General features: G+C 40.8%; 1 protein-coding gene across 3 annotated transcripts; it reads left to right on the forward strand.

The window, feature by feature from the left end:
• Nucleotides 1-25,373: 25,373 nt before the first annotated feature.
• PRDM8 (PR/SET domain 8) lies at nt 25,374-95,294 on the forward strand. 3 transcript variants are annotated; one of them, XM_040325059.1, is made up of 4 exons: nt 25,374-25,454; nt 90,446-90,676; nt 92,564-92,795; nt 93,377-95,294. In XM_040325059.1, exons 2-4 carry the CDS (start codon nt 90,449-90,451, stop codon nt 94,693-94,695), a joined length of 1,779 nt encoding a protein of 592 aa, XP_040180993.1. In that variant the 5' UTR covers nt 25,374-25,454; nt 90,446-90,448; the 3' UTR covers nt 94,696-95,294. The 3 variants fall into 3 exon arrangements, with proteins under 3 accessions (XP_040180993.1, XP_040180986.1, XP_040181003.1); XM_040325052.1 differs by lacking the exon at nt 25,374-25,454 and adding an exon at nt 88,722-89,046; XM_040325069.1 differs by lacking the exons at nt 25,374-25,454; nt 90,446-90,676 and adding an exon at nt 88,723-89,046.
• The last annotated feature ends 48,885 nt before the right edge of the window (nt 95,295-144,179 follow it).

Genomic DNA, 144,179 nt, shown 5'->3' on the forward strand with positions numbered 1-144,179 from the left:
AATTAGCACTTTTGGTCTTTCGTGTTAGTGTCCCATAGTTCCACGGCTTTCGAACTCAACATATTGTTCGGTGTTCGCCAGAACATCCGAAAAACCAAAGTTGGCCCGAACATATGCTCGGGCCGAACCGTTCGCCCATCCCTAATCTTGATGTATTGCTTCTTTTCCTTACCTCTAATGAAGACTTTATATATATATAAGTTAAAACGCGTTGTTTTTAACTTGGTGGATATGCAATTAATTTTTAATAATTCCATGTATCCGTACAGTATATGTATATTGTAGGAATGGTATAAGTTTAGGACGTGAAGTGTCTAGACCAGCAAATTTTAAACCTGTTGCTCAATAAAAGTTTTTTTCTTATTATTTATACACCAATTTGTAATTGTGTGATTTCTATTGCTGCAACAAAGTCCCATGGGAGATTTCTTTTGTCTAGCTCCTATAAAATGAAGCACATTACTAATGCTGTTCCTTAGATTACTACAGAGTATCTCAGTTGTTGTCCTAAATAAAACAATATTTGTGGGTTATATACTTGACATGCCTGGGCTCTGGCATTTATTTTATTGTATATTGTCTCTGAATTACATTATACATCATAATAAGGCTGTGTGTAATCTGAGCTTTGGATATTGAGTTTTGCAAACAACAGACTTTTTACAGCAAATCAGTTGAAGGTTGCCTAGCAAACATCCAAAAATGAGTCTATACCTCCACTTGGTGGATTGATTTTTTTTTCAAAGGGTTTTATTGTCAAAGAAACAAAATAGAAAGTAATAACAAAGTGTCAGGGAAATTTTTAATTTTCTTACATTAAGTATTGTTTGCTACTGTAAAACATAGAAAAAACATGACAACACAACTGGGAGTTAAAGTATGCTAAAGATATACAAAGTATACAGCAAAGGTTTGGTTAAAAAAAGGATGGATCTTAATTGTAAAGATAACAAGTGGGGAGGGAGGAGCAGTAGAGGGGAACTTGCACATCTATCTAGTTAGACCGACCATGGGGTATTCAAAAGTTGAAAAAGACACTATAGGTATTACGTTTCTTAAAGGATACCCTCCTTGTCATAGAGTTGTTGGAGACCATGGAGATAAGAAAGTATCTCCTTGAAGGCATCAAGTTCCTAGAGGACATAGTAGAGAGCATGAAGGCCTCCCATCACTTATAGAAGCTTGCCTTGGAAGAGGAAAGGATGAAGTCAATACCTACTTTCTCTCTGTATAGTGGTAGTTGAAGTTCCCTTTTATTAAAAGAGATTATTGGACAAGTAGCCTAGGTAGCCCAGTTTTTTAAATGATTCTCCGGGCAACCAAGAGGGATATTAAAATACAGGATTTGTGTTCAGAGATGGTGGTGTTTGAAGATCCTGCGAAAAGTTGTTTGTTCCAGTATCCAAAGACTAGTAGGAGAGGGTCCTTTGGGAGTGGCACTGACGTGATTCCATTGATAAAGGATAGTATCTGGTCCCAAAACATTGAAATGGTCTTGATTGAGAGCAGAGAGGACATAAAGCCACTTGGGGTTTGCTGCATCTGATATAAATGGAATGTAAGCACGATAGAAAATTTTCATCTGTCCGTCTCTCCATTGCTGGGATTTGGGATTGGGCGTAGCATGCTGTTACAGCCTTGAAGTATTTTATTCAGGATCTCTGGCTCAGAAAAATATTTGCCCTAGTTAGCCATTGAGGATGAAGCAAGCGTGGGAATGAATTTGTGAATCAAGGGTTTGTAAATGTCCAAGATGGAGTACGTTCCTATTTTGAGTAGACAGTCTTGGATTGAAGATTGTAATCTCCTGTCACTGTTTCTACAGTAAGAGTGCACAAAACTGACACATTGACCATAGTAGAGAACATGAGCCATTGGAAGGGAGAATTGTTCTTCTATTTCCGAGAAAGCATATGGTGAGCCAGTGCTTAAGTCATACAGGGAAGAAAATTTAGTGAGACCTTGTTGATGCCATAGGGAGAAGGCCTTATGTTCCATTCCAGGTGGAAACATGGGATTACCATGAATAGGAAGATGTCTGGAAATGTAGGGGGAAAGGTTTATTTCTTTCCATATTTCCCTCCAGGCTAGCATAGTGTCCCATAATAAGAGGTTGTGTTGAAGATCTGGACGAACAGATTTCCACTAGGCATGTAAAAGGGCCTCCAGAGAATAATGCCCCGTACACACCATCACTTTATGTGATGAAAAAAAATGACGTTTTTAAAAACGTCACTTTAATTGACCGTGTGTGGGGGAAAATGTCGTTTTATGTCTTGTAAAAAACGACCCAAAAAAATTGAAGCATTCTTCAATTTTATGTGTCGTTTTTCAAAACGTAGTTTTTTACTTCACAGAAATTGACTGTGTGTATCAAAAAACGTCGTTTAAAAAGACGTTTTTACACCCTCACATGCCCAGAAGCTACTTATGAAGCGAGCTTCAATGGAAAAACGTGGTGGAGCGTAACCTCGCTTTGCTAGAACATTGTGAGAAAAACGATGGTGTGTAGGCAACTTCGTCTTTGAAAATTGAAGTTTCAAAAAGGTCATTTTTTACTTCACAGAAAATGTCGTTTTTTTTCATCACATAAAGTGATGGTGTGTACGGGGCATAAGGGTTCACCACCTCAGATTCAATATAATAATTGGAGTACCTGGATGCTTTCAGTAACCTAAAGTCTAAACCCATACGAAGCAGGCATGCTAAATTGTATACCCTATTATTGAGGAGACTTATGCCCCCTTCGCTTCTAGGGAGATAGAGTTTAGAATGTGCAATACATGGGCGCTTTTTGGTGGATTGATTTTATTACGTAATTTTTCATACTTACCTATGGTAACTGAAAATGAAACAAGTACTTATTTAAATTGTTTAGGGCCAGATTCACATAGATGAGCGGCGGCGTAACGTATCGTAGATACGTTACACCGCCGCAATTTTTCATCGCAAGTGCCTGATTCACCAAGCACTTGCGATGAAAACCTACGGCGAAAGGCGGGCCAATTCAAATGGGCGTGTGCCATTTAAATTAGGTGCGCTCCCGCGCCGGACCTACCGCGCTTGCTCCGTCTCGGAACTCCCGTCGTGCTTTGCGCGAACTGACGTCATTTTTTCAAACGGCGACGCGCGTAGCGTAATTCCGTATTCCCGGGTGGCTTACGCTAACGACGTTATTTTTTAAATTTCGACGCGGGAACGACGGCCATACTTTATACAGCAAAACGATTGCTGTGTAAAGTTAAGGCACCAAAAAAAACGACTAAATTTGCGACGGGAAACTAGACTAGCGGCGACGTAGCGAACGCGAAAAACCGTCGTGGATCGCCGTAACTCCTAATTTGCATACCCGACGCTGGTTTACGACGCAAGCTCCCCCCAGCGGCGGCCGCGGTATTGCATCTTAAGATCCGACAGTGTAAAACAATTACACTATCTTATGGCTATCTATGCGTTACTGATTCTATGAATCAGTCGCATAGATAGAACAACAGATACGACGGTGTATCAGGAGATACACCGTCGTATCTGCTCTGTGAATCTGGCCCTTAGTCTTTAGCATGATACATAAAGAAAACATACATATATAAATCACTTTATAGTATTTATTACACCTAATGAAACAATATTTAAAAAAAATATTTGAGACCAGCTGAATGCAAGCAACACTACTGCAATGGCCTTTAAGAATGACAGAGAAACACATGGTAACAGCCTTCTAGAGATATAGGAATGTGACATTTGATTCAGCTTACTGGGACCCACTGAAAAAAATAAAACTTTACAGATACAACCACTATAAAAATTAGCTTTGTTTAAATTGAATAACTAGATCAGTCTGACATGTTGAAATCAGTAAAAACAAACAAAGCATGGGCTAGATAAGTAGCCATGGTATAAAACAATCAATTTGTTTTTATATGGTCAGACAGGTACCGTTTTGGAGTAAAGGCTATTTATGTCTTTGTTCTGGACCTTGATTGGCACCACTATTCACCACTATTGGCACTTCAGCACCACATACACAACATCCGCCCAACTGTAAGAATATGTGAAATGGATTATGGTACTCACATACATAGAAAGCATATTAATGGAACATCTTGATACTATGTAAGATGAAGATTGGCTGCTCTCCAAAATTATCACTAGTCATTACAGAAAGACACATTTCTATTCCAGAGCTGTCTCTAGCCATTGACTAGGAAGGGGGTGTGGGGGGGTATATATAATGTGGAAACCATTGATTAAATAATAGGAAATTCTATATGAACAACATGTGGGGGGGGGGGGGGGGAATCATTTGGGAAATCATTATCTCTTATTGATCTTCAATGTCATCATATTAATTTTGCACCTTTAGATTCAAGTGACTGTAGAGCACAATCATTTCTGACTGCACAGGTTTCAGATGTATCTTTTTTTACAGCGTTTTTATATTTTTTATAAAGTTATTACTATTTTTAAGAGCTATTCAACCACCAATGTAGAGCTGCCATGTTTTACCAGCCCGTCTAACGAAGCACAGCTAAATCATTTGAATACCTTCCTCACTCTTGGAATTCTTAGCAAGAATGTTGACCATATAATGGTAGCCTTATTGTTGCATGAGCTGAACAACTCAGGTTTCATTGCGAAACAATTTGATCATGACGAATAAATGCTCAAAAACGAATTAGTGTTGACCATTAGGCCCTTTACCTACTAGGTTAGAATACAAACTAATAGCCAAAACCAAACATACTCCTATATGAAAAATGCATTCAAATATTTTGTCATAATTAGTTTGCCTAAGGCTAAGGTTTCTTTTAAAAAAATTGGGCAGTAACTTTGGAGTAATTAGTAAAAAAATCTATTGCCCTTGGTTTAATATAACATTTATATCACATGACGGTATATTTTTAAATGGTTGAATTTTGTTGAACTTCTTTGTTTTTGTAATTTATTATTTGGGAATGTTTGTTTAGAATCATTTGTTGCCTATCCATCAGAAGATGTAAACGGTCATTATGACTTTTATTATTTACCCAATATTCTATTCCATCCATATCCTGCATAACCCATACTACAGAATTTCAATAAGCTGTAGATTTCAACTCACTATGTCCTTTAGCCAATTTTATCGTATCTGTGTTGGGATGCATTGTCAATAAATTGTATCATTTCTGTTGCTGATTAAATATCTGCAAAGCTTCATCTCATGTTCTGAAGCATCTCACGCTAAATTTATGTCACATCCCTGCTCCACTGTGGACGGGAGCCATCTCTGAACGGATGTGCATTTAATCTGGCAGCAAGCGAATGACTGGCATTCAATAGAACTGCCAGGATTTTGGCATATCATTAATAGGACAACCTGCTACAATGAAAGCCTTCCACACCTACCAGATGTGCGGCTGGAAACATTGCCAACATTTCACACATTGTTGTGATGCAATGCACTATAACCCAGAACTGGCCTATGCCATCACTTTGAATGTCATTTCTCAATAGCAGTTGATTATTTTTTTTAATTTCATGAGTTTTTTCCTTTGTTCTTAATTTAAAAAATGTAAACACAAACAAAATTATAGATTGGAAAATGGTGTGACTTTCTGATTTATATTTGTTACTGCAATTGCTGGATAGGAAATAGTTTGAAAAATATTTATTTATAACTTTAAAAAAATCTTCATCATGTCATTCTTAAAGCAAGCAATGTTCAGATTTCATTGCCACCTTAATGGTGCTTGTTGCTCCCTAAATGTTATTGCACACACATGTGCTTTTTCAACAGAAAAAAACAGCTTTGCTTAAAGGATAATGTTAGGTATATAGTGTAACGAAACGTCCCACACTCTGCTTGAGTGCTTTCGTCATATACCACTTCCTCCCAGTCTGGATATAGATATCAGATATTCCAACCGCTGACAAGCACAAAACGGCTCTCACCCAGCAGCATCTCTGCCCAGACCAGCCTGCTTTATTCAGCTGTCTGCTCCTTGTGAGATTTTTCTCCCAAAAACAGCACCTGCAATCCATACTGCGACCAGTACCTATCCTGGATGAAGGGGAGAACTTTTCCCTTGTGTCATTGGTCATGGGCTATCGCTTCCTTCCAGAGTTCACAGCGGATAGATGGACGGACCTGCTCTGATACTGGTCCTCTGTGCTGTATCTGCAATTCTTGCAACCTCCTTCTGTATTTCTCTTCCATGGCGGCTGGTATCTGTACCTCTCCTCTCTTGCTATGAGGACCTTGGATCCAAGTGGAGGTTTGGATGTCCCAGACTGCAGGAAGCGTCCCACTGCTTGCCACCATTGTAAAGAAAACGTCCCACACTCCGCTTGAGTGATTTTGTCATATACCACTTCCTCCCAGTCTGGATATAGATATCAGATATTCCAACCACTGACAGTCACAAAACGAGACGATACTTGTTTAGTTGCTGAACATGGACTGTTTATTAGAACCTGAATACAACTCTTATGTACACTTTTAACACAAGGGGTTAGATAACGAGGTAGGGCTGGCTCCTGGATACTCCCCCCTCCCCTCTAGCAACAACTTAGCAAACAACTATATAATTAGCATGTTATTTAACACATCACTTAAGACAGCCCTGGTGACCAGACAGTCCATCTCCAGAGGTCAATGTGATCAGCTCTTTCAATGATCATATATTGTTCAGAATTGAACAAACCAAGAATAGTCTTTACATATATCATGGGAGATATTGTGGATAAATATTGCTGTCCCATTTTAAGTAATCCAAGACATATTTTCTTAGTCACCCTGTGCCATGATGGCACAGGGTGACTTAGACATAAGAGGTGCATGGGGATCTGAAACAATGGTTTCCCAACCTTTCCAAGGGATTCTGGGTTCCTCCCGTCACATATAGCTTTTTTTTAGCTGGTGGATTAATAATAGGAACAAAAGCACTAAAAAGTAGACATGCAGAAAAGTGGAAATAGGTGTCAGAGGATGGTTCACTAAAGAACTGACACATATGCCAATACTCAACGGGGCTGCAGATAATGTTTGCGGTCACTCGGGCGCGTGACAGTGTGAATGTGCATGCACGCATGGCCGCCACGGCCACATAAGTGCGCAATCACGCGCATGTGCATCATGGTGCACACAATGCGTGACAGATCCTGCCACCCAGTGGCCAATTTAAGGTCAGCAGTCTGACCCACAAGTTGCTGGATGATCATCAGCCCCCTGTGTGTTCCTGTGTTCCTGCTTATGCTGCTAGTGGACTACCGACCTGGATTGCCTTTGACTTGTCTTATATCCATCCCTGGCTTTGACCCTTGACTTGTTTTACTGATTCTGCTGCCTAATTGCCCTTGTGTGACCTTAGCCTACTCACCTGATTTTGCTGCTGCCTGATCTGCTGTGTATGACCTTGGCTTGCTCCTGATTCTGCTACCTGCTTCTGCTCCTGGCTTATCTCCCATGTATGACTACTGGCCTGGCTCCTTACTTTGCTCCTGGCTCTCCCTACTGCCAAGTATCACCCAGCACTTCTTAGGGACTCCTGCCCTACAGCACATCCTGCTTGTCCAGCCATTATCCAGTGAAAATGCACTTCAGCCTAACACAGCTGTCAACCCCTGCTTCTTTGGGCTTAGCATTTCCTGTTACCACTTTCAGAGGTGCTTTGAACTCAGCTTCAAGGAGAGCTCTCTCAGCACTGCGGCCTCCGATCAGGTACGTGACAATAGCTATCAGTGTGTACAATTACATTTAAAATTTCTAATGCCAAAACCTTTTTTAAGTGTTAGATATAATGAGGAATGGCTAGGAAACCTCATCTTCATTATATATTATGGTAGCTTTTGCCTCTAGGATAAAACAATTATGTTAAATAAAAAAATGTATGATCATGGTCCAAAATAGTAGGATATCTTCCAATGAGTACACCTGTTTTTATGTCAACTGTCTAAACCAGATTTTCCATTCTTATTTAGCCTTATCTCTGGGACAGGAAGGATAAGGAGATATGTCCTATGGACACATATACAGCAAAAAAGTACTCACAACATTTTGTATGCAATTCTCACAACATAGAACAAAGTTGGGTGTCAGTTAGCATTGGACAAGAAGCACAGACTAAATCTATAGAGGAAGATGAAAAGCCAGTGAAAACTAGTGCTGTCACATGTGTTTTTATTTCCATGAATTAGCTCAGAAGGCAAAAGTATATAACCAAAAACGCCTCTGCAAATTTGGTTACTTTAATGAGTCCATTGCTGATAAATGTGAATTTAATATGTAGTTTGTAGCATACTGAAGCTACCGGATGAATTCCAACTTTAGATGAGAAATACAGTGATGAATGTGATTTTTTTTATATCATGTACCTCAACTTCACTTCAGCCTGAACCCCCAAAACATTCCATTATCTCACGCTTTCTTTATCCACTGTCAGATTACTCTAATCAGCATCCATACTCTTCCAGCCCATACAAACCTCAAAATCCTTCTCCTAGTACTCCACTAGTATGCCACAGTTATATTGTGAAGACCTACCTTTTCATTATGTAATTGGTTTGCGTAAATTTGTTAGGCCAGCGTCTAGTTGAGGGGGTAATGTGCATCTTATTGTAATGCACAGTAATGTATCTTATGTGTGCTGGTGCCATGCAGTACCATTAAAGTGGTACTAAACCCAGGATCCTGCATTCACTATATTTGGTCTCTGACAGTACACAGAACATGGAAATGCAATTATTTTAGAAAATAGAAATGGCTAAATACCTTTTCTCATCAGCAGTCTACAGCAGTCTTGTGATTTCTATCAATTCCTGTGGAAGCTTGTAGGAGCTTGCACTGAGCTGTCCTATGAGGCTGCAGGACTTCTGGCCCTCTGTGTGGACATGTCTGGATAGTGCTGATTGGCCCTGTGCTGATCACATGCACTCTCCCAAGAAAAAAAAACCTCTCTAGCAATAAACACCAAACTGAGCATGTGCAGATTGTCTCCAAAGGCTCTGTCTTATCCAGACTTGTCCATTGAGACAGTGCAGGGAGGGGAGGATCTGTGCATACTCGATCAAGCAGCCTACATATACAGGTTGATTAAACTGTTGTGGGTTTAGTAACACTTTAGTTCTTAATGGCATCCAAATACACAAATCCAGCTCACGTGTATTGCAGTACACTACTGTACCCTGTGTTTTGCTGTACTGCCAAGAATCCTGCATCCATGATTTTTGTTTCATTGTGGTGCCTTAGGCAGTCCACTCAAGTTTATAGTTATTACTTTGAGAAATGTATCAGAGTAAATGAGGAAGAAGAAATTCATTGTTTTTGTGTTATTGTAAAGGGTATATAAATCTTAACAAGGAACCTCTTCTATTTAGTCGGTTTTAGTCTGCTACAGGCTATACAATATATAAATATACCTTTGAAATCATGTTGTTATATCTCTTTGATAAGTGCAAAAAATACCTGATGATCCTTCCAATAATCTTGTCAGCCGATAACTACTATGCTTAATGCCTGTCCTGCATTTGTATCAATAATATTGTTCTCAGTTATCTCTTGGGACTGCAGAACTCTTCCCATTTATTTAATGAAGACAAAGAAAGAGACAGGTTTCTGTAGTACTGTCTTGCTTCTGCTGTGCTCATACAGTAAGATGTTTGAGTCACCCTAGGGCTGGAAGTATGTTACTGGCAGAATCACCATGTGAAAATAAAGATACCACACTTTAAAAAATGTAACTAAGGTAAGTTGAAATATATTACATTTTGTCTAGGTTTGGATACACTTCAAACCTGCAATGGACTTTAATTGGCTCCTGAGGGTTTCAAAACCACTTTATAAACTGTCCTAGGCCTGTATGTACTCCTCATTAGGGGCAATATTTTATTATTATATTGTACTATAATATAATACTAATATTAATATATTAACTTTTTTAACATAAGGATACAAAAAGAAAGCAAACAAAAAGTAAACTTAAAATTAAAGTGCCTTCACAATAAAGAAAAAAAAATAGATTTATTAAAGGAATATTCTGCTAGCAGAAGGGTGCAGGGCTCAGGAGTGCTCTACATACAGGTTTCAGGACCCAGGAGTGCACTACATACAGGGTGCAGGATTCAGACGTGCACTGCCTACAGGGTACGGGGTTCAGGAGCATGCTATGTACAGGATGTGGACTCCAGAGTGCACTGTGCACAGGGTGCAGGATTTAGGATTACGCTATGTAAATGTTGCAGGGCTCAGAAGGGCGTTATGTACAGGGAGCAGCTCTCAGGATTGCGTTATGTAGAGGGGACAGGATTTAGGAGTGAGCTAAGCACGGTTTGCAGGACTCAAGAGTGCACTACATGCAGGACTCAGGACAGGGTACAGGATTCAGTAGTGCACTGCATACAGAGTGCAGGGCTCAGGAACATGCAAAGCACAGGGTGCAGAGTCCAGAGGGTGCAGGACTCAGAACTGCACTAAGTACCGGTTGCAGGGCTCAGGAAGGTGCTAAGTACAGGGGGCAGGAATGCCCTACATACAGGTTGCAGGACTCAGGAGAGCGTTATGTACAGCTTTCAGGGCTCAGGAGTGTGCTACATACAGGTTGTGGGACTCAGGAGTGTGCTTTGTAGAGGGGGCAGGACTCAGGAGTGCACTATGTACAGAGGCAGGGTTCAGAAGTGCACTATGTACATGGTGCAGAATTAAGTGGTGCATATTTTACAGGCCGGTTTACCCTAATAGTCCCTTCAGTTCAAAGCTCTCCCCAGAAACCCACCCTTCCAGTGCAAAGCTGTCCTTTCTCACCCAATTTTGAGAGTACCAGAGAGAGAGGTTTCTGCCAAGAGCAGCTACAACTTATAGTTGCAGAGTGTGTGCAGTCTGTTTTGTGGGCTTTAGGAGGAACTGCCCCAGAGACACTAGAGTGGCTGTGCACATTTCCCGCCCCCTCCCTCCTCTGCTCTCACAGGCATGTCTGGGACAAGGGGTGGGCAGAAGGGCTGGCTTCCCTGCGTGCAATGGTTTACTGTAGGGTAGGGGGTGCCTTCTTCCTGTTACAAGGCTGACAGGAATAATGACTATGCCACCACTGCTCCTGTCAGCCCAGTGCTGAGAGCAGCAAGGAGAGAAGGAGAGAGCCAGAAGGTGGTACGGTGTTCTCCTTCCTCATTCTCCTTCCTGCCAGTGCAGTGCTCCTGTAATAACAAGCAGGTGGCGATGATCACAGACATGCAGGAGCTGCACTAGCAGGAAGGGTGAGTGGAAGAGAGAGCACAGCCCAGACAACCGAGAGCAGAAATGCCCAGGAGAAAGCCGCGAGTGGAGGAGAGAGCCATGAGTGGAGAAGAGTGCCATCAACACAAGCATGTGCTCAATGTTAAAACTGAGTTGCACAGTGATTTTGACAAGCGACTGACTGCTGGACGTAGGATCCCTTAAGCTTTTACATTATGAATGGAGGGGGCAAAGTTTGAAATCTTTGCCCTGGGCGCTTAATAATCTTGTACTGGCACTGCTCATAGGAAAAGTGCAGGGCAGGGAGGTCTGTGTGTGCACCATCAGACAGGAACCTGTCACCTGTACACACAAAAACCAGAACTCCTTTATGATACATTTTGGCCAAAAAAAAACCTGATTCTAAGTACCGTGCTTCGAACAAAAATAACTGCTGCTTTTTGGTTCCTGTCTTAGATTATATGGTCTCAGTGGCTACCAGTCATTACTACAGAAGGTTTATTGTTTCCAACTAGTGGTAAGTGTGGTGAAATGGTTGTCTTCATACATGCATGTGTAGCGCCTGTGTACTTTCAGTCCAGGTGCTATTCTAAATTTAGAGGGGGATGAGAGAGTTAGTTAGCTCTCATCCAAGCGATTTGTACAAATTGGGCCTATGTTTCAGCGGGACTGTGCTGTTGGTTCATTCTGTGTTCCTGAGGTGCTTTTCGACCCCGGGGCGGCAGGTGGCAGCAGTGAAGTCCAGGCTGGGGTGTCTCTTGCCAGCAGCCAATCAGGAGGAGTTTTCCCTCGCGGGGCATGCTGGGGGAGAGTACTTCTGGAGCGGACACCATTAGGCGGGTTCTTGTTCCGGGTGTGGCACCCACCTTCGGGGTGACCACACGTCACGGGCCCCGGTGAGATGGCCTACCAGGCCAGGGCGCACGTGCTACACAGTGTTCTTGGTTCCGGGACCATGTTGGCCCGGGGCAACTGAAGCTATGGCTGGGCCCCAGTGATCGACTGGGTCCCCAAGTTCTGAGGAAAGATCCCAAGCGAGATAGTTGTTCGGTTAGGAGTGAGCCTGAGGAGAGCCAAGAGAGGCAGGCAATTCATCGGGGATCAGGGTGACCGGACACTGAGAGGTTGGATGTCAGCAACCTGTCAGTCGGTGACCCAAAACAAGAAAACTACCTGAGGGAGATTCAGGCATCAATATTACTGAGCAAGATTTACTTCACTATCTACATTCTAGAGAAGGGCCTGTGGCAGAGGTTCCACTCTGATTTTCATTTCTTCCAAGTCTGTGGCAGAGACTTGTTTCTTCTCAAGGTTCCGAGTGATACCCTGGCTGCCAGGTCGGTGTGAGAGGCCTGTTTAGGTACACTATACCCACTCCGGCTGGAGTGGCGACGAGGTTAAAGCAGGATTGTTTCCGTCACTGTTAGGCCTGAATCTGCAATTCTCCTCCTCACCCATCTTCTATCTATCTACCTCAAGTTTACTGTTTGCCGTGTTGGGCAAGAATAAAACCACAAGAAAGACACCTGCTGTTTGGACATTCCATCATTGCTGTTCTCATCTATCTACCCCTAGATGCTCATAGAGGTAACACGCCATCCCAATCTATAACCAGCGGCTCCTGCGGGGGTAGCGCTACACATGTAATTATCAACTTTATATAGAAATATTAAAAAGACTTAAGTGTGAAACCAGTGCCATTAGGACACAGGAAGCATAGTAAAAGAACCATTCTAAGAAATCCAACAAGATTGTAGCATATGCATTATATATGGAATGTAGCGAATACTATTAATCTGAATTTGAGTATTTACAGTTGTGTTCAAAATTTTTCAACCCCCCAATGCTGTAAAGGGTTTTAGGGAATTTAGTGTACATTTGTAATTGTATTCAGAATGAAATCCTACAAGGACTTCTTAAAGAACCATATGCAACTAAAATGACATCAATTGGTTTTGTAATACAGTAGTCAGTTTCTTTTGTGAATTCTTCATTTACACAATTATTCAACCCCTTAAAGACTACCACTCTGAAGAACAGAGGTTCATTGAAGTGTTTTCAATCAGGTATTGAAAACACCTGTGGATGTCAGGGAGCAGCAATAAAGCCTAATAAGCACCAGTTAGGCAGCTTTAAAATGACTGTGATACTCAGCTCCTTCTAGACATTTACTGGTGTGGTTACAAACATGGTGAAGTCAAGAGAATGGTCCAGGAAGACAAGAGAAGAGGTGATTACTCTTCACAGGAAGGGCAATGGCTATAAGAAGATTGCAAAGATGTTAAACATACCAAGAGACACCATAGGAAGCATCATTCGCAAATTCAAGGCAAAGGGCACTGTTGAAACGCTACCTGGTTGTGGCAGAAAGAAGATGCTGACTTCGACTGCTGTGCGCTACCTGAAGCGTAGAGTGGAGAAAAGTCCCCGTGTGACTGCTGAGGAACTGAGAAAAGATTTGTCAGATGTGGGTACTGAAGTTTCTGCTCAGACAATACGGCGCACACTGCGTAATGAAGGCCTCCATGCCAGAACTCCCAGGCGCACCCCCTTGCTGTCTCCAAAGAATAAGAAGAGTCGACTGCAGTATGCCAAAAGTCATGTGGACAAACCACAGAAGTTTTGGGATTGTGTTCTGTGGACTGATGAAACAAAATTAGAACTGTTTGGGCCCATGGATCAACGCTATGTTTGGAGGAGGAAGAACAAGGCCTATGATGAAAAGAACACCTTGCCTACTGTGAAGCATGGCGGGGAGTCAATCAATGCTTTGGGGCTGTTTTGCTTCTGCAGGTACAGGGAAGCTTCAGCGTGTGCAAGGTACCATGAATTCTCTTCAGTACCAGGAGATATTGGATGACAATGTGATGCAGTCCGTCACAAACCTGAGGCTTGGGAGACGTTGGACCTTTCAACAGGACAATGATCCCAAGCATACCTCCAAGTCCACTAGAGCATGGTTGCAGATTAAAGGCTGGAACATTTTGGAGTGGCCATCGCAGTCACCAGACTTAAATCCGATTGAGAACCTCTGGTGGGACTTAACCACTTCAATACCAGGCTTTTATACCACCTCAATACCGGGCCTATTCTGGCACTTCTCTCCTACATGTTAAAATCATCATTCTTTTGCTAGAAAATTACGCAGAACCCCCAAACATTATATATGTTTTTTTAGCAGACACCCTAGGGAATAAAACGACGGTCATTGCAACGTTTTATATTGCACGGTATTTGCGCAATAATTTTTCTTTTCCTTTTTTTGGAAAAAAAATTGTTTCATGAATTAAAAAAATAACAAAACAGTAAAGTTAGCCCAATTTTTTTGTATTATGTGAAAGATTATGTTACACCGAGTAAATGGATACCCAACATGTCACGCTTTAATTATGCGCACACTCATGGAATGGCGCCAAACTTTGGTACTTAAAAAGCGCCATAGGCAACGCTTTAATTTATTTTTACAGGTTACCAGTTTAGATTTACAGAGGAGATCTAGTGCTAGATTTGTTGCTGGCACTCTAACGCACGCGGCGATACCTCACATATGGGTTTTAAACGGCGTTTACATGTCGGCGGGACTTACGTGTGCGTTCGCATCTGCACGCAAGCTACCGGGGACAGGGGCGGTTTAATTTTATTTTTTAATCTTTTATTTATTTTTTTACTTATTTTTATTTATTTTTACACTTTTTTTCAATTTTTTTTTTTTTTTCACTTTTATTCCTATTACAAGGAATGTAAACATCCCTTGTAATAGGAATGTGTGTGACAGGTCCTCTTTATGGAGAGATGCGGGGTCAACAGGCTGGAAACCATGAGATCGGTGAAAAAAAATTCACCGATCTCATGAATAGATGCTTACAGCCGCAATCGCGGCTTTGTTTACTTACGGGGACCCGGGCGTGACGTCCTCTGACGGTCATAGAGATGACTGGTGACCATCTGGTCACCAGTCATCCCTATGCTTCCTGCCGACACCGGACGATTCGTTCTCCGGGCCCCCGAAGGCACGGGAGAGCCCGGAGAAGCACCGGATGGCGGCGGGAGGGGGGGATGTCCCCTCCCGCCGCCTGCAAGAACGATCAAGCGGCGGAACCGCCGCTATGATCGTTCTTATGTCGTGCAGAATCGCCGGCTGAACAAGAGGATATCTGGATGATGCCTCTGGCTGCAGGCATCATTCAGATATTCACCCGCAAAGCTGAGGACGTCATTTGACGTCCACCCAGGATGGGAGATCCCATCTGTGGACGTCAAATGACAATGGGCCGGTATTGAAGTGGTTAAAGAAAGCAGTTGCAGTGCGCAAGCCTAAGAATGTGACTGAACTGGAGGCTTTTGCCCATGACGAATGGGGGAAGATAATCGTAGATCGCTGCAAGACACTTGTGTCAAGCTATGCTTCACGTTTAAAAGCTGTTATAACTGTAAAAGGATGTTGTACTAAGTACTAAGATTGAATGTCACTTGGGGGTTGAATAAAACTGATAATGATGTGAGCACAGAAAAGACATTTGTGGTTATTTCATTATAAATGTTATGTTATATTTGTCTGACCTACACATGCCTCTTTGATTTAATTGTAAGCAGGATGACTGAATGATCAAAATCAATGTCAAACTGGCCAAAACAATCAATTTCAGTGGGGGTTGAATAATTTTGAATACAACTGTAATTTAGTTGGCTGGAAAAGGCAGATATTTATTTTGTTTCTACATCCAGATATGCTTCTGAAAGTCTTGCCTACAGGTGTTACTGAATGGCTACTGTGAAGTGGCATGCGGCCTGATGTGCTATGAAAAAAGTAAATCATGGGAAATAATGTGTATTGGTAATTTAGGGGAACGTATGTGCTGCATAAAGCATGAATAGAAAGGGAAAAGCATATTTTTATTAGAACCATAATGTTTAAAAATAAATACCACAGTGGGTCTTCACTCTACATCTGTCAGATGCAAGCAAGGTTGCCTCTTTGTTTAAAGACAATGATTAGGATTATATCTAGGGGAACAATCCTCTCAGTGTCTGTTTTGTGGTGCTTACAGGTCCAATGTGACTGATTCTAAAGCTCAATTAATAACAGGGATGTGAGATCATGGGAGGCTTCCACAGTCCACCAACTGTGCTACTGACTGACATTTATAGAGTTCAGGGACCACTGACAGAGAAAGATATCTTCTTTTTTGTTAACACCAGGCAAAATAAGGGGTTTCTTCAGGAAGGTCATAACACATCACTGTGCATATGCACATGGAGATGCACGAACAAGTGCGTGACTGCATGTGAAACTTGCAATTTGTGGCTGTATCTGACTACCTGTTACTGACCTGACTTTCCTGGACTTACTCCGAATATCCAACAATACCAAACCTGGACTATGCCTCTGCCTGTTCCTTTATTCCCAACCTGCTTGTCTGTTACTGACTCCACTCTGAACCCCAACAATGCTCCTACTAGGGATGAGCTCAAAATTTAGTACAAACACAAGTTTGAACCAAACTTTGGAGCATGGGAAGCTAAACACTGTGCATAACAGCAATATAACTATACATGACAGCTTAATGCTGTCAATGATTGTCAAGGAACATCGGTGGGTGCAGCCAAGTTCTTAACGATCGGTGACATCACGACTCCTATTCAGCAAATGGAATAAATTGGGGTGTGGGGGTAGTGGCGATGTCTGTGCTATAGCCGATGGCTAGAGGGAAATGGAGACACACGGCAATATATATGCAGAAATGATGAGCATGGATGCACACACAAACTGAAGTATACATGTAAGTAACTTACTACATGCACTGTCACTATTTACAATACAGCATATGCCATCTGTGACACGACTAAAATAACAATGTGATTTTCAGTAATGTATTTGTTGTGTGTGTTTGACTCCTATTCCAAAACTTCATGAAGTGCTTATTAAGTTCCCTAAAAGGCAGTAAAAAAAAAGTGAAAATGTAAAATCCATAGCTGATAGGGAGAAGCCAAATGTTTGGTTTGAACTAAACCTTGCTGTTTGTGTGTTCAAACACCCAAAACATTTACCCGTTTGACAAGAGCCAAATGTCATGCATAATAACAGTATTACTTCTGCTATTATAAATGACAGCTTCACACAGGCAAAATGTACGCACTGCCAAATCCCTAATAACTAGTGATGTCATCCAGCTCCATTCACTTACATGGCCTGGCCTTGTAAGTAAAGGAGTCTAAGATAGTTAAAGAAAAAAATGGTGTGGGGGGGTTCCCCCCTAATTCTGACCAGCCATTCAGGTCTAGTATTGATTTTAGAGGGAACTCCACTCAAAATAAAATAAGAAAAAAGCATAGAGTCCCCTAAAAAATACATACTTTTATTTGAGCATGCAGCCTGGCTGTCTAGGAAAAGGTGGGGAGGTGATGAGCATTTGCCCCTCCCCTTATAAAATTTACCAGGCCACATGCCCCCAACATGGGGGAAGAATCTTATCATAGGAAGACCCCCACTAGAAAACCACCTTGTCCCCATAATGATGAGAACAAGGTCCTCTTCCCCACAACCTTGGCCCACTGGGTGTGGGAGGGGTTGAGGGCAGGGGCTTAATACAATCTGGAAGCTCTGCAAGATAATTGAATAGGAAAATCGAATCATGTATGACCAGCTTAACTCTTCCCTGTCTCTTCAAACTTCATGAGCGAACTTTCCCTGACCCGCGGAGCGGCAAAAAATCCCATGAATTTTGTACCATCTCTTCTGCATTGTGGCATGGTGCCCCCTTTTAATTGGTGACCAGGGCATGTGCCATACATAACATACCTTAAATCCACCACTGTAAATACCTATACATACATTGTTTGTTTGTTTTTTGCTTCAAATGCACAAGGTACAGTCCTTTTTTGATCTACTGCTTTCCTTGTTTGAACATGTGCATTTCATTTCTTAGTGAGTCATTGTGGTGCTTGTCACATTATTTTTCATTAAAAAAAGAAAAGTTAGGTATACACCAGTTAGGGCTACTATCCCTGAATAAAGCTATTCTGTTTCTGGACAATTTTACATTGCTGTTCCACCTGCAGCATACTAATTCTTGTAGTAAAGCCCCAATCTGCACTCTTTGTCCATGGTATGTTTAGTCCTTGCTTTTATGTTGGTTTTTATAGACTTGCATGGCTTTTTCCCTCATTTTACGAATTACATTTTTCTGCCATCTTGTCTTATATAATTTTACATGTATTTGATGAAAGATAAATGTGTATGTTTGTTTGCAGCTTACCAACACATTGGTACATTTTCTTGGTACAACTTGTGATGCGACAGTATTTTGTAAATACCTTCAGTTTGCAGGCTTAAAGTGGATGTAAACCCCATTCATGAAATTTGAGCTGGACACATATATCTGCAGTATTTTGTTATCTTTCTTCAAAGAGCTAAGTCCTGTATCTCTCTCCTGACCCGTTCCTCTGTTATCAGTCTGTAAACTTCTGACAAATTCTCTGACAATTCAGATAAAAGCAGCCTGATATTTCTGTCTGGGTGGTTGCTATAAATAGATTAGCATGGCAGCTGGCCCTGTTACAAAATACCTCTGAGGCCCCGTACACATGGCCAAGGAACTCGACGTGCCAAACGCATCGAGTTCCTCGGCCAGTTCAGCCCTGAAGCCGCCGAGGAGCTCGGCGGGCCGAGAGCTCCCATAGAACAACGAGGAAATAGAGAACATGTTCTCTATTTCCTCGTCGAGCTCCTCGTCGGCTTCCTTGGCGAAATTGTACACACGGCCGGGTTTCTCGGCAGAATTCAGCCAGAAACTCGGTCGGAAGCTGAATTCTGCCGAGGAAACTGGTCGTGTGTACGGGGCCTGAGGCCTTGTACACACGGCCAAGTTTCTCTGCAAAAAACAGCAAGAAGCTTGCTGGGGTTTTTTTTGCAGAGGAAACCGGTCGTGTGTACACTTTTCAATGAGGAAACCGCCGAGGATCTCATCGGGCCAAAAAGAAAGCATGTCTTCTTTTTCCCCGACGGCAATGGGAAAAGTTGGCTCGCCGAGATCCTCGGCTGCTTCACAAGGAACTCGACGAGCAAAACGATGTGTTTTGCCCATCGAGTTTCTCGGCCGTGTGTACGAGGCCTGAGAGTCTCTGCCCATGTGGAGAGGGGGTATGTGCCTTTCCTCCAATCAGCAATTTTAGCTATCTTGGCTGTATGCCCAGACATCACACTCTGTGTTAAACAGGAAGAGAAAATTTCCTAACACGATCTGAACGTTCTAAACAGTATATAAATGTGAAGACAGCAGATATACATATAAAACATATGTAGGGAGATTTGGTTCATCCCTGTGTATCATCTGAGGCTGTTCACTTTACTGGGTGTCTGGAGGGTTTGCATCCACTTTAAGTTTCATTTTTGGAAATTAATAGTGGAATGTAATGGTGAAAACCATAAAAATGTGTCATTGGGGGAGATTTACTAAAACTGGTGCACATAGAATTTGGTGCAGCTGTACATAGTAACCAGTCAGCTTCTAACTTCAGCTTGTTCTAAGCCTATTCTATCTGACCCTGTAAAGAAAAGACCAGTATACTTACCTATTCTGAATCTTCTATGATCCAGTCATATGATCTCTTTCCAGTGGCTGCTCTGTATAGAGGAGAGATTGCCGACAATTGCTGAAAATGCCTAAGTGATGACGTCACCCATAGGTTTACTATGGGGCATCAGTTGTCGGCTATCCCTCTATATTAAAGCCACATATGACAGCTGATCATGGGACCAGACTGGAGTGGCTTTAGAATAAGTATGTATACACATATTTTCTTTATAGGGTTAAATGGAATAGGCTTAGAATGGGGGGTGTGAGTATGTTTAGCCTTAGTTAGATTTTGTCTTAACTTCCACTTTAAGCTGATTCTGTGTTACAACCCCCAAAACAGTAAAATCAGTCTGTATGTGCAGTAGAGCATGCCTGTTATACTGACTGTGGAACCTAAGGGATTAATTCTGTGCATTGTGTAAAAAGACTGTTTGATCCTGTATCCTCTAATCCTCCCATTCCTCCACAGTCCCCACTCTATCTGCTGATAGTACAGAGCCTTGGGGACACTCTGTACATGCTCAGTCTGGTGTGGGTTGCTAGACGTTTTTTTTTTCTTTCTTTTATTTTGGGGGGGGGGGGGTGCATGTGATCAGCACAGGGTCAATCAGCACTGTCCAGGGAGGGGGTCAGGAGTCATGCAGCCTCATAAGACATAAGACTGTCAGAGATGAATGAAAACTCCTCCTACAAGCTTTAGCTAGTGCTTGGCCAGACACTGATAGAAGTCACAAGACTGCTATGTACGGCTGATGAGAAAAGGCATTTAGCAGTTTATATTTACTAAAATAATTGCATTTCCATGTTCTATGTACTGTGGGAGTCCAGATATAGTGAATGCAGGGTTCTGGGTTTAGTAGCACTTTAACTGTTTGGTTTCAGGAGTAAATGTACAGTATATCACGTATTGGTAATTTCTTATATGATGTATTATATGTCCACCCAATCTGGGGTATAACTCATTACCTATGCTTATTAACTAGTCTTATAATCCTATACATTCAATGTACAAATCAGAATAACTTCCTTACTGTAATTATTCTCATACGTGTACTAAATAAATTTGTTCACATCCAAAAAAATTGTTGGCATGTATATTCCTTAGCCCACCTTCAGTAGACACGGAAGCTGCATTTTTTGGATGTTCAGCACACACTGCAATATTAGACATCAGTGTAAAATTTGATTAAAGTAGAGTGATAACACTTGTTAATTAAAATTGAACTTTATATCCTGATATATAATTAGCTTTTTAACTCATAGTAATAAAATATGCCCAAACCTAAAAATTTGCAGTAATTAAAAAAAAAAAAATCACATTAAAGTTCATAAAATATACCTTTTACATGCTAAAGTTTCTGCTGCACTGCTGGTGCGAGGCATAGGGATGTACAGTACAGCCAGACAAGGGGGATCACTAGAATGTATCTATGACTTTAGTGAATGACAGTCTGCTATTGCTGAGACAGGTATGTGAATATGTTTCACTCACACAGCTCTCAATTGCCTTTAGTTTTACTATCAGATGGACAGCCTGACATGCAACCTCGGTATCTTACAGAAATAGGATCTGAAGATTTATAAATGACAAGTGGGTGTTCTCTGTCCGAAGCTCTTGTCCCCTCTGATAATCCGGAGTGTCGCTGTCCCCGGTGTGTCGCTGTCCCCGGAGTGTCGCTGTCCTTTCAGCACCACGGGGGTCAAGCTCAGGAGCCTTTATCTGAGAAGGTCCAGCTAGGAGAATACTATATAATGGGAACACTGCACAGCTTCGGGCTTTACTCTCCTGCCCTCCATCGGATGTCTGTGAGCATAGACTGCCTTTTTCAACATTGTATACTGATCAACTAAATATCCTGACCTGTCTCACTGATAGGGAAAGGAAGGACAATTTATTGAAATACTCTAATCTATGCTTTAATCTACGGAATGATAGAAGAATAAATACATTCATAAAAAAGTCAACAGTGTTTATTCAATAATGTGGTGCAAAAAGAAGAGAATATAATTAGCAACCCATAGTATCCAATCTACTTTCACTCCACTAAGAGGCAAATTCAGACCTTTTGGTAGAGGCATGTATAGTATATCACCATCGTACATTGCACTTCTTAATTATTAACCCCCACAGTGTTCATCAATTACTATATATATATATATATATATATATATATATATATATATATATATATTTTATAATAATATATAGGATAGATAGTATGTTTATTTGTACATGTGCAAGTGTATGTGTGTAAATTGAAATAGTACATGGGCGAATGTACGTGTGTATAAACAGAGTATGAGCAGGGCCTGTATGACATGTTTATTTTGAATTTGAGCTCCTACTAATATCCTTATACTATCCCTAATATCATCATATTATCCCTACTAATATTCTCACATTATCCCTACTAATATCATCATACTATCCCTACTAACATCCTCATATTATCCCTACTAATATGCTCATACTATCCCTACTAATATGCTCATACTATCCCTACTAATATCCTCATATTATCCCTACTAATATCCTCATACTATCCCTACTAATATCCTCATACCATCCCTACTAACATCCTCATACTATCCCTACTAATATTCTCATACTATCCCTACTAACATCCTCATATTATCCCTACTAATATCCTCATACTATCCCTACTAACATCCTCATATTATCCCTACTAATATGCTCATACTATCCCTACTAATATCCTCATATTATCCCTACTAATATTCTCATACTATCCCTACTAACATCCTCATGTTATCCTATCTATTATCATCATACTATCCATCCTAACATCCTCATATTATCCCTATCTACTATTATCATACTATCCCTACTAATATCCCCATATTATCCCTACTAATATCTTCATACTATCCCTACTAACATCCTCATATTATCCCTACTAACATCCTCATATTATCCCTACTAATATCCGCATACCATCCCTACTAACATCCTCATGTTATCCCTATCTAATATCCTAATTCTATCCCTAATATCATCATACTATCCCTACTAATATCCTCATATTATCCCTATCTAATATCATCCTCATATTATCCCTACTAATATCTACATACTATCCCTACTAACTTCCTCATATTATCCCTACTAATATCTTCATACTATCCCTAATAACATCCCCATATTATCTCTACTAACGATCTCATATAATCCCTACCACTATCCTCATACTATCCCTACTATCATCCTCATGTTATGCCTATCTAATATCCTCATACTATCCCTAATATCATCATACTATCCCTACTAATATCCTCATATTATCCCTGCTAATATCCTCATACTATCCCTACTAACATCCTCATATTATCCCTATCTAATATCCTCATACTATCCCCACTAACATCCTCATATTATCCCTACTAATTTCCTCACACTATCCCTACCAGCATCCTCATACTATCCCTAATATCATCATACTATCCCTACTAATATCCTCATATTATCCCTATCTAATATCATCCTACTATACCTACTAACATCCTCATATTATCCCTATCTAATATCCTCATACTATCCCTAATATCATCATACTATCCCTACTAATATCCTCATATTATCCCTACTAATATCCTCATACTATCCCTACTAATATCCTCATACCATCCCTACTAACATCCTCATATTATCCCTACTAATATCCTCATATTATCCCTACTAATATCCTCATACTATCCCTACTAATATCCTCATACCATCCCTACTAACATCCTCATACTATCCCTACTAATATCCTCATATTATCCCCACTAATATTTTCATACTATCCCTACTAACATCCTCATGTTATCCCTATCTAATATAATCATACTATCCATACTAACATCCTCATATTATCCCTATCTACTATTATCATACTATCTCTACTAATATCCCCATATTATCCCTACTAATATCTTCATACTATCCCTACTAACATCCTTATATTATCCCTACTAACATCCTCATATTATCCCTAATAACATCCTCATGTTATCCCTATCTAATATCCTAATTCTATCCCTAATATCATCATACTATCCCTACTAATATCCTCATGTTATCCCTATATAATATCATCCTCATATTATCCCTACTAATATCTACATACTATCCCTACTAACTTCCTCATATTATCCCTACTAATATCTTCATACTATCCCTAATAACATCCCCATATTATCTCTACTAACGATCTCATATAATCCCTACCAATATCCTCATACTGTCCCTACTATCATCCTCATGTTATCCCTATCTAATGTCCTCATACTATCCCTAATATCATCATACTATCCCTACTAATATCCTCATATTATCCCTGCTAATATCCTCATACTATCCCTACTAACATCCTCATAGTATCCCTATCTAATATCCTCATACTATCCCCACTAACATCCTCATATTATCCCTACTAATTTCCTCACACAATCGCTACCAGCATCCTCATACTATCCCTAATATCATCATACTATCCCTACTATAAATATCCTCATACTATCCCTCTAAATATCCTCATACTATCCCTAATATCATCATACTATCCCTATAAATATCCTCATACTATCCATATTAATATCCTCATACTATCCCTAATATCATCATACTATCCCTACTAATATCCTCATTCTATCCCTAATATCACCATACTATCCCTACTAATATCATCACACTATCCCTACTAATATCCCCATAGCATGCCTACACATATCATTATACTATCCCTACTAATATCCTCATACTAACCCTAATATCATCAAACTATCCTTACTAATATTCTCATACTATCCCTACTAATGTCATCATACTATCCCCACTAATATCCTCATATTATCCCTACTAATATCATGATACGATCCTTCATTGCCCATGAATTTCTTACTACACACAGTATATATTGTTTATGATTTATGACAAATACATATATAAATCTTTACATATCTATCTAGCGTTCTATCTATAGATATATGTAGATATATACACACATACTATATGTATACATAAAAATATGTATGCACATGGGCTTGTATAGGTGTGTATTGCTTTTTTTTTTTTGGGGCCTCCACTAATATCCCCATAGTAATGTCTATATATATAGTATTTTATATGTACATATGCAATTGTATATTTCAACAGTGTGTAAGCAGGGTAAGCAGGGTCTGCAAATTCTTCTGCATTTGGGTCCCTACTATTACCCGTATAGTAATATCTTCATTGGTTTCTTAATCACTATTAATAACCCCCACAGTTGGCACAAATTTACAAACAATATAATATATGTATATATAAATAAATAAATATATATATATATATATATATATATATATATATATATATATATATATATATATATATATATATATATATATATATATATATATATATATATATGCATGTGTACGTTTGTATATTGCAATTGTGTCTAAACAAGGACTGGATGTTTCTTGTGTACTTGTGCCCCCACTAATCTTGTGTGTATCTTTAATTTGTGTCATTATCATATATTGTACTCATGTGCTGCCTGTAATGACTGCTCACTAATTAGACAATGGTTGATCAGTAATCAGGTAAAATCTCTTGCTCTTCACATTTGTGCTGTGCAGCCCCTGGGGGCTCTTCTCCTCTGTCTCTACTGCGTGGCTACATAGAGGTAAGAAACTGGTGGATTCCCTTTGATGTGGCTATTAGGATGGTAATTAGCTGGGATTCTAGTGGGGATGCAGTCACTGTCCTGACTACTGAATGCAAATATCATGTGCTGCGATCCGTCCATTGTCATCTCATTGTGTAGCAAGGAATATACTGCAAGTAAACATAATTTGTCCAATGGCATCATTCATTTTTTATACATCCTTTCTCCTTTATTAAGTGAACTGCAATTACTTACTATTTGGACATGTATATATCATGTGGAAATATTTGTTTCATGTAAAATTTTGTGCTATTTCATCTGCAGGAATAGTGGTGAGGATAGGCAGGTTTGTTTGTGGTCAGATAATTTTAGAAAGGAAAAGGTGAATGCTGTGCTGTGGCAGAAAGTGGTAGAAGTGTCTGTGTGTGCTGTTAGTAAGGAGTTCCAAAGAGCCAGGGGTTAACACACACACATCATTTAGTACATAAAGCATATCCCCAGAGCATCCACAGCTCATTATTCCCCAAGTGGTGAAAAGTGGAAAGGCAATTTGTCTTGGTGCGTTTAGAGTATTCTTCTCTACTGCCTGGTTAATCTGTTTGATGAATGCTTGTAATTCCTGTGTGTTCTCTGTTAAGAATGCGAAATCCAATGCTCTGGGCACACATACAATGGCATAACACGTTTATAATGATATAATAATAATAATAATAATAATACATTATTAATATTATTATTATTATTATTATTATTATTTATTTTTAAATACTGCTGCAACTACTATGACTACTGCAAAAAAAGGTAGTAATAATAATAATAATACATTATTAGTACTATTATTAACAATAAAAATAATAAGAAGATCATAATTAATTATGCAGATCTGCTGGCCTGATTACATGATGATATCGTTTTTCAGATTAGCAAAAAGCAGTGTTAAAAAACGAAATGCATAATACATTTTTATACTTTGTTTACTGTTATATTCTTTATATTGTATAATGTAGATACAGTACATACTAAAGCATAGCTAGATAGACAGACAGACAGACAGACAGACAGACAGACAGACAGACAGACAGACAGTATAAATGCCGTATAACATAAATACAGATAGAGATACATTTGTTATGTAATGTATCTAGATCGATTTTTATTTTTTTTACATCCTTTGAAATCCATTTCCTTGTTCTTATATATGCTTCAATGTGGTAGTGAGGGCTTCTTTTTAAAGCGGAGGTTCACCCAAAAAACAAGTGAATAACATTACATTCAGTATACCTCAAACATGTACAGTATGCCGGGTTTTTTTTGGGGGGGGGGTGTACATACGGTATTATCGGCATTTTCCTCCCGGCTTCCGGGTACTGGCTTCCGCGAGAGTGGGCGTTCCTGTGCAGTGCCGCAATGTCATCTGGGACTTCGCCCATATGATTGACGTGCCTGAGAAAAACTCCCCCCGGCAGATAAGGAGCGTCACGACTTTCCGAAAGTAGCCGAACCACGAGTCGGCTCTAGACGGCGCCTGCGCACCGACTAGGAGCCGTGTAGAGCTGACTGCGCAGGCGCCGTATAGAGCTGACTCGCGGTTCGGCTACTTTCGGAAAGTCGTGACGCGCCTTATCCGCCAGGGGGGAGTTTTTCTCAGGCACCGGGTAAAGATGGAAGCGCTGTCAGTGGTGACAGAATGCCGCTGGAGGGCTTTGTTTACAGGTATGTCTTTCATAACGTGCTAGTATGTGATGCATACTAGCACATTATGACATCAATTTTTCAGAAAGAAGTTTACGACCACTTTAAAGATTATCTAAAGCCTCATACACACAGTCGGACTTCAAACAAACTTTTCTGTGGATTTTTTTTTGAAGGGCGTTGGCCATGAACTTGGTATGCATACACATGCATTTCACCAAAATCACGTAGGTTTTCTGCTCTTTACCGCCACCCTTTGGTCAACTTCTGCTATTGTTGGTTGATTTTAACATTGGTTCTGAGCATGCGTGTTTGTACTTTGGACTAAAGTCTGATAGACTTCTGTACATATGATAGGATTTTGCACCGCAGGACTTTTGTTGCCGAAAAGTTTGTCCGTTTGCAGAGCGAACATTTGTCCGATGAAAACTGAAAAAGTTTGTCCGATGGAGAGTACACTAGGTCGGATTTTTTTGAACACCTGCTCATTTTGAAGTTTGTTGTCAAAAAGTCAGATCGTGTGTATGGGCCTTAAGAGTATCTAAGCCCAAGGGAAAAAAATGTATAGTATTGCAACTTACCTGTTCTTAGATGTGGTGGCTGCATTTGTTTTCTTTTTCACACCTTTTTTATTTTATTTTAAGGTGGTTATTCTGGCAATAACACACTTCCTGTTCCAGTGTAATACTGAGCAGCATTGTCACCCCCCTAGGACAGGGAGTATGTTAGAACTACAACACCTCTCTTTCTTCTCCCTAAGGCTGGCCATATATTATGCAATTTTCGTGTGCAATTTTCTTGTACAATTTACCAAAGCCATATAATATGAGGTCAAATCTAAACACTTTCAATTTGTATACATTAAGGCAGGCTCTTAATTACACAGTTGAAGCTGAATTTAAAGAAAATTGAGTAAGAAAATTGTATAATGTATGGCCAGCTTAACAGTGGGACACGTTTGAAGTCCATGCAGATAACAGGGAACAAAGCTAACTGATAGCAGTACAGAGGCAGATAGTACAGAAAGTTATCAGCCCACATGATTTTTTGGCTAATATAATAAAACACTTTTAATCAATTGTAAATTAAACAAATCAAAATGAACAAATTAAAGTGACAATATAGTATACAATCTGTACCATTTCCCTTAGATCTACCATAAACTATGTAGTCAAGAGACTTGTTTGATTTTTTTTTTTGCATGTCTTTTTTTTAGGTGTTGCCCACTTTTTGCATGGATTGTTTAGGTTTGTCCTATTATTGCATTGATTGTTTAAAATTAGTCCTATTATTGCATGGATTGTTTAAATGTGTTCTATTATTGCATGGATTGTTTAGGTTTATCATACGTATTGCATGGATTGTTTAGGTTTGTCCTATTATTGCTTGGATTGTTGAGGTTTGTCCTATTATTGCATGGATTGTTTAGGTTTGTCCTATTATTGCATGGATTGTTGAGGTTTGTCCTATTATTGCATGGATTGTTTAGGTTTGTCCTATTATTGCATCGATTGTTTAAAATTAGTCCTATTATTGCATGGATTGTTTAAATGTGTTCTATTATTGCATGGATTGTTTAGGTTTATCATACGTATTGCATGGATTGTTTAGGTTTGTCCTATTATTGCATGAATTGTTTAGGTTTGTCCTATTATTGCATGGATTGTTGAGGTTTGTCCTATTATTGCATGGATTGTTGAGGTTTGTCCTATTATTGCATGGATTGTTTAGGTTCGTCCTATTATTGCATTAATTGTTTAGGTTTATCATACTTATTGCATGGATTGTTTAGATTTATCCTACTTATTGCATGGATTGTTTAGGTTTGTCCTATTATTGCATGGATTGTTTTTATTATTATTATTAATGCATGGATTGTTTAGGTTTGTCCTCAAAACATATTGCATGATTGTTTAGGATTGTCCTACTTATTGCATGGATTGTTTAGGTTTGTCCTATTATTGCATGGATTGTTTAGATTTATCCGACTTATTGCATGGATTGTTTAGGTTTATCCTATTATTGCATTGATTGTTTAAAATTAGTCCTATTATTGCATGGATTGTTTAAATGTGTCCTATTATTGCATGGATTGTTTAGGTTTATCCTACTTATTGCATGGATTGTTTAGGTTTGTCCTATTATTGCATGGATTGTTTAGATTTATCCTACTCATTGCATTGATTGTTTAGGTTTGTCATATTACTGCATGGATTGTTTAGATTTATCCTACTCATTGCATTGATTGTTTAGGTTTGTCATATTACTGCATGGATTGTTTAGGTTTATCCTACTTATTGCATGGGTTGTTTAGGTTTGTCCTACTTATTGCATGGTTTGTTTAGATGTATCCTACTTATTGCATGGATTGTTTAGATGTATCCTACTTATTGCATGGGTTGTTTAGATTTATCCTACTTATTGCATGGGTTGTTTAGGTTTGTCCTACTTATTGCATGGATTGTTTAGATGTATCCTACTTATTGCATGGGTTGTTTAGGTTTGTCATATTACTGCATGGATTGTTTAGGTTTATACTACTTATTGTTAACCAAAAAAAAGTGTAGCCCAATATCCAAAATATAAATTTAAGCTATACAAATGTGCAAATCAGTGTAAAAAAAAAAAAAAAAACATCAGAGGAAAAAAATTTGAACAAAATATATATAAATATAAATATATAGTGTCAAATGAAAGTCCATAAAAAATATTCCACCAGTGCTGAAGAATTCACAGATTGTGACAATCCCTCCATCTTAAGTCTATCTGGGTACTCTCACCTTCCAGCATGGACCCCTGAATCACAAGGAAGTCATGCAAGCAGAATATAACATGGATCAGATGCCTCAGAAAACGTCTCCTAAATGCTGCCTAAGACTCCAGAAATAAGTGGTCTCCCTTTAAACTCAGCAGGCAGTGCAAGGTATGCAAATAGAACAAAGGATCTAAGTGCTCTCCGTTGAAACTTTTTACAAGCGTTTATTAAAAATATACACAGGCTACTCACATCACGGCCGAATAAAAACAGCATGTAGTGGTACAGAAAGGACTGTGGATAGCAGCGGGTGACGTCATACGTAGCTACCTCCCCCGTATCCTACTTATTGCATGTATTATTTAGGTTTATCCTACTTATTGCATGGATTGTTTAGATTTATCCTACTTATTGCATGGATTCTTTAGCTTTATTCTACTTATTGCATGGATTGTTTAGATTTATCCTACTTATTGCATGGATTCTTTAGCTTTATTCTACTTATTGCATGGATTGTTTATGTTTGTCCTACTTATTGCATGGATTGTTTAGATTTATCCTACTCATTGCATGGATTGTTTAGGTTTGTTCTATTATTGAATGGATTGTTTTTTTATTATTATTATTGCATGGATTGTTTAGGTTTGTCCTATTACTGCATGGATTGTTTAGGTTTATCATACGTATTGCATGGATTGTTTAGATTTATTCTACTTATTGCATGGATTGTTTATATTTATCCTACTTATTGCATGGATTGTTTATGTTTATCCTACTTATTGCATGGATTGTTTAGATGTATCCTACTTATTGCATGGGTTGTTTAGGTTCGTCCTATTATTGCATGGATTGTTTTTTTAGTATTATTATTGCATGGATTGTTTAGGTTTGTCTTAAAAACATATTGCATGGATTGTTTAGGATTGTCCTACTTATTGCATGGATTGTTTAGGGTTGTCCTCCTAATTTCATGGATTGTTTAGGTCTGTCCTATTGCATAGATTGTTTAGGCTTGTCCTCCTTTTCTCATGTATTGTTGGTTTGTCCTCCTAATTTCATGGATTGTTTAGGTTTGTTCTATTGTATGGATTGTTTAAGTTTGTCCTCTTTATTTCATGGGTCTTTTAGGGTTGGCCTGATATTTGCATGGATTATTTAACTTTGTCCTAAATATTTATTAAATTGATTATTTTGTTGTCTTTATATTGGTTAAGTTAAGGGAGATTCTAAAGCGGTTGTACAATCAGATTGCATAGTGTATGACCAGCTTAAGACAAATGTATTGTTAGAGTTTACAATTTAATACTTTACATTGTATGGATAAATTCCGTATGCACAGTAATTATTTAGCTAACCCTATTCTCATTACCATGTTGTTTCACTGGTTCTTTTTTATTCCTGCAGAAGGCTTTAATTTATGATATGAATAATATAAAATGTTTATTGGCTTTTCTAGCGATGTCTACATTTTATGAATGGTCTCGTGGTATGTGCAGTGTAGTCACCGGTCTGAAGACGGTGTGCTGATTTTGTGAAGGAAGCAGAGAAGATAAATGTATGTGATTAGCATTTAATACCAGTGTTATTACATTGTTTACTCTCCTGAGCAGTTGTATCTCCCCCTCTCCCCGTGCTGTTTGCCAATTCCATATGCCATAAACTGCTTGTAATTGCGCCCGAGCCTGAATGCCATTCTGACGTATTCATCTGCCATCCGCTCCATAGAGAAGCAGAATAGGCTCATTGTGGGACGAGTGTACGGAGTAATTGATGCCAAATCACTATCAATGGCAGAAAAGAGCTCTCAGGCAGTCAGGTTAGAAACAAGTGCGCCTTGACAAAGGACTTCATTTATCAGAAACAAAACAAAGCACATTAGGGAGAAGAAAAGTAGTTAAAAGGAGCAAACATACCAAAAGACTACAAAAGCCCTCCCTGCTGCCTAGCCCCCTGGATGGCATGTGGTTGAATGCTTGCAGTATGCTTGCAGCCTTCTGATCCTAAATCATCTCTGCAGAGCATTGCACATGGCCCAGGGGAACAATCCACTATTATCAATGTGCAATTCTTATATCAGTGAGCTCTCTGTATACTGGAAGACAGATGAACTCTACACCTGGCTCCATACAGTAACCAGACTGAAGGCATTTCCCAGGGAGCTATACTGTATGTGCTTGTTGGTTACTTTATTCAATTAAACACGACTTATAATTAATCACTTGTACTTCACCCTTGTCCCTAGAGAAGTCGCTGGGATTTATTAAAAGAGCGAGGGGAAAAAAACAGCATCTAGTACATGGCTTCAGCAGATCAGAGACTGAAGAATTATAATTGAATTTTGATCGGTTGAGATGCTACAGGCTCTTGGTCTTCAGGCTGAGGTTTTCATTATCATTATTATTATTATTATTATACAGGATTTATATAGCGCCAACAGCTTGCGCCGCGCTTTACAACATGAGGACAGACAGTACAGTTACAATACAATTCAATACAGGAGGAATAAGAGCAGGGGCGGACTGACCATTGAGTCACTTGGGCACTGCCCGAGGGCCCCATGCCACTAGGGGGCCCCATCAGGGTTGCCAGGCTCAGTAAAACCAGGGACAGTATGTAAAAATCTATGTTTTTTTTACATCTGTCCTTGATATGTCCGAAACCGACATGCTTTTGATGGGAAAATCCCAAGATTTTAGCTGCCCCGCCTCCTGGCGTGGTGGCCATCTGTAAGCCCAGGGGCCCCATAATCTTCTATTGCCCGGGGGCCCCATGAGTTGTCAGTCCGCCCCTGAATAAGAGAACCCTGCTTACAATTTAGGATAGGTCACATAATTCAATTACTTTACTTCTGGTAGACCAATTATAACCACCTCAAGTCCAGGCCTTTTATGGCACTTTTTTTCACATGTAACAATTAGTATTTTTTTGGTATAAAATCGGTTATAACTAACCAAACATAATGGGGCAGATCCACAGAGCGAGTACGGCGGTGTATCTACTGATACGCCGGCGTACTTTCAAATTTCCTGCATCGTATCTTTGGTTTGAATCCTCAAACCAAAATACGACGGCATCTGGGTTAGATCCGACAGGCGTATGGCTTCGTACGCCTTCGGATCTTAGATGCAATACTTCGGCGTCCACTGGGTGGAGTTCTCGTCGTTTTCCGCGTTGAGTATGCAAATTAGCTATTTCCGACGATCCACGCACGTACGTGCGGCCGTTGCATTCTCTTACGTCGTCTCTAGTCGGCTTTTTCCGGCGTATAGTTAAAGCTGGTGTTTTGCGGCATATAGTTAGACTTGCCATGTTAAGTATGGCCGTCGTTCCCGCGTTTATTTTGAATTTTTTTATTTTTTTTTGCGTAAGCCGTCCGTGAATCGGGATGGACGTAATTCACGTCTATGTTGCGACGTCATTTAGCGCAATGCACGGCGGGAAATTTAGGCGCGGGGGACGCACTTCATTTAAATGAAACACGCCCCCTAATCGCCAATTTGAATTACGCGCCATTACGCCGCCAGAGATAGACTACGCCGCCGTAACTTACGGCGCAAAATCTTTAAGGATTCGAACTAAAGCCAGGTAAGGTACGGTACGGCGGCGTAGCGTATCTCTGATACACTGCGTGGGTGCAGATCTCTGTGGATCTGCCCCTATATATTTTTTAAAGCCCTAAAGAATAAGTTGGTGGGTTTCGCAATTTTTTAGGTCACATGGTATTTGTGCAGTTGTTTTTCAAACACATTTTTTTAGGAAAAAGTACACTTTTTAGAACTTTAATGAAAAAAAAAACACAATACATAACCCATTTTTTGTATATAAAAAATGTTGTTACGCCGAGTGAATAGATAATAAACATGTCATACTTTAAAATTTTGCACACCCATGCAACAGCGACAAACAGCGTAAATTTTACGATCCATAGGCAACATTTTAAAAGCCTTTACAGGTTACCACTTTAGATTTGCAGAGGAGGTCTGGTGCTAGAATTACTGCTCATGATCTGATGTTCATAGTGATACCTCACGTGTGTGAAACGATCACTATTTGTGTGTGTGCGAGACCGACACTTACATTTTTTTTATTATTATTATTGTTACACTGTTGCTTTAATTTTTTTTTATTGCTGTCACAAGGTATGTAAACATCCTTGTGACAGCAATTGGTATGTGACAGGTACTCTTTATAGAGAAATCTGGGGTCTATAAGACCCCAAATCCCTCCTCTGCACTTAAAAGCATTCCAAAACCAAGATCAATGTTTTTTTAATGCTTTAGATTTTTTTAAACTGGGGCCGATGGTTTCCAAGTTAAGTGGAAGTGTTGTCATCACTTAAAGTTTACTGTTGCGAACAGCTGATCATAGCCGCTCCTGATCAGTGGCATGGGAGAGCCCAAGAAAGCCACAGAATGGCAGTGGGAGAGGGGGAGAACGTCTCCTCCTGCTGCTTGTAATAGAAATTGAGCAGCTAGTAAGCCACTCCGATTCCTATTACAGAAGAGCTGACAGCTGCAGGCATTATCCCGGTACAACTACCGAAAGTCCAGCAATGTACGGGTATGTCGCTGCTCGGGAAGTGGTTAATAAAATCAATAACTTTGCAGAGAGTGGGGTGGAGCACTTTGCAAGAGCTGTTGCTCCAGAACTTAGTAATTGAGCTACCGACTTCCATCACCCAATCGTGCAAGCAAAAATGCTGTTTTTTTATTTTCCTTGCTCGTGATTGCGTATTCTTTGGAAAGTGAAGTTTTACCTCATCTACTAAGCTCTGGAGCAGCTGCACTTGCACTTTGCCTTTAGTAAATCAACCCTAGTGTGTTACCTGCATTGTGCTCAGGGGAGGGCTGGCAGCCTTAGGCCTGCGGGGCAAGTACAGTCAAGTGGCCCATTGAACCACTGAATCAGCTTACCATCCTTGCCCACCTAGTTTTATAATGGATATTGATGTTATGAAGCAAATAGGATGCAATGTGGTAACATAATTTAATGTTAATAGCAACAAAGAAAGTTTAACAAAAATAATGCATCAATGGAGCCTGACCAGTGACCATCAGTGCAGCCTCATCAGTGTCCATCAGGGCAGCCTTATCAGTGCCCATCAATGCATCCTCACCAGTGCCCATCAGCTCAGCCTGATTAGTGCCCATCAATGCAGCCTCACCAGTGTCCATCCAAGGCAGCCTAATCAGTGCCCATCAATGCAGCCTGATCAGTGCCCATCCAATACAACCTCACCAGTGCCCATCCAATGCAGCCTGATCAGTGCTCATCAATGCAGCCTGATCAGTGCCCATCAATGCAGCCTGATCAGTGCCCATCAGCTCAGCCTCACCAGTGCCCTTCAATGCAGCCTGTTCAGTGCCCATCAGCTCAGCCTCACCAGTGCCAATCAGTGCAGTCTATCTGTGTCCATCAGTGCAGCCTATCAGTGTCCATAGAATGCATGAAAGTGAAAACCTTCGCAACCACTTTAACTGTTTGGGAGAGGGAGGGTTAATTACTCTAAAATGTTATTTGTAATATGCAGCATTGATGGGGGGGTTAATGTACTGCCATTGGTCACTGATGCATTAGTGACCAGGGAAAACTAGTTAACTCCTTTGTGCTGCATTAGTGACCCTAGTGGCAGTGTTTATTAACCCCTTCATGCTGCAGCATAAAGGGGTTAATTAACACTGCCACTGGTGCCACTGCCCCTAATGCAGCACAGAGAGGTTAATTAATTGCTACTGGTCACTAATGCATCAGTGACCAATGGCAATACATTTACCCTCTCTGTTCTGCATATTACAAATAGCATTGTAGATTAATTACCCCCCCCCTCCTTCAAAAAAAAAAAGGTTTACCACTTTAGTAGCATCACACAGATAGGACACAGCAGTGCAGCAATGTTATAAGCTTCTGTTCACTCACTTGTAAATGGTAGTGGACGCTCCAAGCAGGTCACAGAGGCAGCATTCCTCCTCTTCCAGACCCTTGTTTCTGGTCTCTGAATGACATCACGATGGATGGGGCCTAGGAAGCTCCTGTCTGGTGGAGATCACTCTCCCTGACAGGGAAGTAACTGTGCTAGTATTGTGTCGGCTGGGTGTAGGAGTGCACTCAGCACACTCGCACTGCTCCAGCTCTGCAAATATTACACTATGTAGTGGTGGCTGGCAGCTGTATACAGCAAGATGCCCCTACATTAACCCAGCCTGAGTCCGGCTTTTTTACCTGGCATCAGAGCAGCCCAGGGGGCGATTACCACCCTGCCCCCCGGCCCAGTCTGCCAGTCTGCCCCTGATTGTGCTCTAACCAGGGGCGGACTGACCATTGAGTCACTCGGGCACTGCCCGAGGGCCCCATGCCACTAGGGGGCCCCATCCGGGTTGCCAGGCTCAGTAAAACCAGGGACAGTATGTAAAAATCTTTTTTTTTTTTTAGATCTGTCCCTGATATGTCCGAAAATGACATGCTTTTAATGTGAATATCCCAAGATTTTAGCTGCCCGCCTCTGCACTGCCTCCTGGCGTGGTGGCCATCTGTAAGCCAGAGGGGCCCCATACTCTTCTATTGCCCGGGGGCCCCATGAGTTGTCAGTCCGCCCCTGGCTCCAACATATTTAAAAACTCTAAGAGGGAGATATACTAAAACCGGTGCACACAGAATCTTGCACAATTGTGCATAGTAACCGATTAGCTTCTAGGTTACCATTGTTTTAAATGGGAAGGAGCGGTATACACACCGCTCCTCTCACCGCTCCAAAGATGCTGCTTTCAGGAGATTTTTTTCTCTCCCGCCAGCTGGGCTGGGCAGGAGTTTTTCAGGCGGTATTTAGGCACTATTTTTAGCGCTATACCGCCTGAAAAACTCCTCAGTGTGAAAGGGGCCTAACTGTGAAAACTGCAATGATGTTCTGTAAACCATACCAAACTATCAACGAACCATTCCTGCTTTTAGCAGCAGAAGCGGCAGCAGCAGTAGCAGAGTAGTAGCAGCAGCAATGTAGTAGTAGTAGTAGTTTTAGTGGCAGCAGTAGTGGACACAGCAGTAGTAACAGTGTAGTAATAGTTTTTCAGTAGTAGAAGTAGTAGCAGCAGCAGCAGCAGCACCAATAAATAGCAACATAGCAGCAGCAACACATTTACAGCAATAACAGCATCAGCAGCAGTGTAGTAGTAGTAGCATTAGTAGCAGTAAAATAGTAGTATAAGTAGCAGTAGCAGAATAGTTGTAGCAGCTGTAGTAATTATAGTATTAGCAGTAGTAGACATAGCAGCAGTAGTAGTAACAGCGCAATTTTGGAAGTAGTTATAGTACTAGGAGTAACAAAATAGTAGTAATAACAGCAGCAAAAGTAGATGCAGTAGCATAGGCAAAACAGCAGCAACAGTAGCACAATAGCAACAGTAATGCCTAGTACACACGATCGGTTTTCCCGACGGTCAAAAGACCGCCGAGAAAACCGAGGGGAAAACCGAGAATTGGCTCGGTCCCCTTTCCCCTGTACACACGTTCTCATTTTTTAAACCGCAGTTTCCTGTTGGGAAAACTGCTAAGGAGCATACACACAGCCGGTTTTCCCGGCCAAAGGAAAACACACACGATGGGAAAACCGATCGTGTGTACTAGGCATAACAGTAGTAGTAATAACACTAGCAATAACATAACAATAGTAGAAGTTGTGGTAGCAGCAACAATTGCAGAGTAGTAGCAGTGGTGGTAATAAGAGCAGTAGTAGTAAAAGTAGTAGTAGTAGTAGTGGTGGAAGTAGTAGCAGCTGTAATAACAGTTGCAGCAGCATAGACATAACAGCAGCAATAAGATCACAGTAGCAATGGCAGCAGTAAAGAAGTAAGTAGGAGTAGCAACAGCAGCAGAAGAGTACTAATACAATTATCAGTAGCAGTTGTGTGACAGCAGAGTAATGGCAGACTAATAGTAGCAGTAGTTAATTTGTAGTTTTAGCACTAACTTAACATAGTACTGGAAGTAGCAGAGTACTAGTGCAGATATAGCAGAGTGGTAGTAGTAGCCAGTGCTGGGACAGGATCACCCAGAGCCCAGGACAAGGATGCAGAATTTTGCCCCCCCCTCCCCCCACTATCATACCTCCCAACATTTTGAGATGGGAATGAGGGACACCTACAAGCAAACGCATGTAGGCACAGGACACACCTCCTGTTTTTTTTTTGTTTTTTTTTTACCACTACTATTCCTTTATATTTGAAAATTTACAAATGCAGCAAATTAGAAATTGGATGGAAGGTTTCGCACTGGGAAACACTTTTTGAAAGATAAAAAGTGAATTTTGTATACAACTATATAGATTAGACCAAAATGAGGGACAAATGAGGGGGAAAGAGGGATAGAGGGACATTTCTCCAAATCAGGGACAGTCCCTTGAAATCAAGGACAGCTGGGAGCTAGGCACTATTAATACATGCCGTAGAATGGGTGTGTCACCCTGTGTCTACTTTTTGAACCCTTTGCTTCACTACGCCCCGGGGGCAACTTTCCATTCTGCCCACCCCTTGTCCCAGGCCTGGTAGTAGCAACAGTAATAGCAGCAGTAACTGTAGTATAGCAGTAGCAGTTGTGACCAGGGCTCAAGTCCTGCGGGAACGCGTGGGAACAGAGTTCCTGCACTTTTTTCACAGCAGGAACTCAGTTCCCTTTGCAGGACTAGAGCAGCTGAGAGTAGCCGAGGCGCCCGAGCCAATCCTTCGCTAAGCGGCGATGCCCAGCTCGAGTCACTGTCAGGGGCAGGCGAACCTTAGTAATCCTTTATGTTACTGGCCGCTTCCTGTATATGGATTCATCGGGTAGTGTGCGGGTATTCCGTCACTTCCTCGATGCCGCAATGTCTCCTGGGAGCTTTTGTCATTGTTCCCAGGAGACATTGCGGAGGTCTGCCGCGAGTTATCGCGGGATTTAGAAAGAGGCTTTGTCATTGTTCCCAGGAGACATTGTGGAGGTCTACCGCGAGTTATCGCAGGATTTAGAAAGAATTTGCTTTTCCTGGGGAAAAAAATAAATAAACATACATATGAGCGTATCATTTTTTTTTTTTTTTTTGGTGGGGGAGTGGATCTTGGGTGGGAGTTCCCACACTTTTTCCCCAGGACTTGACCCCTGGTTGTGACAATAGCTAAGTAAAAGTAACAGAAGTTAAAGTGGAGGTTCACCCAAAAAACAAGTATCTAACATTACATTCAGTATACCTCAAACATGTACAGTATGCCAGTGTTTTTTTTTTTGGAGGGTGTACATACGGTATTATCGGTATATTCCTCCTGGCTTCCGGGTACTCGCTCCCGCGGGACTGGGCGTTCCTGTGCAGTGCCGCAATGTCATCTGGGACTTCGCCCATATGATTGACTTGCCTGAGAAAAACTCCCACCGGCGGATAAGCAGCGAGTCGGCTTTATACGGCGCCTGCGCAGTCAGCTCTACACGGCTCCTAGTCAGTGCGCAGGCACCGTCTAGAGCCGACTCTCGGTTCGGCTACTTTCGGAAAGTTGTGATGCGCCTTATCCGCCGGGGGGAGTTTTTCTCAGGCACGTCAATCATCTGGGCGAAGTCCCAGATGACATTGCGGCACTGCACAGGAACGCCCAGTCCCGCGGGAGCAAGTACCCGGAAGCCAGGAGGAAAATACCGATTATACCGTATGTACACCCCCCCAAAAAAAAACACTGGCATACTGTACATGTTTGAGGTATACTGAATGTAATGTTAGATACTTGTTTTTTGGGTGAACCTCCGCTTTAAGTTAAGAAAAGTGACAGATGTAGCAAGAGCAGAGTATTTGCTGTGTTACTATAAATAATAGTATATTATTCTTATATTAGCAGTCATTATCTAAAACCTGAATTGATTTTAATTTAAAACAGTATATAGAAAGGAACATAGATCACACAAGTTAATAACTGTACAGTATATGTCAATTAAGCAGAACAGTTGTCAATATGTCTTTATTGGTGGGAATGTCTTAATTGGTGAGAAAGTGTCAAATGTCAGTTTGAACAATCCCTATCCCCCAAATCCCCTCACGATTATTAATCAAAAAGCATAGCCAGCAAAATATGTCCCCCTGTCATATCAACCTCTTAATCCTGATAGTAATTCGCCCAAGCTACATTACACATAGCCTCTATTAATCCCAACGTGATGCAGCAGATCCCATTCCTGTCCCCTCCTGTGTGCAGCATGATTTTCGGGATTGCAGAGGCAGCCAGACAGAGGCGCATTACTCTGATAAAAGCTGGATTCATAGAAGCCTTTTCTGTGATTAAATGAAATAACTGAGGCATTCATGAAAAAATTAACCAAGAGAAAGTGTATGCTTGTTTACACAGTGGAGTGTAATGCTGATACAACACAACCATTGAATCAGTGAAGGGTCTCAAATGCTTAGAAGTGAAGTGACCTAATTCTGGAAGCAAGGCATTATTCAGTACAAAGTCTGGGTGTCCACTGAGAAGGTGACAATGCTTGCAGTGACACTGAGATGGCCTTTACCAGCACAAACCTCCAACACCCCCCCCCCCCTCCAGTTCACAGGCACTAATCAATAAATGCGTTGTTCCAACAGGACACTAGTGCTTGGCAACATACGCCTTCTGTCCCCCACCCAACCATCAAGAGCCCCTCTTATGTCTTCTTCACACAATAGGGGAGCATAAAAACACAATGCACGGTCGAAATAATAAATGGGTCTAGCAAGCACAAACGGCATTTTTTGCAGCTTTCGCCAATTATTAGCAGGATTTACATTCATGGCTCCAGCAGGACAATAATACGTCAATGGGATGTGCAAAATCTGCTTGTGGTTTCATGGGCAGCCCCATTGTGAAATGTTTCTTAGAAAGTCCAAGTTAAAACTGGATACACTTACACCAGCCTAATCCTTCCTTTATAAGACTTTTTTTTTTCAGTTTGATGGTAGATTATTGTAGAGAATAAGAATTGTAAAACAAAAAAAGATTTACTTTATATGTTTAAAACACTGACTATATAATGAAATACTATTATGTGATTAGCACCATTTAATTATTATTTAATGGAACATCTTCCAATTTAAAACTAATAAAAGTTTCCTTTTCATCTTCTTCAATCCTTTTGTGTGTATGAGGATGCGTGCTATATTGCCCTTTTTTTTTTTTTTAGAATGGCTATTCTTTCATTTTTTTTGTTTTTTTGTTTAGCAATTGTTACAGCTATATAAAGCAGTCTTTCTCTTTTTTTTTTTTTTCTTCACCCTCTATAGATGCATTTATACAAGGGCCACTAAAGGATCCCTGTGCTATTCACTGATCTCTCATTTGTTCTGAAGTCCTAACAGGGGTGACCTTTTCTATGCAGTCTTCTGCCTTCCTACTTGGGCAGTGTATGTGGTAGAAGCAGATGGCTACTGATTGGGTGAGCTTTGTCCTTCTAATGCTGAATACTTTCTAGAAAAGGACTTTATCATGCTTCATTGGGCAGAGGAGCAAAGGATGAGATTTATGACTGGAGAAAATAAATCTACTTTTCCCCCTTTTTTTTTTCTCTCTCCTTTAAGTGGTTCAATGCTCAGTATAATTTCCTGGCTACATCTGTGTTTTTACTGTATTTGCAGTAGATCTGAATGAGAGACAAAGGATGCGCTTCTGTACAGCCTTAAAGGGGAAATATTATACTGATCAATATAAGATATGGATGCAAGTGTAAAAAAAAGAAAAAAAAAAGCTTAAAGTGAATAATCACATCAATATGGGTTTATAAAGTAAAACCTTGGTTTGAGAGTAACTTGGTTTAAGACAAGCAAAATGTTTTAATACATTTTGCCTTGATATACAAGCGATGTCTTGATATAAGAGTAGCGTCATGTCATAACTGAGTATAAAAAAGAAGAGAGGAGCCTCTAAGTGTAGCAATATGGTTACATTTAATGAAGGTACAACATTTAGCAACTTATTGCTACACTAAAGGCCCGTACACACAGTCTGACTTTTTGCCAACAAACTTCAAAATCAGCAAGTTTTCAAATTAGTCCGACCGTGTGTACGCTCCATCGGACCAACTTTTTCGGGTTTCATCGGACAAAAAGTTCGGTCTGCAAACGGACAAACTTTTCGGCAACAAAAGTCTGATGGTGCCTAGTCCGACCGTGTGTACAGCAAGCCATCGGACTTTTGTACAAAGTGCAAATACGCATGCTCAGAACCAATGTTAAAATCAACCAACAGTAGCAGAAGTTAACCAAAGGGTGGCGGTAAAGAGCAGAAAAGAGCAGAAAAACCACGTGATGTTGGGAACGTTTTAGAAAAGTTTTCAGAAAAGTCAGAGCGTGTGTATGCTATGGGTGTGACTGGACAACTCCCTTCGGACAAAAATCCAAGGGAAAGTTTGTTTGATGTCCGATCGTGTGTACGAGGCTTTAGAGGTGCCTCTCTTCTCTTTTATACCCTGTAAAAAAAATTATATACAAGTGCTTTGGATTACAAGCACGTTCTTGGAGCAAATTATGCTTGCAATCCAAGGTTTTACTGTATTTCAATAGCCTATGCACAGTTTACAGGAACATGCTAATAGACTGTATATACAAGTTAACAGTCATATTTACTTATCATTTATGCAGTCTCTGCAGTGGTCCTGCCTTGCAGTCTTTAACGTGTTACTAAACCCATAACAGTAAAATCAGTCTGTATCTGCAGTAAATCATGCTTGTTATACTCACTGTGGAACCTAAGGGGTTAATCCTCTGCATTGTGTAAAAACGCTGCTTGATCCTGTCTTCTCTGATTCTCCCCTCCTTCCACAGTCCCCAACCCATCTCCTGATAGTACAAAGCCTTAGTACAATGGGCACTCTGCACATGCTCAGTTTGGTGTGTACTGCTCAAGAGTTGTATTTATTTGTTTGTCTTGGGAGAGTGCATGTGATTAGCACAGGGCCAATCACTACTATCCAGACAGAGGGTTAGGGGTCCTGCAGCCTCATTGGTCAGTCAGAGTAAAATGAAAACTCCTCCTACAAGCTTTAACCAAGCACTGATAGAAGTTATAAGACTGTTATATACTGCTGAACACTGTAACAAATATATATATATATATATATATATATATATATATATATATATATATATATATATATATATATATATTGTGTAAAAGAGCAGATCTTAGCACAGAAGTATTACTTAGGGCACCAAAGGATGTGCGCCTACAGACTCCAGCAATAAAAATACAGCCCTAAAACACTTTTTTCATAGGGGTAAGTTTCTGGCGATACAAGAGCTTGCAGCGCAGTCTAACACTAAATCCTTCCCCTCTTGGCCCTACAGGCAAATAAAACATTTTCTGGGTCTCCCAGCAAAAGTAGTCGACTATGCGAGAAACTCCACGGTGCTCGAATCTCTCTGTTCAAGCTCCTCCACCCAGTCTTACGTGATTTCAGGGCTGTATGCTTCCATGTTCACAGAGCCGTAATCTTCTCTGAGTGCGGATCATGCGTTTTGGGAATCGGCCTTGGACAGGGAAATGGGGGACACCAGTTGGGATCGTATCCATTTACTCATACACAAAGGCTCTCTAAATGTTAACACACAGGAGAATGGTTACAAACTCAAAACTAGATGGTATAAGACCCCACAGTTGCTCCATAGAATCTTTCCAACGGTGCCCGAGCACTGTTGGCGTTGTGAACAAGAAGTGGGCACCTTTCTCCACATTTGGTGGACATGCCCGGTTATTCAGCCATACTGGCGCAAGGTACATGAGGTGACGACTGCTATCTCTTCGCTACCCCTGGAGTTTACACCAGCACAGTATCTCTTGCACCTTTCCAAAATCCCTCAAAGAGTATATCTGAAGTCAATAGCGATACATTTGATAAACGCTGCTAGACTGTGCGTACCGGTACATTAGAGGTCCGCACAGTCGCCCTCCATGAAAGAGTGGGCGGCACGTGTTGACCGCATTGCAACGATGGAGGAGTTGATATTCGCCTCACGGGACAGGATCTCAAGCTTCTCTGCGATTTGGGAGGCGTGGATCACGTTTAAAATATCACAACCATATCAGGATCTGTTACAACATAATGTGTAACTCCTTATATGGCTACACATAATCTCAGAGGGTTCATTCCGGATCTCCGGAGGACCCGGTCGATGTAAACAGCAAACAGTATACAGTAGACCCCACCTCTTGCCAATCCCCTCTTTATTGCTCTCTCTTTTTCACTTACCCCTCCCTCTTCCCCCTCTTACTTTTTATGTTATTTTCTCTTCTCTCTTGTTTGAGCCCTTTATGGTCGGGGGTCTGGTGGTTAGTGCCGATCATTTGGGTCGGCCCTGGCCTTCGGACTACCGTCCTGAGAAGCCAGAATTGGGTGATACAGGGCTGTTGAATAGGCCCCATCCGTTAGCTCGGATTGTCTCAGAGAGTGCTAGTGAGTTAATGTGAGTCAAGGCAAACATTCAAAGAGAGAAGCCACTACATGTTCGAGTCTTAGGCCTTGTACACACGACCGAACATGTCCGCTGAAACTGGTCCACGGACCAGTTTCCGCGGACATGTCCGACCGTGTGTAGGGCCTAGCGGACATTTTTCCGGCCGAGCAGACAGGTTTCCAGCGGACAAAAGTTTCTTAGCATGCTAAGAAACTTGTCCGCTGGAAAGCTGTCCGTCGGACATGTCCGATGTAGTATGACTCATCGGACATGTCCGCTGGTTATGACGTATAACCAGCGGCCCGAAATCCCGCACATGCGTCGCATTGAACTTTCGCGTCAGAGAACGTTGGTGTCGTATACGTCACCGCGTTCTCTGTCCGCTGGGATTTTGGTCTGATTGTGTGTACAGACATCAGACCAAAACCTCCCAGCAGACATGTCCGATGAATCATCATCAGTCATCGGACATGTCTGGTCGTGTGTACAAAGCCTTAGATATTGCTCATGTTATTATAGAGTTCCATATAGTGGTGTCCAAACTTCTATCTAGACAATTGTGTTGTTAGCTACTATTGAGCTTATTGTATATGGAACCTGTACCCCAGTTTTTTGTATTTTTCTGTATATCTTGTGAAAAACTCCAATAAAATCTTTTTGGAAAAATATAGCCCTGTTGGCATGTTATGTGAACAACTCTGAAAATCCAGAAAAGTACTCAGAGATCAGAGTGCTGTGAAGTGGGTAAAAAAAATATGGAACAAAGAGTGGAATGAGCAAAGGATTTGTTTGATAGCTGGAACTACTGTTGCAATGTACAAAAGGAAGATTTCAGTACAGGACAAAAAAAAAGATTAAAAATAAAAAATTCAAATAATTCAAATTGTGAGATTATAAATGTTGGCTAGTTGAAGGACTAAAATTACTAATAACAGAAGACCTCTACTTGAGTCTTGTTTTTCTCCTTTTTCACTGAGTGTTTTTGTTTGATGGCTCCTTTCGTGTTTTGACCTCATTTCATATGGACTTGAAGCACTGACTGGAGAAGGTGACTAATTGTGCTTTGTAATTAAACGTCAGATCTGTTTGAAAAGAAAAAAAATATGGATCTTTTGTAGGTTAGAGTAAACCTAACATTGATTCCATATTAGCATAAGTGCCAATTAGTCGACCATAATTATCTTATGCCGTTTTCATTAGTGTATTCCCTGTCACTGACTTCTTGCTTGAAGCTATATTACTTGGGAGATAGGCCGAAATTATCAGCATTGTTGTGACCATTTCACATCTGATCCTATCATAGTCCTTCATCGGTGGGTGCCCTAAATAATGTATTATAGGCACCGGTAACATGGCTGAAATATTTAATTAACTTAAAGTGATGATATCTTTATTCTTCAAAAAAAATCCATACACATCCACTACCTAATGACCCTGTGATCTATGTTTTATTAAAGTGATTATAAAAGTTTATATAACAAAAATAACATACATGTTATACTTAGCTGCTCTGTGCAATGGTTTTGCACAAAGCAGCCCAGATCCTCTTCTTTTTGGGTCTCCCGCGGGGCTCCTGGCCCCTCCCCCTTGACCAGTACCCCCAATAGCAAGCTGCTTACTATGGGGACACTGGTGCGTGCTCACTCCTGAGCCCCACTCTATGCATCTATAGACACATAGATCCATGGCTTGGCCCTGCCTATCGCTCTCTCCTCATTGGCTCACTGTTTGTGACTGACAACAGTGGGCTCCCACTGATGTGTCTCAGCCTATAAGGAGAGAGAGACCCGGGACAGCTGAGGCTCCTGTACACATTGTTGGATCAAGAGGGGGATCAGGTGAATATTGGGGGGGGGGGGCTGTGGGGGGAGCAACACACAGGTTTCTTAACCTGCATGCATAGAATGCATGACGGTAAACAACCTTCAGCCTTTACAACCTCTTTAAATAATTTATTACTGTTTTTCTGCCTCTTTGAAACATGCTCTATGAGCTCCTATGCTTTTCCTTTTCCGCTTTGGAACGAGCAGTGCAAGATAGTTGTGGTCATGTGCACTGTTTTATGCACACTACAAATCTCATAATCCACAGTCCCTAGACAATCTCAGAGTGCAAGAGAGGGTGGCTATATTCCTACATAAAATGGGACCATGGAGAATGAACATATATGCAAATAAAAAGTAATTTGGAGCCTTGGAGACTTGGAGGAGGCTGAGAGCAAAATAGGGTACAGTAAAGAATACATGCTTGGGTTGTATGTTGTTATTATTGTCTATGTTGTTTATATATAAAATAAATACAAAAATAATTTGATTCAACTTTACATTTATCAACATTAAACCTCATCTGCCACATAGTCGCCCAATTAGACAGATCATTGAGGTCGGCTTGTAAATTGGAGACATCCTATAAGGACATTATTCCACTGCATAGCTTGGTATCATCTGCAAAGACAGAAATTTTACTTTTGATCCCAGACCCAATATCATTTATAAAGATATTAAAAAGTAAGGGTCACAACACTGAACCTTGGGGTTCACCACTGACCAGTGTGCTGCTGTTGATTCCCCATCCCCTCCTCTTTGAGCTATATATATATATATATATATATATATATATATATATATATATATATATATATATATATATACACAGTCATGGTTGAAATTGTTGGCACCCCAGAATGTTTTCCAGAAAATCAAGTATTTCTCACAGAAAAGTATTGCAGTAACACATGTTTTTATATACACATGTTTATTCCCTTTGTGTGAATTGGAACAAAACAAAAAAAGGGAGGAAAAAAAGCAAATTAGACGTAATGTCACTCAAAACTCCAAAAATGGGCTGGTCAAAATTCTTGGCACCCTTAACTTAATATTTGGTTGCACACCCTTTGGAAAAAATAACTGAAATCAGTCGCTTCCTATAACCATCAATAAGCTTCTTACACCTCTCACCCGGAATTTTGGACCACTCTTCCTTTGCAAACTGCTCCAGGTCTCTCTTAGTGGAAGGGCGCCTTTTCCCAACAGCAATTTTAAGATCTCTCCACAGATGTTCAATGGTGTTAGGTTGCTGATTCAACTAGACCCGGGTTTTAAGGACAATCTGGATGTATGGAAGCTCCCTAAGTATAACCGCCTTTCAAATGGGATTTAGATCTGGACTCATTCCTGGCCACTTTAGAACTCTCCAGCACTTTGTTGCCATCCATTTCTGGGTGCTTTTTGACGTATGTTTGGGGTCATTGTCCTGCTGCAAGACCCAAGATCTCAGGCGCAAACCCAGCTTTCTCATACTGGGCTCTACAGTGCGTCGAAAATCCTTTGGTAATCCTTAGATTTCATGATGCCTTGCACACATTCAAGGCACCCCAGTGCCAGAGGCAGCAAAACATCATTGAACCTCCACCATATTTCACTGTAGGTACTGTGTTATTTTCTTTGTAGGCCTCATTCTGTTTTCGGTAAACAGTAGAATGATGTGCTTTACCAAAAAGCTCTATCTTGGTCTCATCTGTCCACAATATGTTTTCCCAGAAGGATTTTGGCTTACTCAAGTAAATTTTGGCAAACTCTAGTCTTGCTTTTTTATGTCTGTGTCAGCAGTGGGGTCCTCCTGGGTCTCCTGCCATAGCGTTTCATTTAATTTAAATGTCGACAGATAGTTGGCGCTGACACTGACGCTCCCTGAGCCTGCAGGACAGCTTAAATTTCTTTGGAACTTGTTTGGGGCTGCTTATTCACCATCCGGACTATCCTGCGTTGCAACCTTTCATCAATTTTTCTCTTCCGTCCATGCGCAGAGAGATTAGCTACAGTGCCATGGGTTGCGCACTGTGGACAAAGGCAAATCTAGATCTCTGGAGATGGACTTGAGAATGTTGATATTTGTTCCACAATTTTGATTCTCAAGTCCTCAGACAGTTCTCTTTCTGCTGTCAATGCTTAGTGTGGCACACACAGACACACAATGCAAAGACTAATGCCGCATACACACCATCACTTTATGTGATGAAAAAAAACGACACTTTCTGTAAAGTAAAAAATGACGTTTTTGAAACTTCAATTTTCAAAGACGAAGTTGCCTACACACCATCGTTTTCTCACAATGATCTTGCAAAGTGAGGTTACGTTCCACCACGTTTTACCATTGAAGCTCGCTTCATAAGTAGCTTCTGGGCATGCGTGGATGAAAAAACGTCTTAAAAAACAACGTTTTTTGCTACACACGGTCAATTTCTGTGAAGTAAAAAGTGCACTTTTGAAAAACGACACATAAAATTGAAGCATGCTTCAATTTTTTTTGGTCGTTTTTTACAAGACATAAAACGACGTTTTCCCCCACACACAGTCAATTAAAGTGACGTTTTTAAAAACGTCATTTTTTTTCATCACATAAAGTGATGGTGTGTACGCGGCATAAGTGAACTTCTCTCTTTCAGGTGTGATTTTTATATTGCTTAAAATCTGTTTGCATTTTATTGCATTACATAAGTATTTGATACATCAGAAAAGCAGAAGTTAAAGTGGTTGTAAGTAAGGGTTCCCGTTAAAAAAAACAAAAAAAAAACATGTCATATTTATCTCCACTGTGCAGTTCGTTTTGCGAGTAGCCCCGATCCTCCTGTTCTGGGATGCATTAAGGTGAAAAAACGCGAAGGTTTACAACCCCTTTAATATTTGGTATGTACTTGCAATACATGGCTCCGTCCATCCACTCCTCAATACGGTGCAATCGTCATGTCCCCTTTGCAGAAAAGCATCCCCAAAGAATGATGTTTCCACCTCCATGCAACACGTTTGGGATGGTGTTCTTGGGGTTGTTCTCATGATTCCTCTTCCTCCAAACATGGCGAGTGGAGTTTAGACCAAAAAGCTCTAATTTTGTCTGATCAGACCACATGACCTTCTCCCATTTCTCCTCTGGATCATCCAGATGGTCATTGGCAAACTTCAGACGGGCCTGGACATGCACTGTCTTGAGCAGGGGGACTTTTATCCATGACAGCGTAGTGTGTTACTAATGGTTTTCTTTGAAACTGTGATCCCAGCTCTGTTTAGGTCATTGACCAGGTCCTGCCGTGTAGTTCTGGGCTGATCCCTCACCTTCCCTATGATCATTGATGCCCCACGAGGGTAGATCTTGCATGGAGCCCCAGACCGAGGGAGATTGACCGTCATCTTGAACTTCTTCCATTTTCTAATAATTGCGCCAATAGTTGTTGCCTTCTCACCAAGCTGCTTGCCTGTTGTCTTGTAGCCCATCCCAGTCTTGTGCAGGTCTACAATTGCATCCCTGATGTCCTTACACAGCTCTCTTGTCTTGGCCATTGTGGAGAGGTTGGAGTCTGTTTGTTTGATTGAGTGTGTGGACAGGTGTCTTTTATTTTTTTTGTTTACAAAAGTTTATTGAAAATTTTCAATGAAGAAAATAATAGTAGTAATACATGGACAATCATACAGGTTGACAAAGATAGATGTCAGTACAAAGTTATTGAATGGTGGGTAAGAACATATGTGGGGTACATTGCATATCATAACATCAAAAAGAGATATTGGTAGAATCAGTTGTCTAGTAGGAGTTGAATAAAGGGAGCACACCGAAAGGTAGATAGGGTGGGGTTAATAATGTGGTGGAATATTCCAACATGACCATTTAGTGTTATAGGTCTGAATGCTATCATTAAGTGTGTGATAAACTTTTTCGGAGAGTTTGAGGGTTTCCATTCTCTCAAGTACCTGGGTCCAGGAGACACTACTAGATCTCCAATTGAGTGCAATCATCCACTGAATGGAGCTGCATAATGAGTGAAATAGTCTAGTAGAGTGGGTGGGGATCTCTGGGATCTTGTCATATAATATACATATTTGGGGGGTGGGGGTGACCGTATGGCCCGAGGAGTCTTTGAATCTGGCAGCCGCCAGATTCCAAATATGACTTAAGGAGGGGCAGCTCCAGAAGGTGTGTAGTAGTGTGCCCGGTTCCGTACAGCCTCTAAAGCAGTTCGGGGAAACTGAGGTATAAAATGTATGTAGCTTTGTAGGGGTGAGATACCATCTGGTAAAGAGTTTCGTTGGTGTTTCTCTGAAGGATATGGCCTTGTTACATTTTCTTAGATTTTCTGCCATGGCGTGCCATGTATCGGGGGTGAAGGTAATGTTAAGATCACTCTCCCAATGGAGCATTTGATTGGATTTATCTTGTAGGTTAAGGTTATTAAGGTAGCAATATATGCGGGAGATCATCCCTTTATCCCTGGATGATGAGATGCATATCCTTTCAAATGTTGTGTTCGTGGAGGGAATGGTGAGAGAGAAGTGTTGGGCATAGAAAGATTTGATTAATTCATAGTTTTCTAGTTCTCTGAAGGGAAGGCCATTTTCTCTTTGTATCTGTGTAAAGGGTTTAAATACCCACTTGGTTAGAAGTGAGGATAGTGTGGTGAGATTGTTATCAATCCATGCAGAGAACCTCTGTCTGTTGTCAAAGGAAAGCCTGAGCCTAGGATCTCCTAAGAAGGAGGTTAGGGGAGAGATGGGTGAGGAGAGAAGATAAATATCTTTGATTTTCAGCCATAGTTGGAGTAATTGTGCAACTATTCTGTTAAGTTTTGAGAGTTTCATGTATGTAATGTTGTTGGACCAAATAGTTCCCTGAAGATGGAAAGGGAGGATCGAGCTAGCTTCGAATCTTTTCCACGGTATATCATATGAGGGGGGGAACCATTGGGAAATCTGGGATAATTTAGTAGCTAAATAGTAATGCCAGAGATTTGGGAGTCCCAAACCACCCATGGACTGGGGGCGGTGTAAAAGTGCATAGCCATACCTAGGCTTTTTATCTGCCCATAGAAATTTATTTATTGTTCTCTGAAGGCCTTCTATCTTGGATTTGGGGACTGTTATAGGGAGGGAGCGAAAGTAGTAGAGTATTTTAGGTATGATAGTCATTCGAACCGCAGACAGGTGTCTTTTATACAGGTAACAAGTTCAAACAGGTGCAGTTAATACAGGTAATGCATGAAGAACAGGGGGGGGGGGCTTCTTAAAGAAAAAAATAACAGATTTGTGAGAGCCGGAATTCTTACTAATTGGTAGGTGATCAAATACTTATGTCATACAATAAAATGCAAATTAATTATTTAAAAATCATACAATGTGATTTTTCTAGACTTTTTTGTTTTAGATTCCTTTTCTCGCAGTTGAAGAGTACCTACCATATTTGCTGGTGTATAAGGCGACTGGGAGTATAAGACGACCCCCTAATTTTCCAGCTAAAATTTTGGTTTTGGGATATATTTGCCGTATAAGACAACCCCCTTCCTACTAGTCTGTTTGGAAGCTGAGGGGTCACTTGTCACTTGGTCACATTTTACATTGACGTTAGTGGGTCTTGTCACTTCTCATTGGCGTCTCTCGACACATATTTTACACGTATTATGTTTCATATTGGCATTGATAAGTTTAAGAAGTCACACAAGATCCATTCATACACACATTTTTACACCAAGACACACATTTATATATCCATGGTTTTGATGTCCAAATTGTATTAATATTGTTTATTTCATAGTGTCGTAGTGGTTTTAGGGTTAACTGTTTAGGGTTAATTTATATATGTAGGTGGTTTTAATCATTGATTAACTAATTAATTGTTGGTCATCTCATTCATTGATTGGTCTCAATTTACCAGTGGTCAGTGTCGATCACATGCTTTTTTGAATGGTATTGTATATTTGAAGTGTTTCTTCTATATGCTAGCTATGATTAAGCACTAGTTTATAGTGCTAAACGCGTAGGATGTTTATCCCCATTTTTTGCTGTGATTTGTAGTGCGTTTCTATCCATTTTACAATTAAGACAACGTCAAGGTTTTTTTGGAGTGCGGCTGCCCATACTGTATGTCCTTTCTATTATTTGGAAGCTGAGGGGTAGCCGGAACAACCGCTGACAGGAACATGCTTTATTCAGCTTTTTTTCAAATCTCACTGTGCCATTGCATACCTCACTGTGCCATTGCATACCTCACTGTGCCATTGCATGCCTCACTGTGCCATTCCATACCTCACTGTGCCATTGCATGTCTCACTGTGCCATTGTGTACCTTACTGTGCCATTCCATGCCTCACTGTGCCATTCCATACCTCACTGTGCCATTGCATACCTCGCTGTGCCATTACACACCTCTACAATCCCAAACCTTATCCCTGTATGCAGAGTCAGTCAGACTGTGGGCGTCCATTATTCAAAAACCGCGCCTCCTCCTCGTGCTGTTCCGTGATGGACGGAACACTCAGTTTCCCAGCAGTGCCTCTGTTCGGTGTTCCGCCTATCACAGAGGTCCTCTTGTCCGAGGATGAGAAGACATCCATGATAGGTGGAACACCGAACAGAGGCTCTGCTGGGAAACTGAGTGTTCCACTTATCATGGAACAGCATGAGGAGGAGGCGTGGCTTTTGAATAATGGATGCCCGAGGTCTGACTGAGACAGGTACTGGATTATAAGATGACCACCGAGTTTTGAGGCAAGTTTTTAAGCACAAAAGGTCATCTTATATGCCGGAAAATACAGTATGATAAAAATTACAGACCTCTAAATGCTTTGTAAGTAGGAAAACCTGCAAAATCGGCAGTGTATCAAATACTTGTTCTCCCCACTGTTTATACACACACGGTGTCATATTTTAAACTTAATGGGTTGTTTTATAAGGGGAGGGTTTTACATTTATTTTAAATATCATAGGTGCTTTAATGAACAACTATGTCAGACTCAGTAAATTCCATCATTTCTTTCATAGGGCTTTAGCTCATTTTCAATATTTATGCAATATTAGCTCATTTTATTACTGCAAAACTACTACATTGAGGCTGATTTACAATTTTAAAGCAAATGGACAAAGCAGAGGCAAATTGCTACTGTATGCACATTGAGGGTACATAGATGTGGACACAGAAATTACAATCTCTAAACCTATTAAGCAGATACAAATTTTAGTGAGTTTGTTGTGGCTCGGTAAGGAAAAAAATGCACCTGCATTAAGCAAATGGTGCTATTGGTGCACAATTTAAATGTATCAGTATTTTTATTGGTACCTCCATTCCAAGAACCGACATTTGGAATCTTGTACTCCAGTGAATATTTGAAATTCTGCTCATATGCACAGGCAGGTGCTGTGCAGAATATGAAGATAAAGCTGGGTTATCCAGAAATAAGCAATGCACTTGAGTAAGCATATATCTTTTAGTAAAAAAAGCCCCTTAGTAATTTTAACTTTGCTTGAATTTTACTACTGGCATCTTTTTCTATTTTCCTTATTTTTAATGCTCGCTAGAATTACTTTTTATCGATTTTTTTTTTTATATCATAAACTTTTACATGTTCATGGATTGTGGTCCGGGAGAGAGAAACTGCAACTTTAAAAAACACTTCCCTTTTTGGTTTGTGTATTCGTCATAGAAATGTAATAAAATTTGCATTTTAAAGATTAAGGCTACTTTCACACTGAGGCAGTTTTCAGGCGTCTTAGCGCTAAAAATAGCGCCTGTAAAGCGCCTGAAAATTGGCACTCATGCCTCCCCAGTGTAAAAGCCTGAGTGCTTTCACACTGGGGCAGTGCGCTTGCGGGATGAAAAAAAAAAACTCCTGCAAGCAGCATCTTTGGGGCAGTGTGGGAGTAGTGTATACAACGCTCCTAAATTGCCCCTGCCCATTGAAATGAAGGTGCAGCGATTCAGAAACGTCGCAACACGGGCGCTTTTAACCCCTTCTTCGGCCACTAGCAGGGGGCTAAAAGCACCCCACTAGCGGCCGAAAAGCATCGCTAAAACGACGGTGAAGCGCCGCCAAAACTAGCAGTGCTTCACTGCTAATGGACCCACCGCCCCAATGTGAAAATGTGAAAGTACCCTAAAGGGGCATAAAGAGACATTATCACCAGCTGCTTCACTGGCAACTAAAAATGACTATTATTTATAGTAAATGGACTTTGCCTACTGCAGCAATTTGATGCTGTTAACGTGGGCCTGACGCTATATGCTAGGTTACCAGCTAAGCTCAGGCAGTGCTTAGACAAATCTTGCCTGCTGCAGTAATTCACTCTTTTATGCAAAAAATATCATGGTGAACTTTTTGAGAAATTCAGCATTTCACTAAACATAGTAAATTTGCAAAACTCACTTTGTAATGGATAGCTGCGCCCATCAACAAAGTATGTGCAAAGAAATTATTTTCTATAAATACAAAATAAATTACCGTATTTATTGGCATATAGAACGCACAGGCGTATAACGCGCACCTTACTTTTAAGAGGGAAGTTTCAGGAATTTTTATTTAATTTTAAATAAAGAACTTTGGAGCAAAATAAGGGTCAGTGCCCATCAATGCAGCCTGATCAATGCTCGTCTGCAGCCTCAAGATTGCCCATCAATGCAGCTTGATCAATGCCCATCCACAGCCTCACAATTGCCCATCAATGCATCTTGATTAATGCCCATCTGCAGCCTCCCCATTGCCATGAATGCAGCCTGATCAATGCCCATCTCAGGGAGGGGGGCGGGATGATAGACAGAACTTCTGGTGATAGACAGAACACTTTTCCAATGCTGGCCCAGGAGACGGGAAGTCCTATTACAGAGGCTGCTGAGTAAACAAGAGATTCTCGCTGTATGTAATCTGATGCGGCTCGTCCCGCCCCCCTCCCCAATCTCTCCGAGGCAGCCCAAATTGCAGTATCAGCGTATAACACGCACACACTATTTGCAACCGATTTGCATGGTGAAATAGTGAGTGTTATACGCCAATAAATACAGTATATAAAAAAATAATTGAAAATATAGTCCCCAGGTATAGCCAAATATAAATCAACGAGTCCGTGAATGTTCATCAGTGCTTCAAATTCAGTGCAAAAAGAATCTATTCCACACCACCGTGAGTGAAACCTTAACCACTATCTATGTTCACTCACCAGATATCCTTCAATGCAGAGCATTCCATCCACATAATCAGGAATATACACTAAAAAACCGCGCTATCACAACACCGTAAATTCAGGCAGCGGCTAGCGTGTGATGACAAGAAAATAAAACAATATAAAAAGCCGCGCCAGATATCAAAAACAAAATAAATATAGTAGTTCAACAGTCCACAAATAGTATAAGTAGTAGTGGATTTTGGATTGGTTCTCCAGCAGGGACAGAAACACTGTATTGATCAGAGGCTGATTTGCATGTAGAGATGTTAGCTTTTCAATGCACCAGGTGACATGCATACAGTGTGTGAGATCCCACCACCGAAATAGTATATCAGCTTACCAGATAGCAAGCCTTTAGTGCAGTTGGCTATAGCCCAGCCACGGCCTTTGAATCCCCTGGGCTAGGATGTTTCAAAATTCCCAATCAAATGGCAGCCTTGAAGTTTGAAGTTGGTGCGTGTTTCCGATTTAGGACGCCCCGCAACTCATCAATAACCACAGTAAAACGACAAGCGTAACCCAATCCGGCTCACATATAGGCAGGAAGATAGAAAGGGACGCAATGGCGTGATATCGTAGGTATAACAGATTTATTAAAAAAGTAATGTACTCACACTTAGGCAGTATAAACACAGCATGTAAATAGGTAAAAAAAGCCGGCCGGCTTACGGAGCCCTCCTCCTAGGCGTGGTGACGTCACTGACGCTGCCTCCAGACGCGTTTCGTCCTATTGGACATTCCCCATTGAGAATGTCCAATAGGACGAAACGCGTCTGGAGGCAGCGTCAGTGACGTCACCACGCCTAGGAGGAGGGCTCCGTAAGCCGGCCGGCTTTTTTTACCTATTTACATGCTGTGTTTATACTGCCTAAGTGTGAGTACATTACTTTTTTAATAAATCTGTTATACCTACGATATCACGCTATTGCGTCCCTTTCTATCTTCCTGCCTATATGTGAGCCGGATTGGGTTACGCTTGTCGTTTTACTGTGGTTATTGATGAGTTGCGGGGCGTCCTAAATCGGAAACACGCACCAACTTCAAACTTCAAGGCTGCCATTTGATTGGGAATTTTGAAACATCCTAGCCCAGGGGATTCAAAGGCCGTGGCTGGGCTATAGCCAACTGCACTAAAGGCTTGCTATCTGGTAAGCTGATATACTATTTCGGTGGTGGGATCTCACACACTGTATGCATGTCACCTGGTGCATTGAAAAGCTAACATCTCTACATGCAAATCAGCCTCTGATCAATACAGTGTTTCTGTCCCTGCTGGAGAACCAATCCAAAATCCACTACTACTTATACTATTTGTGGACTGTTGAACTACTATATTTATTTTGTTTTTGATATCTGGCGCGGCTTTTTATATTGTTTCACATAATCAGGAATGTTTTGATTAGTTTGCTCAAAAGCCCCTTGCTCTGAAAATCATCCAGGGATCCTGTGCACTCTCTTTTCATGAGTGACCTAGAGAGCGCGCACAGGATCACTGGATGATTTACAGAGCAAGGGGCTTTTGAGCAAACCAATCCCTGATTGAGTGGATGGAACACTCTGTATTGAAGGATATCTGGTGAGTGAGCAGAGATAGTGGTGAAGGCAGTGACGACTTGTGTTTTTTCTTTTGGGGGGGCCAACCCCCTAGTCGGTCGGCGGCGGCAGCAACCCCCCCCCCAGGAGGATAGCCTGGGACTGCTGGGACATCAAAACCCTGCACTTACCCCATCTAAGAAGCAAGCGGGCAGCTTGCTTCTTAGTGGCTTTCAGTGGCTTTCTTTCTCCTCCTCCTGTGGTGTGGATCATCGCACCCCCTTCTCCTAGGCGGCATCTAATAGAATCAGATTCCTGACCTTTCAGACAATCGGGAAATGGGTATCAGACCCGCGCTTCCGCTGATTCAGTGTAAGAAAGGTATATATGTATTTGCTTTTCTAACACACCTGGATAGGCTCAGAGCGAGTGAGTCCACCCTATTTTAAAGCCTATTTAAACCTATGGCTCTAATCAGGTGCTTAAAAAAAACCCCCGCCAATGTAATTCACGCGTCTGGCATCCTGGATAGATTCATGAATCATGTCATGCATTAACCATATAGGGGGTGGCGTGGACAGAGGGGGTGGCGCCTGAGCCCCTGGGTGAAGGATATTTTTTAATAATTTATTTTGTATTTATACATATTAATTTCATTGCACATACTTTGTTGTTTGAGCACAGCTATTCATTACTAGTATTGTATCTTAAGTTTTATTATTTAGTGAAGCACTGTAGCTGATATTTATATATTCACTGTTATTGATTGGCACCCATATTCTAAAAAAATACAAAGTCATATGTGATCTGTTAAATTTAATAGGTGTGATCCTAACCGATTAACATACCATAAAAGGGTGCAAATGTTAGAAAATGGTATAACAACATTCAATCTCGGTATTTGCCAATGGCAGGAAAATGTGCAATTATTCAGTAATTGTGTATTTTTGAAACACCACTTTAAACATTTTTTTTTTTTTTTACCACATTAAACTTTTTTTTTTTTTTACTTACCACATTAAACATTTTTTTTTTTTTTTTTTTTAAGTGAGTTGTATTTGCCTAATAACTAGAAAACAAATAATGATAAATTTACTTCAGGAGATTAAAAAAAAAAAAAACACAGTAGAGCAATCGTCTATGAAAATGAAGGAGACGTGCATGTGCTGCCTGTAATACCCAATAATATTACAGCAGTGTTTTTAAACTTAAACTAGGCTGAAATTTAATTGGAGAAGAAAAGCTCTTCATTCATCACCTTCATATTTTTAGAATACCCCTTCAAAAGGCATTTTACCTAGATGGTGGATCACAGGGCCTTTGCAGGGTCCTCAGCTTTGACATGAAGCTTTTGAAAGCAAACAAAGCCACTGCTAATGAGCAGGCAAGACTTATCTATTTACCTCTAATGTAGTGAATGTCCAGATTATTGATATGCTCTGTGACATTAGGAATTACATACGCCTCCATATGTTGCATCTAAATTGGTTCTTCATGAAACAGTTTAACCACAACAATACAGTGATGACACGCTTCACTAATTGCAGCTGCTGACTTCTGTTCCTAAAGACAGAGTAAACTGCAAATCATTGCCTTGTCATGGCCTAAAGCAAACCCGTACTGGGAGAAATGTGTATACAGCCACCCCGGACCTCCTTCTGGAAAATGCTAGCTTCCTGGCTGTCTATGGCTTTAGTACACTCTGAGTCATTGACCCAGACACAAGCATGCAAGTCATGAAAGTCAGAGTTAATTAGGAACCTTTGATCTGCATGTTCTGGTTCGCTGATTCAAGCACTGAAGCTTTAGATTAGCATTACAGCCAGGGATCAAGCATTTTCAAAGAAAAAGGAGGTCAGCAGCAATGGAAGCCTACATATATCCAGGGGTGTTGCTAAGATTGTTAAAGACCTGGTCCGCCTTTGCACACCCACATGAGAGAAATAATGCATTGCATGAATAAATTGCTTTTATTCTAAAATCAAAAGACACACAAAAAGCATGCCACAGCAGATGGGGTAAAAAGCTGACGCGTTTGACACCAAACTTTAGTGCTTATTCATAGCTTATGTAAGCTACGAATAAGCACTAAAGTTTGGTGTGAAATGCGTCAGCTTTTTACCCCGTCTGCTGTGGCATGCTTTTTGTGTGTTTTTTGATTTTACAATAAAAGCAATTTTTTTTGGAGTGTCGCTGTCCAGAACGTTTTTCCTTCATTTTGCATCATTCCTTGCATTGCCAGCACCTGTGGCTTTGGATCAGGTGAGGAGACTTTCTGATTAGTATCCTAGAGCGGTGATTTCTCTTTTTCAATAATGCATTGCATGATGCTGCAAGCAGTGGGTGTGGGTAAATTCCATTAACCACTTGCCCTCCTGAAGATTTACCCCCATACGGCACTGTGTTATTTTAACTGACAATTGCACAAATCCAACACTGTACCCAAATTAAATGTAATTTTTTTATCATAAATAGAGTTTTCTTTTTGTGCTATTTAAACACCTCTAGGTTTTTTATTTTTTACGCTGTAAACAAAAAAAGACTGGCAAAAACTATGGGCCAGATCCACAAAAGGGATACGCAGGCGTATCTGCTGATACGCCGTCGTATCCCTGTTTCTATCTATGCGGCTGATTCATAGAATCAGTTACGCATAGATATCCCTAAGATCCGACATGTGTAATGGACTTACACTGTCGGATCTTAGGATGCAGTACCGCGGCCGCCGCTGGGGGCATTTCTCGTCGAAATCCAGCGTCGGGTATGCAAATTAGCACTTACGGAGATCCACAAAGCTTTTTCCCTTTGTTAAGTCTCCGTAAGTGTTAGTTTGCCGTCGCAAAATTAGGGCTGCTTTTACAAAGTGTAAACTTAGTACACCATGTAAAAGTATACCCTTCTTTCCCGCGTCGCTGTCAAATTTATTTTTACTTTTTTTTTTTCCGCCGCATCTCTTTTTTACCCGTCGCGGTTCACAAAACTCGGCGCAACGTAATGTAAGGCAAAGCACGTCGGGAAAATAGCGTCGGGAGCATGCGCAGTACGTCCGGCACGGGAGCGCGCCTAATTTAAAAGGGACTCGCCCTATTTGAATTGGCTCGCCTTGCACTGGACGGATTTAAGTTACACCGCTGCAAATTTCCAGGTAAGTGCTTTGTGGATCGGGCACTAACTTGGGCAATTTGCGGCGGTGTAACTTAAATCACAAAAGTTACGTTGCGCCCGCTCGTTGTGGATCTGGCCCTATATGTTTTACTTTCTGCTCTAAAACCAATAAAAAAATGGAAAAAATCGAATTTCTTCATAAATTTAGGCATATACGTATTCTGCTACACATTTTTTGTAAAAAAAAAATCCCAATGCGCGATTAGTTTGTGCAATAGTTATCTAAAAACTATGAGAAAAAAATATGGAATTTGTATCTATTTAATTTGTATACTAGTAATAACGGCGATCAGCAACTTATAGTAGGACTGCAATATTGCAGCAGAAAATCAGACACTAACGGTCACTTTTGACACTTTGCGGAAACCAGTGACACTAATACAGTGATCGGTGCTAAAAATATGCACTGTTACTGTTCTAATGACAGTGGCTGAGAAGGGGTTAAACATCTAGGGCAATCAAAGGGTTATGTGTGCCTATGTTGTGCCTAACCAGTGTGTATGTGTGGTGTTTTTACTAAGGGGTTTGATGGTTTTTCTGCCCTTAGGCGGAAGTGCAGAATCACATATATATATATATATATATATATATATATGTGTGATTCTGCACCGAACAGCTGCCCTGTAGCATTAAATATTCTATGGGGCAGTAAGGGAATTGATATATTATTTATTGTGCACTTGCCCTGGGTGCCAAGCACTAGTAATTACCCTGTATTTGAAACTGAAATACATTCATATCTAGTTTCACCATTAACAGCTTGATGTGGTAAAATATAATCACTATGACCATTACAATACCATTATTGCTTTAACTTGGAGTAGAAATGTTTATATTCTCCTTTTTACTCACTGATATTTCTAATACCATCACAGTTAATTGCTGCAAATGCAAAAAAATACCTGGTAATCCTTTCGGAAATACAGTGAGCTTTTAGCATCCTGCCATGAGCCAACAACACTGCATCTGCTGCTCCAGAAATTGTCAACCTTGTCTATTTCCCTTCTCCTGCAGTATATAATGCCTCTCCCTCTTTTTATCTCCAGGGAGCCTGGTGACCATCATTTTAAGGAAGTGGTCAGGAAAGGCAGCCTGTATATTGCTCAGATAAGGTCTCCCTTAATGTCCCTAATCTATATGTTTAGCATTAAACTGGAGTGATTATCTGGCAGTGTCATAGCTTGTCTTTAAACACTCCCCAGGGGTTAACCAATGGGGAGTAATAGGAGACAAAGGCCTTCAGTGTCAAGAACATCCTGCAGACCACATTGCTGTTAAAGGGTCACTACATAAAGAGAAACTTTAACTTATTGAATGCACTAAGCCATTCATCTCAAAGTACTGTTTTCAGCTTGCTCACAGGAATGTGAAAAGGCCAAGCCAAGGCACACCCTACCGCAGCCAGTGAGCACCCTACCCTAAAGCAAGAGGAAGGAATGGGTTTTCTTCTAACAATCAAAAATGTTTTATAGTAAAGTAGGTCTTAAAGTGTTGCTTTAGTAATGTAGCACTACCCCCGTAGGAGCTGCTGGTTAAATTTTGGGTTTGCACGTTACCTTTGTAGCTTCGTTGTCAGGGTGGGAAAGTCCATAATAAATGCAATGTCCAGACAGATGTAAAACCTCCAAGTTAGGTTTTATTTCTTTTTACTGCAATGTAACTTGAAATAGAGAAAACAGGAGGGAGGAGAAAAGCAGGGGAAGGTTCAGGCACATGGTACAGAATAAATCAGTCTCCACTCTCAGCTATTGAGTGCGTATTGCTTACCTGGATAGTCCCCTCTCACTTGGCCTAGCAGCCGGGATTATGCACAAACTAATGTCCAGACGATCTCTGCCACAGACCTCTTGGAATGAACTTGGTCTATGTTACAGACCTTTGAATGAATTTGGATGTGTCCAGGAATCCTCTGCCACAGCATCTCAAAGTCCCGAACCTCCAGCCAAGCAGCAAGAGAGCCTCCAAGTCGGAACCGGCAGACTGCAGCGCTTTCAATGTAGTGGATCCCTCCCTGATTGGGCCACCAGGCCTCACCCGAGACACCAGCACTTCGCTGGTCTCCTCCAGGGCAGGTCCTCCCCTGGTTTCCCCCATCAAGACAGCCCCCTCCCTTGCGGACAGACAGCTTGGGATCCCCCTTTAGGACTGTAGGCCACAGCCAACGTAGCTGGGCCTACTCCATAGTAGAATCACTCCGGGCCAACGTGGCCCCGAAGTCGGGCACACACACACGCACCCCTCACGCCAGGAGGGCCGCAAGGTGAGGAAGACCCCAATCAATGGTGTCTGTCCCTTAAGTACCCCTCCTCAGCATGCACAGTGGGGTCACCACTCCCACTGCACCGCTACCGAGAAGGGACACCCAACACACCATGGTACACCTGTGTTACAACATAAGGCCAGGGTGGCAACACCACCTGCAAGCAACAAGGGAAACTACCAAGTAGTACCACAGCCAAAACAGAGGCACATTTGGTTTAATCAAACAGGTCTGGGCCCAAGTACTGGCCCAGACTTTCCCTAAATTTGAAATAGCGTCCCGTAGAATTGGGGTGGACGGTACAGTAAATTACTTTTTTAAGTCTCTCGTTCTATACTGAAGTACCCAACAATCACATCTTTGTAGAACTCAGTTAGCCTGATTTCTGCATCTGGGAACCCAGCATTATCCCCTGCTGCTGCCATTTTAATAGGTTTGTTCTGTGGTCTGTATTTCTGAGAATGTAATAGGGGGAGATATTAATTCCTGTGACACCTGTAAAATGCGTTTGCAGTGTGGTGCTGAATCTTGCATTTGCAATCTAAATAGGCATAAATCCACCAAGGCCCTGACATAATGGAATATCATATTTGGAAAAGGTCTTAAAATGTATTTGCAAATGGAAACCTGTAGACCAAACTGAAGGGGCACAGATATGAGGATTAGGGAAGTGTAAATCGGCCTGGTGTCAGCTTGCAGTCATTTGGTGAACCCATTGTAAAATCTGGAAATTGTGAACTTTATTCCAAACACCTTTGAAGTCAATGAGGAAGGGCACTGTAGATCTTGAAAATCATTTCTCCCCATATTCAAGGTTAACAGGCAAGGGCTTGTTTAACAAAGGGCTTTTAGCTAAGATACGACAGCCTGCGCCGTCGTATATTAGGGTGCACTATTTAGGCTGGCCGCTAGGTGGCTCTTCCATTGAGTTCGGTGTAGAATATGTAAATGACTAGATACGCCTATTCACGAACGTACGTGCGCCCGTCGCAGTAAAGATACGCTGTTTCCGTATAAGATACGCCGCCTAAAGATAAACATGCCCCCTAGGTGGCATAGCCAATGTTAAGTATGGCCGTCGTTCCGGCGTCAAAATTTGAAAAATGTACGTTGTTTGCGTAAGTCGTCCGTGAATAGGGCTGGACGTAATTTACATCCACGTCGAAACCAATACGTCCTTGCGGCGTACTTTGGCGCAATGCACACTGGGATATGTACACAGACGGCGCATGCGCCGTTCGTAAAAAAAACGCCAATCACGTCAGGTCACCCCCCATTAACATAAAACACGCCCCCTCAGCCTAATTTGAATTAGGCGCGCTTACGCCGGCCACATTTACGCTACGCCGCCGTAAGTTAGGAGGTAAGTACTTTGTGAATACAGTACTTGCCTATCTAACTTACGGTGGCGTAGCGTAAATACGATACGCTACGCCGCCTTAAAGATGCGGCGCTCTTTATGAATCCAGCTATATGTCTCATTTTGAATGGGACAGACACTAGCCAGCTTTTAATTAAAAAAAATAACATTAGAGTTTATTTTGCTGTAAAAAAACTCCAAAATATTGTAGTGACTATGTATACAGTATTTAATCATGTTTACTAGGCCGCAATATGAACTGGACCTACAACAGCCAGCTTTTAATAAAAAAAAACAAAAAAAAAAACAGGGTGTATTTATTTAAAAGAAAAGAGCTCCCAGAACATTGAAGTGTCTACATGCAATATTTAAACTCTTTGACTAGGCTCCATTTAGAACAGCCATTAATAATAAAAAAAAAAGTTTATTTAATTGAGAAAACCCCCAAAATGTGCACAGTATTAGATCAATTTGATTAGGCCATATTTTCTACAGGGCCCACACCAGTCATTTTTTACCCAAGGAATTATCACTAGAGAGTATTTATTTCACTGAAAGGAGCCCTCAAAATATTGTAGTATTTGCAGTCTTTAAACACTTTCATTTGACCACTTTTTCAACAGCCCACTTTCAACATTAGAGTGTACTTATTTAACTGAAAAAGCCCTAAATATTCAATAAATTGTGTATATATTCACTTCAATTATCCAATCAAGAGAAAAGCAAATTCCTATTCACGTTTCATACCCAATCATGTGACGATGAAATAAGCAAACAGGAATTTGCTTTCACATGATTGAATAATTAAACTAAATATTCACACTGTTTATTGAGTGAAGATTCTCACCTCCTTTGTAAATCAGCCAAAATGTGTTTAGTTTATGTATTACCTTTAATACGTAGTAGTACCATTGTGCTGGCATTACAGCTAAAGGCGGTACAATACTGCCTTGAATAAAGTGCAACTGGGGGTCAGAAAATATGCAAGTTCAAAAACTGATTACTATTAATTGTCTATGTTTCAATGATAGTATTGCTAGATTTGACATTTATGACCTCTAATTTTGACCTCTCTGTATAGTATCCTAGTGGGGTCCCCCCCCTTCCACAGTACATGGGTATAAATAACAACAGGATTCCTGTCCTATTGTTGTCTGCATTGTGTGGGAGGCTGACACTTCAATCAAAAGTAAAAAATAAGCATTGAAATTCACACAGGGAACCCAGCCTACTAGTAAAGGGCTTTAGCTTTTTATATAGGCATAGTTATAGTCCAACTGCTCCCTCACTTTTGTCAGTAATCTGGTGATCTAGAAATCTCTGTTGTTTACCTGTTCATATTGTTGAGGAGATATTGTTAAACATGCCAATTTTAGGCTCTCTGCTTTCTCTCGCATATAGAAAGTTGGATGAAGCAAAATATCAGTTCTACGCATTTATGTAAAGCAGTAATGAACCCAAAATCAATCTTTTATTACATTGCAGCTTACCAATTCTTATGCCGCATACACACCATCACTTTATGTGATGAAAAAAAACGACACTTTCTGTGAAGTAAAAAATGACGTTTTTGAAACTTCAATTTTCAAAGACGAAGTTGCCTACACACCATCGTTTTTCTCACAATGTTCTTGCAAAGTGAGGTTACGTTCCACCACGTTTTACCATTGAAGTAGCTTCTGGGCATGCGTGGATGAAAAAACGTCTTACAAAACGACGTTTTTTGCTACACACGGTCAATTTCTGTGAAGTAAAAAGTGCACTTTTGAAAAACGACACATAAAATTGAAGCATGCTTCAATTTTTTTTGGTCGTTTTTTACAAGACATAAAACGACGTTTTCCCCCACACACAGTCAATTAAAGTGACGTTTTTAAAAACGTCATTTTTTTTCATCACATAAAGTGATGGTGTGTACGCGGCATTAGATGTGATTGCTGCATTTGTTATTTTTTTTAAGGCTTTTTTTCTTCTATATTCAATCAGTGATCTGGCCAGTAAGTCTTTTGTTTTTCAAAAGAACAAGATATATCAGTTACATGGATGAGACAAACCATTTAACACTAGCAATGCTGCTTACAACAGTCAGTCTTAAAGTATTAGCTGGAGTTTGGCTTCAATGTTTTTGTGTTTTTAAATCTGCTAGTACATCTAACACTCCCCTAACTTCATACTGACAATGCTGCGTTCCAAAGGTGCCCCCTGTTCTCCTTCATCCAGAGTGGAGGCACTCTAATAAAAGAGGTGGGTTACTGGTCAGATCACCAGGTGAAAACATAGGGAACAAAGCCTAAAAATGATAAGTAAGCTGAAATATATAACATTTTGTGTTTTGCGTTTATTACCCCTTTAATCACCGCCAACAATTAAAATGAAACTTTTAACAAAATATTAGCTGTTCATTTATTGGTTCTTGGGAATTGCTGTTGGGCTCTGAACATTTGGATTTACTAAATAAATTGAGGTTGTTCACATAGCAAAGTGCTAAATATGGTTAAGCTGAGTTCGCTTTGAATTTTTTTTTTTGCTACCACATCACTGGTTCATTGAAATGAACACAGATTTGCCTTATTTCTTGACCATCGAAACAGCCTCTTCTCTTTGGTAAATCAACCTCAGTGGCATTTATGAAGAGCATCATACCGGTGGCATTATACCATGAAACCAAATTTACTTGCATTCGAAGCTGTCAGAGCATAACTGAAATAATGAATGTTGTGTCAAGGGGAAAAAAAGCAGAAACTCTGGTCATGTGACATGTCAAAGTAAAATAACTGGCTCTCCTGAAATGACAGTGCTCTCTCTACTGCACTAAGCAACTTGGTCCACGTTTTATGAATGGGCTGTGAAATATAAGCTTTGGCATGTGTACGCCAAGAAAATCTACAAAAACAATTGAGGCCCCGTACACACGTCCGAGGAACTCGACGGGCAAAACTCATCGTTTTGCTCGTCGAGTTCTGTGTGAAGCCGCCGAGGATCTCGGCGAGCCAACTTTCCTCATTGAACAACGAGGAAATAGAGAACATGTTCGGCTTCCTCGGCCGAAAGTGTACACATGGCCGGGTTTCTCGGCAGAATTCAGCTCTAATCGAGTTTCTGGCTGAATTCTGCAGAGAAACTCGGTCGTGTGTACGGGGCCTGACAGTGATATCCACTGAGGCCTCGTACACACGACCGCTTTCCTCGACAGAATCCATCAAGAAACTTGGTGGGAGAGCTTTTTTGCCGAGGAAAACGGTGGTGTGTACGTTTTTCATTGAGGAAACTGTCGAGGAACTCGAGGAGGAAAAAAGAGAACAAGTTCTCTTTTTCCTCGACGGGAGTCTCAATTTCCTCGTCGTGTTCCTCGTCGGGCTGGTTTTCGACGAGAAATGTGAGCGTGTGTATGCTAAGAAACCCGCTCATGCTCAGTATGAGACGGGAGCGCACCTTCGGTAAAAGTAGCGTTTGTAATGGAGATAGTACATTTGTCACACTGTAACAGTCTGAAAAGTGCAAATCATCTCTTACTAAACTTTCACTTAACACACAGTAACATGAGATTAGCAAAATCAGCCCCAAGGGTTGTGCCAGTGGAATTGAACTTCCCCTGCCGTTGTATGTGTTGTACGTCACCGCGTTTGAGAACGAGGAGATTTGGTCTTGACCGTGTGTACGCAAGGCAAGCTTGTCGAGTTCCTCGACAAGTCTAACAAGGAACTTGTCAAGGAAAACGATGTTTCATTTCCGATGAGTTCCTCGGTTGTGTGTACGAGGCCTCACTGTAATAAATTGGCTTGTATGTGTCAGCTATGCTATTTTTTAAGGTACACGTTTGAGTAACTTTACAATCTGCATGAATACATTTCCCAACAATATATAGTAGCATACCATTTTCAGCAAATATTTTCCTTATTTGTCATTAAAAAAATTACTCTATGGAGTGCACTTCAGAACACTGCAGTCTGTATATAGTGCACTCCTGAAATCCTGGTTTATAACAACGCCTCACTGTTAGTGCAATTTAGCCACACTCACAATTTGGTTTCAATGGTGTTTATTAAAGAATTTTCAAGTATACAAAATTATGTGTTACATTCACAAAATGTGTTTAACAATATGACAGTAACCCTGCAGGAGCAGTACATTGCGGCCCAAGTAGCAAAAATAAACAGTATAGAGCACAACCTCAGAGCCAGGCCCAGCAATGAACAAACTTAGCAAGTTCAAATTTGTGTCCCCTGAGGTCAGATATCACCCGGGACAAGCTCCCGCAGGGGGCCCCCCCGACACTAGGGCCCCCCCACCCAGATGAGTAGGAGGGGAGCCCATCCCCCAGGACGAGCAGACCCCGAGCCCGTCGGTCAAAGCCAACAACAAACCATTCTAATTATACTTACTAGATAATAAGGTAAGAAAAGGAGTATGAGATACGAAGAGAGGAAATGGATAGCCGCACTCCATTAACCAAAAAGGTTGTCTTTTTATTCATATAAACGTCTAGCCATGATTAAGCACTAGCTCAGTGCGAAAAGCGTCGGCTGTTCCCCTGTTCCTTTGCTGTGACCTTGTGAAGTGATGCATTTGCTGTTCGTTTGAATAAAAAGACAACCTTTTTGGTTATTGGAGTGCGGCTATCCATTTCCTCTCTTCGTATCTCATGCATGGTCAGTGCATTGCCAGCACCCACAGTATCCTGAGTCAGTCTACTCCACATAGCCACCCACCTGGAGCGGTGATCCTCTTTTTTCTCAAGAAAAGGAGTAGGTGGACAGGCAAGAAATGGAGGAAAGTCAAGAAGAAGGTGATAGAATACCTGAGAGAAGGGGGGGGGGGGGTCTCGGTCCTGCGCCCGTAAGACTGACTAGAGATATACTAAGGTGTGACCCTGTTAGGGTCATTAGTAAGGTACGTAATCCATGGGTCCCACACTTTATTAAATAATTCCATCTTGTCTTGCGACAACGCTGATAACCGTTCATTTAGCATCAACCAGGTAAGTTTTCGTTTGAACTGGTCAAATGGGAGGGCTGCAGTCTTCCAATTCCTAGCTATTGTTATTCTTGCAGAAATAAATATGAAGGAAATAAGTTGTCTAGTGGATTTCGAGGCATCCGCAACTCTGCCCCCCAGTAATGCTTGTTTTTCCGCTTTTCTGCAAATTGATCTGCGTAAGCGAGTAAAGAAAGTTATAGATCCTAATCCAGAACCGTTTAACCTTAGAGCACGTCCACCAAATATGATGGGCAGTGCCTCTCTGGCCACATCCCCTAAAGCACAGGGGGGATGCACCCGATACAAAAGTAGCCAGTCTAGTAGGCACCATATACCATTGGAAAAGGACCTTATAATTTGCCTCTATTATGGAGGTATTAATGAGAGATCGAGATGCCGTTGTGGCAATTGAGTGCCATTCTGCAAGGTCCAGGTCCATCTTCAGATCCGTTTCCCATTGGGTCATATAGGCCAGCTTTCTCGAATCTCCCATCAGCAGCATGTAAACCGAGGATATATGACCTTTCATCTTATCATACTGTCTACTCAACTGTTCCATAGGTGTGAGCGATTGTATGTCACTCCTACGGGCCAAGGGCTGTATATAGTGTGCAATCTGAGTATATCTATAACTCTCTCTAAGAGGCATATCATATTTATCCTTCATTACTAGTGTTGCTCACGAATATTCGCATTGCGAATATTCGACTCGAATATAGCATATTCGAGAAATCGCGCTATATTTCGAATTTCGCGGTGAATATTCGCAATTCCGAATATTCGCATTTTTTCAATTTGATTTTTAAAACAGATCACATCCTATCGACGTCTAAAAGCATTGCTGGTATGATTAGAGACCCTGGGCCGAGTAGCTAAGCTGAGGCGATCCTATTATGTTGCCAAATTGAAAAAAAAAAAATTGCGATTTTTCGCTATTGCGAATGCGAAAATGATTGCGAATTTTCGATAACTGTGGTAGGAGAACTCTGATTGTCTCTGATGCAAAAGGGGGGGGGCTTTGTGTATGTGTATGTTATGAATATTTGTATGTTTGATATTATTATTTTTTGTAAGAAGGAAAAAATTGCGCATACCTTAAAAAAGGGGAGAATACAGCAGCAACTCAAAAATGTTATACAACATAAATTAATACAAGACAGAAAATGGAGTCGCTCTACAAGAATAAAAAATATGTCTAGTGACAAGACATGTGGGCAAATTATAAAATAAGCAAGCGCAAATAACTTGTGAAATACACAGTGAAACAAATATATAAAGAAATATAGTCCCAATAATAGAAAAATAATCTTTCATAAAAATGTCTTTGATATGTGAAGTGAAAAAAAGTCCAAAGCATGCAGCATGAACGTGTTCAATCTTTAAGGTGTTTGATTGACAAACGGCTGTGACAGATGGATAGAGTAAAGAATCACCACCAATGCAAAACACTTTTTATTTTCTATTGTAAAATATCAAGAATATTCTGAGCCAATCAGAGTGCTCCTTCCGCATTTGCCGAATATTCGCAATTATTTTGTATTGTAAAATATCAAGAATATTCTGAGCCAATCAGAGTGCTCCTTCTGCATTTGTCGAATATTCGCAATTATTTTGTATTGTAAAATATCAAGAATATTCTGAGCCAATCAGAGTGCTCCTTCTGCATTTGCCGAATATTCGCAATTATTTTGTATTGTAAAATATCAAGAATATTCTGAGCCAATCAGAGTGCTCCTTCCGCATTTGCCGAATATTCGCAATTATTTTGTATTGTAAAATATCACGAATATTCTGAGCCAATCAGAGTGCTCCTACAGCATTTCTCGAAATTGCGCAATAAATATCGCATTCGCATGTTGCGATATTTCGATAAAATATCACGAATATTCTGAGCCAATCAGAGCGCTCCTCCAGCATTTCTCGAAATTGCGCAATAAATATCGCATTCGCATGTTGCGATATTTCGATAAAATATCACGAATATTCTGAGCCAATCAGAGCGCTCCTCCAGCATTTCTCGAAATTGCGCAATAAATATCGCATTCGCATGTTGCGATATTTTGATAAAATATCACGAATATTCTGAGCCAATCAGAGTGCTCCTACCGCAGTTATCAAAAAATCGCAATTATTTTCGCATTCGCAATAGCGAAAAATCGCAATCATTTACTTTCGATAAAATATCACGAATATTCGAATTTAGCGAATATATCTCGAATATTCGAATATATATTCGAGATATATCGCGAAATCGAATATGGCATATTCTGCTCAACACTATTCATTACCTGTACTGTTAACATTCCCTTACAGTCATATAAGTCGGCTATATGCAGCAGACCCACACTCACAATTTGATGCAGAGGCAATGTTGTGCAGTAGCATCTAGAAACCAATCAGTGAACAGTAATGAGCTGCTGTAATCTCTAGCAACCAACCAGTAAACAATAATGACATGCAGTTACCTCTAGCAGCCAATCAGTGAGCGGTAAGGATGTGCAGTAACCTCTAGCAACCAATCAGTAAGCAGAAATAATGTGCTTTAACTTCTAGCAACCAGTCAGTGAGTGGCAATGATATGCTGCAACCTCTGGCAACCAATTGCAATCACTGCCTGATCTGCTGCAGTAAACTGAATCTAGCTGCTATTTAATGTATGTCTATAATTTTCATGGTAAATCCCATGTATGCACACCTGGATAAGTCTGTAAGCATTGTGAGGGTTGTGTTTTTTTTACTTCTCCAGTGCTTTTGATACTATCAGGCCAGATCTTTTGGGTGAGAAGCTTGCAGCAATACGGGTTGATGTTTCCCTTGTGTCATGAATTGTAGACTACCTGACAGGAAGACTGCAGTATGTGCATTTGCAAGACTGTGTGTCAGATGGGGTGATCAGCAATATTGGGGTTCCATAGGGGACATGTCTCTCTCCCTTTATTTTTACTGTCTATACCACTGATTTCAGCTACCAGAGTCTTGCCATCTTCAGAAGTTTTCTGATGACTCTGCAGTAGTGGGATATATCAGGGATGGGGAAGGTATAGGACTGTGGTGGAGAACTTTGTCACATGGTGTGAGGTTAATCATCTATATCTAAATGTGACAAAGACAAAGGCGCTGGTTGTGGATTTCAGTAAGAAGAAGCCATGAGTGACCCTAATCTCCATCCGAGGAGTGGATGTGGAGTTAGTAGAGAGTTACAAGTATCTGGTGGTGCACATAGATAATAATCTGACTGGATCAAGCACACTAAGATGCTCTATAGGAAGCACCAGAGTCGCCTCTACTTTTTTGAGGAGACTGAGGTCCTTTAACATCTGCCAGATGATGCTGAAAATGTTTTATGAGTCTGTGGTGGCCAGTGCTCTTCTGTATAAAGTGGCATGCTGGGGAAGCAGGCTTAGGGTATCTGACACCAACAGACTCAACAAACTTATTGGCAAGGCCAGTGATGTTGTTGGATTGAAATTGGAGTCTTTTACAACAATGTTGGAGAAGAGAATGTTGTTCAAGATACGTTCAATCTTGGACAACTCCTTCCACCCACTCCACAATACGCGGAGCACCATCAGTGACAGATTCTTACAACCAAGATGCACCACAGAGCGACACAGAAAATAATTTTTGCATGTGGGGATCAACATATATAATTATTTTCTGTGAGGGCTGGAGGTGAAGATTTAATTTTGGTTTATGATTCATTTTGATCAGGATTTTGTGTTGTTTTTATAGTATGTTGGTATTGTGCTGGTTATTATTTGGGGTGGTGTTAGACAGAGGGGTAACTAGAAACTTCAGGGCCCCGGTGCAAGAAACCATGAAGGGCCCCCACCAGGGTTGTTGCTGGGTCTACAAAAGATCTCGGTCTAGAGCCCATAGCAGCGAAGTAAAGAAAGTCATACACTTGGGCAGGCATATACATGTATATAGTATACTGTACGTGTGTGTGTATATGTGTATGTGTGTGTGTGTGTGTATATATATATATATATATGCGGATACCCCACTTACATCAGGGTGCCCAGAGATCCCCCATTTACATCAGGGTCCCCAGAGATCCCCCATTTACATCAGGGTCCCCAGAGCCCCCCTTACATCAGGGTCCCCAGAGAGACTCCCTACTTACATCAGGGTTCTCAGAGAGCCTTTCCCCTACATTAGTGTCCCCAGAGAGCCTCCCCCTATATTAGGGTCCCCAGAGAGCCCCCCTCTACATCAGGGTCCCCAGAGAACCCATCCTTACATTTGGGTCCCCAGAGAGCCTCCCCCTACACTGGGGTCCCCAGAGAGCCTCACCTTACATTAGGGTCCCCAGAGAGTCTCCCTACTTACATCAGGGTCCTCAGAGAGCCTCCCTACTTACATTAGGGTCCCCAGAGCCCCCCTCATTACCTCAGGGTCCCCAGAGAGCCCCCCTTACCAGTGGCATACTAACTAGGCGTCAGGAGCACACATCGGGAGGGTGTCAGGCGGCCGGGTGACATACATTGGGAGGGTGTCAGGCGGTTCCCCCATCCTCCCCTGTATAAAACAATGACAGCGAGCGGCCAGGTTTGATAGCGCAGCGGCGATATGACATGCTGACAGCGCAGGGAGAGCCCTGCGGGGGGAGTTCGGGGGTGCCCGAGCTGGGTGCGGACTGTACCGCTACACAGTTGACACGATTAACCAGCCGCCGGAGCAGGAGAAAAAAAACACTGTCTCTCGCTCTCTTGTACAGCAGGAGAGGGAGAGTGAGAGACACTGACAGTGGGGCATAGGACAGGAAATGTGGGAGTAGCAGGTGATTGGTTGCTAGGTGGTCCTAGCAACCAATCATTGTCTTCTGAGTACGAAAGTGCAGAGCAGGGGCGGACTGACCATTCAGGAACTCGGGCACTGCCCGAGGGCCCCATACCACTAGGGGGTCCCATCAGGGTTGCCAGCCTCAGTAAAACCAGGGACAGTATGTAAAAATCAGTTTTTTTACAAAAAATTCCAGGATTATAGCTGCCCTGCCTCTCCAGTACCTTTTCAGTGTGTGTATGTGTATTCTGTGTGTATGTATACTGTGTGTGTATGAATACTGTGTGTGTGTATACTGTGTGTGTATATTGTGTGTCTGTGTGTATACTGTATGTGTATACTGTGTGTATACTGTGTATGTATACTGTGTATGTATACTGTATGTGTATGTGTGTATACTGTGTGGCCCGATAATCTATTGCCTGGGGGCCACATAATCTCCTATTGCCCGGGGGCCCCATAATCTCCTATTGCCCGGGGGCCCCATAATCTCCTATTGCCCGGGGGCCCCATAATCTCCTATTGCCCGGGGGCACCATAATCTTCCTATTGCCGGGGGCCCCATAATGTCCTATTGCCCGGGGGCCCCATAATCTCCTATTGCGCGGGGGCCCCACAATCTTCCTATTGCCCGGGGGCCCCATAATCTTCCTATTGCCCGGGGGCCCCATTAGTTGCCAGTCCGCCCCTGGTGCAGAGTAAGGTAGGAACTGACAGAGCTATGTAATGTGCAGGGGATCCAGTCAGAGCTGTTGGGGGGGGGGGGGTTGTAATGTGCAGGGGGTCCAGAGCTGGGGGGGTAGTGTGCAGGGGGTCCAGTCAGGGCTGTGGGGGGTAATGTGAAGGGGGTCTAGTCAGGGCTGTGGGGGGGTAATGTAAAGGGGGTCCAGTCAGGGCTGTGGGGGGGTTAATGTGCAGGGGGTCCAGTCAGAGCTGTGGGGGGGGGGGGTAATGTGCAGGGGGTCCAGAGCTAGGGGGTATTGTGCAGGGGGTCCAGTCAGAGCTGTGGGGGGTTAATGTGCAGAGGGTCCAGTCAGAGCTGTGGGGGGTAATGTGCAGAGGGTCCAATCAGAGCTGTGGAGGGTAATGTGCAGAGGGCCCAATCAGAGCTGTGAGGGGGTAATGTGCAGGGGGTACAGTCAGAGCTGTGGGGGTAATGTGCAGGGGGTCCCTTCAGAGCTGTTGGAGGGTTAATGTGCAGGGGGTCCAGTCAGAGCTGTGGGGGGTAATGTGCAGTGGGTCCAGAGCTGTGGGGGGGGGGGGTAATGTGCAGGGTGTCTAGAGCTGGGGGGCTGTGTAATGTGCAGTGGTCAAGAGGTGCAGAGGGTTGTGTAATTTAAAGGGGTCCAGAGTTTCAGGGTGCTGTGCAATGTAAAGGGGTCCAGAGGTGCTGTGCAATGTAAAGGGGTCCATCTCTTCTGAAGGATAAGGACGACACTGGATGGAAACAAGCGCCTTGAGGCGATTCATTTCCCATTTGTAGCGCTATACAAGTTATTCACTCACTCACTCACTCAGAGGTGCAGGGGGGCTGTGTAATGTAAAGGGGCCCAGAGCTGCAGGAGGCATGTAATGTAAAGGGGTCCAGAGGTGCAGGGGGTTGTTTAATGTAAAGGGGTCCAGAGGTGCAGGGTGCTGTGTAATGTAAAGGGGTCCAGAGGTGCAGGGTGCTGTGCAATGTAAAGGGATCCAGAGGTGCAGGGGGTTGTGTAATGTAAAGGGGTCCAGAGGTGCAGAGGGTTGTGTAATGTAAAGGGGTCCAGAGGTGCAGGGGGGCTGTGTAATATAAAGGGGCCCAGAGCTGCAGGGGGCACGTAATGTAAAGGGGACCAGTTGTGAAGAGGCGGTACAAAGTAGTGACAAAGAGATATTGGAGGATGCAGAGGTATGCAGGGGGCACAGTGGAGTGTTTTTACATTTTAAAGTGGAGGGGTGCCAGATATAGGAACAGCCCCTTACATCAAGGTCCCCAGAAAGCCCCCCCTTAAATCAGGTTCCCCAGAGATCCACCCCCTTACATCAGGGTCCCCAGAGAGCCCCCCTTACATCAGGGTTCCCAGAGAGCCCCCCTCATTACATCAGGGTCCCCAGAGAGCCCCTCCTTACATCAGGGTCCTCAGAGAGCCCCCCTTACATCAGGGTCCCCAGAGAACCTCCCTACTTACATTAGGGTCTCCAGAGCCCCCCTCATTACATCAGGGTCCCCAGAAAGCCCCCCTCATTACATCAGGGTCCCCAGAAAGCCCCTCTCTTACATCAGGGTCCTCAGAAAGCCCCTGTTACATTAGTGTCCCCACAGAACCCCTCTTACAATAGTGTCCCCAGAGAGCCTCCGTCTTACATTAGTGTCCCCAGAGGGCCCCCTCTTACATCAGTGTCCCCAGAGGGCCCCTTGCTTACATTAGTGTCCCCAGAAAGCCCCCCTTACATCAGGGTCCCCAGACAGCTGACCCCCCCCCCTTCCAGAGGTTCCCTGTGTACCTGGCTGGTGGAGGTGGGAGGTGGTAATTGGCAACTCTATGGTGTTCACAGGCAGGGGGATCTCCCTTGGGCTTGTAGTTCTTCTCCTAAGTGTATATAGTGGAGAGGGGAGGGGCCTCTGACCTGGGCATGTATCAGCAGCAGTGTACAAATAGAGCAACTCACTTGTACACTGAAAGTGAAACTGATACCTGCCTGGGTCAGAGGCCCCTCCCCTCTCTTCTTCACTGTATACCGTCACTGACACTTGGGAAGAGAGAACTACAAGCCCCAGGAAGATCCCGCTGCCCACAGGCACCATAGAGCTGCCGATCTCCACCTACTACCACCCCCCACTGCATTCTAAACGGCCAGCCAGATGTGCAGGTAGAGATGCCGGGTCATGCCCCCCCCCCCCCCCCACACACACACACACAGCAGCAGAACGGCAGGGCCCAGTCGCAAGTGCAACTGTAGCGACCCCTATAGTTCCACCACTGTTGTTAGAGAAAGTGGTATATTATCATTTGTATTTTGTTGTTTTTATTGTCTGTTATTTTAATCTGTGTTATGTATTCTATGTTGTATTTTTATTGTATGGATGTTTTATTTGTTGTCTAGTTTTAATTTTGTTTATTTGGTGCTAATGGCTGTTATTGGTAATTTTGTTGTGTTTTTGCATCTTATTTAGCTTATTGTTGTGATCTTGTGTTGTCTTGTTAAGTGTGTCTGTGTCTTAATTTCTCTTTGGGATTAATAAAGTATTCTGTATTCTGTAGTTTGGAAGAGTGCTGAAAATGTGCCTACTAGCCTGCCTGCTTAATAAATAGTAAAAGGTGGCATAATGAGTCTTTATTTGAGCATCACATGACCATAGATAAATTCCTACCTCTATTTTTTTTATTACTGGTATTTACAGTATTTTGCAGTGTTTTACATATATATTGTACATTCACATCCATCCCTACCCTCAAGAAGCTTACAATCTAAAGCCTCATACACACGCTCATTTTTCATGGCAAGAAAACTGCTGGCAGAGCTTTTTGCCGAGAAAACCAGTCATGTGTATGGTTTCTTGTCGAGAAACCTGTTGTGAATCTTGACGAGAAAAAAAGAGAACCTGCTCTCTATTTTCTCGTTGGGGATTCTCGTCGGGCTGGTTTACGATGAGAAAAACGTTCGTGTGTATGTTTTTCCGAGTCTTAAAAACCCACGCATGGTCAGAATCAAGTATAAGACGGGAGCGCACCTTCGGTAAAAGTAGCGTTCATAATAGAGATAGCACATTCGTCACGCTGTAACAGACTGAAAAGCGCGAATCGTCTCTCACCAAAGTTTTACTAACATGCAGTAACATTAGATTAGCAAAAGCAGCCCCAAAGGTGGCGCCAGTGGAATCGAACTTCCCCTTTATAGTGCCGTCGTACGTGTTGTACGTCACCGCGTTTGAGAACGACAAGATTTTGGCTTGGCAGTGTGTATGCAAACAAGAATCCCGTCAAGCTTGACAAGAATCCTGTCGAGAAAAACAACGTTTTTTTTACAACGGGATTCTCGGCCGTGTGTACAAGGCTTAAGGTCCCTAACTCAGATTCTTATAAACACATAAACAAGGGCCAATTTAGAAGGAGCCAATTAACCTACCAGCATGTTTTTGGAAACTGATGCAGGCACGTGGAGAACACACAAACTCGAAACAGGTTATGCTGTGGTTTTTGAGTCAAACTAACAACCCTAGCATTGCCAGGTGGAAATGCTAACTACTTAGCCACTGTGCTGCCCCATATTTAATAGCCCCATTGCTACTGATGAGGTAATAATGAAGCATGCCAGACAACCTATATTCATCTCCATAAACCCTCCATAAAATGCTGAAGACATATAACTCAATGGAGTTGATTTCGTAAAGGGGAATTCCAGGTATGGATATTTGATACATAGTTATATTGGTCCAGCTTAGACCAATGTAACTATGTATATACCATACTTGGACAACACCCCTGGAAGCTGAAATCCACTGAAGTAGACACCCCTACTTCCATGATCTCCACTTGTAATCTATATAAGAATTATTTGCATAGACAATCAGTGCCAAGTGAGTACTTTAGAAATTCCTAAGTGCAACAGGTACTGTATGTGAATGAATACAACCAAATGTAAATCCTCCTTAAAAAACAATGGCATGGATACAGTATGTGACGTCCACTAATAACTCCACTCAATTACAAGCACCTATAATTATTGTGAATAATGAAAATTAAATAAACAATAATCTCATAAAAGTCTGTGAAACCACTTGTGTTCTATGAACATTCTTCTCTCTTCAAAGTGCTTCTGGTGACCCCCCACCAACAGATGAAGTGCTCTCTCACCTTAAATATCTGACCCCACTACAGAGTCAAATATGAATTTATTACACTTCTCCTATAGAGAATGCAGCTATATCTCCTATATCTTCCCATCCAGGGGTATATCTGCTTCCTTTCCCTCTTTGATCCTCGATCCTCAGTATGTTATATCATGAAACAGAACAGAAAAACCATAGTGCTCTCCATTCACCCGCATTTATTGCAGAAAAAATAAGATTAAAAACACTCACAAGAACATTGGGATATCAGGCATGTAAAAACCATCAGCTCTGCATGCTGTTTCTGGCAATCGATGTATGATGTCACAGGCTTCGACTCCTCCCACCGATACACGTTACACCCCCTGATTTGGGCTTCCTCAGTAGGCTTTATTATTTGACACTGACTAAATAAAAAAGCTACAGGTGCAGTTTTTGAAGGACCCTGCCATAGATATAAAGCTGGTAGAGCAGTGGTCATCAACCCTGTCCTCAGGGCACACTAACAGGCCAGATTTTATGTATTACCTTGGGGAGATATAGACTAGAATATTGCAATCACTGAGCAGCAAATGATATCACCTGTGATGTATTTCAGTTATCTTGCAAACCGTGCCTGTTAGTGGGCCCTGAGAACAGGGTTGATGACCACTGTAGTAGAGGGATTTTTCATCTCTATCTCTTTCCCCTTTACATCATGTACTGTATTTTTTATCTATCTGCTTCATTTTTTACTATTCTTCTAATATACGAGTCCAAATTACAGAGAATATGTTAACAATAACAGTGCCCTTGAATGTACACTCTTTCAATAAACAGATTAGCATTTCATGGGTTTCTCAGCTAATGCTACAGTGTAATATAACATTCCTCTAGATGTAGCCATGTTGAAAAATGATTGATAGCATTAAAGCGCTGTGCAGTATCTATGCAATTAGCATGCAACATTCTGCAAACGTTCCTGCCTTTAGTAACCAGCAATGGAGATATGAATTGAAAGTGGTATTAATCCTCTAAATTGCAGTTTTTCAATTATTAGATGTGGTGGCAGCATGTTTCCTTTTTGTGCTTTCTTTTTCTTTGTTTACTTGATTAATTGGCCAGTAAGTCTATTGTTTTTACTTTCCTTTATTAACAGACCAAGTTGTACAGCAAAGATGACAGTTAGAGGATTGAGAAAAATAATTGAGAAAAATATATTATTGCTGTAATTGCCTAAAAGTTTTTGTTGGAGTTATTATTATTTTTTTTATTATTATTATTATTATTATTATTATTATTATTATTATTAATACTATACAGGATTTATATAGAGCCAACAGTTCACCTTTATATTGTTAGTTAAGTCCATCAAAATCTGCTAATGCATCTCAAGCCTCGTACACACGACCGAGAAACTCGACTGGCGAAACACATCGTTTTCCTCGTCGAGTTCCTTGTTAGGCTGTCGAGGAACTCGACAAGCCAATTTTGTCCATTCCCGTCAAGGAAATAGAGAACATGCTCTCTTTTTGGCTCGTCGAGTTTCTCGACAGTTTCCTCGACGAAAATGTACACACGACCGGAAACTCGGTCGTGTGTACGAGGCCTAACACTATCCTGTCCCAAGATAGACCATGCTGCTGTACAAAGATGTCTCAGTTGCTCCTCCATCCAGAGTGGAGACATCCTAAGGCCTCGTACACACGACCGAGTTTCTTGGCAAAAACCAGCAAGAAGCTTGCTGTTTTTTTTTTTTTGCCGAGGAAACCGGTCGTGTGTACACTTTTCGACGAGGAAACCGTCGAGGATCTCGTCGGGCCAAAAAGAAAGCGTGTCTTCTTTTTCCTCAACGGGAATGGGAAAATTTGGGCTTCACAAGGAACTCGACGAGCAAAACGATTTGTTTCGCCCGTCGATTTCCTCGGACTTGTGTACGAGGCCTAAGTATGTCACTGGCCAGAGCACCAGATGAAAATAAAGTGGAAAAAAAGCCTAAAAAATTAAATGAATGCAGCTACCACATTTACGCAATGGTGGGCTGCAATGTGTTACATTTTTGTTTTAGGGTTTAATACCACTTTAAAACCCAAAACCAAAAATGCTATATATTGACGCTTACCATTTCTTAGATGTGATGGCTACATTCATTTTTTTAAATCTTTGTTCCCTCTGTTTTCACCTGGTGATCTGGCCAGTAACAAACCTCCTATATTAAGGTGCATCCACAGTGGAACGTTTGGACAGCAGCATTGTCAGTTTTAGGGGAGGGGAGTATTAGACAGACTAGCACATTTTCATAGATGTGGTATGTGAATTGCGCTCCCCTGGTGGTTCATCCATCGCCACCTACTTCTGGGCAATATTTTTAATTATTAACCCCCAATACATATCACAATACACCGAATATGTATAAATGTGTATATATGTGTGCCAAGTGCTTATAAGCAGATATTCTTCTCAGAAAAAATCATATATATGTGCTATACACTTATTAAATAGTGCTCTTACGTTCCCCTATGCCAGATTCAAAGAATCACTACCACAGAAACAAACAAATATTATAATAACCACAAAAAAATTGAAATATATATATGGGAAAAATATACATGTGACAACTACTGTAGATACTGTAGAGGATTTCTGGATTGGTCCTCTTCTCATTAAAGTCCCAATGTGCTAGCCAAGTGCTTATAAAACGATCAATGCTTCTCCCGTGAGATGTTAAAACACAAAGTAATTTCACCACTTCAGTGATATTCCCGTCACCGTTAAAGCGGGGGTTCACCCAAAAATATATTTTTTAATATTACACACATTAGAGCCAGCATCGCAAGGACATTTACTTTCGGCGTTTTTTTTTTTTTTTCTCTGTACATACCTTTATATTCTGTTTTTGTCCAGGGCTTCCGGGTTCCGATGACTGCGGGGCTGGGCGTTCCTATCCTTCCGTTGGATGATTGACGGCTTGTGAAACAGGTCCCCTGTCGCACGACGCGCGTCACCAGATTTCCGGAAATAGCCGAGCTGCGAGTCGGCACTATACGGCGCCTGTGCAGTCAGCTCTACACAGCGGGCGAAGGGCGCCGTATAGTGCCAACTCGCAGCTCGGCTATTTCCGGAAATCTGGTGACGCGCATTGTGCGACAGGTCACCTGTTTCACAAGCCGTCAATCATCGAACCGAAGGATAGGAACGCCCAGTCCCGCAGTCATCGGAACCCTGAGGCTGGGATAGGAACGCCCAGTCCCGGAGTCATCAGAACGCGGAAGCCCTGGACCAAATCAGAATATAAAGGTAAGTACGGAGAAAAAAAAAAACTGCCAAAAGTAAATGTCCTTACTATGCTGGCTCTAATGTTAAAAAATAGTTTTTAGGGTGAACCTCCACTTTAAGAATGGCCACTCACCAGATCACATTTAATAAATGCCTTTGGTTCATTCCCGGGATAACCACTCCTCTTATGTGTATTTCCACCAACTGCCAGGTGCCTAGGATATACTAGTGGGCTCACCAAAAAAGAGAAGTGCCCCTCATGGTATAGTATGTAAAAAATGTATTGGTTTCTTAAAAATGTTAAGTATTGCACTCACATATGATTGTGCCTGTATGCCGGCACCAAGCTTCTCCAGCCGTGTATGCAAAACAGGTGAAGGATAAAAGCCGTTCCTCTTGTGTTCCCCCTACGCCTATCTCACGATCAGCGTGTGGTTCTGTAGATGTCAGCAGCCTCTACGCGTTTCGCAAAGTATATTGCGTCCTCAGGAAGCAGCATTGTCAGTTTTAGGGGAGGGGAGTATTAGACAGACTAAAACATTTACATACACAAACAAATTAAAGCCAAATTCCAGCTCACACTTTATAAACAGTTACAGCAAACAGTTTTTGTTCCTTTTGGGATAAAGGTTTTACATAAATAAATAAATGCTGATCATTGTAAGCACGCCATGCCAGTGGTACATAGTTTAACCTTATCACTATAACTGCTACATCTGCAGGAGAGCTTGCACTTATTAAAAAACAAACAGACTTACTGGCTGGATTACCAGATGCAAATAAAAGAAAGAAAGCCTAAAAAAGAAAACAAATGCAGCCACCACATCTAAGAATTGGTAAGCTGCAATATAATACAGTTTTGTTTATGGGTTTATACTGCTTTAAATGTGATTTTACAGTATCTTAGGCTGCTCTGTGATTTATTTATATATATATATATATATATATATATATATATATATATATATATGTATAAAAAAGATACGCTACGCCGCCGTAAATTTGGGCGCAAGTTCCGTATTCAGAAAGAACTTGCGCCCTAAGTTACGGCGGCGTAATGTATGTGGGCCGGCGTAAGCCCGCCTAATTCAAATGGGGATGTTGTGGGCGTGTTTTATTTTATGTTTTGTGTGAACAGCGCATGCGCCGTTCGTAAAAGAATCCCAGTGCGCATGCTCGAAATTCCGCCGCAAATCGTCAATGCTTTAGACGTGAATGTAACTTACGTACAGCCCTATTCGCGAACGACTTACACAAACGACGTAAAAATTTCAAAATTTGACGCGGGAACGACGTCCATACTTAACATTGCGTACGCCTCATAAGAGCAGGAGCAACCTTACGCTGAAAAAGCCTAATGTAAACGACGTAACAAAATAGCGCCGGGCGTACGTACGTTTGTGATTCGGCATATCTACCTAATTAGCATATTCCTCGCGTAAATCGACGGAAGCGCCACCTAGCGGCCAGAGTAAATATGCAGCCTAAGATACGGCGGTGTAAGACACTTACGCCAGTCGGATCTTAGGGAAATCTATGCGTAACTGATTCTATGAATCAGGCGCATAGATACGACGCCGCAACTCAGAGATACGACGGCGTATATGGAGATACGCCGTTGCATCTCCTACCTGAATCCGGCCCTTAATTTCTGTCTATGGCAGTGATTTACTAAAGTTTAATTCAGTATAGTCCATATTTACTTCACTTCAAACTTCCAATACAGTTAAGGGGAATTCTTGTTAATAATAATAATAATAATAATAATAATAATAATAATAATAATAATAATAATAATAATAAAAATGGCATTGTTTCTTACCCTGTACATCCTCTCTTTTTCCCTCTTTCTTTCCCTTTCTCTCCATCTTTATTTCTCTATCTCTTTCTCCATTTATCTTTGTTTCTCCCTCTTGCAGCCTTTCTTGGTCTCTTTATCCCACTTTCTTTCTTTCTCTCATGCTATTTCTCCATCTCTCTCTCTCTCTCTCTCTCTCTCTCTCTCTCTCTCTCTCTTTCTCTCTCTCTCTCTCTCTCTCTCTCTCTCTCTCTCTCTCTCTCTCTCTCTTTCTCTCTCTCTCTCTCTCTCTCTTTTTCTTTTTCTCTCTCTCTCTCTCTCTCTCTCTTTCTCTCTCTCTCTCTCTCTCTCTCTCTCTCTCTTTCTCTCTCTCTCTCTCTCTCTCTCTCTCTCTCTCTCTTTCTTTTTCTTTCTCTCTCTTTCTCTCTCTCTCTCTCTCTCTCTCTCTCTTTCTTTATTTCTCTCTCTCTTTTCACTCTGTCTCCACCCTTCCCTCTCTTTTATTTTGCCCATTTCTATCCTTTTATGGTATTACATTCACACTTTCTGTAATGTTGATACCTCTTTCTCTTTCCCTCTCTCTCTCTCTCTTTCTCCCCCAACTCTCTCTACATCCTTCCCTCTCATTTTGTTTGCCCATTTCTGTTATTACATTCACAGTTTCTATCTCTTGCTCCCTACCCCCCCCCCCCCTGTCTCTCTCTCTCTCTCTCTTTCTCCCGTCTCTCTCTTTTGTCCATTTCTTTATCTCTCAATCCCACTCTCTTCCCCTTGCCCACTCTTTCTCCTAATCCCCCTTCCTCTCCCTTTCTTTTAATCCTCATGTCTTTATTTCCTCTCTCACTGTCCCTTTTATTTTATTTTTATTTCTCTTTTTTCTTGTTTGATAGCTCACCACTCATCTTTCTGTATTTTTCTCATTTCTTTTTCTTCTGAAGGTAAATATTTGGGTAAAATATAAATAACACTAATTTCAGTTTTCTATGAATGTGTTCATTCTCTCTCCTATCTCTCCTTCTTTCTCACTCCATACCTTTGCTGCCTGTTTCACCTACAATTCACCTACAATTCATCAACCATTGTCCTCACTACTTCTATAACTGTCTATCAGTTCTCTCATCTAGTCTTCTTATACTTGTTTCTTTTAAATTAGTTTTCCTTGCTCTCCAGGCTTATCCAACAACATGCACGGTGACCCAGGAGCTGTACTTGCCCACAGGAGAAAGTCTAACTGGTTGCATTGCTCCAGGCTGTAGGGCTAGGGATGAGTCAGTGACAGTTAATGGGTTAAGTGGACATGGCAAAGGTCATTAGCCTCTTATTTATGTCTTTGTGTGGGCATTCAGCTATAGGACAGGTTTGCAAGCTTGACATGTTTGTGCAACGAATGTTTCTCAGCGGATGTACTGATGGCATGTGTTTCCTGCACTAATTCTTTTTACGAGAGCGTGTGCCAATTAACCATATTTACATGTGCATGGTGCCCAGGAAAATGCACAATGAACAATGCTCTTGAAACACATTGCAGGACCACAAAAGGCTGTGAGGCTTTCCAAGTCTGCAGATACCATTACAGGACACCAGTGATTTCATCTTCGCAGAATAGCTGTCAGATTAACGGTGGGGAAACTTTGATCTACATAGTCATACTAAGTGATCAGATCCCCCACTACTTGTAAGAGGATGCTCAGCAATCATTTATGAGTATTATTCCCACTTGTGCCTCTCGATTAACTGCCTATCATTCAATGATCACAGTTGGGGGTTTAAGTCTGGAAAACATGGCAAGAAATAGAAGGAGTGCACAGCTAATAGCTCTTAATGCTTCACACATATGCACGATCTGCTCTGCTGCCAAAGAGTGATTATTACACAGAGCAAGGAAGCAGGCAGACGGGGAACACGGCAGTCTCTATTGCCCAGGGGTGGCTGGGACTTGTAGTTCCGCAGCAACTGCATCAGAGGGGCATTATTATTTTTTTTGGGTGAAACTTAAATTATCTTTTGCTGAAGACTCCCAATTCACCAAGATAAGCATCTTTATGTTCTAACAAGTATACCATGTTCAGTCCCAAGACCTTGAAAAATGACAGTTACATTACTAAATCAAAGAACCTATAGTAAAAACACATGTGTTGGCTTAAAATCACATCTGTGCCTGAAATTGACAGATACGTTTTACCCAGAATTCAGACCAAAAATAGTTAAATGATTAGTGATGGAAGTGACCCGACCTTTCTACCTATTAAATAATTCTACTTTGTTACATATTTTACTTTGTTGCATCCTTCGATTTCTTTTGCTGCCTAAAAACCCCACTGGGGAGCCTTTCCATATATAACCTTTTTAGGGGTGAGCAGCACTTTCCCTACCCCCTTGTGCCCTTTTTTTCCATTCAGACCTTACCTTACCCTACCTTGTTTGAACCCATTGCCCTCCAAAACTCTGCTGTACAGACTTCATATACTGTAGGGTATATTTACTAAACCTTGAGCGTGAAAAATCTGGGAAATTAAACCCAATCATCTTCCAGGTTTTATTGCCAACGCTTAATTTAACAAGCTGATGTTAGAATCTGATTGGTTTCTATGCAGAAGTGTGCCCAACGTTGCACTATCTAGCTTTAGTAAATAAGCCCCTGTGTGACTGCTGGCTACATTTCATTAGTAGTTACTTAAGTGGGGATCCAAAGAGACCCCCAATGATTTTTTTTTCTAACAAATAATTAAGCTCATTTTATTGAGTATACAGTTGCCCACTCATTGTCTGTCGGCTTTCAGGGTTTCTGGGGATTCCCTGAACCCCTAACCCCTTTGTACTTTTTTTAACCTGAGAGGTTCAAATCTTATCTTGAGTATACAGTATGTAACAAATGCAGGTGGTAATCGTCCCATAGTATTCCACTAATAGATTGTAAGCTCTTATTAGCAGGGACCTGTATTTTATTGTATTGTAAATATACTGACTCTCTATATTGTAAAGCGCTGCACAAACTGTCGGTGCTATACTGTATAATAATAACAATTACTTGATTTACAACCACGTTAGACCAAAGTATACCGCATTTTATTGGGAAAGCCTTCACATTTTCTGACAAGACCACTAACTATAAATGGAAAATCTGTCATTTCTAGATGAAAGCTCTTTACATATTATAAAGTAGAGCAATTGTATGGGCTCCAAAATGAACGTGACCCCTTTATATGTCGTTGTGGGAGCATCTGAAGATGATATGAAGGGTGTATTAAACACAGAGCTGAACTTGTATATACTTCTACTACTAAGTCATCAAGGGAGAGAGATTTTGGTGCAGCCTTTTGATTTTCATTGTCGGTAGAGACTTTCTGAGGTTTGGAAAATACCCATAAAATTGACCATATCATTCTACAGTTTGTTGCATTCATGTTACTGCTGCATGCAGACCAATTTAAATATTTGAAGTGAAATCAGTAAGAGACGTGATCTGTTCTAATACAGGACATAACAGAATATCATCTTATCTATCCGCCTTCATGCATGTCCCTCCTAAGGTTTCTTCAGGATGCGTCCATAATATTTGCGATCTGCAAGCTGATTTGATAGTATTTTTTTTTAATTGAGTGCAATAGACTATTATGTATCTACTACTATGCCATGGATACAGATCTCTTCTAAATTAGTTTTGTGCTTATAATTATTTCATCTGTTTCCCCAGGAAGAATAATAAAATGGAAGACGTTGCTCTGATGTACATGAAACAAGCGACTAGGTGGCACCAATAATCTTTTCTAGGTTCAAATTCAATTACCCAGGCCTTAGTTAATTTATTAGAATTACCTCTTTATGAGCTAGCAGGGGAGGCCCAGTCTAGCTCGGTGCCATTCGCCATAATGGGATAAGGAAGACATGTGAAGACTGGTGGGGTGGGGGGCAATGCTATAGTCTAAAAGGCAGCAACGCTATGACTTATAATTTCTTTAAAAAGTACACACTCCAATCTAATGGCCTCCTTCCATTAGAGAGAAAGAAACAGCAGATCATACATTAACATAAGATTACACTTGAGAAAACTTGATGTTAGTTCATATGAAGCCAAGCAAACACTATAAAATAATCATCAGGTCTTCTTTTTGACCTACATCCTCATCAACCCACTGGAGTGCCAAGGAACTAAAGTGCCAGGTCTTTCTAGAGAATGGTAACTATATCAGTCTCCAATGCACGAATATGGAAGAATGAATGACGATTATTGAAGGTTATTATAATTCTAATAATTTATATTAATAATAACCCATCGTTATCACTTGCTATAGATTGCAGTACTCCGATATATACATTGGCTTTCTGCTTTTAAAACACTTTGGTATCATTTTTAATATGCTAACGTGTTGTTCAGGATACTACTACTACTACTACTACTACTACTACGACTACTAAAAATAATAATAATGTTTTATTGGGGTTTTTGTCTTCCTCTGGATCAACTGGGGGTATAGGATTGTATATATTGAGGTTTTTCTATTTGTGTGTGTTTTTATTTATTTTTTATTTTATTGTTTTTCTTCTATGTTGGTTGAACTGGATGGACTTTTTTCAACCATATTAACTATGTAACTATGCAACTCTGTGACTAATAATAATCCATCACAACAGTTATTACTTGCTATAGATTACAGTACTCCTGTATATACATTAGCTTTCTGCTTTCAAACATTTTGGTATCGCTTGTAATATGCTAAAGTGTTGTTTAAGATAATAATAATAATAATAATAATAATAATAATAATAATAATAATAATAATAATAATACTGTATTGGGGGGTTTGCCTTCCTTTGGATCAACTGTGGGTATAGAATTGTATATATAGAGGTTTTTATATTGTGTGTGTGTGTGTTTATATATATATATATATATATATATATATATATATATATATATATATATATATATATATATATATATATATATATATATATATATGTGTGTGTTGTTTAAACTGGATGGACTTATGTCTTCAACCAAATTAACCATGTAACTATGCAAATTTTAGTGTGTTTTTTTTATAGACTGAGTTTTATAGTTATTAACCCTTACATGAATATAACTATTCTGTTTTGCATTTTTTTTAACTAGAAAACAAACAACATAAGGAGACATATAAAACTAATACATCTGCCTAAAGGACTCAGCATAGATGTCCTAAAATAATCAGTATAGATGTCCTAAAGGAGAGTCACTATTTTTTTTGTGTTGTGTATTTTATTTTTATTTATTTTTTTCTGCAAGTGCCTGCTAACTCATCCAGCATCGTGTCCAATGGTTCTTTAGCTCTATTATTTGGACAGTGATAAGAACAGTGACCATTAGTCACTAATAGAAATCCATAAGCAAGTCAGGTAGCTGGATGTAGCTGGAGGCGATGGTGGAGCCTTGGAGAGAGAGGATTGGCACTGCTGGAAAGAGTTAAAGGGAGGGGACGTGGGCTGTCACGCGTCATTGGGCAGATTATGTGCAGCAAACAAAAAGTGTGTGTCTGTGTGCCAGTCAGTCACTGCGTCGGGTCCATCTGCACAACTCCTTGTCTTCCTCTTTTTTTCCCCCCCTTCCCTTCTTTCGGGTTTCTCTCTGCTCGTGTTTACTCCTTTTTTTTTTTTCACCCCCCCCCTCCCATTCATCTGCTTCTCAATCCAGCAAAGACAGAGGCACACAAGCACGTCTTGCTCCTGCCATGGAAATACTACAGTAATACGACCCACATTTAGGGGGGGACACAAGGAGAGGACAACTCCTTCTAGTCCTTCTGGATATCCTTATACCTTGGACTATACAGTGACACTTTTTTTTGGTGGTAAGTGACAGTGCATGCTTCTTTTTTTTCCTTTCTCACCTGTTTATACAAAGGAAAGGAGTGGGAGCTGCTGAGCCAAGAAAACGTGTTTTATCTTCAGGCAAACAATAACTGGCTATAGGGACATTGTAAGGGAATATATATGGGTTGGTGACACTCCTGCAGCTGGTGGCCTTTTTTTTATTTATTTTTTAGGGGATCTCGGCAGCTGGGTTTATAGATCATTAGCCAGCAAGCCGAGCTGGGAGAAGAGACAGAGGGGCAAGCAGTGTCCTCCGTGTGTGGGCAATTGTCCTTCCAAGCTGAGCTTGTACAGTAGATGCATTGAGCAGAGCCGGGCTAGTGAGCGCTGGAGGTTGCTGTCCAGTGCGGAGGTGCTGAAACGGAGCGGAACAGTGTAGAGTCGGGCCCCCAGTACAGAGCGCTGGGAACTGGGGGCTCCCTCCCTCCGCTCCTACTGCACTTAGCACTTTGTCTTCTTCTAAACTAGCTTCCCCAAAAACAACTACACAATTCATTTGTATTCCAAAGTGTATTCATTAAAATTATTCATTAAAAAGTATATATACGATAAAAAAAAGAAATAAAACATTGGCAGTTTTATTATTTTATTTACTGATAAACTTTAAAAATGTGCCAGTTTATTTGTTTTAAAAAGTAAATGTACTTAAGCAAAAAAAAAAATGTAGGATATTAGTAAACTATGAGAAATTAAAGATTTTTAACACATTAATTAATAAATAATTGACATCCTTCATACATAAAAAGTAAAATGACCCACAGAAGAAGCTGGATAGGCAAAGCCAGTCCGTGCTAAGGTAGCTGCCATTCACCTCCAATCATAAAAAAAGTGAATTCATGTAAATAAATAAATAATAATGATTACCCCTGCTTGCTGCTTTTAATTAAAGTCTCTAAAGGGAAAGAGCTGGATTATGATAATGAGCAGACATACGTTCCCTCTTGTAGACTAGAGCTAAAGGTTAGATGAAATGAAATCAGTGACATTGACAGTCCACTTGAAATCCATTCTCCATGCTCCTCTGTCACACTACGCTAGACTCTTGATAGCATCCTAATGACTAAAAGATATGCCTGTGAGGACCAGGGGAGCCTTCACCTAAGCTCCTTACTAGGGTCAGCCTGCCAACACCTGGGGATGGACAGCAAAGTCAATAGCTATACCCCCCCACTGCCATGTGTTTGGTATCTTCATAATTATTGAGTGCCTATTCATTCATCATCAATACCATTTAGGTGAAGAGAGTAGGCGATCCGAATACTAAGGTGTTGTATTATAGATGAATATATAGTATAAGTGTTGTATTATAGATGAATATATAGTGTATAGTATGAACTAAAGCATTTAGGGTCCATTTTATTGTTTTTTTATATTCAGGATATGTCAGTCATGGATGACACTGGCGTTCATAAAGCAATTTGGGATGGTGATGCCAAAGCTGTTCAGCAATGTCTGACGGATATATTTACAAGCGTCTACACCACGTGTGACATCCCAGAAAATGCCATCTTTGGTCCCTGCGTGCTGAGCCACACTTCGCTGTATGACAGTATAGCCTTCATCGCCCTCAAATCTACTGATAAGAGGACAGTACCCTACATATTCCGGGTAAGAGCCACTGTGGCACTATGACAACACTCTGCTCTAATGGAGGTTGCTGTCATTCCAAAAGTATTCCACAACTTGTGCATCTGCCAAAAGTTAGATGTCATTGTGCAATGTGCATAAGTCTTATATTTCCAAAAAAATATAGAAATGTAGAAACTCAATAAGAGGATTTATAGGTAGGTGACAACAGATATAAAGATAGACAGATAAAAAATTCATACATGCATACAGACAGACAGTTAAATATGGGATGGGAAGTGGGAGAATAGATCGATAGAGATGGAGAAAGAGATAGTTAGTTAAATAGATAGATAGATAGATAGATAGATAGATAGATAGATAGATAGATAGATAGATAGATAGATAGATTGAATAAGGAGACGGAGAGATTGATAGAGAGCTAAATTATAGAGATGGAGAAAGAGATAGATAGATAGATAGATAGATAGATGGATAGATAGATAGATGGAAAGAATAAGGAGATACAAAAAGAGCTATAGAGAACTAAAATATAGAGATATAGATAGATAGATAGATAGATAGATAGATAGATAGATAGATAGATAGAATAAGGAGATAGATAGAGCTATAGAGAGCTAAAATATAGAGATGGAGAAAGAGAAAGAAAGAAAGAAAGAAAGAAAGAAAGAAAGAAAGAAAGAAAGAAAGAAAGAAAGAAAGAAAGAAAGAAAGAATAAGGAGACAGAGAGAGCTATAGAGCGCTAAAATATAGAGATGGAGATAGATAGATAGATAGATAGATAGATAGATAGATGGATGGATGGATGGATGGATGGATGGATGGATAGATGGATAGATAGATAGATAGATAGATAGATAGATAGATAGATAGATAGATAGATAGATAGATAAGTATTGATGATAGATAGATAGATAGATAGATAGATAGATAGATAGATAGATAGATAGATAGATAGATAGATAGATAGATAATTAGACAATAAAGTGGAGAGGTTGCAATAAATAGATAGAATAAGGAGATAGATAGAGCTATGGAGAGAGCTAAATTATAGAGACGGAGAGAGAGAGAGAGAGAGATAGAAAAAAATTAAAAACAGAAACAGAGAGCTAAAATAAAAAGATGGAAAGAGAGATATAACTAGATAGATAAGATAGATAGATAGATAGATAGATAGATAGATAGATAGATAGATAGATAGATAGATATAGAGGAATTGAAAATAATGGGGAATGCGAGCATAGATGGAAAGATAGATACATAGATATAACTATAAATATACAGTAGATAGACAATAAAGGGGAAGGAGAGCAATAGATGGATATAGACAGATTTAAAATAATGGAGAGTGAGAGCATAGATGGAAAGATAGATAGATAGATAGATAGATAGATAGATAGATAGATAGATAGATAGATAGATAGATAGATAGATAGATCACAGTATGCCAGTGGCTATTCCAGTGTGAACAAATAAAATGCTTTAATTGGTAATAACAAACAATACTAAAGAAAGTATTAAATCAGCTGCATTTTAAGTTATTGAAAAAAAATAAGTGTAATATATTATAATCAAAAAAAATCTTTCATGTTTGAAAGGCGGCTGACGTATTATTTAAAGCACAGATTTACCAAATTTATCTCCAGACGTAGAAATAAACAGCTCCCTGCTACTTTTGAGAACAATCTGGAAGATTGGTTCATGTGAGAGCACATTTCAGATAGAACATATGGAGGGCTGTCATGTCAGGTCTGTGTGATTCAGCTGGGCAGACGATTTCCATTCATTCTGATGGTCTACATCCATAATAGAGCTGTGCTGTGCATTAGGATCCCCTAAGACTAGTGCTGAGCTCATGGGGGACGTTTTAACCCTCTTTTTCTTCATTATCCTTGCTTTTTCTGCAGGTGGACACTTCAGCTGCAAATGGATCCTCTGAGGGACTGATGTGGCTCCGTCTGGTTCAGTCTGCTAGAAACAAAGAAGAACAAAATCTGGAAGCCTACATCAAAAACGGACAACTGTTCTACAGATCCCTGCGCAGGATTTCCAAAGACGAGGAACTGTTAGTTTGGTATGGGAAGGAACTGATTGATCTGCTTCTTCTCAACCCCAGCAGGACCCAAGCAAAAACTGCAGGTAGGCAAATAACTCTATAATGTGACTGGCATGACAATAATATGCCTTAATCACCCTTTAATATTACCCCCTCCGTCTGTACTGCCATCTTTTGCTGTCTGTCACTTTCCTTTCCTTCCTGTGTATCTCCTTACACCATCCAAATAGCTGTCCTTCCCGTTCTTCTATTCCTGTTCTATTTCTATCCATGTCCTAATGTCCTAATCTCTTTCAAGCTCCTTCTATTATCTTATTTTAGATATACTGTATATGTAGATAGAAATCACAGATGGCCAAGCAAATCTAAAAGGAAAAATAAAATAAAACAATGCATTGCAAAAAAAAGTAATATTAATACTAATAATAACCATATTACTGATGTACTATTGTGTAGTCTTTTTTCATGATTTTTTTTTTAGCAAGCCTGATCACACTACTCAGCTGTCATTACACATATCTCCTCCCCTAGACAATTGCCAAAGGAGTAGATAGCAAGTTTTTGACAATATGGTATACTTAGTTGTGTTACTCCTATTTATAAGCTGTTGGAAAAATGTGGTCAAATGTCATGCCACCTTCACTGTCAACTCCTTTTCTTCCAGGATCATCTCAGTTGACCTGTTTGGAGTGTAACCAGAGGTTCCAGTATGATTTCCCCTATGCCGCTCATGTGAGATTTCGCTGTCCTAAGAGACTCCACACTTTAGATTCCAACTCAGAGCAACCAGGCAAGGACACTAGGGAAATAGAGCCTCGAAACGCCATGATCTCTACAGTCAAATACAACAAACTTTCAATTTACCAGCCTCAAAAAGAGAATCACAAGCCCACCACAGACTTTCATAACTTGGCCAGAGACTTGGAGAATTGTAGAGGCTCTAGTTCATCTTCGTTCCGGTCTACTCCTTCACCCAAGTCTAATTTATCAAGACAGGACTCTGAGAGCACCGCTGAGAGTCTCCATAAAGCCAAAAGAAAGTATGATGACCACCTGGAGGACATCAGATCCAAAAGGATTGACCCATCTGGGAGGTTTCTGGACAGGCCAACGCCTTCTTCCAAAGAGGATTTAGTGTGCAGCCCTCAGTCTTTTAGAGGGAACTCTTACTTCAATGTGAATGAAGGTGGACAGTTATATGCTCCTCCAAGCCCAGAGACAGGAGAAGCCAAAAGAAGTGCTTTTGTAGAAGTAAAAAATTCATCAAGAGGAGTTGAAGAAAATAATTCAAGCACAGATGGCAAATCTATATCTCCTGCCCATGCCAGCAGCCCAAATGAAGACAAAAGGCTACATGTCAGGCCGGAAAACCGAGCAGGGGACAGCCCTATCATGGGCAGTGCTTTTACCAGTGTAGCCCAGATATCAAACCCAGAGCAGGAGAGAAAAAGTGCTTTTTCTCAGCCAACCAGAAGCAGCTTCAACCATGTAGCCCCTTTGCAGGTGATGGGACAAAAACTGGTGTCTAGTGGGGTAGGCTTGGATTGCCACACAGACAGCGTTGGGCAACCAAGGCTGTTCCAGACTGACTCTCTATCACTCAAGATGTCAAACCCTGAACTGAATGGCAACTGCACACTTCCAGGAAGCTTGCCAAAACAAAGTCCATTCCTCTTTGCCACCACGTTTTGGCCAAAGAGCTCAGCTGCACCTCTCCAGCTGCAGCTGCCTTCTACACTTACTCTATTGCCTCCTTCTTTCACCTCTTTATGCCTGCCAGCTCAAAACTGGTGTGCCAAATGCAACGCTTCTTTCAGGATGACCTCGGACCTAGTGTATCATATGAGGTCCCACCACAAAAAGGAATATGCCATGGAACCCCTGGTGAAGAGGAGGAGAGAGGAGAAACTCAAGTGCCCCATATGCAATGAGTCCTTCAGGGAACGTCACCACCTATCAAGGCACATGACCTCTCACAATTGAACTTTTGAATAACTTTGCTACTAGAACTTTTAAAGACTCACACACAGTGACAACACAGGGTCATGGATGTCTTGATCCTACCTTGAGTGTGTTGGGTTGTTTTCTTTATCTGAATGCACGCATTTTCACTTTCCAAGAGTACATTTTTTAAAAATGTCATATATATTGCAGCATATTGATGCATTTGTCATATCTTTCTACTTTAAATTATGGAGCACTTATGATTTAGATGTTAATGTATTTAAAGGGTTATGTTTACCTTATCAGACAGCACCTGGGTGGGACATAGTTAGCTTGTGCATTACCTGCTGGCCTGTTCTCACCTAAACAATCAGTGTGGATATTACAGTGGACGTTGCAATGACCAAGGCGATGCATGACTTATATCACACAACTGTATGGACTTCAGACAGACTGTCATCAACGTGTATTTCTTTTTGAAACAAAGTGTAATTTTGTGCCAGTTGCAACCTTATTCTTTTTCTTTTCCCCATATCCCTCAAACTAAAGGAAAAAAAAAAAAGATTTTATTAAACTGTATAGTTTATCTGAGTATGTTGAATGCTTTGACAATAAATTGCTTTATTTTCTGCTAACCACCTGCTTGGTAAAATAAACCTTAATTTCTTTTGGGATAATTCCAGCAGTTAAGCTCTGCAGTCTATTTATTAACTAAGAGCATAGACAAGGGCTGTTCATGGTGACAGTGCCCATTTTTGCTACGGGCTCTCTTGTTAGCATTAGCACGTTTTCAGATATGTGATTCAACATCTGATCCCCTTGACTGTAAATCTTATGATGATGTGTCTGCTTCCATTTACATTAAGATGAACATGTAGACACAAAGGGGTTAGCATTGTGCTGACCCTGCTGCATTAATGTGTGGAGATCTGTATTTTTAGATGTGGTGTTGCTCTGTCCTCAGCACACAATGCTTGGTCGTGTTCAGATCACACACATCAGTAAAATGAGAGAAGGCAGAGATGGGCTGTGTTGGATATTCAGTTGTATCTCTCGCCTTTACTGTATGTTATTAGAATGACCTTAACTGGATAAAACTGTTGGCTATGTCTTGTGCCAGTAGTTCCATTTCTAAGATAGCATTTTGCAGATCTGCAGAAAGATCTCAACACATCATTCTCAACATACTGAACTGACTTGAGCTAAAGAAAAATAAATTGTTGCCCTTTGTATGTATTAAATAGATAGTAGTGTTACTAATAATTGACATTTGGTACATTTAACTGTACTATTAACTGATTTTCTGCAACAGTAACACTTAAAGACTGCAGCAGGTCCCATGTGTTTTACAACTAACATGTATATTACAACTAAAATTAACAGTAAAAAAACGTTCAACTTATGATATAGTAAAGTACCAGCATTAACCAGTAATTCATTATAAATGATTATAGATGATCTTAGAGAAACCGGACTTCTTATTCCTAAAAACAGTGTTATCTGTTTCACAATACATTAAGAAGAGTGGATTAGCTCAGGTAACAATAAGAAAGAAAGAAAACCACGTTCTGTACAGTGCAGTATATACTAGATGTCATTCTTTTTTATTATAATTCTTTTAAATATTTTTTTATATTGTTAGAAAGTTCAAGCTATTTTAACATTTCAAGTTAAGGATCTCCTGCAAAAATGTTTTTATTGTGGTTGGTTTATAATAAGCAGGCTTTTTTAATACGGTAAGGTGGTATAGATCATGGGAAAAAGCCCAGAATGTATCAGTTTATCTGACTTCAGTAACGCAAAATTGAATGGGTCACTTCATTTTGCACTTCTGCTTTGCTCCAAAATATGTATTTATGTACAGTATTTGACTAAACATGACAGGGAGCGAAAGAGAGATTGTGCGTTACTTGTGATGCCATGCTTGCAATCAGAGGTGCTAGACATTTGATGAATATGCGTTGTAATGGCTATGTATATAAGTCACCATCACACTAAGGCAAATTGATCATCTCTTATAGTTTAAGTCAGCCTTAAGGGTTATGTTTTGCCTACTAAAAACTCTTGACAAATGAATCTGCTGGTTGACATTGCACTCACACACTTATAATAGTGTTACCATATTGCACCGGAAAGCAATATACATCATATATATATATATATATATATATATATATATATATATATATATATATATATATATATATATATATATATATATATATATATATATATATATATATATATATACAATTGCATTTGAGATATTAACCCTGTATCACCTGAAAAATAGTTAATATAGATAATGGTTTGATCATCACAGGACAATCCACTTGGATCACAGATCACATTAAAACAGCTTCAGTAGGCATTATAATTAATTTCTGATGACTACTTCAACACTTCCACAATCTGGATCCAGTCTTACAAACACATATTTATGGATTCTAATTCTTAGCTAGCATTTAGATATTTTAAATAAAAAGTCCCTTTCTAATAATACTATGTAGTTGATTTTGAAGGAGGATTTTGTAGTAATAACAGCAAAACCATCCCTGAGCACATTAGTCTTTGAAAATGATGATAGGCAGATGTGACAGTGGGATATTCAGAAAGTTCAATACATTCAATTTGCAACTAAGTAACTGAACAACACTGGTAATTAGTTGGTGGCTGATCAGTCCTTATTTCCAACTCTTTTCACTTTAATTGGTAGGAGATACGTTTTGTACCTTAAGCAAACTTGCATTTTCTAAATACAATGATTATATACATAGAACGACTTTCTAACCAGTCGGAAAATAATTTTGACAGATTGTATCTAGGACACTTAGATAATCAATTTGGCAAGCTGAATTTTCATTTTATTTTCTGAAAAGCCTTGATGTGTAGGCTTTTTCAGAAATTCCTTTTACTGCGGTGGATAACTGAAATAATCTTAAGTGAATTAAGTGAAGATTCTTAATTCCTTCAGTAAATTAACCTCAATGCGTTGTAAAATAGGCCTGTGTGCTGTACTTTTTTTTGCCTGGTCCCATTCGAAAATTCGTAACACAAAGCAATGCAAATTAAAACACACTGCAATATGCATCATCTGTGCTATTGTGCCATAAAGTCCGAAAAATTACCCATGAGCATGAGTTGACAATGGCCTAATCCAGTTATTGCTAGAGCAGTACAACCCTACTCTGTTCTTTCCTCTAATATGCTATTGTGACTGGCACAATGATTCAACTCCTCATGCTTGGTTGGGCCAAATTTTCTATTAGTGGAGCTCTCTGACCTCTCATATGCCAAAGTATCATCTGATTTTGCCTACACTACAAACTTCCCTGCTGTGTATATAGATTCATTAAAGTGTAACTGCATTTTTCTGTGGCCCAGTTGGAAGAATTTTGACTAGCAACTCTGCAATGTAGTGAGGGATATCTCTCTCGAGATTCAAACTCAGGGACAGGTAAAAACTCTTAAACTCAGGGACAGGTGAGTTTAAGACTGACAGGGGGCTGTGGGTAGTGGGTATCTGCTGTATAAGTGTAACTGCACCAAAGGCGCAGCTATGCAACATGGGTTTGATTAAATAAAGGCAAATTGGGTGTTCTCTTTGCAAAGGAAGTTGCATTTTGCAAGGTAATTTTTTGAAGAACTGAATAAATGTGGTGACATTTTTCATTGCGGATACCCAATCACATGCAAGGAAAATCAGTGGCATTTTTGCTTGCACATGAATGGATGCTGGAAGTCAGCAGAGTTTCACCTCATTCACTAACTTCTGGGGAAAGTTGCCTTTCAAAGTGCAACTTTCTTTTCAAAATGAACCACCTATTTGTCATTAGAAAATCTACTCCTAAGAGTCATGTTCACTAATTTATCCTGTCACTAGATCTGCCCTAAAGAAAAATATAACAATAGAGTTAAATAGGTATTAGCTAGTTTAAGACACTTATCACTGTGTATATACTGTGTATATACTGTAAAAGCTATGACTAGATAATGATAATTCTATTTTCAATTTTCTTTATAGAAAGAAAATATAAAGTACAATTCAAACATATTACCACACCAGTTTAGCTCTGTGATTCTGTAGTCCTCACATGTCAATTTGTATTCCTTTCTGTCATCTAATGTGTATTTGCACACATCTGGAGGGAATTCGAATATTATCTGATAATTAGTAATTACAAAGAATTCTTATAAGCTTATAACGATACGAGTTCAGTTAAGGTGTACATAATACAAAGCCACTGTGGAGTCAAATGCTTAAGATACTTGAGGATAATCAAGTGAGATACCTATGGGCGCTCAGTCCATACATCTAATGCAATGGAAATGTGATTGCCCTCAATAAACAAAGCATCTACAATAGTAACAGTTTATCAACCCCTATAGGCACCCAACAAGTTCAAATGTGTGCTTAAAATGAATTACTGGAGAGTAAAAGTTTTAGTTAAATGGTTAGATGCTGTGGGCCAATAGAGACAGGCCTGATTTTAGACATTTTGAGTGAAGGAACAGTGACAACTTAAGACAACTTTTATCTAGCTCTAGGTATCTACATCATTTGTTTGGTTTTGCTGTTGCCTAAAACTTGGTTCAAAAGGTCACACTCATCAAAAACAGAGTATACAAGGAAATACATTTTCTAAAGCAGCCAGGTAATTACGCAGAAACGTAAGGGTAGGGGAAGGCAGTATGCTATTCCTCATATTAGCTAGACCAACTTTTTCAAACCAGTGTGCCATGGCACCCTGGAGTGATTTATGGGTTTTTCACTTCTGCCTTGACAAAACAGCAAAAAATTGCCCCAAATTGCCCAAAAATTGTCAACAAGCCAGTAGGTGGATCAAGACTGCCTTTTTGTTATACAAAGACACAGGTTTGTATTGTGTAGCATTACACCTTTTGGTATCATGTGGGCCAGCCACTGACAACTTAACAACCAATGATGTCATCGGTATATAAGGAGGACTTTGCTGATCCCCTGACCCTCTCCATCAGCACTGGCATCACATGAAGGAAAGAAACTGCAGGAGAAGAGAAATGCCAGAATACTAGTCAGTGGTAGTTTACAAAGGTGGAAAAATAAATCACCTCTACTGTTGGCTGTACTATGTGTGTGGATGTTGCTGCATTATGTTAAACTATTAGTTTCACTTTTTTACATTTTAGAATTTTGTGCCTTGAGATTTTTTAGAGTTTTAAAGGGCGTCTTGACATAAAAGGGTTGCAAAACACTCAGCTAGATATTTATCATCTTTCTCATCAGTTTCCCCAGCAACAAAATGGAAAAAACAGCACATTTAAAACAAAAGAGACAAAGCCATAGGAGATAACTTGGACTTTAACCACACAAAAATAAACAAGAGTAATTAGATATGAGTCCAGGATTTGACTGCCTTTGGGGCAGGTTCAAGAGTGTAAATTTTCTACCAGGTAGAATGTTCATATGATTGGAAAGGTTATAAGTGTTAGATGAGTAGTATTGGCAGATGCTGATTGCCTTGTTTATCTCACAGGAGAACAGTGATGATCAGGGCAAGTTTTCTAACCTGACAGATGAACCCAACAACTGCAGGCCAGGTAGGCTATTAGGTTCTCCATAGACATGTTATGATAGTCTTCCAATATGGGCATTTCTAAACTACCAGTATTTTTGTCTGAATAAATAAATTCCTGCCATGTCATGATATAAAGCAACAGAATTCATTTTCGTTTGATTTGATGTTGTTGGTCAGTTGCTGGCAGAATGAAGCTTTTCTTTTGGTATAACCTCACAAACTACCTATTTTTGATTAAATAGTTCTCCACTGTGTTTTCTAAATGTTTTCTATATCTTAAGAGATCCTTGGTCCCCATTTGATTTTATCAAAGAAAATTATCTACTGAAAATTTGAGGAATGGAGTCTCCAAGGCATATATGACATAACAGTTGATATAAACTATCATATAGATAGCCCATCAAATATCGTTTTTTTGGTGGGATCATCCTCCATAGTGTTTCCTATCATTAAAAAAAATGGTTAAGTATTCAATATCATAAAAGATCCATGGTCCCAATTGATTTTATAGGAAAAAAAATCTAGCTTGCTGTCTCATGTCAACCAGTCACAGATGATTTTCATTAACTAGGTGTAGTCAGACTAAGAAAATGTTAATTCTATCCAGCTATTAGAAAAACTAAAAGTCAGTGGTATACAAACCTATTCTCATATGGAATTGCATGTATCTATAGGTTAGAACAATAAAGAGGATATGTACAGGGCTGAAGAAACTTTAGAGAACCTAACTGGGGCACCATCCTTCAAGGGAAGTTTAGCTAGTGATCAGTGATGAGATTCATCAAATCTTTTTTGAAATTTGGAGAATCTGAACCCAAGGTGAAGGCCACTGAAGTCTACAGGGGAAAAACATTGTTCAATTTTAGGGCTATTAGGCAAAGTACTGTAAAAAAAAAAGATGGGAGCACTTCCAAAATAAAAAATAAATCAATACCATACAATTAGTAGAGAATCTTTTCATGTGGCTTTAAGGGAAACATTGAAAATACACAAATCCTTTAAATAAAATAATTGGTGGGAGGGGGTGCCTTAAAACTGTACATAGTGTAATAGAATAGTATGGTCAATACCTAGTGAATGCTTCACAAATTTAAAAAACAATCCCCTAGCAACATAAAAAATAAAATAATTTACTCTCAACATCCTCTCCCTCCACTTCTCTACTCTCATTCCTTTCTTCAATTTATCTATTTCTTCTCTGAACTTTCACTTTTTGCTTTTTTCTTATTATAAGGACTGTTATCAAGCACTCCAAGTAGTTTTTTTTATGCTCTCTGGGTATTTTATTTTCCCCGTATAAGGGAGACCTATATTTGTCTCTCGAGTTATATAATGCTCTATGACATTACATACTGTGTTATGCTGTAAATAGTATGTTTTAAAAAACGTACAAAATGTGTTTTTTTGTGTTAAGGGAGTGTGACCAATTGTACTTATGCACATGTATGTTATTGCCTGTACACTGCAAAGTCTCCTTTAATAAAAATCTTTGAACAAGAAAAAATAAATGAATGAAAAAAAAATGAAAACCTCAAAATACCACCACTGGAACAAAATCCACTTTCTTGTTTAAAAGGCAGCCAAAATAAAGCAGTTGTTCCTAAAACAAAAGACTCATTGACAAAAAAAACACATATACCCCCAAAATAAATGAAGCCTTGCAGCAAAAAAACAAACTAAAAAAAAAAAAAGGGGGGTTACGGATGAGGCAGCAACTAAAAGAGACTGCTGCCCTTAAATCAATTACAAAATACAATGAAAGATAAAGAAGTCTCAATATTAAGAACAAATAAAACAAAGGGATTGATTGTCCAAAGAGTTAGCTATCAGAATTAAAGTATATTTTCCTAACAGAAAATAATCTTAGAAGTTTGTCAGCTTTCCTTATGCATTCCCGAATCCCTACAACAGCTTTAAATACACTGACACCATGGCTGCTCTGAAGGGTTTAGCTTGACCAAAAGCCCCCTTGTTGGCCTTTCTAAACCTGCTAGCCATAGTTCAAAGGCAATGGCAATTCTCCCAGGCAAATCTGCACATAAATTTGCCTGGAATATGAATCTCAAACCAGTAAGATTCCATTTGAACCCATGGTAATGGCGAACCAGAACTACAACCCTGTTGAAAATTTTAGCAGATCCTATATTATTCTCTTGACCTGGAATGACAATCTAATAAGTTTAACAATTTTTATTTGGTTTTTCTTTTTACTTTCTTTATAAGTTCCATTTAAATTTACAATTAACCAGCACATCACATTTGGACATGCAATATATAGTAAAACGGGGCAAAGAGCATTGATCATATGTAAAGTGCAGAATCCCAGATCAACTATCAAAAACTCTGTTTCATCTATCTGACAGTAAACTGAATCTTTATCGGTTATCATGTGTTTTCTGTACATCTTGATTGCCCCTGCCTGACATTTTAAATACAGTAAGACTGTAGATCCTTTGATGATCATACTTTTGGTAGGACATAATAACATGAATAAACATATACAATGACACAATGGGGGAGATTTACTAAAACTGGTGCATAGTAACCAATCAGCTTCCAGGTTTTATTGTAAAAGCTTAAAGTGGACATAAACCCGATTTTTTTTTAATTAAGGCTTGCACCTTGTACAGTATAGGATTTCATGTTACCTGTGCCCAGTCTTGCCAAGAAGAGTTAATCCAGTTCTGATCTATCCTCTTATCTTTTTTCAGTGAGATAAAAACTGACACAGAGAAATAGGAGTCAGTTCTTGCCCCTTGCTGTGAGTGACAGGTGATTTACATATCTCACGCCGCGTACACACGATCATTTTTCGGGTTGTAAAAAACGACGTTTTTCAGAGTCTAGAAAAAACGTAGTTTTTTTCAACTTCATCATTAAAACCACAAAATATGCTCTAGCAAAGCGCAGTGACATACAACACGTACAACGGCACTATAAAGGGGAAAATAAAGAAAGTTTACTGCTCAGAGGTTTCAGAGAACAGCAAAGTGGAGTCCAAACACTTGGGTGCATGCACTGCAATAGTATGCAAAAATGTATAAGAAAGAACCGGGACGGCCGCACTCCAAAAATGAAAATTTGTTCCTTTTAATAAAAACTGGTCACAACATGGATGTCACAGCAAAAAATTAGGAAAAAGGGCTATTCATGAATAAGCACTGTATGAGAGTGTGAAACGCGTTAGCCCTTTTTCCTGATTTTTTGCTGTGACATCCATGTTGTGACAAACTATAAAGGGGAAGTTCCATTCGGATGACGCCACCCTTTGGGCTGCTTTAGCTGATTTTGTGTTAGTAAAAGACGATGCATGCTTTTCTGCCTGTTACAGCTTGATGAATGTGCTTACTCCATTACGAACGCTTCTGAGCATGAGCGGGTTTTTCACGTCGTTAAAGCCCACACACGATCATTTTTTACAACCCGAAAAACGACAACGTTTAAAACGTTGTGAAAAAATAGAGCATGTTCGGGAAAAAAATGTGCCCGTTTTTCAGAACGCCAAAAATGCTCTGAAGCCCACACACGATCGTTTTAAATGACATTTTTTAAAAAAACTTATTTTTTACAACTAGAAAAATGATCGTGTGTACGCGGCATCATACACGAGCCTGAGAGAGACATTCTGTGTACTTCAGATCCCCTCCTTCTTTCTTCTCCAGCTCTCCCAGGATTGGCTGCTCTACATCTCAGCATGATTGGGCATGCTGAAGTCATTTGGTGCAAAAAAAGAGAGTATGTGGCGCATAATCCAATAGAGCAAACACAATACACTGAGGTATATAGAATAGTCTAGTGATCAAACAAGTCCATAGTAATAAATAATGTCCATGAAAGTCCTAGATAATAATAATAATAATATGAATGGCTGTAAGGGACACTTGGCGGCAGCACCTGAAGCAGAAGAAAGCCTCTGAAAGATTCAAAGAAAAAAGGGGACAAGATGTGCCAATCTAAGTGCAGTAAGCCCAAATTTTAATAAGAAATATAAATAAAATGAATATACATGTGAAGTGCCTACTCACAAACAGAAGTAGATAGCAGACACAAAACCGGAATGGAGGGGTGCAGGTGTACGGTGGTCAGATGCGTGCCTGGAGTCACTCGTGGTATCTACTTTCGGGTTCCAAGTCACGGGCAGCAGCAAGCTGATGGTGTTCAATGTCCGAGGGTAGGAAGTGACGTGGGAGTCCAGGCCAGCCAATGGGATTACGCGTTTCACAGCGTCAGCTGTTTCTTCAGATCCATCCATTAGATTGGCGCATCTTGTCCCCTTTTTTCTTTGAAGTCATGTGGTGACCTTTCTGGGTTTTGACTGCATGTTAATGATTATAGCAGAAGTTCAGTGTAATAAATACACAGGAGAAAATGCATGCTGACAAGGGGAGTGTAGAGTTGGGCGGGGAGTCTACTGACATCACGACTCCATCCATAAGCTTCGGACAACAGACCTGCCCAGAGAATCTGGCCTTATAACAGACATTTGACAGGTAGGGATACATGCAGGAGGCATGTATATCCTTATAGATCAGCACTATGGCAGTAGTTTAGAAAGGATGAGAGTGGGTTTACATCCAATTTAATTGAACGAGCTGAACTTAGAAGCTGATTTTTACTATGCACACCGGCACCAGATTTTGTGTGCGCCAGATTTTTGAGTAATGAAAGGAAACCTATCATTAAGGTATGCAGACTGCCATTGCTGAATTCTTCTGGAAAGTGTAGTTGCCTGTTTTTTATGCTGATGCTTTGCATTCTAAACGTTCCTGCTTCATGTTTGTTCCAGGTCAGGGACTGAGGCCTCGTACACACAACCGAGTTTCTTGGCAAAAACCAGCAAGAAACTTGCTGGGAGAAATTCTTTTGCCGAGGAAACCGGTCGTGTCTACATTTTCGTCGAGGAAACTGTCGAGAAACTCGATGAGCCAAAAAGAGAGCAAGTTCTTTATTTCCTTGACGGGAATGGAGAAAATTGACTTGTCGAGTTCCTCAACAGCCTAATAAGGAACTCGACGAGGAAAACCATGTGTTTCGCCCGTCGAGTTTCTCGGTCGTGTGTCGCTTTAGAGGTATTAAACAAATAAAGCCAAGCAATTAGCATGGGCAAAAGAAGGTCAACAATGGAAGAATCACATTTTTCCTAATGTATACTTTAAGCTGATCACAATATGTTAGTCCAATTCTGTTGGGGAAAAGGTGCAGATTGCAGAATGATGAAGTTTCACAATGGTGCCTTGCAGCACTGAGATCCAAGGTTCATGTCCCACTGTGTCATCACTTGCATGAATGTATATTCTACTTTTGTTACAGTCTGTCTCGTTCCTCATTTAAAAAAAGGCGGCTTTAAATTGTCAGCTGCCCTAGAGGCAGAGACTCAGGAAAATGTGGAAAATGTTCCCCCTGGAAAGCTAGTGTTATATTATATAGATGTGGTAAATAAATCTGGAGAGGTATATCTAATTTATTTTATTCCACTACAACAGGTCAGAACGTACCCCTAGATATGAAATAATAACTGCTGCCCTTTTTTGTTCATATGGAGAGGAACTCTCCGCCAAGCAGAACATGGATTTGCTGGCCAATTCCTCTGCATGAGGTTAGTTGGAATATGCATACATGTCTAACTTCCCACTGAGCTGTATTTATGATTTAATTAGAAATACTGTAATACCCCACGTGATGCCATACAAGCCTGAAATAATAATAGTAATAAAAAAAAAAATCTAAAGGTTTTTACAGCAAAAAAAAAAACGTATCTATACAGGGCACATCAGCACAGCATTATGATTTATACCATCCTCCTCTGTGTAATGGTAGTTCTGCAATTAGTACTATGAAACACAATTTACATACAACTATATACAGCTACACTGAAAAATAATCCTATACAAAAATTCAAAGTAAATATACGATATAGTACACATCCTGCCTGCAAGTGCTTACACCTACGTCCCCAAATTGTGAACTATAAATCATTCAACACAATGTGGTAATACAGTTACACAAATATTTACATATTATATCAAGCTAAATTGTTTAGATTTCCTTCTTAATATGAACAAATTAAGTTTGATAATATCAATCTATTTACTGCAGACAAATATTTATTAGTAGAATGTCATACATTACAAATGTTTAATTTTTAAATTAACCCCCCCCCCCCCTAGGTTTGTGTTATTTATTACAATTCTCAGCAGTGTCTGAGTTCAAAGGAATGGGGGGCTGAGATGTGATTTCTGCGAAACATTGCCAAACAGCACCACCAAGTGGAAGTACGCAGAAGTACAGTGACTTCAATGTAGGGAATTGCTAAAAAAAAAACACGAACAGCAATGTCAATTAAAAAAATATATTATATATATATATATATACATATATATATATATATATATATATATATATATATATATATATATATATATATATATATATATATATATATATATATAGTATATATATATATATATATATATATATAATATATATATATAATATTTAGAAATTGACATATTAGGATATTATAAACATATAAACACACAAGCACACAAAATAATTGTAGGAATTTTGTGTATTTTTTTCTATATCTCAGGGCATCAAAAGAGTGCACCCTCTTTTGCTTGATCCCGAGATAGACTAGGAACTATGGAATATGGACTAAAGCCTGTAGGATGTGTACATGACCGCAATGAAAGTGTGCTGCTCATTCTAAACAAATAAAAGTGAGGTGGGAAGGTGAGGTTCAAGAGCTCACGGAGGATGTTACAAGCAGGCAGAAAAACAATAAGAAACCATTTCATGAAAAATATATTACAGGGCCATTAACTAGTGGATGGGTATTGATTATTGCTGGAAAAAATTGGTTTATTGTTTAGTGTCACTTAGCATATCCAAACAAAAATCGTATAGGCTACGGCTTATCAGTCCTTATATGTGGTACATTTATTTTATTTTTTTATGATTTTCTTTTTCTTTCATTTCACCTGGTGCCAGTAATACATATTCTGTCCTAGGGTAAGGATGTGCATAACAGAAAATGTCCCTATGTTCTTTCTATCTTCTCCAAAAAATAAGTTGGAGATGTTCTGTAGTCCATGGAGATAGCTGGGAACAATGCTAGATAATTACAATCAGCAGAAGCAGAGGATTCGTGTTTGTGTTTTTTCACCTAAATGCATCTTATGCATTAAGGTGAAAAAACACCTTGTAGTAACCGGCCCCCCGAGCCCCCGTTTTACTTACCTGAGCACCGAATCTCTGTGGGCACAATCCCGCATTGCTTTCCCCCAGCTCTTGTCGGCTCTTCATTGGCAAGATTGATAGAAGCGCAGCCATTGGTTTCCGCTGCTGTCAATCAAATCCAATGACGCGGCCGCTGGGGGGCGGAGGCCGAGTCATACAATTATAGGCTATGGACGCCGATTGTATGGCATGGGAGTGTGCCTGCAAGCTAACTAATTGCCCACTGAGTTAATAACGTCTACTACTTCCGACCAGAATTGTCAAATAATAGGGCATGACCAGACGACGTGTAGAAAGGTACCCAGGTCAGTAGTACATTTGGGACATCTATCTGTTTGGGACGGGTATATTCTAGAGAGTCTCAAAAGCGTATAATAAGCTCTGTGTATAACCCCGTGTGACCGCAGATCGACCCCCTCAGGGAATTGGGCCTGTACTGCATGTCGCAGTTGTAGGTAACAGAAGAACACCTTCGAGGGAAGTTGAAAAGTGTTTTTCAGTGTATCATAGGGAAGGATTCTACCCCCAGACATAATTTGGTGCACTACCTTGATCTCATATCTAGCCCATAATGCCGGGTCAGGGATCGTCTGCAGGTGAACCAGCCTCGGATTGCCCCATAGTGGTGTGTGCGGGGAGATAGTATTGGGACCACTGAGTTTAGCTGAAAGCTGTTCCCAAACTCTAACAGTTGTCTGCATAGGGATGGTCACATCAGGATGTGCCTTAGGTCCTCGGAACACCAAGTTACTCAATGCTGAGTAGGATCCAAGTATAGCGGCCTCTAGGTTAACCGCTGGGTTGGACCGTGGCTGAGAAAACCACCAATGGACGGTCACAACCACCGCCGCCCAATAATATAGTTTAAAGCAGGGGAGTGCAAACCCCCCATTGAAAGAGGAAGCTGCAGGGTGGTCCGGGCAACCCTGGGGGCCAGTCCTTCCCATACAAACGCGTTCACCACCTGGTCCAACTTCTTAAAAAAGGAGTTGGGGATGGGGACAGGAGTATTGCGAAACACATAAAGGAATTTAGGGAGGAATGTCATTTTCAGGAGATATACAGATGACAGGGGAAGAGATCTCCAGGCTTGAAACTTAGTGGATAATTGTTGGAGGATCGGATATACATTGTCTGTCAGGTAGAGAGAGGGGTCCCTTTGGATCTCAATCCCTAGGTACCTAAATTTGGAAAGCAAGGTTAGTGGTATCTGTGGGTCCAGGGGGGTGAGGTCTGGGATAGGGAAAACAGAATCGATTTGTTCCAGTTGATCCGAATACCTGAGAAGGATCCATAATGGTCAATGATTTCAAGGGCCACCGTTAAAGAGGCAGGTGCATCCAGAAGATACAATAATGCATCATCTGCATAAAGTGAAAGCTTCTCAGTCAGCGGACCCACTGCTATGCCTCCAACAGCTGGGGATGCCCTAAGTAAGGGGTTCCATAGCTAGGGCAAATAGCCCCTGAGATAGTGGACATCCCTGCCTAGTACCTCTACCTAAAGTAAAGGAGGGGGAAAGCATGCCATTCGTGCGGACTCTCGCAGAGGGGTTTCTGTACAGTAATTCAACCCTGGAGACGAACTTGGGGCCAAAATTTAAACGCTCAAGGACCTGCCACAAAAATTCCCACTCCACCGAGTCAAAGGCCTTTTCGGCATCTAAGGAGGCCACTAGACCCGGGGAATCCGTCCTCCCCACACAAGACACGTTCGTATACAGGCGGCGTAGATGGGTGTCAGTACCCTTGCCCGTCATGTATCCAGTCTGGTCGCCATGTATTAGGGATAGAATGACCGAGTTGAGTCTGGTTGAGAGGATCTTAGTGGTTATTTTAGTGTTTACATTTAGTAGCCAGATGGGACGATATGAAGCACAGGACGTAGGGTCTTTATTGGGTTTTGGTATAACCACAATAACCGCCTCCGCCATAGAGGGAGGAAGACAGCCCTCCTCCAACATAGTCAGAAGCAGGCCGTGGAACTTAGGGACAAGGAGCTCACTATTAGCCTTCGGCTGGAAGTCTGTCAGGACCCGGAGTTTTGGCCGACTGAAGTGCGGCTACTGCTACCTGCACCTCCTTGATTGTGATTGGAGCGTCTAATGTAGTGCGGGCCTCAGCTGAGAGTTGTGGAAAGTCTATTTGATCCAAGAAATGGTGCAGGCTGTCTGACATGTTTGTTAAAAAAATTAATAATTCAAAGCTTTACAACCCCTTTAACTCTGTCAGGATGCACAGGTATGTTTTGCACTTATACGACAGATTGATTAAAATACTTTCAGTGGTATATTTAACAGACCAAAGGGGAGAAAATAAGAGTTCATTCTTAGGGTTTACAAGCACTTTAACCTCCCTGGCGGTCTTCCCGAGACTGACACGGGGTTAGATTTTCTTGCTACTATCGGTAACCCCGTGTCAGTCACGGGCTTGCCTCGCTAGATCCACAGGCACTTTTTACTTACCTTGTCCCTGGATCCAGCGATGCCACCGCGCTGTGTGAGCGAGCGGGACCTCGCTCGATTCACATAGTGCCTCCGTGTGACGCCGATCTCCGTTCCCTGCGACGTTACGACGCACGGGGACGGAGAACGGCGCCAAATTCAAAAAGGTAAACAAACACTATACACACAGTATACTGTAATCTTATAGATTACAGTACTGTATGTAAAAAAAACACACCCCCCCCTGTCCCTAGTGGTCTGCCCAGTGTCCTGCATGTCATTTTATATAATAAAAACCTTTTTTTCTCCCTGCAAACTGTAGATTGTCCATAGCAACCAAAAGTGTCCCTTTATGTCAAAAATAGTTTTAGATCAGCTAAAAAACAGCGATAATAAATTATAATCACTTGCAGAATTGTGCGATAGCGATTTGTGGGGAAATTCGTCATAAAAAAATAAAAGTAATGACAGCGACAATTCTGCAACTGAGCAAATTTCAGTGATTTTGATTTGATTACATTATTGAATAATTTTTATTATAATTATATTATTATTTGTTATAATTATTTATAATTATTTATTATATTATAATTTATAATTTTGTTTTTAAAAAAATGTAATACACGGGATGCCTATTAGAATCTTGTTTGGTCAGATTTAAGTGAGTTATTTCTAAAAATTACAGACCTACAATATAAAACGCCAAATTTCCTTGCAAATAATGGTACCGCTTTTAGCATGTTTTTTCTGAAAGAATCATACCGCCAGGGAGGTTAAAGTGGAACTAAACCCTCTTATCGTTTTCAGCCAAGGGAGCTGCCATCTTGGCCTCTATTTAATCTTCAACTTCCATGATGCTGCACATGTGATCAGTGATGACACCAGCCATTGGATAGTTTGACAGTTTGGTCGAGAGCACAACCAATGGGAATGTTACATTTCTGGCAAGTAACTATTTTTTTAAACTGTTAAATGAATGGGTTTACTTCTGCTTTAATCTGAGTTTTGGCTAATCCAATGAAACAAGGATCCAGAGTACCTCACAAGACAACTAGGAGAGGACTTTTTGAAGTGGGTAATGTGCTCTTTCTCTCCCTGCTTTCAATGTTTCATAGAATCTGACTAGTAACTGGGATAAACTCTGTTCTACAAAGATTTTTATTATCATTTTGTTTTCTGTGTATAGAGATAGGATCCTGGAGTGAATAGCCCTCCTGCACCATAAATAGGGGTTGAAAGCAGAACTAAACTCTCTCATTCAACACTGACTGTTTTTAATCCTCATGCTGCTAGCATTACTAAATAGATATGAAATTACAACATATTCATTTGTTTACATTTTTTTTTCTTTTACATTTCTTCAGTTACTTCCTTGTTTCTGACCTAGATAAATGATGTCACACATCCCAGGAGTCTTCAGGGGAGGAAGAAGGGTTTCTCAGCTAAGCATGCCGGCATACAAATATACATGTGGCGCTAATTCTGAGACAGATTCTATGATACTCCTGATGTCTTGCTATATGAGTCCACTGATTCAGGGCCAGCCTTTTACAGGCCAGGAGAGATTACAGAGCGGCAGAGACAGCTCCCCCTTGTTTGACCAGCGTGATGAATGCCTTACTGAGCGATTATGAACAGATATATCCTTCATTGTTATCCTAAATGTAAGTTACTATGTGATTTCTTTAAAATACACACTTAACCACTTAACCCCCAGACCATATTGCTGCCCAAAGACCAGAGCACTTTTTGCGATTCGGCACTGCGTCGCTTTAACTGACAATTGCGTGGTCGTGCGACGTGGCTCCCCTTTAGTTTTTGCGCTATAAACAAAAATAAAGCGACAATTTTGAAAAAAAATAATATTTTTTACTTTTTGCTATAATAAATATCCCCCAAAAATATATAAAAAAACATTTTTTTTCCTCAGTTTAGGCCGATACGTATTATTCTACATATTTTTCGTAAAAAAAAATCGCAATAAGCGTTTATTGATTGGTTTGCGCAAAAGTTATAGCGTTTACAAAATAGGGGGTATTTTTATGGCATTTTTATAAAAAATTTTTTTTTACTAGTAATGGCGGCGATCAGCGATTTTTTTTTTCGGTACTGCGACATTATGGCGGACACTTCGGACACTTTTGACACATTTTTGGGACCATTGGCATTTTTATAGCGATCAGTGCTATAAAAATGCATTGGATTACTATAAAAATGCCACCGGCAGTGAAGGGGTTAACACTAGGGGGCGGGGAAGGGGTTAAGTATGGTCCCTGGGTGTGTTCTAACTGTAGGGGGGGGGGTGGCCTCACTAGGGGAAATGACTGATCTTCTGTTCATATATTGTATGAACAGAAGATCAGCATTTCTCCCCCTGACAGGACCGGGAGCTGTGTGTTTACACACACAGCTCCCGGTCCCCGCTCTGTAACGAGCGATCGCGTGTGCCCGGCGGTGATCGTGGCGTAGAGCTACGGGCTCTCACGCAGGGGAGCCGACTTGCCGCCGTAAAACGATGGTGGGCAGTCGGCAAGCAGTTAACAAGCATGCCTGCTTGTTAAGTGGTGGCTAGAAATGTTAGAGGTTGTTTTTCAAGGTGATTTCTCAGCAAAAAAGTATAGAGACATGGATGGATGGGTGAGTTTGCTTTTAGTATTCAAAATGGTGTTAAATAGTGATTTAAAGGGGTTGTAAAGGTAATAGTTTTTTCACCTTAATGCATTCTATGCGTTAAGGTGAAAAAAATTCTGACTATACCGCCCCCCCGGCCCCCGTTATACTTACCTGACCCCTTGAAAGTCCCGCGCTCGGCCCCGACATCCCCTTCGCCGCTCAGCCTGGCCGTTGATTGGCTAGAGCGGATGGATTGAAAGCAGCGCAGCCATTGGCTGGCGCTGCTGTCAATCACATCCAATGACGCAGCGCGCCGAGGGGCGGGGCCAAGTGATACAGGGAGAGCGCCCGCAAGGACTCCACACAATGAGAGCTCGCTCGCATGAATGTGTGGAGTTCTTGCGGGGAGGACCAGTGACAGCCGCCGAGGGACCCCAGAAGACCAGGATCAGGGCCACTCTGTGCAAAACAGGGTGGAACAGTGGAGGTAAGTATAACATGTTTTTTATTTTTTTTCTTTACATACCCTTTGAGTTTGTGGTGCTCAGATACAGTTTAGTTCCACTAAATAATATTTGTGAACAGAGAGAGATTTTAATACAGAAGAGACATACAATGAAATGATTTACTAAAAATGGAGCCTGCAAAATCTGGTGCAGATCTGCACAGAAACCAATCACCTTCCAGGTTTTATTGTCAAAGCTTAATTGGACAAGGTGAAGTTAGAAGCCGATTGACTACTATGCACAGCTGCACCAGATTTTAGTAAATCTCCCACGTGTCTCTTCCGCATTAAAGCTCCTTACATGTCTGCCTGGGTCCGAAAGCTTGAATCAGCAATCACTTCATTACAGCAGAAAGCAACGTTTCAGAGCCACGCAGGACCCCTTCATCAGTCATCTGGGTCACATGCCTGATGAAGGGTTCCTGCGTGGCTCCGAAACTTTGCTTTCTGCTGTAACAATGTGATCACTGTTAACCCCCCTGGCGGTATTCCCGAATCTGACTCGGGGTTAGATTTTTGTGCTAGGATCGGTAACCCCGAGTCAGACTCGGGCTTGCCTCGCTGGATCCACAGGCATTGTTTACTTACCTTGTCCCTGGATCAAGCGATGCCACCGCGCTGTGTGAGCGAGCGGGACCTCGCTCGATTCACACAGCGTCCTCCTGTGCCGCCGATCTCCGTTTCCTGCGACGTTACGACGCACGGGAGCGGAGAACGGCGCCAAATTCAAAAACGTAAACAAACACATTACATACAGTATACTGTAATCTTATAGATTACAGTACTGTATGTAAAAAATACACACACCCCTTGTCCCTAGTGGTCTGCCCAGTGCCCTGCATGTACTTTTATATAATAAAAACGTTTCTTTCTGCCTGCAAACTGTAGATTGTCCATAGCAACCAAAAGTGTCTTTTTATGTCAAAAATGGTTTTTGAGCAGCTAGAAAACAGCGATAATAAATTATAATCACTTGCAGAATTGTGCGATATCGATTTGTGGGGAAATTCGTCATAAAAAAATAAAAGTAATGACAGCGACAATTCTGCAACTGAGCAAATTTCAGTGATTTTGAGTTCATTACATTATTGAATAATTCTTATTATAATTATATTATTATTTGTTATAATTATTTATAATTATTTATTATATTATAATTTATAATTTTGCTTTTAAAAAAATTTCATACCCGGGATGCCTACTAGACTCTTGTTTGGACAGATTTAAGTGAGTTATTCCTAAGAATTACAGGCCTACAGTATAAAACACCAAATTTCCTTGCAAATAATGGTACCGCTTTCAGCACCTTTTTTCTGAAAGAATCATACCGCCAGGGAGGTTAAAAGCTTTTGGAGATCTATGGTAGTAATGTTTACGCGGCCCGGTCAATGAAAACAACTGAAGATCAGAACCCAGAATTTCTGCTCAGCAGAGAAGATGTCAGCAATTAGTGAGGGAGCGCCTGAAAACTGCATTGTTGATGCGGAGGTGCGCACAGTTCCACTTTAGGATTATCAGATTACTTACCAAATGGATTGGGATGGCCTGGGAAAGAACATATATATAAGGAGTGGCATAGGGTGTTTCATATAAGCCCAATTCTTTATACTGAATTCTTTATACTGATTCTTTGTGCTGTTTCTCTGTGATAAGCAAAATAAATGTGCCAAAGCCATAGTGCAGTGAAATCCTGCGCTCTCTTACAAATTTCCTCCCATTTGTACCGTGAAATACTTGCAAGTGAAAACATTTTCTCTAATAACAACATAAACATGGGGATTTTTATCCCAATCTTCTATTATGAGGAATGAAAGCTTGTACCTCTGGCTTAAGAACTGATGTAAAGTACACCGCTTATTATGGACATACTAGAACTCTTTGGACACTCCGAAAATGTTTATTCTACTTTTTTCATACATTCCATATTTGATTACAGATTTTCATTTATATATTAACCACTTGCTTACTGGGCACTTAATCCTCCCTTCTGCCCAGTTCAATTTTCAGCTTTCAGCGCTCTCACACTTTGAGTGAAAATTGTGTGATCATACAACACTGTACCTAAATGAAAATTTTACCATTTTTTCCCCACAAACAGAGCTTTCTTTTGGTAGTATTTGATCACCTCTGTTTTTTTTTTTTTTTTGTTAAAAAAATTAAAAAAGCCTGAAAAGTTTGAAAAAACATACAAAACAGTTTTATATTTTGTTATAATATTTTGCAAACAAGTAATATTTCTCCTTCATGATGTACACTGATGAGGCTGCACTGATGGGCATTGATAGGCTCCACTGATGAGCACCAATAGGCTGCATTGATGGGCACTGATAAGGTGGCACTGTTGGGCACTGATAAGGCAACACTGATGGATACTGATAGGTGGCACAGGTGGGCACTGAAATATGGCACTGATAGGCATTGATAGGTGGCACTGAAAGGCACTAATAGGTGGCACTGATAGGTGGCACTGGTAGCTGGCACTGATAGGTGGCAGTAATGGGCACTGATTTGTGGCAGTGATGGACAGTGATGGGCACTGGTAGGTGACACTGATAGGCAGCACTGTTAGGTGGCACTGATGAGACATTGATTGGCACCACTGGTGGGCCTTGATAGGTGGCACTCATGGGCATTGATAGGTGGCACTGATTGGTGGCACTGATATACACTGGTGGGCACAGATTGGTGGCACTGATATGCACTGTGAGCACTGGTGGGCACAGATGAAGTGGCTTGCCTCGTCTTCTTCGGGACTGATGTCCCTCACACAGAAGCCGGCGATCGGCTTTTTTTCCTCCTCACGCTGTTAGCACGAGGAAAAAAAAGAACGATTACCGACTTTCTACCACTCTTCTGTTTACATCATGTGATCAGCTGTCATTGGCTGTCATTGGCTACCGGCAAAAAAAGGATTACCGATCTTCTACCGATCTTCTGTTTACATCACTGACAGCTGATCACGTGGTAAGTGGCCAGGATCTGATTTGTATCGTAGTGCAGACTTCTGGGAAAATCAGTGAGCCACTCACACAAGCAGGAAATTATGTTTCTGGGGGGGGGGGGGGGGGGCGTTCTGTACACATTCAGTGCATAGAATAGCTCCAGGTAGCCATATTGCATTGCACAGAAATACAGCTGCAGATTAAAAAAGGAAAGGTAATGAAAAGATTGAAAAGGAAAGGTAATGTTTAATAACATTCAATTACAATATGGCTTATGTCACAACTGTATATGTTATATATTTTATTTGTATTTGCTAACGGAAATTGAGTCACCCTTTAAGGGGAAACTATAATATATTTGAGCAAGTACACCATTTGTTATTTTATTAACATGTGATTGAAATACATTTGTGATTCAAATTTCATATTTTGTACTTACTTGTAGGGATATATTTTATCTATTGTATTTTATATACATATGTCTAATGCTCTTTTTAATGATTGGCCTGTGTATTCTGGAATATGATTAGAATATTTGCCTTATAAATTATAAGCTTAACTATCTTTTTATATAGTCTATTAGTTTTGATCAAATCAAACCTGACCCATACGTTTGCGCGGAGAGACAGGACAGGAGCAGTGAAGTATAGTCACTATGTGCTCCTGTATGCCTGTTCTAATGAAAAACAAACATGGCTTCCCCCATGAAATGTACAGAAAAAAAAAAACATTAATTAATAAGGTCGTTTAAATGAAGATGATCACGTTTATGTATATTTTATGACTGTCTTTTTCCTACTGGAATAAAGACTCACAAACTGGCACATGCCTCAAATGCTGTCAGATAAGCAGTGCAGGTGGTGTCAGTCTGGATGTTAGGAGCAGCTGTACATAAAGGTATACAGATGTTACAGTAAAACAACTGCTCTCTCAAAGGCATGAAAGCCCCCAAAGGATGGATCTCAATTTTGAACAATATATAGCATGTTTAAATTCTTTAAACTTGTATGAGGCATAGATTTTTTTATATACATTTTAGTAAAAAAATCTTGTTTGCCGCATCCTTGCTGCAGTGTCCAGCAAAACATCTTTTCCATGTGCATGTTATAGAATTGCATTTAAAATGTGCCCCAGTGCATGAAATACAAATAGATATAAATGTCGTTTAGTGGAAAGCTGCTTTGGAAATATGTCCCTCTGCATGATTAATTGTGCAGGATTTGAAGCCTTCTAAGCTCACTGTGCATATTGAAAACATTTATAAAGTTGGTGTATTTTGATTTGGATCACCAAACCTCATGCTGCCGTTGTCCATGTAACAAGTTCAAAATAGGTGATGTTTATTAAGAGATTTTGGGGGTTATCCACAAAAGGGATACGCCGGCGTATCTACTGATACGCCGTCGTATCCCTGTTTCTATCTATGGAACTGATCCACAGAATCAGTTTACCATAGATGGGCAGAAGATCCGACATGTGTAATTGAATTACACTGTCGGATCTTAAGGATGCAATTCTAGGCCGGCCGCTAGGTGGCGAGGCCATTGCGGCCGGCCTAGAATATGCAAATGAACACTTACGGCGATCCACGAACGTTCCGACGGGCCCGCCACCGGAACGTTACGTCGTTTACGTCGAGTTACGCCGTGTAAAAATAGGGCTGAGTCCTATTTGACTAAGCCCTATTAAGTATGGCCGTCGTTCCCGCGTCGAAATTTTAAACTCTATGTCGTTTGCGTAAGACGTCCGTGAATGGCGCTGGACGCCATTTACGTTAACGTCTAAGCAAATGACGTCAGAGCGACGTCTGTTAGCGCAATGCACGTCGGGTAAGTTACCCGACGGAGCATGCGCAGTACGTCCGGCGCGGGAGCGCGCCTAATTTAAATGGGACTCGCCCCATTAGATTCGGCACGCCTTGCGCCGGACACATTTAAGTTACACCGCCGCAAATTTCAAGGTAAGTGCTTTGTGGATCGGGCACTTAGGTAGAAATTTTGCGTCGGTGTAACTTAAATCGGAAGATTTAAGTTACGCAGGATATTTGTGGATCTGGCCCAATATTTCTATTTGTTCAGAGGTGATAGCTGTTCACTTACAGTTGTTAGACCAATAACTTTCACATACATAATATAATTTCCATTGTTATGGACAAGTTGTTAGGGAAAGTGTCGCCATAAAAAAAATAGAATAAGCTTGTACAGCAACAGTTCCCAGTCCTACCACTCGGTAACAGGACTATACTTATTAAGGGGAGGGAGGGTTATTTTTAAATGTTGTTATAAAATGTTTCAAAGGTAAGTTGAAAATTAAAGGGGTTGTAAATGTTCGTGTTTTTTCATCCTATGCATTAATGTGAAAAAACACCTCGCTGTCACGGGCCCCCCAGCCCCCCCCCCATTTCACTTACCTGAGCCCATTCACCTTCTGTGTGCATCCCCCGGCATCCTCTTCTCCACAAAGTCTCGGCGTTGATTGGATAGATTGATAGCAGTGCAGCTATTGGCTCCCGCTGCTGTCAATCAAATCCAATGACTCGGCCGCCGGGGAGTGGAACTGAGTCATTTATTCTGCGTCTATGGACGCCGAGTGTATGACAGGGAGCACGCCCACAAGCTAACCCCATCGGGAGAGAGCTTCCCAGAGGGGGGTAGCTATTGCGGGAAGGAGCCGAGATAGCCACTGAGGGACCCCAGAACAGGAGGATCGGGGCCACTTTGTGGATCGGGGCCACACAGTGGAGGTGTATGACAGAAGTATGACATGTTGGTTATTTAAAAAAATAAAATAAATAAACCTTTACAATCACTTTAATTTAGGTTTAGTGCATTTAACAATACAGGACCAGCTTGTAAAAAAAAAAAACACTAGTTTCACCATTCTTGTATCCCTGTACTAATGATCCCTATGTAGTTGCTTAAAGTAATGAAAGATTTTGGGTACATAATGGGTGATCACGGTATGCCCAAATATTGTCCAAATTTCCCATTGACTAGCTTAGCACAAGCAGAGGTGAACTGATTTCCTGCATGGATGAATATAAAGTCTTCTTTGCAAAATTGCAACCAGGGTGCCTTTGATACACAGATGGTATAGAGTGCTCCAAGAATTCTCCTTTCTTGATTATATGATTCACTCAGACAAGATAAGTAAAAAACATGGATATCCTTTGCAAGAGGAGTTCATTTTTTGTGTGGCTCCAAAGGAATCCCTCACAGGAAGTAGAGAAAAATCTCAGCCATCGCACACCGTAAAAGCCTCACACATAGTAGGTGATAGCACCCTCAGCCTAAATCCATCCACGCCATGACATGTCTCGCCAAATCCATCTCCACCCATCTCAAGTGGTTATAATAATGAAGGGTAACCCTCCCAATTATAAGTCAGTTTGAGAAAGGATGTGGTAAAACTTACAGAATTTTCAAATATCTTCAAAGACATTTTCTAAAATCCTTGGATCATATACTATATAGATTATCTAGAGGGATTTTTTTTCTCCATAAAACTGTAGCAATGCTTTGAGTTTCAGCTATTATATGATGCTACGGAAACTGGTGTTACAGGTACACAACATGATCATGGTATAGTGTCATAAAGTAGGAGTGTGGTATGTAACCCTCTCCTATAGCAGGGAAGGGAACTGGTGATTGCGGCTCGTACAGTGGAGCAGTTAGCCTGGCACAATAAATCAGCCATATTTGCTGAGAATCCCAGTTCATACAATTGCCAGTTGCTGTGGGCTATGTATAAATGTACTGTTAAATACAAGGAATACAAGGAGATATAACCTAAATGGCAAGTCTTTCCTTCACATTAGCGCCTATGTGAACAGTACAAAAAAATATAATTACTGTATAACAATCTTATCCGAAATCGGGAAAAACAAAACATTACTTTTGATTTGCGATGGGAACAAAATATGCATATCAAACCAATTTAAAGTTCTGCACTTGCTGTTTGCAATCCCCTTCCTCAATATTAGTTGTATAAATATCCTTTCTGGACATTAACTATCACTCAAATACAGAGCAAAAAGTAAAAAATTCATAACACCATCACCACAAATTAAATCCAAATAAAAAAATGATTATATTCATATGAAATAAATAAATGAAATGCATATCAAATACATAAAATAAAGTAAACAATATATATAAATCCATATACTTTATTGATAAGACACATATTATTGTGCAAATATGTGTATCTACAGGCTCAGTGGTAGAAAGTGCTACTGCTTAACAACAAAATTCATATAAATCATACAAAAAAATACATGCACACATAAACAAGTCCATGCACCCAGTTAAAACAAAATGCTAGTACTTTACTCAACTCCTGATGAAGTTCGGTGTGAAAAAATGCGTTAGAAAGGGCAATGTGAAGTGTCCATGGGTACTGGACCTTGAAATTACTTGGACACTATTTTTATGTACAGACTTAGAGCCGGTTCACACTGGGGCAGCACAACTTGCCAAGCGACTCGGCAAGGCAAACTGCCCACGACTTCAGAGGTGACTTGCAAAATGACTTCTGTTTTGAAGTCAATGCAAGTTGCCCTGAAGTCATCCCAAAGTAGTACAGGAACCTTTTTCTAAGTCGGAGCGACTTGAGTCGCTCCTATTAGAACGGTTCCATTGTACAGAACGGAGCGCGACTTGTCAGGTGGCTAAGTCGCCTGACGAGTCGCGCCTGCGTGAACCGGCTCTTCCTGTATATGGTTTATATGATTTTTTTGTTATGCAGTAGTGATTTTCACTTTTCAAATTGGAGAAAATTGTGGTGGGAGGGTTATGTGTTTTATTTACCTTGTTGGTAAGTGCTGTATTACCTCAAGGCTAATTTACTTAACAATTTGAGAAACTTGAGAAATGTGTGCATATTTTCTTTAATGTTCTAATCATGTGAAAAGCAAATTCCTGTTCACTTTAAACACCCAATCACGTTAAGAGGCTGTTAACTTCTTTGAATCAACAAAGTGCATTTTCACACAGATTATTGAGTAAAGATTCTCAACTCCTAGAGTAAACCAGCCTCCTTTCTGAAGAAGCTTTATTCTGCGTACACACGATAGGTTAAACCGATGAGAATGGTCTGATGGACCGTTTTCATCGGTCAAAACCGATCGTGTGTGGGCGCCATAGGTTATTTAACCATCGGTTAAAAAAAGCAAACTTGCTTTAAATTTAACCGATGGATTCCTAACCGATAGGTCAAAACCGATCGTTAGTAGGCACAACCATCGGTTAAAAATCCACGCATGCTCAGAATCAAGTCGACGCATGCTTGGAAGCATTGAACTTCGTTTTTTTCAGCACGCCGTTGTGTTTTACGTCACCGCGTTCTGACACGATCGGTTTTTTAACTGATGGTGTGTAGGCGCGACGGACCATCAGCCAGCTTCATTGGTTAACCGATGAAAACGGTCCATCGAGCCGTTCTCATCGGATGGACTGATCGTGTGTACGCGGCATTACTGTGCTTTTAGGTGAATACAGTGAAGCTGCATTCACTTCAATCATGTGAACGTCTTATTTTTTTGATTTATGTATTATTTCTATTGTACATGATTTGATGTTCAATATGCATTCACCTTATTCAGCAATCTGATTCAATTCTTAACTCTTTTTGTAAATCAGAGCCAGATTTTAGCGCTGAATTGGCTGCCTGACAGTAAATCCATTATAATATAACCTTTTATTTTTACCATGATATAAACAAGAAATAGGTGGAGAAAAATACAGCAGCAAACTATGTAAGGAATGTAGAACAAGGTAGGCAAACCTGGGTGGCTTATGTTCTTGTCTTGGACAACAGATGGTATAAGGGAGTTTCTCCCCCACTTGTAGTGATATTTTTACCTAGTTCATCCTAGTGTCCCCATGTGGCTTCAGAATTCACCAGTGTATGACTAGCAGCTGTCACCAGACAAAGTCTTACAGCTGCCTGGAGCAGGGGACTCAGATTACTAACACAAACATGAAAATGTAGCCATGGTACAGGATATAGGGCATCACTGGCTTATTAACAGATATGCTAACAGCTACAATTTATACCCTTTTTTGTAGTATTAAATTATGAAATGTGTGTGCATGAAACTGCAAAGCTAATACAAATATTTTAATACCTTGTACACATGCGTAAATGATCTTCCCCAAACTCGCTCAGCAGTTTCTGCAAAAGATCTGTTCTTCAGGTCACTCCAATTCTCTTGATAGTGAACATGGCCATACAAAAAAATCTTATTTAACCACTTGACAACCAGGCAAATTCTGGCACTTTGCTCCTACATGTAAAAATCATCATTTTTTTGCTATAAAATTACACAGAACCCCCAAACATTATATATATATATATATATATATATATATATATATATATATTAGCAGAGACCCTAGAGAATACAATGGCGGTCATTGCAACTTTTTATCTCGCACGGTATTTGCGCAGCAATTTTTCATGCTTAAAAAAAAAACAGTAAAGTTAGCCCAATTATTTTGCATAATGTGAAAGATGAAGTTACGATGAGTAAATAGATAACTAACATGTCACACTTCAAAATTGCACACGCTCGTGGAATGGCGCCAAACTTCAGTACTTAAAAAACGCCATAGGCGACGCTTACTTTTTTTTTACTGGTTACATTATTTGAGTTACAGAGGAGGTCTAAGGCTAGAATTATTGCTCTTGCTCTAACGTACATGTGACACCTCACATGTGTGGTTTAAACACCGTTTTTATATGTGGGCGGGATTTACCTATGCGTTCGCTTCTGCGTGCGAGCACACGGGGACAGGGGAACTTAATTTTACTTAAACATTTTTATTTTGACACTTTAAAAAAAAATGTTAATTTTACTTAAATTCTTTTATTTTGACACTTTAAAAAAAAACAATTTTGATCACTTTTATTCCTATTACTAGGAATTTAAACATCCCTTTTTTTGAATGTAGAGGCCAGGCGTGACGTCATAACATCGCGCCCGCCCTCCGATGATCATAGAGACTCTGGCGACCATCTGGTCTGCCGGAAATCTCTATGGTCAAGAATCGGGGCCGGCGGATCCGTTCTCCAGCTCGCTGATCGCTCAGGTGAGTCAGTAGAAGCACCGGTGGGCGGCGGGTTGGGAGAGGACATCCCATCTCGCCGCCCGTAAGAACGATCAAGCGGTGGAACAGCCGCTATGATCGTTCTTATGGTGTAGGGAATCACTGGCTGAAAACGGCAATATCTGAATGATGCCTGTAGCTGCAGGCATCATTCAGATATACTACCACAAAGCCAAGGATGTCTTTAGACATTGGGCAAGTGGTTAATAGAAGTAATTTTTTGTATCAGCATACAGCACATTAATAGCTCTTTGCATTCAAGGAACTCAAGGAAACACTTTAATACGTCAGTAAAAAAGAGAAAATTAAAAATTGGTTGGTGTGGATTGCTGTATCTTGAACCTCAGAAATTGAGTTATTCTGGCACTTAATGAGTCACATTGTAATGTGAAGGTTTTAATTTTGCACAGTGTCTGCTGTAACCAATAAGACACTTTTTAATGTTTTTATTTAGACAATAGTAAAAGCAAGAATAAAGCAAACTGCTAGCAGTGAATTATCTTTAAACAACTTGCCGTGGCTGTGTGAATCGCCATCATTGTACGTCGGGCACTTTAAGAAGCTGTAGGGGACGTGCTCAGGTGTGCGCATGCGGCACAGCGCTGGAGCAGATGCACATGGCCGCGATGTCCGCCGCCCATCCGCGATTCAGAGAGCCAAAATGGGGATCTGTCAATGTAAACAGACAGATCCCCGTTCTGACAGGGAAGTAGAGAGAGATCTGCTGTTCCTAGTTATTAGGAACAGTGATCGCTCTGCTCCTTCAGTCAGTACACTTTCCCCACAATTAGAAACACCTCCCTAGGGAACACTTAACCCCTTGATCACCCCCTAGTGTTAACCCCTTCTCTATCAGTGACATTTATACAGTAATCAGTGGCTGATTTTTTATCTCTGATTACCGTATAAATGTCAATGGTCCCAAAAAAGTGTCAAAAGTGTCCGATCTGTCCACCGCAATGTCGCAGTCCCGCTAAAAATCGCAGATTACCGCCATTGCTAGTAAAAAATAAATAAATAATAAAAATGCCATAAATCTCTCCCCTATTTTGTAGACGCTAAAACTTTTGCGCAAACCAATCAATATATGCTTATTGCAAATTTTTTTACCAAAAACATTTAGAAGAATACATATTTGCCTATACCGATGAAAACATTTTATTTTTATTTTTTTAATTGTGGATATTTATTATAGCAAAAAGTTAAAAATATTGGGCCAGATCCACAGACGAAGTACGCCGGCGTATCTACTGATACGCCGGCGTACTTTCAAATTCCCCACGTCGTATCTTTAGTTTGAATCCTCAAACCAAGATACAACGGCATCTGGGTAAGATCCGACAGGCGTACGGCTTCGTACGTCTTCGGATCTTAGATGCAATACTTCGGCGCCCGCTGGGTGGAATTTGCATCGTTTTCCGCGTCGGGTATGCAAATTTGTGATTTACGAAGATCCACGAACGTACGCGCGGCCATCACATTTTCTAACGTCGTCTGTAGTCGGCTTTTTCCGGCGTATAGTTAAAGCTGGTATTTTGCGGCATATAGATAGACTTGCCATGTTAAGTATGGCCGTCATTCCCGCGTCGAAATTTGAATTTTTTTTTTTGCGTAAGTCGTCCGTGAATAGGGATGGACGTAACTCACGTCTAAGTTCAAAAAATTACGTGTTTGCGACATCATTTCGCGCAAAGCACGGCGGGAAATTTCTGGACGACGCATGCGCAGTTCATTCGGCGCGGGGACGCGCTTCATTTAAATGAAACCCGCCCCCAACCCGCCCAATTTGAAATCCACCACCAGAAATACACTACGCCGCCGTAACTTACGGCGCAAACTCGCTGAGGATTCGAATATACGCCAGGTAAGGTACGGCGGCGTAGTGTATCTCTGATATGCTGCGCCGATCGCAATGTATGTGGATCTGGCCCATTGTATTTTTTTTTAAATGTTCGCCTTTTTTTGTTTATAGCGCCAAAAAAAAAAAAACGCAGAGGTGATTAAATACTACCAAAAGAAATCTCTATTTGTGTGAAAAAAAGGACGTCAAATTTGTTTGGCTTTGCATGACCGCCCAATTGTTAGTTAAAACGGCGCAGTGCTGTATCGCAAAAAATTGCCTGGTCATTAAGGGGGCAAATCCTTCTGGTCCTTACAGTAAATTAAAATCTGCTTAATAGCTATAGATATTACAAAAAAAAATCACAAATCCACTTATTCTTCCATTCAACATGTATGTAACAATACAGAGTGCACTCTTCTGTAGCAACAATTAACCAACTCAGTACCATCATGTTTCTCCCTCATCATTGCCAAGCCATTTATTAGTTTTCAGCACTGTGGTACTTTGACTGACAATTACTCAGTTATGCAGCACCGTACCCAAAATATCCGTGTATTATGACAGCGGGGGAGTAGACCCACTGTCAGAATACAATAGCACAGTGAGCCATCTCAAATGTGTGGATGGGGGAATCGATTCGAACTGAACCATGTATGGCCAGATTTATACCTAGAGGGTGTAGTGTTAAAATGGACCTGAACTAAAGCAAATGCTATGTTATAAGGAACCTTTGGAAATGTCAATTGCATCTAAGTAAAAACTTGATAAAGGTACCTTTTATCTAAAATTCTTCATAAAAAACAGCAGTGTACTTCCTGGTGACTGGGTGTTCAAAGGGAACACAGGTTCACTTGGCTAGGGCTAGGTGCAAATTTAATTCACAGTAATTGATTGCAGGTAATCAGGATTGCCATCCTACTAAATTTGAATTCAAATAGACACAAATCATTCTTTTAGATTGAAGAATAAAATACAATGATAATGTTAATTTAGAGATTTTAATTATGCAGTTGTTTATTGGGAGCATCTTGTTGGACACAAGCAGGGTGTTAGCTGATTGGATCATGTATACTTAGAACTCTCAGTAATGCTAAAGACTTTGAACCTGAGTGAATAAGCTAAACTGGCAAATTTATAATTCACCACAAGAGGGCTCTATAGCAGCTTTTATCACATGCTCAGAACTCTGTCTTACTACTTCTTTGCTTAAACGTCTGCTGTGTATATACTGTATACAGTATTTAGTAATATAGAAATCGTATTGATTAAACCTATCACCCAATAATGAATTTTACTTCACTAAATTTATTCCAAGTAAAATTTTAATTTGTTACTGTGATTAATTCCAACCAATGCCTTACAGTGTTTCTAGAATACGGGATGTAGCATTCTTGTGTAATTATGTGCGCTAAGCTGGGTCATTGATTTGAATGGTAAATGTACAAAAATGCATGTGTCATTCCTTTCTGTGCATCTTTAGACCTGAACAATAGAAAATCTGTGTTCTTAAGCATCTCTTCTAGCAAATCAAATAACACATTAACAAAAATACATGTTGACATGCTTGTGCATTAAAAACATGCATTTATTAGGATAAGTAGGAGCATTCAGTGATGTGTGGCATAAAGAATGGCTACTACATACACATAGATGCAATAAACTCTTTAACCACTTAAGGACCTTGGCTGTTTTTCAGATTCAGCGTTTACAAGACTAAAACATTTTTTTTTGATAGTAAATTACTTAAAACCCGCAAACATTATATATATATATTCTAACACCCTAGAGAATAAAATGGCGGTCATTGCAATACTTTTTGTCACACCGTATTTGCGCAGCGGTCTTACAAGCACACTTTTTTTGGAAAAAAATCACTTTTTTGAATTAAAAAATAAGACAACGGTAAAGTTAGCCCAATTTTTTTATATATTGTGAAAGAAAATGTTACGCCGAGTAAAATGATACTCAACATGTCACGCTTCAAAATTGCGCCCTCTCGTGGAATGGCGTCAAACTTTTACCCTTAAAAATCTCCATAGGCGACGTTTAAAAAATTCTATAGGTTGCATCTTTTGAGCTACAGGAGGTCTATGGCTAGAATTATTGCTCTTGCTCTAACGATTGCGGTGATACCTCACTTGTGTGGTTTGAACACCGTTTTCATATGCGGGCGCTACTCACGTATGCGTTCGCTTCTGCGCGTGAGCTCGTTGGGACGGGGCTTTTTAAATTATTTGTTTTTCTTATTTATTTTTATTTATTTTATTGTAATGTAAACATCCCTTGTAATAGAAAAAAGCATGACAGGTCCTCTTAAATATGAGATCTGGGGTCAAAAAGACCTCAGATCTAATATTTAGACTTAAATGCAAAAAAAAAAAAATTTAAAAAATTACATTTAGAAAATATTGCTTTAGGAAACATGGGCGGAAGTGACGTTTTGACGTCACTTCCGCCCTGCTATGCTATGGGGACGAGTGGGGGCCGTCTTGCCCTCACTCATATCACAGCTGAGGAGAGGAAAGGACCCGATCGCCTCCGCCGCTACCGACGGCTCCAGTAAGCGGCGGAAGGCGCGGGAGAGCGGCGGGAGGGGGGGCCCTCTCCCGCCGCCAATAATGGTGAACTTGTGGCGAATATGCCGCAGAGACCACCGTTATCGTTTACAGGACCGCTCACAGTAAAGACAGATATCTTGCTTGTGGCAGCAGCTGCTGCCGTTACCGAGATATCCATCTTTAAAAAAAGGACGTATATGTACATGAGCGGGTCCTTAAGTGGTTAAATGGGGGGAATTTTTTAGGAATAATCTTATGCAAATGTGACCAAATTAGTAAGAAACCTATAATTTATCTTCTAGAGTTATAGTAGTATGTTTATCTCTCTTGTTGCTAGGGATGAGCTTCGGGTTCACGTTGAGCCTGAATGTGACTGCAACCCAGCTTGTCTGCAGTTCAGCAGTTGAGAGAATAAACAAATTGGCCATAGTTTGACCAGTTTACCAGCCCAAACCTATAGCTGATGCTTGAAAACAAAAATCATCCAGAAATCTGTCATTTACTGGTAGTATCACTATGGCCACTAAATGACTGTCTATTTGTAAACCTGGGAAGCATCACTGACAAAATAACTTCATCACCATATTTGATCAATGAAATCACATGGGATCCCCGCTTTTGTGTTTAAAGGAGAAGTACAGCCAAAGCTTGTTTGGCTGTAATTCACCTGTGCAGAACGAGCTGCGCTGCTGTGACCCGTTTTCAGCAGAGAGTGGGCTAATGGCTGAAGTCACAGAGCCGCTCCAGGCTTGACAAAGATCACAACCATATGGTTAGGATCTGAAACCGCACCTGGCTCTGCCTTTCAGCATGCCACTGAGAGCCTGAGCCAGCTCCAGTGAGCACTGACAGTCACCAGCTCCCTGCTCAGGGAGATCTAAGAACTGAGCGATCAGTGGTGTTTATTTGCTCAGTTCTCAGTCTTAGAACCGGCAGGGGACAGATGCAACATCAGACCGATGCTTCATCCACCTAGGTAAGTATGATTATAGGAAAAAAAAGCCTCTTTTAGGGTCTAGCATCTCCAGGGAACTGTCATTTGCAATGGGAGTGGTGGCTAATGAAGCTCAATTGCCACGGTGGGTCATTAATCCAGCAGGTTAACATCATCAGGCCTGACCTGTATCTACATTGCTGGATGGCATGATTGATGATACATTTATTTTGGGCGAACCTATTTTTTTTTTTATTTTATTTTTATAATTGTAAGGAATTTTTTATGAAATATTTATATTTTGTAGATTAATGATTTAAAGGAGAACCATGTATCACTTCCACAATCACCTTGGGAAGGAGGATGCAGATATCTGAGGCCCCCTTATTTTAAAGGTGGCTTTCACATTCTAATAAGTCCCCCCAAGACCCCCCATATTTCTATTGGGGGACAGGATGTGGACATGAGGCTTTTGTCCCCCTCTCTGAATTCCCTTACTTCTTCCCATATTCTTTGTTACTCAGCTTTTAGTCACTAATTAAAGTAGAAGTCCTGTCAAATCTTATTTACATTTAAACCTGTTCCCACCCCCAATCTAAGCCCTATACTAACTACCCTGTAGACTAGTGGAAAGATGTATATACTTACCTATTCCCTGTGTGCTCGTGTCTGATAACCTGATCTCCCCAGTTGCTGGCTTCAGTGAAAAACAACAGGAATGGTTATATTACACTGGATTCCTGTCACCGCCCCTCATGGGTGTCAGGGCAATTTTTACACCTTAAATGCTGGACCCAAAAGGGCATTTGAGCAGTGGCTGCTTTTGGGGGGGCGCAAAAAAAAAAAACACCAATTGCAGCCTCACTGTGCCCATCAATTGCCGCCACTGTGCCCATCAATTGCCACCACTGTGCCCATCAAACGCAGGCATATGCCCATCAAACGCAGCCACTGTGCCATAAAATTGTCGCCACTGTGCCAAAAAATTGTCGCCACTGTGCCATGCCATCAAAACGCAGCCACTGTGCCATGCCATCAAACGCAGCCACTGTGCCCATCAATTTTCGCCACTGTGCCATGCCATCAAACAAAGCCACTGTGCCATCAATTGTTGCCACTGTGCCTATCAATTGTCGCCATTGTGCCATGCCATCAATTGTCGCCACTGTGCCATGCCATTGTCGTCGCTGTGCCCATCAATTGTCGCCACTGTGCCATGCCAAACGCAGCCACTTTGCCATGAATTGTCGCCACTGTGCCATGCCAAACACAGCCACTGTGCCATGTCATTGTCGCCGCTGTGCCATGCCATTGCTGCCACTGTGCCCATCAATTGTCGCCACTGTGCCAAGCCTATGTCGCCACTGTGCCCATCAATTGTCGCCACTGTGCCATGCCAAACACAGCCACTGTGCCATGCCATTGTCGCCACTGTGCCCATCAATTGCCGCCAGTTTGCCCCTAAAATGCTGCCAGTCCCCCCCCCCCTCGCCTGGCACTTACCTTTCTCGTCAGCCATCCTCGGATCGATCCCTCGAAGAAGTCCTGCTCTCGATGTCGCTTCAGCCAATAAGGTTACCGGTAACCAGAACCAGTAAACCTGATTGGCTGAGACGCCTGTCAGTGTTAATCAGGGAACACACACCCCCTGCGTCCCCTGGTTAACTATTTGGAAGCAGATTACAGCCCTCAGGCTGTAATCAGAAAGCCTATCAGAGCCGCTAGCTCTGATAGACACTTCCAAAGCCAACCAGATGCCTTTTTCAGATAGCCGGTGCTCACCAGGGCAGCAGCGACAATACATAGTTTCATGCAATGCATGAATCTATGTATTTTATTTCAGTGGCGGTGCAGGAGCGAGAGGGGGTGGCGCTCCTGCGCCCTCTATGGACACACCGCCACTGCTTTTGAGCAACATGAGCATAAAAAGAAAAGAACAAAGAAAGTGCTTCTATGTGTAACATACCAGTAGTTTATTATACCACAGGATTAAAAACACTTACAGACAATTGGTGTAAAGCAAGCTCATCGTAATCAACATTCCGGCAGGACTCTTTTTATTACTTTTTATTTATTCTTAAAATGTGGTGGCTTATGTGAAATTTAATTGTTAAACCACAAGATGGCAGCGGTTGGTAGCCTCTGTCTTATGCACTTGGCCTTTGTGTTAATTAACCTGTGTTCATTAACCGCTTGTCTAATTATAATGGATCCTTTTCGTTCGGGTCTGTATATATTTGCGTGGTGGAAGTGTGTTGTGCCCCTGATAACGTCATATCTGATTAAATGTGTAAGGTGGGGCCACATACACACACTACTGCGCATAAGCGCCTGAGCGGCCATTTTGATCGTTGGAGTAAGACCGAACTTCAATCCTGGCATTTTTTACATGCCTTTTTTTGCAAGTCTTAACCATGTAAAGGCAATACTTTTTTAATAAATGGAGGTGTTTTACAATATTACACTATGTTGAGCTCAGGTCAGTGAGAGGGGCCTGTCCGGGTACGCTAATCTCACTCTGGCAGGAGTGGCGCAGAGAAGTGTTACGCTTGGGAGCAGGACTGTTTCCCTATCATTGCGCCTGAATTTGCTATTCTCCTTCCTTCCTTCAACTTTACTTTCCTCACCACAAGTTTTATTGTTTTTACCCGGCTGGGTAATAAAGAGCACAGCAAAGAGCACCTGTTGTGGACATTCCTTTATTTCTACTCAGAGGCGTCCCTAGGGGGGGGCCAGAGGGGGCCCTGACCCCCCCAACATCATGCTGTGCCCCACCATGTGCCCCCCCCAAAAAAAAAAAGAGAGCGTCCCCATTCAGCTCTGTGGGGGATTCCTCCCCCTCCCTGTGCTCGCCGACACTGCATAATGCGAGCGCTCACACAACCAGATATTCTAGCCTGGGCCGTGTTTAAGTGTGTGCACTGCAGACAGCAGTACACTGTAATCACTGAATTACATTATCTCCATCCCTTCTCCCCCCATCTGTCTCCCTCCCCCTCTCCTGTTCTTTCAAAACATTCACAATTTACTTTCACTTTCAGTTAGGCAGATAATATACGGTGCAAATTTCTTTCCTGCATCCACAGATTGCAGGAAAGAAAGTTGCATGATTCCCCCATTAACAGACAGTGGTGACAGGGGAATATCCCTCCTGCCCAGCAATTATATTCTCCCGACAAACAGTGATTATCACTAGTGACTATACAGCAACCACTAGTGATAATTATAAGAGAATCTGCTCATTAATTTTTCAAATCTCAGCCAGTTTCTGCTGAACCAGCTGAGATTTAAACTGTCTATGGCTGGTCTTAGCTCTTAGGCAGCCCATACATTGATTAGCACTGTGGAGTGTCGGCTTCCTGGCGTGATTGGGCATGTGGGATTTCAAACACACCCGAGCCCATCTCTATTGGTTGTAGACAGTTGAGCTCCCTGCAGGTTGCTTAGCAGCAGTGGACCCTTCTCCTACATGCTGATCAGGATGCAATCCAGGTGATGCTCTTAGTCAAATCCTAGTCATAAATATCAGTGATTTTATTGATCAAAGCCCACACTTTACAGGCATAGAGCCCACATGGCTGCTGATCATACGGTTGATTATATTTATGTGGTTGTACTCTTGATGCTAATAAATACTGTGTTTATTAGATCTGACTGGGAGCATCACCTGGATCACATGCCGATCAGCATGTCAACAGAGAAGGTTATACAGCATTACTGCTGCTAGGTGACCAGCTGGGGGCTCGGCTCTCTATAACCAATAGTGCCAGCCTTCCCCTGCATGCACCCATAATGTCACCAGCACTAGATCCTAATAGACTGCCGCCGCTGCCAAGGAGACAGATGCCAGACCAGCGCTGTAAATAGCAGGGACAGGACAGCTGGGGATCCCCACTGTGGCAGAACACCAGGGCCCGGTGGCAAGACAACCTTTGCAACCCTGATAGTTCTCCCACTGCTTTGGACCCTTATATTTTCTTGGTGTGCTGGTGACATATATCTCTTGTTTTCTGCCACCCTGGGGGGCCCCAGTATAGTAGGAAGGGAGCTCACTGCAGAACATGTGAAAGGGCCCATAGTGGGATCGTAGTAAAGGGCCCCAGGATATATATATATATATATATATATATATATATATATATATATATATATATATAATTGCATTTTATAGTTGGCCCCCCTACTTTTGTCCCTGTCCCCCCATGTGCCCCCCCTAAATATGAAAGCTGGAGACGCCACTGCTTCTACTAAATGCATCATGCACCCCTAGGAATTCAGAAGAGCCACAAGGTAAATGTGCCACCCAAAACAACCAGCAGCTCCTCCAGGGGTAGTGCTACATAAGGGATACAGGGATGAGAGGGATTTGGGGGAATGTAGAGTTGTGGTTTTGAAGTGTTTTTGTGCACTTTGTTTTGATATTGTATTAACCACTTAAATACTGGGCACTTTCACCCCCTTCCTGCCCAGGCCAATTTTCAGCTTTTAGCGCTGTCACACTTTGAATGACAATTACGCGGTCATGCAAAGCTAGTACCCAAACAACATTTTTACCATTTTTTTTTTTACAGATAGAGCTTTCTTTTGGTGGTATTTAACCCACTGGGTTTTTTATTTTTTGCTAAACAAATGAAAAAAGACTGAAAATGTTGAAAAAAAATAAGTTTCTTTGTTTCTGTTATAAAACTTTGCAAATAAGTACATTTTCTCTGATGTTTTCACTGATGTGCACTGTTGAGGCTGCACTGACGAGGTGACACTGATGAGGTGGCACTGATGGGCATTGATGAGGAGGCACTAATATGCAGCACTAATGTACACTGATAGGCAGCACTGATAGGCACTGAGAGGCAACATTGATATGAAGTACTGATGGGCACTCATAGACAGCACTGATAGGTGGCACTAATGGGCACTGATAGGCGGCAATAATGGGGACTGATACGTGGCACTGATGAGCCCTGATAGGCAGCACTGATAAGGAGGCTTTGACAGTCAGATGGGCACTGATTGGCATCACTGATGGGCACTGATTGACATCACTGGTGGGCACTGGTGGGCTCTGGCGTGCACGCCCATGGGGCTGCACTGATAGTCACTGCACTGATTATCAGTGCAGATCTCCGTTAGGAGAGCCGCTTATCTGTCAGTGTAAATGGAGGAATTCCGACAACTGGAACTTACGCATTACTGTCAAGTCTGCCAGAAGATTCCAACCCTCACTCTGGTTTCCTGACAGGTAGTCTTGTTATCCCAGTATCAGGTGTAGGGACAGTTGAAATCCTGCAGCCAGTATTAGGGGACCACAATAGATGGTGCAAACAGCCTAACAAGGAACCACCAGCAAATAACTCACTGTTAGTAGAGGTGAAAGACAGAAATCAGGTGGGAGAAAGGACAATCCTAAATGATCCAAATCAGCAGACCGAAGGCAGAAGTACACGGAGGTCAACCGGAAGGCAGCATCGGGAACAGGCAGGGTCGGCAACAAGATCAGCGTAAATCCAAGGGGTAATCCAAGAAGAGGAGTCAGGAACAAGCAAAGTCCGCAACCAGAAACATATTAACATACAAAAACGAGCAGGAAGAGGAACCTATACTAGGGCGAAGACAGGAAGGGAAAGTGCTAATTTATAGGGTGACTAGATCAGGTGACTGCCAACAGCTGGTCACAGGGTGGAGCCAACATCCAAACTCAAGAAGCAGAACATAACAAGGATTCCACCTTAAGGCTCCATTCACACCTAGGCGTTTTGTCGCCTGTAGCACGACGCTATTGCAGCCTGAAATACACTGGAGGGGTGATTTAACATTGTCGGCTATGAAGATGGTTCACATCTCCACGCCGAACGCCGAAACGCCGTACGCCTGAAGCTCAAAAACAAGTCCCTAACCCTTTTTTTCAGGCGGCTTTCGGCGTTCGGCATAGCCGACAATGTTAATCACCCCTCCGGCGTATGTTAGGCTTGAAAAACGCCGCGTTTTGTCGCGACAAATCACGGGACAAAACGCCGCAATTTGTCGTGGCAAATCGTGGTAAAATACACCGCGTTCAGGTGTGAATGCAGCCTAAAGGAAGTTCCCTGGCAATAGAAAACCATCCACAGAACACCAGGTCCCAGGAAAAAAAACTGAGACACAGCGTGACAGTTAGGCCCCGTACTCACGACCAAACATGTCAGCTGAAACTGGTCCCCAGACCAGTTTCAGCAGACATGTTTGGCCGTGTGTAGGCCCGAGCGGACCATTTTCGGGCGGATCGGACAGGTTTCCAGCGGACAACTGTTTCCTGGACTTGCTTTAAAACAGTCCGCTGGAAACCTGTCCCCCGACATGTACGGTCGTCTGTACAGACCTACCGTACATGTCCGGCCACCCGCTATCCCTCGCATGCGTCGAATGACTTTGACGCATGCGTGGAAGCATTTTAAAGGCAGGCCGCCCACGTCACCGCGTCATTGTCGCGGCGACACCGCGTCATCGACGCGGCGACACCGCGGACACGCCCCGCGTATTGTTTACGCGCGGACCTCTGTTCGATGGTGTGTACAGCCATCGAACAGAAGTCCCCGGGCAGACATGTCCGATGAAAACAGTCCGCGGACCGGTTTCATCGGACATGTCTGCTCGTGAGTACTCGGCCTTACACTGTGATCAGCTGTGGTTGGACACAGCTGATTACATGATAAAGAGCTCTTTACTGTGATCGAAGATGCAGTGTGTCAGAGCGACACACCTCACTACCGATCGATGTGCACAAGCGACTTGTTCTGAAGGACGTCATACGACGTCCAATGAAAAGGGGAGAACCACGGCCTGGCCCTCATTTTGCTAACGTTTGAGACAATGCAGTGTGATTCTGTGAAATAAAAAGCATTCCACTGTTTCACTGGCTAATTTAGAGAGCTTTAGATCCTTTTTTTTATATTTCTTGTGGCTGCTTTCATCAGTTAATTCAAACCTATTACCAATGGATAAACAAAAAATGTTTTGCATCCAAAACTACCTAAAAAGCTTTTTTTTTTAAGACGTAATGCATCTGATTGGGAGGCTGCTCCTGTAATTAACAATGTACAGTATAGGTAGAAAAAAAAATACTTTTACACAAGCAAACTATGTGATGCCAGAATACAATGTCACTGACACTGTCCTTGAGAATCGTACTGTTCCATAACACCACATACAGCTAAAAGACATCTCTCAAGCATGTAATTTAAAAGATTGTTTTACCTGTGTCATCTTTGAAACCTTGTTAAAAAGAAGACTCCTTTCTTCCTGTTTGACAATGGCTTGCCTATTAGCCTTGAAATTTGACAAAATTGAATTTTAAGATTTACCCCCTTGGACTTCCATGAGAACATATTTACGTTCAAATTTTGATGATGATTTTGATGATTTTGATGAACACCTTGCAAATCAAACCCAGCCACATTTGCTTATTCCTAATTTGCTGCTTTTATTGTATCATATAGAGCTTCACCACTTGTTTAGGACCCTTTATATAGAAATTAAGAAGCATATATATTACATAACTAATGCATTAACTTGAATAGGGATGAGCTTCGTATTCGAGTCAAACTCATGTTCGTATGTTGGAAAAAAAGTTTTAAAAACTGTCATTTTTTCAGGAGTCCTGAAAAAAACGACCATTTTTAAAACTTTTTTTCTATTAATACATGTTCCCTGGGGCAAGACCCGGATTCTCAAAGACGTTTTCACAGGCATACTATAGACACCCAGCAGGTACAATATTTAAAGGAATTTTTTTTTTTTTTTTTTATTATTTAAGCATAATTAAAATCACTGCTCCTGAAAAAACAACCGTTTTTAAAACTTTTTTTCCATTGATACATGTTCCCTGGGGCAAGACCCGGGTTCTCAAAGACGTTTTACGACAATAACTTGCATATTAGGTTTTAAAATGAGCACTTTTGAATTCGAACGTTCAAATCCCATAGACGTCAATGGGGTTCTGAATGTTTGTGCGAACGTTCGGTCCGTTCGAAGGTTCTGGTGCAAACCGAACGGGGGGGGGGGGGGGGGGGGTGTTCAGCTCATCCCTAAACTTGAAGTAAATTTAAAGCAAAAAATACTTTTCTATTCGTATAACATAATGTAAAATATGTTTATGTTTCAAATAATATCAAGATTATCATGAAATACAATTCACAAAAGACAAACATAAAAAGATTATGATTAATATTTTTGATTTTGATTAATATTTTTTATATTACAATATATCTAAGGGCAAAAGTTTAGTGCTCAAGTCTGTGTCCCAGGGTGTACACAAAGGCAACACGGTGTTGCCTTTGTGTACACCCTGGGACACAGACTTGAGCACTACATGCTGCCCTGTGGCCTTTATTTGGACTGCAATACTGCTGCCTATAGACGGCACCGTTGGCTAAGGCGTTCCTCGGATCTATATGTTTTGCTATCCTGCCACTGTCTGTTGTCCCAGCAAGCCTGAGACCATTCAGAATAGTGCATTTGAGCTGTAGTTTTTGGTTGGGGTGATCAACCCTTAAACCCACGGACCATTGTGTTTAACCCTTAGTGGCTACTGAAAAGATTCCTGGCTTTCTTGAAAAAACTTCTACCAAAGTTCATCGCTGACTTTGCTGCTTTCTAGCTCTACATATGTCATATATGCCTCATGGATATTTCCGTTGAAGGACCATTTGTCATATAAAGTTCTGTTTTACTGCTAAACATGCATTCCTCGTCTTCGTCCTGAAGAAGCCCCACGGCGAAACGTGCGTTGGCGACTTCTGAGGAATATACAGTGGTCACTTTTTTTGTTAAATCATTTTGTAATATTGTTTATGTATTTATATGCTATTAAATATATTTTTTTAAAAAATACTTCCTTGGCCTGAAAGTCTGACCATCAATGTCCACTTGCTAGATATTGCTTTTTTTCTTATACTACTACAGATGTGGCCCATGTGAGTGCTATCCATACGTTTCTCCTTTTCCTTTCTTTTTGCTCCACTTATTTCTCTCCCTCTTCTCCCCTTTTTTTCTCCTTTCATTTCTTTTCCCTCCCTCCTCTTTTCATCCTCTCCCCCTCTTCTTTTTGAATCAATATTTCTGGAATGGGTCACGGATGACCTTTTCACTTACTCACTGTTTGTCAGTATAGTTGAAATGTGCAGGGAAATTAAGAGAATCTGTGCCAGATAATGAACATAGATGGAAAGTAGTGTGTGAGACAACAGGAGAAGAAATAGAGGGTATACGGATGTTACATACTAAGAGCACAAGAAGTAGAATGCTCTGAAACTATAATAACTGTTAAACTAAAATGGAGAAATATGGGGGCTATTACTGACATCCTTCTATAGCACAATAGGGCCTTCTTAGAACACAAGGGCCCGGATTCACAAAGCACTTACGCCGACGTATCTCGAGATACGCCGCGTAAGTTTAACTATGCGCCGTCGTATCTGTGCGCCGTGCCCACAATCTGAGATACGCCTAAAAATAGGCTTCCTTCAACCGACGTAACTTTCCTACGCCGTCGTATTGTGGGCGCATATTTACGCTGGGCGCATTTGCCGCTCCCATTGATTTTCTATGCACATATGCAAATGAGTGAGATACGCCGATTCACGAACGTACTTGCGCCCGGCGCATAATATACGCGGTTTGCATAAGTCGTACGTCCGGTGTAAAGTTATTCCCCATATATGAGGCTCATGCTAAGGTATGGACCAGGGAACACAGCCATCGTATTTTACGTTGTTTACGTAGTACGTGAAAAGGGCTGGACGTAGGTTACGTTCACGTCGTAGGCAGTGATCGGTCGTATCTTTGGGAGTAGTTCCGACGTGATTCTGAGCATGCGCACAGGGGTGCGGCCACGGGACATCGCATGCGCCGTTCATTTTAAGTACTTCTATGGCGCTTGGCCCATCATTTGCATGGGGTCACGCCTCATTAGCATGGCTCACGCCCACTTCCACCTACGCTGGCTTACGCCGAGGAAACCCAGCGTATCTTTAAGAGCGAGTGGGAGCAAGAGCTTTGTGAAACCAGTGCTTGCCTCTGTGCGCTGCGTTGGCATAGCATATATTAGATATGTTACGCCCACATAAATATGCGCCGATGTATGTGAATCCGGGCCAAGGTATTTATATGTTTAATATCATCACATATCTCAAAAATAAGAGAATTATTCCTCTTTCAGATTAGAGGGTGCATTCATGTATATCATTATTTTATGCTCCAATAGCCATTTAAAAATAAAATAACTATTCCTTATTTTGGGACAGTGGGTAGAATCATGTAATTGGATATGAAGGGATAAGATAATGATTTGCATGGCTCTCACACTTTTCTTATGTTATGTTATGTAGTGCAAAGCACTGATTGGGTTTCTTTTCTTTTTCTTCGATACATTCAATCACTATTCTGGGCAAATGTTTCCCTTCATGGTTAGTATATCTATTTTTTTTTTTTTTTTTACTTCCTTTTGCTGTTTTGTACACACTTAACCAAAATGTTTCCCATTCTGGTAAAAGGGGTAAATTAGGTAAAATTGTGGAAGAATAACTAAAAATATGTTTTCAGAAGTATTTGGGTAATTAATGATGCTATTAATTATGTTGAAAAGTAGTTTCTAGTTTCTAAGACATTTCTGACAAGAATTTTAGAACACAAATCAGATGTGCATATACAAACAATTCACGTGAATCATACATAGGCAAGATACAAGGGCCAAATCCTCAAAAGAGATATGACGGCGTATCTACTGATACGCCATCGTATCCCTGTTTCTAACTATGGAACTGATCCACAGAATCAGTTTCCCATAGTTAGGCAGAAGATCCGACATGTGTAAGGGACTTACACTGCCGGATCTTAGGATGCAGTATCGCATCCGCCGCTGGGGGCATTTCGTGTCGAAATGCCGCCTCGGGTATGCAAATTAGCACTTACGGAGATCCACGAAGCTTTTCAGCTTCGTTTTTTCTCCGTAAGTTTTAGTTTGCAAATGCAAAATTAGGGCTGCTTTTACAAAGTGTAAAGTTAGTACACAATGTAAAAGCAGACCCTTCTGTCCAGCGACGCGATTTTTTTTTTTGTTTTGAATTTTTTTTTTTTTTCGCCGTATCTTTTTTTTTTCCCGACGCAACTTTATTGACCCGTCGCGATCCACAAAGCTCGGCGTAACGTAATTTCGCGCTATGCACGTCGGGAAAATGACGTCACGAGCATGCGCAGTACGGCCGGCGCGGGAGCGCGCCTCATTTAAATGGGAATCGCCCCCATTTGAAGAGGAACGCCTTGTGCCGGCGGAATTTAAGTTACACCGCTGCAAATTCCCAGGTAAGTGCTTTGTGGATCGGGCACTAACTTGGGAAATTTGCGGCGGTGTAACTTAAATGGAAAAAGTTAAGTTACGCTGCCTGGCTGAGGATTTGGCCCCAAATTCCCAAACAATATACATTCACAAAAAATATGTATACAAAATAATTGTAAAGTGTCCCAGTAGTAGTGACATTCCACTCTTAAATCAAAATCAGTGTTATAACAAATATAATCGTCCGTAAGTGACAAGATAAATTCCTACCTGGACCATCCAGTGCTCTTTTAGTACAAAAAGACTTGGTGCAAATGTAAAGAGCTTCACCCTGTGCCACACATATCTGCTCACCTTCAATAAATGACCTCCTGCATAACATGAGGTCTCAATAGCTTGTTTCCCACAAAGGGTTAAAACCATAGTATGATCTCTCCCTTATCCCGATTTGCCATTCAGCTCTAATGGAACAATTTTCATAGTGCACATTGAAATATGAAACACAAATAAACTGGCATAGTGCTCACTGTGTACTTCATTTAAATTAAAGAGAGTTTAAAAACACTCACATACGTAGTAACTCTCAGTGCACACAAAGAAAACATCCACAGATATAATGGCCAAACGTAAAAAAAACACTCACTAGTGCAAACTACAGTTCTCAGATACCTCTCAGCATGATGGTTTTACTGACACACAGAACTAAGGGAGAGATCATACTGCAGTTTTAACCCTTTTGTGAGGAACAAGCCTCATATTATCAAGGATGTATTTTAAAGCATAAATAAACCCATCCATTTAACAGTTTAAAAAAAAAGCGCATGCTGGGAATGCAACACTCCCGTTGGTTGTGCTCTTAACCAAACTGTCAAACCATCCAATGGCTGGTGTCATAGCTGATCACATGTGCAGCATCATGGCAGCTTCCTTGGCTGAAAATGATCGGAGGGTTTACTTCCACTTTAATGGAGGTGAGCAGATAAGTGTGCCACAGGGCGAAGATCTTTAGATTTGCATGGGGTGTTTTTGTATTAGAAGAGCACTGTATAGTTAATGTGGGAAGTCATCTTGTTACTTATGGATGCTTATGTTTCAACAGTGATTTAAAGTGGAACATCACTACTATTGGGAAACTACAATTATTTTGTGTATATATTTTTTGTTAATGTATATTGTTTATGAGTTTGTAACCTACCTATTTATGATTCACGTGTATTACTTGTAGGGATGAGCTTTATGTTCAAGGCGAACATTGGCTGTTCGCTCGTACAGTAAGCCGAACAGCAAACAATTAGGGGTGTTCGTGGCAAATTCGAAAAGCCGCGGAACACCCTTTAAAAGTCACACAAAATGACATTTCTAAAGGAAAAAAAGTAATTTAAAACTACTCGTGGCTATTCATGAATTGTCTGGTCCCGGCAATACAGATCAAAGTTATTGAAAAAAACGTCAGGGGTTCTAGTCCATTACCAGGCCCTTTGGGTCTCGTAAGAATATTAAGGGGAACCCCCGAACAAAAAAAACAAAAAAAGCGTGGGGGTCCCCCCAAATTCCATATCAGGCCCTTCAGGTCTGGTATGGATATTAAGGGGAACCCCGCACCATTTTTTTTAAAAATGGCGTGGTGTTCCCCCCAAAAATCCATACCAGACCTGAGGTTTTAAGGGGAAACCCTCACCAAAATAAAAAAAAAATGGCATGCCCCCCCCCCAAAATCCATACCAGACCCTTATCCGAGCACGCAACCTTGCAGGCCGCAGGAAAAGAGGGGGGACGAGAGAGCGCCCTCCCACCTCCTGAACCGTACCAGGCCACATGCCCTCATGACCCGACAATTCGTGAATAACCGCGAGTAGTTTTAAATTACTTTTTTTCCTTTAGAAATTACATTTTGTGCAGGCACAGTTCTAAACACGGGAAACATGCTCTACTTTACAGGCATATTATACCCACCCCCATGTATGAAATTTAAAGGAATATTTCACTTTTATTGTTTCACTTTAAGCATTATTAAAATCACTGCTCCTGAAAAAACAGCCGTTTTTAAAACTTTTTTTGCATTGATACATGTCCCCTGGGGCAGGGCCCGTGTCCCCAAACACTTTTTATGCTTTTAACTTGCATATTAACCCTTAAAATTAGCACTTTTGATTGTTCATGTTCGTGTCCCATAGACTTAATTGGTGTTCGCGTGTTCGAACAAATTATTTGCCTGTTCTCATGTTCTGGTGCGAACCGAACCGGGGGGTGTTCGACTCATCCCTAATTACTTGTATATGCACATCTGATTTGTAAGAGAATTTTGCGGGGGTTGTTGACTGCACTATATACATTTTATGTGTTGGTTTTACATGCTAGATTTACACATTATTTTATAACATTATAAATATAACACAACATTATAATAGTGTGAAAAGTCTAGATTACACAACTTTCTTTCAGGTAAATCCATTCACATGCACTACAGTGGACCACACAAGAGTTGCTCCTTTAAAAAAACACATCTATTCCCAACTATTCTATGGCCCCATACACACGATAGAATCCATCCGCTGAAAAATCCCAGCGAATGGGTTTCAGCGGATAGATCCTATGGTGTGTACACTCCAGCGGATCTGTTTCCGCGGATATTTCTCCCCTGGGATGGATTCCAGCAGATCGAATATTCGCTGACATGCTAAACAAATCTATCTGCTGGAATCCATCCCAACGGATGGATCCGCTGGTCTGTATAGACTCACCGGATCCATCCGTCCGAAGGGATCCCCCGCATGCGTCGTAATGATTCGACGCATGCGTGGAATTCCTTATATGACAGCGTCACGCACGTCGCCGCGTCATAATCGCGGCGACGGCACGACACGTCATCGCCAGAGGATTTCGGCGCGGATTTCAATGCGATGGTGAGTACACTCCATCGCAGAGAAATCCGCTGAAATCCTCGAGAGGATTTATCCGCGGGAATGGTCCGCTGGACCGTATTCGCGGATAAATCCTCTCGTGTGTATGGGGCCTATTGTTGGAGAAAAGGTAGGAACATTCATGGTTTTGGGTTTGCTACAGACAGACAGGGCTTAACAGGAACAAGAACATGTTGACCTATGTGGAGATAAATGGATAAATACCTGTAGGGTTAACAATGTTCTAATTTTGTTTTCATAATATGTTGAAAAGTGTGAAACCCTTTGGTATTGGAAGGCAGTATGTTGTATATTAACCACCAGCTACTAAAAAATGAAATATCTCAAATCCTTTCAAAGTAGTTTGTGTTTACCGTTTATTAAAGGCGTGCTTATATTTTTTATGCGAGTCTTTGTTTTTTTCTTGTTTTAAGATGTGGCTTCTCACTATAAGAATAAACATCCAACTTCAAGCTGGAAGGCATAAAGGGGATAATTTAATAGAATTCCTTACAGCTGATACATCAGTTTTATGTACCTTGCATCTGAGCTTCTTCATCAGACTCCTTTATATAGTAAGTAAAAGGCAAGTTTATTACGCTTTTATATTTCTGCCCTACTACATAAATTATAAAAGGTCATCCCTGGACATGGAAAATAGCATTTAAACTAGATAACGTTAGTTATACTGCACATTCCAACCCATATTAAACCCCAAAAATAATAGAATGTTAGAATGTTTCCACATGAAATTTGCAAATAAAACGCCATATTAAACAGAAAAAAAATGCCTGGGAAAACAGAGCCATTCATATGCCAAGTACATGAAAAACATGGTAATAAAAAGTTCATTTTTAACATTTTATTAAGTACATTTGTTGTGTTCAAGAACTTAAGGTCAGTAAACACAATCTGTGCTTAATTTCTATTACATTTTATTAATGCATTCTCCTTTCTTCAAAACTGCCCTTGTGGATATTTTTTTCCCACCTACATATGCTAACCACAGACTATGAAGAAATGTTTTATATTTCATGTTGCTCAATGAGCTTAATTTTTGTGATGCAAAGTGGAAGGTACACGCAACTACTGAGTTTTGTGGAACTTCCCCTATTACAAAATAAATCACTGCGTGTGATCATTTATGTCACAGAGGGTCCAGATGGAAATGTTCGTGGTGAAAAGAATGAAAGGATTACTCCTAGCTTTAGGACATTCCTTAAATTAATTTCAGCTTTTGTTTTTTTCAGTCTATTTAATGCTTTACTGATACTCATTTATCCCTGAAACTATAAGGCCACCCAAAAGCAGATAGTGATAATTGCTGAACTGTACAAGTCACTTAAGTTAAGTTTTAAACATAAAAGTCCTCCTTAAGACAACTGTTCTTACCTATATAAGACAGAAAACCCTTGTGTGTACCCTGTGGTGTTGTTTTCACTTTGTAGGCATCTGACATTTTCAATTTTTGGGCGAAGTCAAACCTACCTGCCTTTACATTGCCCAGAAAACGTACCCTAAATCATGTGACCTCCTGGAAGATTTAGCCCCTTTATGACCAGGCTTTTTTT

The sequence above is a fragment of the Rana temporaria genome, chromosome 1, assembly GCF_905171775.1.
Source record: "Rana temporaria chromosome 1, aRanTem1.1, whole genome shotgun sequence".
NCBI classification, from domain to species: Eukaryota; Metazoa; Chordata; class Amphibia; order Anura; family Ranidae; genus Rana; species Rana temporaria.

Bases quoted from the DNA above. Each gene is read 5' to 3' on its own strand.
- PRDM8 (XM_040325059.1), top strand. From the start codon at position 90,449: ATGTCAGTCATGGATGACACTGGCGTTCATAAAGCAATTTGGGATGGT. The intron at 90,677-92,563 runs GTAAGAGCCACT...CTTTTTCTGCAG, and splicing joins CAGTACCCTACATATTCCGG to GTGGACACTTCAGCTGCAAA. The intron at 92,796-93,376 runs GTAGGCAAATAA...CTTTTCTTCCAG, and splicing joins GACCCAAGCAAAAACTGCAG to GATCATCTCAGTTGACCTGT.